The 144,179-nt window shown below is 41.2% G+C and overlaps 3 protein-coding genes and 1 non-coding gene across 6 annotated transcripts; 3 read left to right on the top strand and 1 right to left on the bottom strand.

The window, feature by feature from the left end:
* Positions 1-39,151: 39,151 nt before the first annotated feature.
* On the top strand, positions 39,152-97,418 carry EGLN1 (egl-9 family hypoxia inducible factor 1). Its single transcript, XM_055308919.1, has 5 exons — positions 39,152-40,277; positions 88,116-88,235; positions 90,923-91,059; positions 93,653-93,720; positions 94,887-97,418. Exons 1-5 carry the CDS (start codon positions 39,282-39,284, stop codon positions 94,949-94,951), a joined length of 1,386 nt encoding a protein of 461 aa, XP_055164894.1. The 5' UTR covers positions 39,152-39,281; the 3' UTR covers positions 94,952-97,418.
* Positions 75,188-75,273, top strand: LOC129499285 (small nucleolar RNA SNORD35). The gene has a single exon (XR_008662334.1). It is a non-coding gene; the product is annotated as a small nucleolar RNA SNORD35 (small nucleolar RNA).
* An 8,759-nt stretch (positions 97,419-106,177) lies between the features above and the next one.
* Positions 106,178-120,184, bottom strand: SPRTN (SprT-like N-terminal domain). Of its 3 annotated transcripts, none has more exons than XM_055308981.1 (5): positions 119,594-120,183; positions 118,529-118,628; positions 113,401-113,529; positions 109,485-109,749; positions 106,178-108,560 (listed from the first exon to the last, which is right to left on the bottom strand). In XM_055308981.1, the coding sequence occupies exons 1-5, from the start codon at positions 119,812-119,814 to the stop codon at positions 107,812-107,814; spliced, it is 1,464 nt and encodes a 487-aa protein (XP_055164956.1). In that variant the 5' UTR covers positions 119,815-120,183; the 3' UTR covers positions 106,178-107,811. The 3 variants fall into 3 exon arrangements, with proteins under 3 accessions (XP_055164956.1, XP_055164958.1, XP_055164957.1); XM_055308983.1 differs by lacking the exon at positions 119,594-120,183 and adding an exon at positions 118,729-119,579; XM_055308982.1 differs by lacking the exon at positions 113,401-113,529 and having other exon boundaries at positions 119,594-120,184.
* Positions 120,185-120,399: 215 nt separating this feature from the next.
* EXOC8 (exocyst complex component 8) lies at positions 120,400-124,969 on the top strand. Its single transcript, XM_055308989.1, has one exon. The coding sequence runs from the start codon at positions 120,482-120,484 to the stop codon at positions 122,663-122,665; it is 2,184 nt and encodes a 727-aa protein (XP_055164964.1). The 5' UTR covers positions 120,400-120,481; the 3' UTR covers positions 122,666-124,969.
* The last annotated feature ends 19,210 nt before the right edge of the window (positions 124,970-144,179 follow it).

Here is a 144,179-nt window from a genome sequence, read left to right as displayed (position 1 = left end):
TATTATTTCTTTAAATAAATTTTCTGCCGCCTTTTCTCTCCCTTCTTCTAGGATCCCTATAATGCGAATGTTGTTATGCTTGATGGTGTCACTGAGTTCCCTTAATGTTCCTATTCTCATTCTTTATTAATCTTTTCTCTTTTCCCTATTCTGCTTGATTGTTTTTTCTTCTTCTGCTTCTTTTTTTCCACTTGACTGCTTTCTATTATTCTGTTTTCCAGGCTGCTGATCCATTCTTCTGCTTCATTTACTCTACTATTTATTCTCTGTAGTATATTTTTAGTTTTAGGTATTGAATTCTTCATCTCTGATTGGTTCTTTTTTAGGCTTTCTGTCTCTTTTTGGGGGGTCTTACTGAGACCTCCACTCTTTCTCAAGTTCAGTAAGTAAATTTATGATGATTACTTTAAATTCGCTATCAGACATATTACTCAGTTCCGTTTCATTTAGCTCTCTTGCAGTGATTTTGTCTTGTTTTTTTCATTTGTGACATATTCCTCTGTGTCTTCATTTTGTCTAACTCTCTGTGTCTGTTTCTATGTGTCAGGAAAATCAGCGACATCTCCTGATCTTGAAAGTAGTGGCCAAGAAAAAAGAGAGAGTGTGAAAGAGAAATAAAGAAAGAGAGGAAGGAAGAAAGAAGGGGCCTTATGAATAGAGGTCCTGTGGTGCCCTGTAATTCAGTGTTGTCTGTTCAAGAGAACCTGGTACTTCATGGGTATCTCTTATATGTGTTGCATGCACCCTACTGTTGTGGCTGAGCCTCATTTGCCTTCAGTCCAGTTATCTGCAGTGGCTCTCTTTCCCTGTTGTGGGCAGGATTTGGTCCATGTGTTGCTAGTAGGCCAGTCTGGGTTTGCCTTGGGCTTGAGTTGAATCAGACTAGGCATTTGCCAGAGCTGGGGTAGCACCAGAATGCAGGGTACTTTCCCTGTGTCATCCCCTGAGAAGCTTTGTTGGTGGGCAAGGCCTGTAATCAGACCAGATGTCTGCCCCCAGCTCACGGCTTGGTCACAGTGGAAATGGTGTATATGGTTACCTTCCCTTCTTTACAGGGCAAGAGTCACTTTAAGATGGTGCTGGCCCCAATCAGGGATGCTTGCACGATTCCAGTCTTAGGTGAATTCCTGCTAAGGACACATTAGAAAGGGTGGGGTGCATGGTGTTAGCAAGCCAGGTGGAGAATGTTGGTGCTGGTCTGCATCTATCCTGGAAGGTGGAAGAAGGAAATGGTGCTTCCCAGCTCTTTTGTTCTTGACGAAATCTCCTAAAGATCTCTAACCCTACAGCACATGTTCTGAGATTAGTAGATAAATCTTACTGTATACACCAGGCAATTTACCACTGCTTCTATGTGGTATCTCAGCAGGACTATTTGTTGTGCTATCTCTTTAAGGGCCGGGATTCAGTTTCCTATTAACCTCCTATCCTAGTGCCAAGCCACTGATTTTTTAAATTCCAGATATTAAGTCCCACTGATTGTAAAAACTCATAACAATAAGCCCCTCTGGTTTTGAAAGCCAATGTTATGGGGATTTATCTTCCCAGTGCAGATCTCTTGTGCCTAGGATGCCCAGCGTGGGGTCCACTCCTCTTTCTTCTCCCTGTTTGCAGTGTTCCTCCCTCCCACAGACATTCCTGTAGGTCAGCTTTGTTCCCATCCGTGTTTCCACCCTTCCTTCTGTTTTTGATGTGGCTTCTTCTCTATGTTTAGCTATGGAGAGTCTGTTTCTGGCTTACTCACACTTATATGGGTGTTATCTAGGTGTCTCTATGGGAAAAGTGAGTTTATAATACCCCTACTCTGCCATCTTCCCCAGAAGTCCTGTGTAGGACTACTTTTAATAGAAAACTCAACATTGGTAGCCATCAGCAAGCCACTAAGTTTTGATGGGGGTTGTGGGTAGATGTGGTTAATAGCTTTCTTTATCAAAGCAATGTAGACAATACTGTTTTTTAGAATCTGAGACACCAAAGTGAATCCATCTTAATATATGATAACTAGGGGCAGCCTGGGTGGCTCAGTGGTTTAGTGCCGCCTGCAGCCCAGGGCCTGATCCTGGAGACCTGGGATCGAGTCCCACATCTGTCTCCCTGCATGGAGCCTGCTTCTCCCTCTGCCTGTGTCTCTGCCTCTCTCTCTCTGTCTCTCATTAATAAATAAATAAATCTTAAAAAAAAAAAATCTACCTTAAAAAAAAAAAGAATCAGAGGTGATCAATAAGCTATTGTGTTCAGAGCTATCATCAAATTCATTCTGAGTAAAATGTGAAAAAGAACCCAATATTCTTTTTTTTTGGTTGTTTGATTCATAATCCATTCATAATCCAATCTCACTGAACTGAGATGGGATTAATCAATTTTAAGAATATATGACTCTTCTATATCAAAATTTAAAAACTGCTAATTTATTTATCAATACATCTGGTCAGGGGGAATGGAGAGTTCCATGTGGTACATGGTAAAAAAAACAAAAAACCTCTGTGTATCACAGGACATAAGTAACAGAGTGGAAAGACAACAACCTATGGCATAGGAGAAAATATTCATAAATCTACATCTAATAAGGGGTTAATATCCAGGATATATAAAATCTTCTATAATTCACCAATAAAAGACCCAAACAACCAATTAAAAAGTAGGCAATAGACTTGAAGAGACATTTCTTCAGGGAAGATATAAAAATGGCTGTAAACACATGAAAAGATGCAAATCAAAACCACAATGAGATACTACTTCATGCCCATTAGGATGGCTACTATAAAAAAATGGAAAGCAAGTATTGGCAAAGATGTGGGGAAATTCAAGTCTTTGTGTATTGTTGGTAGAAATGTAAAATTGTGCAACCACTGTAGAAAACAGTTGCTCAAAAAATAAAAAAAGTAGAATATATGATCCAGCAATCCACTCCTGGGTATATGCCCAAAAGAATGAAAAGCAAAGTCTCGGGACACCTGGGTGGCTCAGTGGTTAAGTATCTACCTTCAGCCCAGGGCGTGATCCTGGAGACCAGGGATCAAGTCCTGCATCGGGCTTCCTGCATGGAGCCTGCTTCTCCCTCTGCCTCTGCCTATGTCTCTGCCTCTCTCTCTCTGTGTCTATCATGAATAAATAAATTTTTTTTTAAAAAGAAAAGAAAAGTCTCAAAGAAATATTTGTACACCCATGTCCATGACAGCATTATTCAGAAAAAGTGGAAGCAATCCAAATGTCTGTTGACTGATATAGGGATAAAGAAAATATGTTTTGTACACAAAATAGATAATTATTCAGACTTAAAAATGAAGGAAATTCAGACATATGCTGCAACACGGATAAACCTTGAGGGCATCATGCTAAGTGAAATAGGCCAGTCACAGAAGGACAAATATTGTATGGCTCCATTTATAAAAAGATACATAGAGTGGGGCTGGAAGTAGGGGAGAGGGAATGAGAGAGTCATTGGTTAATGGGTACAGAGTTCCAGTTTTGCAAAATAAAGAGTTCTGGAAGTGGATGGTGGTAATGGTTGCACAATGATGGGAATTACTTAATACAAGGGAATTGTACACTTAAAAATGGTGAAGAAGGTGAATTTTATGTTCTTAGTGTATTTTACCAGAATTTTTAAAATAAAGGAACATATAACTCTTATTATAGCAGCTTATTAATGTTCATTGCAATGGTCTCCATATCTCATTAATCTAAACTCTTTTTTTTTAAATTTTTATTTATTTATGATAGTCACACACAGAGAGAGAAAGAGAGGCAGAGACACAGGCAGAGGGAGAAGCAGGCTCCATGCACCGCGAGCCCGACGTGGGATTCGATCCCGGGTCTCCAGGATCACTCCCTGAGCCAAAGGCAGGCACCAAACCGCTGCGCCACCCAGGGATCCCAATCTAAACCCTTTTGAATAAACCTATTTATTCCTTTTCTGTATTGTGGCCTTGGGTTGAAACTTGATTCTACTTCATACACTGCACAAGAGAACTAATTAAGTCCCATACAACAACTTTAGGTACAGCTGATCACTCCCTTCTGGAAAGACTCTCCACTCTCAACTTTCAAGGTACGACAGTATTTTGGTTTTCCTTCTACTTATTGACAATTATTTTTTTACCCTTGCTAGTCTTCCGCCTCTACTTGTTCTCTAACATTTCTAGTAAATTTAGACTCTACCATGGGCCTTTCTGTATGTACTCCCTCCTTAGGTGATTGCATCTATTCCACGGCTTTCAATTCCACCGAGAAATTCTGAGACGGAAATGGTATGGATGTGATGTACAAATGGAAGGATACTTATGGACATTACTGGGACAGCAAGTCAGCTCTGCTCCAGAGCTAGGCTCTCAGGGAGTACTAGAGAATCTCTGGTACCTGTAGGATGCTCTATAACAAAATACTCAGACCAAGTCTTTTCTAGCTGCCACATAATCATTTTACAAAAAAACCAAACAAACAAAAAAGGAAAACAAAATTCACTGTACTCAGACTGTCGATATTTTTTTCATCATTTTCCCTTCCTCTCCTCTCTCTTATCAATACTGTTTTTGTCTTTATTCCTTAATACCAACAGTCTAAAGATTGTGTACCTTACTTGTCATGGGATGCTTGAAATACCTCTAATGAATCTGAATTCGCAAGTGCCCTCCAGCTTCACCCTCTCTTAGTCATCCCCTCTCACTAAATGGTACAAATATTCATCCAGTTGGTCAACAGAAGCAAAGGAAATAAAAAATAATAATAAAAAAAAAGAAGCAAAGGAAATACCTTCAGGTTTTCTCTTCATCCCCTTATTCAATCTCGCACAACAGCAAACATTTGGCTGATGAATGAATGAAATGAACTAACGAATGATTTGTTGGAAAGGAACACATTTCATAGTGGGTTTATTGGTGACATTTTTTGATAATTTACTCATGTAAAAAAATTATTTTAACCATCTACTGTGCATAGAACTGTTAGCGGGAGCTAACAGAAGAAATAAGCATGGTTCACACCCTTAAAAAACATTTTAGCTAAGTAAAATAAGACAATGCACAAGGCATTCTTCAAAAATGAATTAGCTTAAACTTCACTTAAGACTGTGGAATGCAGGGCAGCCCGGGTTTAGCGCCGCCTTCAGCCCAGGGCCTGATCCTGGAGACCCTGAATCGAATCCCAAGTCAGGCTCCTTGCGTGGAGCCTGCTTCTCCCTCTGCCTGTGTCTCTGTCTCTGTCTCTGTCTCTCTCTCTCTCTTTCTCATGAATAAATAAAATTAAAAAAAAAAAAAAGACTGTGGAATGTAGGGGCACCTGGGTGGTTCGGTGACGTAGTATCAGCCTTTGGCTCAGGTCGGGATCAAGTCCTGAATCAGGATCCCCACAGGGAGCCTGCTTTTCCCTCTGCCTATGTCTCTGCCTCTCTCTGTGTGTCTCTCATGAATAAATTAAAAATCTAAAAAAAAAAAAAAAGACTGTGGAATGCAGAAGAAACACTTGAAATATGAGCAAAGGAAGAGAAAATGGAAGAAGGAGATAGTGGTAAGTACAGACATCCATAAAGGGAACTACTTGATGGATGGCTTTACTGATTAGCTGAGGATTTTACATCTGTCCTAGAAATAGCAGGGAGGCATTGCATTATTGTGCATGGAAGTGACTTGATATTTTACAGTAAGTTCATTGACAATCTGTGACAGCTTTATTAAAAGCATTCACAATGTTTTCATTTATTTTTAGATGGTCTTTAGGTACTTTTCCAGCTCTAAGTTCAATAATTCTGTGGCTCTCTTATACTGAAATAATTTGTGAATATTCATGGAATATTCATCCACACTCCTCAGCCTCCGTGCCTGATATATTTTTGAAAGGTGCTCCGCAGATGGACTTTTCCTTTTGGACTGATGGGCATAGGAAGCATTTTTTGTGCTTAGGTAACTAGGGTGGAAACTCAAAGCCAAGATAAGGTTTGGAAAAGGGTGGCTTGGGTATCTTGAGAGCAGAGAGCTAGCTGGTCAGCAGGGTTGACCAATATTCTCAAGCGCATTGCTGAAATTAACCTCCAAGAGGCAGCTGGAGTGGAAAGAAAAACAACTAGGCTTGCCTCTGAACACACTCAGAAATACCTGGGGCTCAGCCTTTAGAGGTAGGGAGCTAATGAATCAGCAAATGTGGGTATTAATATCATTATCATCTCAATTAAATCCACAGGCTGGTGAGAGGGTGATATTTGAGCAAAGACCTAAAGGAGATAAAGAAGGAAGCCATATGGATATCTATGGAAGACCATTCTAGGCAGATCCTAAAGTGAAAAGGTCCTGTGGTGGGGTGCCTGGGTGGCTTAGTCAGTTAAGAGTCTGCTTTCAGCTCAGGTCTTGATCCCAAAGTCCTAGGATTGAGCCCCAAGGCAGGCTCCCTGCTCAGTGGGGAATCTGCTTCTCCCTCCCGCTCTATTCCTTCCCTCAGCTCATGCTCTCACTCCCTCCCTCAAATAAATAAATAAATAAAATCTTTAAAAAGGGGGTAGGGAGGCTGAGACAGAGGGTTGGAGTTGGGAGAGCATGCTTAAGCATTCAAGGACCAGCAAGGAGTCTGTGTGGCCCAGTGATACCAGAGAGGATAAAAGCATTAGGAATGTGATCCAGAGGAGGGGGTTGGGAGGTAAATCACAGTGAGCCGCAGAGATCACGATTAGTTACTTAGATTTTTTTTTTTTTAATGACAAGGAAGTTCATGGAAGGGTTTCAAGCAAAAGAGTAACAAGATCTAACAACATTTTAGAATGGATCTTTTTGTCTACTCTAGAGAGCATAATAGGGGGTGAGGGTAGAAGCAGGAAGACCAATGAGGACGCTATTGTAATGGTCTCAACAAGAGGTAAAATGCACTTTGCACTATTCTCTCAGGAGTCGAGAGAAGTGTTAGGTTTGAGATATAATTCCAAAGTAAAGTTGACAGAATATACTTGCAGGTTGAGTGTGCTGTGTGACAGCCAGGTTATTAGCCTAAGCAACTAGAAGAATGGAGTAGCATTTTATAAGATGGGAAAGAAGGGAGAGGGGCACAGAATGAAGAGTTTAACTTTGAACACGTTCAATTTGAAGTGCCTACTAAATGGGTATCTAGGAAACGTAGAATAGGGCACTGGATATAGGAGACTGAAGTTCAAGGGAGATATACAGGCTAAAAATAGATTTCTGGAAGGTATCAGTGTATAAATGGCATTTAAAGCCGTGGGACAAAAAAAAATAAAAAATAAATAAAAATTTAAAAAATAATAATAATAAATAAATAAAGCCATGGGACAATTACAGATCATCAGGGCCATGAGTACAGGTATGAAAGAGAAGAGACAGGCAGGCTGGCTGCTCGCTGCTGGGCTAATAGGCAACTTTCTGTTATAGCCACAGACAGAATATTGTGGATTTTGTAAATATTGTGAATATTGAATTCTTGTAAATATTGTGAATTTTGTAAATCATTCAGCTGAATTTGTTCCCAAACCTATTATGTCAGTTGATCTGTTTCCATAATTACACCATACAAGTGAACATTAGAAAAAGTAATTAATACTCATCCAAAGTAAGACATTTCTTTACTATAGGAAACTCTTGACTACAGAGAACAAAGGGAGGGTTGATTGATGCAGGGTGATGGATGGGGGGTGGGCTAGATGGGGGATGGGCATTAAGGAGGGCACTTGTTATGATGAGCCCTCGGTATTGCATATACGTGATGAATCACTGAACTCTACTCCTGAAATCAATATTGCACTGTATGTTAACTCACTAGAATTTAAATAAAAATTTGAAGAAAGAAAAGGGAAAAAAAAAAGATCTGTTTCTTTGAAAGTTTCAGATATATTCAACAATGGCAAATGGCTAAAAAAAAATTATTAATAAAAAAATGCTGTAGACTTAAGTGTGAGTAGGACAACTGTAAGAGATTAAGAAAAGATGAAAATCTGGATGAATCCTGTGTTCAAAAATGCTTCTCTTCACAGTGTTGTTGCTTTTTTTTTTTTCTCTGCCTTTAGCTGTAGTTTCAAGAACTAAAACTGGAAATAAAAACTATGTACCTTGTGCACAAAAGATACCATGAAACTCCAGTCAGTGGGGTTTAATTCAAAGGAAGGGTCTTGACCTTGCATCACCATAAACGGTAGTGTATCCTTGCCTTTCTGGATGGCAAAGGAGGCTAATAGCAAACTACTGGGAATTGTCACCCACATTCCCCCCTTACCTGCATGCTTCAGTTTGCAAGATAGTGAAGAGCAAAATGCAGGACAATGTCATGCTACTTAAAAATCCAGCATTTTCTTACAGCAGAGGTGACCGAGGAATGCAGCATGGGAGGGACAAAGCCAGATGTTCAGTACTTCCTCTCCCAGCACCTCTCCTTTCTGACCCCAGGCTGCCTGGCATAGGGAATTTGTGAGCAGTAGGGAGGCTTAAATACCTACACTTGAGCATTTGGCAAAAGACAGATTATAGGACATGGAGGGAGCCACTGGCTCCACCAATTACAGCTGGATTTCTGTCTTTTACTTTAGCTTGTCTCTGAGTCATTCTTCAGTATAGTCTAATCAAAGAAAATTAATGTTTAAAATTTTAGTTGATCCTCACCTCAGCATGTCTATAGTGCTTAAAATTCAGAATATTATGTTTAGTCATCACATATAAATAGAGTCTCCTAACAACTTCACTGGAAATCCCCAGGAAGTTAATTTATCCTCATGACTTTGTTATGAAGCCCTACCATCACCTACCAAGAGCTATTTCTGGAACCAGATTTGGCAACGCCCCAGGATCACTGCCAAACTTTTGCAAACTTTCCTCATGATATTTCTGTTACTTCTATGTTTAAATTGTGGCAAAGTGTACATAACAAAATTTACCAATTATCCATCTTTAAGTATACAGTTCATTGTTATGCAACCTATCTCCAGAATTTTTTCAGGCCCATTATACCACAACTCCCCATTTTTCCCTCCTCCAGCCCCTGACAGCCAGTGTCTTCTACTTTCTATGAATTTGACTACTCTAGGTGCATTAGATCATAGTACTGTAAGTAGGATCATACAGTATTTGTCCTTTTGTGACTGGTTTACTGCATTTAACATGATGTCCTTAAGATACATCTGTGTGTAGCATATATCAGAATTTCCTTCTTAAATCTGAATAATATTATTTGTATGTATAGACCACATTTTGTTTATCCATTCATCTGTCTGTGGACACTTGGCTTGCCTCTACCTTTTGGCTATTATGAATAATGCTTCTACGAACATGGGTGTGCAAATAGCTCTTTGTGCTCCTGTTATCAATCATTTTGGATATATACCTTAATTACAATTTTGATATAATTTTTATGGTTCTAAATTTTAACCTCATCTCATTATTATTTTATTTTTATTTTTTTTTTTTATTTATTCATGAGAGACACAGAGAAAGGCAGAGACATAGGCAGAGGGAAAAGCAGGCTCCATGCAAGGAGCCTGATGTGGAACTCGATCCCAGGATCACACCCTGAGCCGAAGGCAGACGCTCAACCGCTGAGCCACCCAGGCATCCCTCATCATTATTTTCTATGTTATTTTGTATAATTTGAATTATAGAGTTGTAAGGGACTTTACACATCTGGCCCAACTGTCTCATCTTTCAGATGAAGACACTAACACTCAGCAGACTTTAGCATATAAAGTCTCACAGATAGTTGACAGCAGAACTGAGACTAGAACCCAAGCCTCTGAACTCCTAATCCAGAGAGTGAGCTATCATATAGGCCAGGCCTGTGGCCACCTGATAGTAATATCTATCCCCTCTCCTGCTTGAATCTAAACGTTGTCAAAGGCAGTCATATTCTTCCACCTATTGTCTTATTAGATATTTGAAAAACTGGGCAAAGTTTTACTTCCTGTACCTAAATTAATAATTTTTGTCTCTGGGAGATAATTAACCCAAAACTAGCAATGTACATGCCTCCCCAACATAGGCTTTTAGCGTCAAAAGCAAGACTCTCAAAAGCAGATACACTAACAAGAAACAGCTTTGTAACTGGTTATTTCTCATGACAATGCTCAGGAGCTAATCGTACCCATCTATCTCCGGTTCCTAGCTTAGTGACAGCTCTTTGGTAGCTTGAAATCAGCCATGTTGGAAGTATTTCCACCACAAAAACTGCGAAATGCTACAAATCACACCCATATTCTCACCAAGAACTGGTTGTTTAGCATTTATTAGCACACTACAGTGCAAGAGATTATGCTCAGAGTTATGGAGTGGGGGTGGGGAGAGACAGTGTTATATAGCCAAGCTTATAATTGATAAACCTTAGTCATTTGGTTACATAAAGCAAATCATTTATTCTTTTTTTTAAAAGATTTTGTTTTTTTTTTTTAATTATTTGAGAGAGAGCACGAGCAGGGGGAGAGAGGGAGAAGCAGACTCCTCATGGAGGAGGAAGCCCAATGCAGGGCTCTATCCCAGGACCCCAGGATCATGACCTGAGCCAAAGGCAGACATTTAACCAACTAAGCCACCCAGGCACCCCTAAAGCAAATCATTTATTCTTATTATACTTGTTATATTTGTTTTCTCAGATGTAAAACAACAACAAAATACCCTTATCTCCAGGAATATTGTATTAAAGTAACTTGTTACTTTAAGCCAGGGTCCAAAGGAGCCTAATCTATATACTTGCCTGGCACATCAGGTCCAATTTGCATAAAGTGTAAGACTCATCAAAAACTAAAAAGCCAACAAATGTAACATATGGAAAGTAGGAAATTTATTCTGAGAAGAATGGAATTTACATACTTAGGGCACAAATTGATTACTGAAGCAAGAGGTGTTTTGGGTATGACTTTACCATGCCACTCAAACACCTTCCGAAAAAAAACCCAGAGAAATTACAAGGGAATTTAAGAATGTGGTAATGCTTTCTCAGAGGCTGATAAAGTCATAATCCAGGTGCAGAGAGAGCTTGATGGAAGTTGTGGAAGGAGTCACACACAGATCACTGGACTGGGCAGACTTAGGTAAGTCTAAGATGGAACACAGAGCAACAAATCTAGCATTTCTAGTAGTAAAACACCAAGAAAACTCAAATGAAGCCAATCAGAACTTATAGGTTACTTGGCCAAAATACAGTATCTAGACCGGTCACTAGGTCCCCATGACTCTGATGACTATGGAGTCTGAACCAAGCATTGCTTTTGTTATCTACTCTCTTATTTGTTCTCCCAGGGTGGGTGGTTTAGGAAACCAAAGGTCATAACAATTCAAGGAGGGATAAATGACAATTTTTCCCCCAGATATACCACATTTGATGTCCACATGTGCAAAGAACATGAGTGTCCTTTCTCCTCACCTTCAATATTTTTGTCTTGTTGGTCATCTTTTATAATATCTCTTAAATATAGTGCCAAGAATATAGTTGGCCCCTAATATTGCTTGTTTAATTAAAAAAATTAATGGATCTCTTTCTTTCCATTCCCACCAACACTAACCAAGATCAGGCATAAATGAACATATCTTTAGTAACTATGGTGTTCAGGCATGTATTGAGTTAAAAAGACAAAATGGAAGTTCCTTTCCTCAAAGAGTTTAGGGTCCATAAAAATATATGAATCTACTATGGCAATAGCCTCATAATTGGTCTTCATTTCTCTGGTCTCTTCCTACTGCAACCCATTCTGAATGTTCTAGTTTCATCATCCTGAAATACCCCTTTGATCACATTCCCCACCCATTTATCTCAGTGCTACTTCTGTATTGATAACATATAGTCCAAGCTCCTCAGACCAACAACAGAAGTCAGATTACTCCAGGCCAATTCGTCTTTGAAGCTCCTTGGTGTTGCATATAACTCTACTGTATAAAATGCCTATTCCATCCATTCTAACGTTATCACTGTTTATTAAATATGTCTCATGCTACTTTTCTACCCCTTTGAAATACATTTCTTTCCCTACAAATGCCCTCCCCATTCATTTTTCACATCCAGATCCTTTCTACATTTCAAAATCCTGTTCAAATTAAACCTTACCGATAGAGTCTTGTTTTTACCTCATAGGTGACGCTCATTAATTCATTCAACAACACATATTGAGTCTTCACTGGGTACAAAGAATATACTCAATGCTAGAGAGCCATTCCTCTCTCTGAACTTTCATTAATTTTTTTTTAGCCATCACATTCTTATTTATTTATTGGTTTGTTTATTTATTGGGACACATGGGTGGCTCAGTCGGTTAAGCATCTACCTTCTGCTCAGGTCGTGATCTCTGAGTCCTGTGATCAAACCCTGTGTTGGGCTCCTTGCTCAGTGGAGTCTATTTCTCCCACTGTCTCTGCCCCTCACCCCCTACTTGTGCTCTCTCATGTGTTTTCTCTCTCTCATATATTTATTTCAGAGCATGGGGAGGGGCCAAGGGAGAGGGAGTGAAATCACTAAGCAGACTTTCTGCTGAGTATAAACCTGAAGTAGAGCTCTATCTCACAACCCTGAGATCACAACCTGAGCTAAAACCAAGAGTCAGACACAGCTGACTGTGCCACCCCAGTGTCCCTCCATCACATTCTTTTAACAATAATTATCTGCTGGCTTATGGCATCTATTTTATTGTTTTATTTTAAAATAGAAATTGAGTTCTTATTATTGGATCCCCTACAGCACCTGGAAAGATGGCTCCTGTGTAATAAATTCTTAAATAATTATTGACTTGATGTGAAATAGAAATTCTGATCCTATTTAATCTTGTCCTTACCCAGTGAATGTCTATGAACTCATTAAAAATTTAATGAAAGTATTTAAACTTCCCAAATTAAAGAATATTATGATATATCTCTGTCTTGTTTTGACATTTCATGGGAGATTATTTGTACTGTCTATGGAAATAACGTATCTGTTCTTTTCTCAAAGTGAACAATGCTTTCTGCAGGGTGAAAAGTCTTATCTTTTTTCTTACAGTGGCCAGTCTGAAGTCCTTTAAGCTTAGGATTTTAGTGCCTACCATACATTGTTCCAGTATTACATATTGCCTCATGTTTTGTGAGCCCTGTACTGTATAAGTCATGCTAAAAATGAGTTTGGTTTATTTATTTTCAGAATATACTTTGTTGCTTAGAAGACAAATATGTTGTAAAACTTTGAAAATATTTCTATATATATATTTAACAGGGGGTCTGTAAATTTCATTCATATTGCAGCTTGCATGAACAGAAAAAAAAAGTATATTTTCCTTTATAACTGATTTGGACTTCCTCACAAGTCCCTATTGTTTGAGTAGTATGAAATGGCATTTAATTTTTATTATAATATGATAATCTTTGCCTGGTGCAGTACCTTAAAGAGGCCTTTTTCATAAGGCCTTTTTCTTTATCTGTGTAAGATAAAAATCATCAGTCTCAGATTTCCTTTCTACCTTTCCCTTGCTTCTCTACAAAGGAAAAGATGTGGCTTGCTGTGGCCTTGTGGCCACAAGGGATAAGCTTCCTTGGAAATGTGCTCTTTTCTCTGGCCTCTGCAGTGATGACAGCAGCCTCCTGGTCGTATTTTGTCTTCCCAGTACCCTGGGGTGAGGTCTGCAGTCAGTGTAATTTATAGTTGGGGCTCTTAGCCTTGTAATGCTAGTGGAACTCCCTGTATAATTGGGCCTCACTGATAATGAAGACCCTTCTGCATTTTACTTTGTCTTCCTTTATGTTTTGACCCAGGGAACCACCACTCAGCTATGACTGTTTTCCATATATTAGACCCCGATTGCCCCCAGTGCAACTACCTGCCATATGCTTTATTAGGGGCTTCTAGGAATCCCTAAATCCTTCTCAGATTATCCAGACTCTGAGGCTAGCTAAGGAAAGTTAAGGAGCTGCCCTTCATCCACCTTACCAAACTCCTCCACCAGGGTTAATGTGATATGGTCTTGACCCGTTTTGGTTGGCAAAAATGGACACCAATCAGGACCCATCAGCCTCTCCTTCCAGGTCTCTCCTTTTCCCCACAACACTCCAAGACCTACAGCAAGCTTTCCCTCACTTCCATTTTCTCCTTCCCAAAACTCTGTGGTGTCTTTCCCACTAGCCTGGACCTAGAAATGCTGGGGTAGAGGGTTGAAGGGGAAACAAGACACCAGGTTCGATAGTTGGTAGAGATGCGACACTCTTGGTCTTGGGGCTGTGGGCTTAAACCCCACGTTGAGTGTAGTGTTTACATTAAAAAAAAAATAGATGTGCTAAGGGGGAAATGAAGGAATTTGAAAAATCCTCTATCTTAACAAAGCCTCTCTTGCAACATTATTGTCTTTGTATCAAATTTCATCTTAAATATCACAAGCTGAATATGAACTCTACTTTCTTTTTACATGCTTCTGACACTGTCCTAACTGGCATTCCCTGATTTCCTGCAGATTACTATTTTCAGCTAAGGAGAGGGACATGAATGCAGGAATATAAAAAAGAAAAATATATTACATGCTATTATCCCTGTTAATGATTATATTAACTTTGAGGTTAAGATAGTATAAATACTAGAAACCATATTGTAAAATATAAATATTTTATTGTAAAGTAGACTAGAGTTCTAAGTCAGGTGTGGGAGACACAGACCTCAGAAAACATTCTACCTGCTAATCAATGCTTACTATGGAGTTCCACATGAAGGGATCCAACCTAGGATAAACACCACTCTGGAGAGTTAAGAGATAAAACTATGAATCCTGACAGTCCCAATGGTGTTATCATAGATCAGTTGTTTTGTTTAATTAATCTCTACACCCAACATAAGGCTCAAACTTATGACTCTGAGATCAAGAGCGGCTTGCTCTTCCAACTGAGCCAATCAGGCACGCCTAGATCAGTTCTTTTAAATAGTCCATAGTATGGGTTATCAGTTATAAAAACACACACACACATACACACACAACAACAACAAAACACTAAGGCCAAAAAATGCAAAATAAGAAACTACAGAGTTCAGGAAAAAATACAAACAATATGCAATTAATTCTCAATTTCTTGCAAGCAGATTTTCACGTGGTGGGTGGTCTGAGTAAATCCAGGGGCATTTTCCCTTATTTTGACTTTCTCCCCATCCAGGCTGTTAGCAGGCCATTATGAGATTATAGTCTCCAACTCTGGACTACTGAGAGTTAGACAAAGCCAAGACTATGGTTTTAATCCTACACAAAGAAAATTCAGTTTGCATAGTAGAGGAAGGGGGTTGGGCAGATGTCTGCCAACATTTCAAAATTAAATACCAACTATTTAATATTGGTTCATTTATTTGTCCATTCTTCATTCAAACCAATACCAATTCAATGTGAAAAATAGATATTTTCAAATAGACCACAATGGAGAGAATTTATCTCCAGCAAACCTGTATTATGAGTTTTTCAGGATGAAGGAAAATGATGCCAGATGAAACTCAATATATGCAGGAGAGAATAGTGAGCAGAAAAGGTAAACATGTGGTTTTAAAAATTGTTTCAGTCTTCATCCCTTAAATATATTTTAGTTTTCCTTTTAAAAATTATTGATGTTTGGGGCACCTGGGTGGCTCAGTCAGTTAAGCATCCAATTCTTGGTTTCAGCTCAGGTCATGATCTTGAGGTTGTGGGATCAAGCCCCAAGTCAGGCTTCACAGTCAGTGAGGAGTCTGCTTCAGATTCTCTCTCTCCTCTCCCTTTGCCCCTCCTTGCTCATGCTCTCTCTCTCTCTCTCTCAAATATATAAATAAAATCTTTAAAAAAATTATTGATGTTTTAGGGGGACCTGGATGGCTCAGTCAGTTAAGCATCTGCTTTTGGTTCAGGTCAGGATCCTGGGGTCCTGGGATCAAGGCCCACATCAGTTCTTTAGGATATATACCCAGAAGTGGAATTTCTGGGTCATATGGTAGTTTTTTTTTTAATTTTGCTTGATCCTTACTATTTAACAATTCTTTCTCTTGTTTATCTCTATCCATACCTTATGACAAACAGCTTAAAGAAACTAGATTAACACTTTTGACATCTGACCACAAATCTCCTTAGTTGGATCCATGACTTCACTAGCTACTCCATCTATTATCCATGTTACTACAGGTAGCAACACTGCTAACCCTTCCACCACTACATAGCAAATGTCTTCTTTCATCTAGCTTCCAATAACATTTTCTTCACTGCCTTGAAGACTTCTCCAGCAGCTTCCTCGAGGTGCCATCAGGATTCAGCTAACCGTATCTTTAAGACCCTACCTTCATCCCACTGCCACTACATATTTTATTATAGCAGCACCCTACTTTCAGTTAGCAAAATCTGTCCCAGATATATATCCTGTATAATGATCATCCTATTCTTAATGTCTTAAAGCAATAATTATTATATTATTATTTCTCATAATTGGGGGGCATGTTGATGAGCATAGGGGTTCTTGCTTAAGATCTCTCATATAGTCAGACAGGGACTAGCATAACCTCAAAGCCTTCCTCCTTCACATTTCCGGTAGTTGATGTTGGCTGTCATCTGGACCACTCTTGGACTATTAGCTGAAACACTTACATGTGGCCTCTTTGTGTGGCTTGGGGTTCCTTCCTCTTGGCACTGAAATTTAAAGGTATACTTCCTAAATAGAAAGAGCTGGATGGGAGCTGTATTGCCTTTTATGACTTAACTTTAAGGTCTTTCTGAGGTCATCACAAAGAATCACCACACTCAAGGGTAAAAGACTTTCCACCAATTAATTGGATGAGAGGCAAGTATCTGGAAGAGCATGTAAGACTGGATATATTTTTGCAGTTTTGTTGTTGTTGTTGTTTTCAGAAAACAACAGAGATCTGCCTCGGATCTCATTTGATGAGGTGGTGACTTGGTCAGTTTTCAAGTTCTAAGCCATTACTAGCCACCTCTCTTCAATTATAAGCAGACAACATGGTCACAGTTATCTTCACAATCAGAAGAGGATAGGATTCTCTAACGTTCATAGAGGGTGGGCTAAAGGGGATATTGTGATAACTCTTTCTAAATGAAGTAATACAAAGGCCTGGATATGAAGCCAAGTTTTTGTCAGAAAGATCAGTGCTTGGCAAACTATTACTTAGGGCCAAAATAAGCCCACCACACATTTTCATAAATACAGTTTTATTGGAGCACAGCCATACCCATTCACATTGTTGCCTACAATGGTAGAGTTGAGTGTTTGCATTAAAGATCACAGGGCCCTCAGAGCCTACAGTATTTTCTATATGGCCTTTTACAGAAAAAGTCTGCTGACATCTGAGACAGATTACTCATATCTCATCATAGGAGCAGATGGTGGATGTACTTTCCCAGTCTCAGGATCTCAGGATTGGAAAGATTTGCCCAGTCTCTTTTGGTCTCATCATTTTGATTAAGGTGCATGAGGGGAGGGACTGTTGGGATACTTTATCACTAAGAGGTGGGAGGATGGTGGATATCTTGGCCACCAACTCCATTGATGAAGCTAAACAGACCATGAAACAGAGGTAGATGTTTATATAGACCTTTCTTAAGAAGACGTCAGAGTAGGTAGAGTCCTATTCACAGTCTCCAAATCACTTCTTGTCACATCTATTTAACTATGAGTCGGTGATGACAGGGATGCCTGGGTGGCTCAGTGGGTTAAGCACCCAAATCTTGGTCTTCATCTCAGGGTCATGATATCAAGCCCTCCACGGGTGTGGAGTCTATTTAAAAAAAGAGAGAGAGAGAGAGGGCAGAGTCCATGAAACAGTTTTTAATGAGGGTTTTTAATGACTCACAAGAATGAGTCAAAAGAATCGACTCAGAAGACTTCTCTGTGGAGGGACTGGAGGATCAGGTCTTCCTGACCATTGCTTTTAGAAGCTTAGTGATTGGGGGTATTGGGGGTGGGTGTGGCAGGGTTCTTTCTATTTTATGCTGATTACTTTTTTCTTCTCTTCAGAGAAGACTCTTTCCATAGCATAAACAGGGAGTCAGTTGTCCGCGCTCTCTTAATAAGAGCAAATTGCTATTCATGGAAACTCTTTGTTATCTGAAATCATCATGTCTTGAATTCTTCTGCCTGTAAATTTTTGTTTCTTCTATATTGACCATTTCTGTTCATTCTTCATATGCTTCATAAATTAGTTTTTTCTTTTTAAAGAATGTCTATCTGCTCAAGGAGTTCTTTAAGAGCTTCTATTTTCAGCTAGAGGGCTTTGTATTTCTTTTCCAGTTGTGCTTTAATTAATTGTCAACTCAAAAAAAATTAATGTCAACTCCTTGTTCTTGTTCTGCCCATTCATGTGTTTAACTCATACCTTATCACTCATTTTGGACTGTGATTTGAATTGTTATTTTAATCTATTATTTTCAACTATAATATCTATAATATTCATATAGTTTCTGCACATAGGATGTAAATCATCTCTTTTTTCTGGTTGTTTAGTACCTCATTCCCATGATCTTCCAGTTGTCAATTTCCACCTTTCATTATATATTTGCCACCTGATTCAGAATGAAGATCTAGCTATTTTATTGCACAATGCAATGATTAAAATGTTCAGCTTCATTTTCATTGTAAACAAGGGTTCTTTTATGTCTTTCTGAGACTTCTGAATTAATTGCATGTCTTCTCAGTAAGTTCTGAATTACAGGCTGCTACTTCCTTCCACATGCTCTTCAGTCTTGCACTTTTCTTCCTCAGTAGGAAGTCCTTTCACATTGCCTTCATTGCCCCTACCTCATGAGGGATATTTTTAGATTTTTGAAAATGTTGTGGAATTCTTGTAACATGTGTATGGATTTCTGTCTTTTCAATATTTTATCCCAATTCTTTACAAAGTATTCTTTCTTGGTTCCAAGATGACAAGCATATATTTCAACATGTTTTGGCCATCTTCATCAAGCCCAAGGATTGTATCTTTTTAAAAAAGATTTATTTGTTTCAGAGACAGCTGGAGAGAGTATGTGGTGGGGGAGGGGCACAGGACAAGGGAGAAAGCATTTCAAGCAGACTCTGCTGGGAGTTCAGAGCCTGACATGGGACTTGATCTTAGGACCCTGAAATCATGACCTGAGCTGAAACCAAGAGTCAGAAGGTTAACTGACTATGCCATCCAGGCACCACATATCTTTTTTTGTTTTGTTTTTTAAAGATTTTACTTATTTATTTTATTTTATTTTAGAGAGATAGGGAGAGCAGAAGTCAGGGGAGCGGAAGGGGAGGAAGGAAGGGGGGTAAAAAATCTCAAGCAGACTCTGCTGAGCACAGAGCCTGACACCCAGCTTAATCTTATAACCAGGAGATCATGACCTGAGCCAAAATCAATAGTCAGATGCTTGACTGATTGAGCCATTCAGGTGTCCACCCAAGGATTTTATCTTTAACCCCAGTCCCTCCATCAGAGATACCTGTGTCTTTCTTTATTGGTTTCTTCAAATATTTACTCTTAATATTACATCTTTTTATTTTTTTATTTTTTTAAGCCTTTTTTATATTTATGCATGAGAGACATAGCGAGAGAGACAGGCAGAGACACAGGCAGAGGGAGAAGCAGGCTCCATGCAGGGAGCCCGACGTGGGACTCGATCCTGGGTCTCCAGGATCAGGCCCTGGGCTGAAGGCGGCGCTAAACCGCTGAGCCACCGGGGCTGCCCAATATTACATCTTTTTAAAAAAATGTGTTTGCCCTCCAGAATTTTAATCAAACCCCCAGATCTTGATTTTCAAATATTTGGAAGTTTCAAATTTTCTCACTACATCAGAATGTATTTCTTTAAAGAACTGAAGTTTTTGTCCAGATTATTTCCCACATTATTGGCTAGACATTCTTCCTGGACCAATTTTAACTTTGGCTTAATTAGGACTTTAATTAGGAGGAATGTAGCAGGACTTTAATTAGGAGGAATGTTGAGAACCAATGCACTTCTAAACTATCATATAGTCCACTTGTCAAGATGAGGTGTCTTTATTATAGGCAATGGTTTCATGGAATTACTTCTTCTTTACCCTATAGAGGCAGATAATCAAGTTATATCTAAGTTCCTTTAAATTGGTTGATTTTCTCTATGAATTTCTTCAAGTTCTTATGACGTACTTAACAGAATTCTATGTTAGGCTTCTTAGTAAGGCTGAAGATTTTTATTTCCATGGAGTTATTTTTTACTCTAGCAAAATTCCTATTTAGTTAACAAACCAACCTCTCTCTCCCTCTCCCTCTCCCTCTCCTTCTCCTTCTCTTTCTTCCAGACAGGAAAAAAAAATGAAGGGAGTCTCAGGCAGAATAAAGAGCATAACCAGACATAGAAATGAGGAAACTGCACTTATTTGTGGAAGAATCCACATGAGCATAATGGGAGATGTGGCAGGAGCTGACATTGGAAAATCAGAGTGGAGCCAGTGTGGGGAGGGTCCAATATGGTCCAACCTTATGGAGTCTAACTTGTCTTGCTGAATGGACAACCATCTAAGTCTGTTTTTTCACAGGAGCAGTATGTAATTTCTGTGTTGAGAAAACTAATTCTGAACTAGTAGTTTTGGGATGTGGGTAGATAGTGGAAGATAGGTATTGGAAGGATGGATACCAGTCAGGAGATAGCTACAATAATTTAGGGATTGTTGAGTAAGGCCAGTTGTGTTCCAGCTCAAGCAGCATCTTTGAAATACTGAAGGGTATAAAGCTCCAGTGATTCCCATATGAGAGGCCCGACCTACAATGCCAGAGAGGAGGAGGGAGAGGGAGTCATTGGAAAGAATTGGATGTAGACTGAATTCTTGGTAGCCTGACTAGTGCCTGACTGCTCTTCAAGACACTGTCCCAACTGGGGACACCTGGCCGCCTCAGTCAGTAGAGCATATGACTCTTGATCTCAGTGTTGTAAGTTCAAGTCCCACACTGGGTATAGAGATTACTTTAAAAAATAAAATCTTAAGAAAAAAAAAAGACACAATCCTTACTGAATTAGATCTTTCTGACTTTCCTAACTCTTGTTACCAACCATTGCTGCTCTCGTGCACTATTTAGTAAGTCGTGCTTACATTCATGTACCCCTTGTGGATTAACTGGATCTGACTACAAATGCCTTCCCAATATCTGTCAGTGCAGCCCATACACTGCACCAGGTAAAAAAAAGTGGTAATGAAACCACTGGAAGACTGACTGCAGAGCCCTTTCATCACTATGACTGGTAGAGCTTACCCACCTAAACAGATGTGAGAGATAAACATCAAGAAGCCAAAGTTATTCTAACATGTCCATTTCAGGAGCGCCTGGGTGGCTCATATCTAACTCTTGATTTTGGCTCAGGTTCATGACCTCAGAGTCGTGGGATCGAGCCCCACATCAGGCTCTGCACTCAGCTGGGAGTCCGCTGGAAATTCTCTCCCTCCCCATCTGCCCCTCCCCCTGTGTATGTGCATTCTCTCTCTCTCTCTCTCTCTCTCTCTCTCTCTCTCTCTCTCTCTCAATCAATCTTTAACATTTCCATCTCAGACAATGGCATGATTAGCAAAGACTTGAAATGAAAGAGGAGCCTGTGGGGAAAATGAGCCTTTTTTAAAAAATAAGATTTTATTTATTTATTTGCCAGAGAGAGAACATAAGCGGGGGGAGCAGCAGAGAGAGGGGGGAAACAGATTCCCCATTGAACAGGGAGCCCAATGTGGAGCTGGATTCCAGGACCCTGAGGTCATAACCTGAGCTGAAGGCAGATGCTTAACCAAGTGAGCCACCCTGGTGCCCAAATGAGCCTTTTTTAAAAAAAGATTTTATTTTATCTTCAGTAATCTCTACACACAATGCAAGGCTTGAACTTACAACCCCAAGATCAAGAGTTGCACACTCCAGCAACTGAGCCAGCCAGGTGCCCTGAAAATGAGCCTTTTCAAACTTTCAGAGTTTAATGTGCTTGTAGCCTATCAAGGTACAGATCCCTAGTAGATAGCTGGAAGTACTGATATTGTCTTCTCCACTTGGAACACTTAATCTGGAACCAAATACACATATGTCATGTCAGACAGTATGTAAAGGCCTAGCCAGAGGGCTCCTGTCTAAAATACTGACTGAATGTGTCACATCTTCTGTTTTCTGTTAGGGGCTTTCCAGCATTTCAACCTATTAGCTTCCCACTCCACCTCTTGGTATCCCCTTTGGGCACTTGTTTGACCAACCAGTTTGTACTGCCTTCCCTAATTTACAGACTACCCTGTTTAGTTGCCAAATTTATGATCTGTCTCTAAAAATGGTGGTGATTAAATAATGCCTGTCTTATTTGCCTCAAAGGAATTATTGTGAGAAGTAGACCTAAGTAGTTGAAAATTGCTTTAACTGTATGCTTCACATCATAAATAACTGCATGAATTTTTAATACAAGTTAATGATGATCTTTTAGAAGTTTGTCTTTTTTTATTTTTATTTATCTATTCATAAGAGACAGAAAGAGAGAGAGAGAGAGAGAATGAGGCAGAGACACAGGCAGAGGGAGAAGCAGGCTCCACACAGGAAGCCCGATGTGGGACTGGGTCCCAGGACTCCAGGATCATGCCCTGGGCCAAAGGCAGCGCTAAACCACTGAGCTACCCGGGCTGCCCTAGAAGTTTGTCTTAAATCATAATGCCTTCAGCATAATGTTGAATTACTGTGTTTCTGTGCAATGCTATATAAATGAAGTGATGTGACTATATATTTTATTTGCATTTATTTACACTCTGCCTCAATAATTCAAATATGGCTCCATGAACCCATGAATTCATGGTGCCAGGACCAACATGCTGAAAGTCAATAAAGAACATGAGTAGAGGAGAGATAATTATCAGCCCTGATGGGAAAGACAGAATTGAAACTCACTGAGGAGAGGTCATTCCCAGAGGACAGAGAGTACCATACTATGCTTCTGTTTTCACCGATTCCAGGAAACTTTCCCTGGCCATTGCAAAGTAGATTGGATGTGCCTCATCTGCAAACTCCTGGCACTGTACGCACCGTTTTATTTTAACATTCCTAATCTATACTGTGACCATTTGTTGGCCACATGTGCACTTGCCCTTGCCTACATCTCTGATCCATTTTCTATTCCTTTCCCACATTTGTATATTTTCTATTTGTCACTTTAAATGAAACCTATGTGTTTTATGTGTGATAAGCTCAAAGACTATTAGAACTGGAAAGGAAAAAAAAGAACTGGAAAGGAATTTTGGGTTTTTAACTATTTGTATCAGACATATAGCAATGTACAATATTTAGCACCCACCACAGCAATACATAGCACCCATATGTCTGTGTGTGAGTATGTGTGTATGGCTATGGCAATCCTATTTTTATATATTTGATATATATATATAGAGAGAGAGAGAGAAATAGTATGTACAGATAGCTATATAATATTGCACACTGCTACATTTACTATATATATGCCCAGACACACAGCATATGTGTGTATCATGCACTACAGCAATGTATAATGACCTCCAATGCAAGCATCTCCACTTTGTCATAGATGCAACTATAGAGGTAATAACCAAAGGTTAAGTGTTACATAGTGTATGAGGTTCTTTAACAAATGCACCATGATTAATTGTGAGGGAAATCTTAATCACCAGCCACAACCACAACCACAGCTTCTTTGCAATACACATTGTGGCTACCCTCAGGAGATGACTTGCACTTTAACTCCCTCCCCTGCCTCTACTGTCATCCTAACATTTCAAGGAAATTCACAGGTCACTCTGAGACATTCTTTTTATAAGGATTCCTTACACCATTCCTATCAGAAAATACTTTTTTTCTCTCATCTTTCAAAAAAAAAATCCGTTGCTCCATTCCACTACTCCTTTCTTTTTTTAATTTTTTATAGATTTTATTTATTTATTTGACACAGAGAGAGAGAGAACATGCAGCAGAGGGAGAGAGGAAGAGGAACAAGCAGACTCCCCACTGAGTAGGAGCCTAACATGGGACCAGGACTTTGAGATCATGCCCTAAGCCAAAGGCAGATACTTAACCAACTGAGCCACCCAAGCACCTCTCTACTACCCCTTTCAATTACTGCCCCATTTCTGCCCTTTCTAGAATAAAGGTCCTATATTCATAATCAGCAGTTCCATTCTCTCCTGAACTGACTATAATCAGGTGTGGACCCACTCCACTCCTAAACTGCTCACCTGGAGTCATCCATCATCTCCACTTTTTAAGAGCCACTGGCCACTTCCGAAGGCTCATCTTACTCATCATATTAGCAGCATTTGTCATAGTTGGTTACTTTCTCCTCCTTGAATCACTTGCATTTCTTAGCCTGCAGGGCACTGTCTCTCCTGGTCCCTTTCCCATGTTTCTGCCTGCCCTTCTTTAGTCTTCTTTTTTTTCCATATTCCTCCTTATCTCTAACTTGTAAATGTTTGTTCCCCTACCACAGTCCTTGGTCTTCTTCTCTTTCCTATCTATACCCATTCACTTGGTGACCCTTGTTGAATGTCATGGCTTTATATATCATCTATGTGCAAGTGACTCCCAAGTATGTGTCTCCAGCCTGGACCTCTCCCCCAAATTCCAAACCTGTGTTTCCAACTGACTGCTTGAATCACCATCCAGAGCAGTAACACACATTTCAAATTTTGTAGATCTAAAACTGATTTTTCTTTTTCTTTGTTTCTTTTTTTAATGTAATCTCTACTCCCAATGAGGGGCTCAAACTCATGAGTCACATGTTCTACTGAGTCAGGCAGGTGCCCTTAAAACTGATTTTTTGGGACACATGGGTGGCTCAGCGGTTGAGCATCTGCCTTCGGCTCAGGGCATGATCCTGGAATTCTGGGATCAAGTCCTGCATTGGGCTTCCTACCTGGAGCCTGCTTCTCCCTCTGCCTGTGTCTCTCAGAATAAATAAATAAAATCTTTTTTTAAAAAAACTGATTTTTTTATAGCGGCCTTTCTCAAGGGCATCCCCATCAGTTCCTTCTATTTCAGTGAATGGCAACTCCATTCTACCATTGCTCAGTAAAAAAATAGAAACATTGGTGTCATTTGACTTGGATTCATTTCCCTCTCTCCCTCTCATCCTACAGCTGATCTATTAGTAAAGGCTGTCACTTCCACCTTCAAAATAATAAGACCACTTCTCACCAACCCTATTATTACCACCATGGTCCAGGTCTCTACCACCTCTTGTCCAGATGAATACAAAAGCCTTTTCACCATAGTGAAAGGAAAGGAGAAAGTTAAATTAAGGGTCTAAAAAACAGGTTACACCAACACTTTCACCCTCCAACACTACGACAAAATCATTTTTTTTAAAAAACTATACTTCTGGGGGAGCCTACGTGGTGGCTCAGTCTTCCAACTCTTCCTTTGGTTCAGGTCATGAGATTGAGCCCTGTGTGGGGCTCTGCCCTCAGCAGAGACAATCTGTCTATAATTCTCTCCCTCCCACTGCTTGCACTCTCTCTCTCTGAAATAAATAGAAATCTTTATAAAAAATAAAAAATAGAAAAATTTTAAAAAATAGAAAAAATGTACTTCCGTATCTTGGCTGAACTCCATCTCCCAGGAATAGTGAAATATTAAATCAACTCTATACAAAGCAAGTTTAAAAACATGAATACAAAAAAAAAAACCTTTTAGCTGATGAAAATTCTCCTCCCAAACCAACCACAAAGTAGTATACTGTAACAAAAAACTCTATATTGAATTATATATTCTCAAGCATTAAAGACAATTTTTTAAAAAACTACTTTGAATGATAAAGTTCAACACTAAGGATATAAACAAACAAACAAATCCAGGATGAAATGCAATAAGAATTGATCAAACTCAGGAAAGTATTGGATGATAAAGGCATAAGTGTCTAAAAAATAAAACATAAACTATAATGTGCCCAAAGAAGAAGAAATTCAAACAAAAAAATAAAAGAAACATTGAATTCATTGATGGATGAATAGAATATTATTCAGCAATAAAAAATCGAGAAAATTCTACCATTTGCAATACCATGGATGGTCCTTGAAGGCATTATGCTAAATAAAATTAGTCAGACAGAGAAAGACAAATACTTAATAATCTTACTTACATGTGCAATCTAAAACACATATGCACACACGGAACAACCAAACTCATACAAAAGAGATCAGATGTATGGTTACCAGAAGTGGAGGGTAAAGGAAGAGGAATTGCAGGAAGGTGGTCAGAAGGTACAAACTTCGAGTTATAAAATAAATCAGTACTAGGGCTGTAATGTACAACATGATGAGGATAGCTAACTGCTGTATGATATAAAGGACATTTGTTAAAAGTAAATTCTAAGAGCTCTCATCACAAAGAAAAGCGAAGAAACTTTAAAGAAAATGAGTAAAACAACAAGAAAATGAAATGGAGGTAAAGATATTTCAAAAGAAATCAAGAGAATGTGAGGGAATGGAAAACAGACAAACACAAAAAATCAAGGTACACATAGTTGGAATTTCTGAAGAAGAGAAATGAAACAATGGAATAAAACTAGTGTTTAAAAAATTTTTTAGACCTTCCAGAAGTGAATTTAAATATATTTCAATATAAATATTAAAAGGACCCACCACATACATGGGAAAAATGACCTGTTATAATGAACCCTGAGACATGTCTTAGAAAAATCAACAACCTTAAAGACAAAGGAAAAAGCCTCAGAGCCTTCAGGCATAAAAATATATTTACTTTAAAGGTAAGGAAATTAGGCTGGCATTAGACTTCTCAAGAGCAACATACAGAATTTTAAAACTTCAGGGCACCTGGGTGGCTCAGTGGTTGAGTATCTGCCTTCCGCTCAGGTCATGATCCAAGGGTCTGGGATGGAGTCCCACATCAGGCTCCCTGCAGGGAGCCTGCTTCTCCCTCTGCCTGTGTCTCTGCCTCTCTCTGTGTGTCTCTCCCGAATAAATGAATCTTTTAAAAAAATTTTTTTAAGTAACATAAAAACTTTCCAGACAAACACTGAGAAAATTTCTCTCTCCCCCACCCCCCCGCACATTTTTTTTTGTCCCAGACTTACACAGAGGAAATATTTATGGAAGCTTATTGTGCTTAAGAAAAATTATACCACAAAACATCACTCTATCAAAAGAAGAAAAACAAAAAGACAGAGGAAGTAAAGGGGCAGAGGAAAGGAGAGGAATAGTAGAAAAGAGGAGGTAGAGGAGAAAGAAAGGAAGGCGGGAGAAGCAGAACCAAGAGCAGAATAAGCAAGTAGAGAAGCAAAACAAGCAAAAGCAGAGAGAGCCTCTCTTTTTTGTAAATAAATGGGCCATGTGCATATTTTTATGTATTTCCTACAGATAGTTTGACTCCACAATAGCAGAGCTGAGTAGTTGTGACAGAGACCAGTTTACTAACTGGCTCTACAGAAAATGTTTGCTAAACTCTTGTTTATATGTCTCAAATAGAGATTATCAGACTGGATATAAAAGCAAGATTCAACTATATACTATCCCCAGGAAATATGCTTAAAACACAGAGACATAAGTAAAAGGATGAAAATGATATATCATGCAAACATTAATTGTAAGATAGTTAAAGTGACTATATTAATAGCGAAGTAAACATTGGAATAAGTAAAATTAACATGAATAAAGAGGGGTATTTCCTAAAGATAAAGGGATCAACTCACTAAGAAATAACCATTTCAATTGTGTATTTAATCACAGAACATCAAAATATAAAAGCAAAATGTCTTAGACCAGAGAGGAGAAAAAAAAAAACATGTAACTATAGCTGGCGATTTCAACACTCCTTTCTCAACAACTGATAATACACAGAAAATAAGTAAGAATATAGAAAAATTGAACCCTGTCAACCAACTTGACCTAACTAGCTTGTATAGAACACACCACTCAGCACAGTGGAAGATAGTTTCTTTTCAAGCACCATCGACCATTTACCAGAACAAACCATTTGCTGGGTCATAAAATAAATCTCGATAAATTGAAAAACAATTGAAATAATAAAGAATATGTTTCCATCCAAAACAGGATTAAATTAGAAATCAATGGCAGAAAGATACCTGGAAATGCCAAACATTTAAAAATTCATACACACACACACACACACACACACACACACAGAAAACTTTAAAAAATAACCCATTTCTAAGTAGCCATGAGTCAAAAAAGAAATCACAAGGGATATTATCTCAAAATACATCTTATTGAATGAAAATGAAAATACAATGTATCAATGTATATGGATTGCAACAAATATAATATTTATAGGGGAATTTATACCTTTAGAGTGTTCATATTACAAAAGAAGTAAGTCTAAACATGTTCCCAAGTTTCCACCTTAACAGACCAGAAAAAGACAGTTAAATCCAGAATGAATTGAAAAAGTAAATTATTCAGATAATAGCAGAATCAGGAATAGAAAATAAACAATAAAGAAAAATCAATGAAACCAAAATTGTTTTCTTAAGATCAACAAATTTGACAAAACATTAATTAGCTAAATGAGTCAGGAGAAAAAGAAAATAAAATTATCAATGTAAAGAAACTACCTAAATATTCAAACACAGAAGACTGGTTGAATACACGATAGTATATTCACATGATGAGTATCTGTGCAGTTGAAAGCAAAAAAATGAGAATGGTCTCTGGGGAAGAAATGTGCAGTGGTTTCCAGAATATATTAAGTAAAATAAATGAAATGCAAATCAGCACATGTAATATGCTACCTTTTATATAAGAGAAGAGGAAGTTTAAAAATATACATAAATCTGCTTATAAAGAAACTTATAAATTTGTAAATTTATTATATTTATAATTGCTTTTTTCTTTAAATATTTTATTTATTTTTTTATGAGAAACACAGAGAGAGAAGCAGAAACATAGGCAGAGGGAGAAGTAGGCTTCCTGCAGGGAGCCCAATTTGGAACTTGATCCCAGGATCCTGGGATCACACAGACTACCACTGAGCTACCCAGGTATCCCTATAGATTTCTTTAGAGAAAGAAATACAAGAGAAATTACAACTGATACCACAAAAATACAAAGGATTATGATACACTACAATAAATAAATATATGCCAACAAACTGGATAAACTAGAAGAAATGCATAAATTCCTAGAAACATAGAGTCTAACAACAATGGATCACGATGAAATAGAAAATCTAAACTGACCAATGTTTCACTCACATGTGGAATATAAGAAACAGTGCAAAGGATCATAGGGGAAGGGAGGGAAAACTGAATGGGAAGTAACCAGAGAGGGAGACAAACTATGAAAGACTCTTAACTCTAGGAAACAAACTGATGGTTACTGGAGGGGAGAGGAGTGGGGGGATGGGGTAACTGGATGATGGGCATTAAGGAGGGCATATGATGTGATGAGCACTGGGTATTATATGCATCTGATGAATTACTGAACTCTACATCTGAAACTAATGATGTACTATACATTGGCTAGTTGAATTTAAATTTTAAAAATAAATTAAAAATAAATAAATCGACCAAGAGGTGTAAGAGGGTTGAATCTGCAATCAAAAAACTTCTCAACACAGAAGCCTAGGACCAGGCTAATTCTACCAAGAAGAATTAATGTCATTGCTTCTCAAACTCTTCCAAAAAATTGAAGAAGAAGAACACTCCCAAACTCATTTTATGAGGATACCATTACCCTGATACCAAATTCAAGACACTGCAAGAAAAAAAATTAGAGGCCTGATGAATGTAGACGTAAAAATTCTCAACAAAATTTCAGCAAACTGAATTCAACAGCACATTAAAAGGGTCATTTCACCATGAGCATGTGGGATTTATTCCTGAGATGCAGGCTATTTCAATACCTGCAAATCAATGTGATATGCCATTAACAAAATGAATGATAAAAATCATATGATCATCTCAATAAATGCAGAAAAAGCATTTGGCAAAATACATTCTTTCATGATAAAAACACTGAACAAATTGGATTTAGAAGAAATAAATGTTCCTCAGCATAATAAAGACCCATATATAACAGGCCCACGGTGAAACTCAATAGTGAAAGTTAAAATCTTTTCCTCTAAAATGAAGAACAAGACAAGGGTGCCCACTTTTACCACTTATCCAAAACAGTATTAGATGTCCTAGCCCGAGCAAGTAGGCAAGGAAAAGAAAAGTCATCCATATCAGAAAGAAACAATTAGTTATCTCTGTTCACAGATGGTGTGGTCTTATATATAGAAACCTTAATGCCCCCACTAAAAACTGTCAGAACTAAGAAATGAATTCAAGTGAAGTTGTACAATAAGAATAAAAAATCAACATACAGAAATCGGCTGCATTTCTTTAAATTAACAATGAACTATATGAAAGAAATTAAGAAAACAATTCCATTTAAAATTGCATGAAAAATAATACTTTGGAATAAATTTAACCACAGAAATGAAAGGCCTGTACACTGAAAACTATAAGACATAAGACATTGATGAAAGAGATCAAAGACGACACAAATAAATGGACAGATATCCCACATTCTTGGATTGGAAGAATTCATATGGTGAAACTGTCCATACTACCCAAAGCAATCCTCAGATTCAAGAAATCTCAATCAAAATTCCAGTAGCATTTATTTTCACGAAATAAAACAAACAACTCTAAAATGTATATGTAATCACAAAAGACCCCAAATAGCCAAAGCAATCCAGAGAAAGAACAAAGTTGGAGGCATTACAATACCTGATTTCATGCTATATTATCAAGCTTTAGCAATCAAAACAGTATGGTACTGGCATAAAAACAGGCACATTTATCAGTGAAATGAAATAGAGAGTCCAGAAATAAACCCCTACACATATGGTCAATTGATTTTTGATAAGGGAGCCAAAAATACACAATGGGGAAAGGACAGCCTCTTGAATAAATGATGTTGGGAAAACCGACAGCCAAAAACAAAATAATGAAATCAGACCGCTGTCTTACAACACTCACAAAAATTAACTCAAATGGATCAAAGATGTCAATGTAAGACCTGAAATCACAAAGCTCCTAGAAAAAAACATAGGAAAAAAGCAATTTCCTGGATATCACATGTAAAGCACGAGCATCAAATGCAAAAATAGACAGCACCTAAAAAGCTTCTGCGCGGCAAAAGAAACAACAGAGTGAAAAGGCAGGATGCCTGGGTGGCTCAGTGGTTGAGCATCTGCCTTCAGCTCAGGTTTTGATCCTGGGGTCCTGGGATTGAGTCCTGCAGGAAGCCTGCTTCTACCTCTGCCTATGTCTCTGCCTCTCATGAATAAATAAATAAAATCTTAAAAAAAAAAAACAGTGAAAAGGCAACCTATGGAATGGAAGAAAATATGTGCAAACTATATCTCTGATAAGTTAATATCAGAGATAATATCCACAATATAAAAGGAACTCCTACAACTTAAGAGCAAAAAACCCCAAATAATCCAATTTAAAAATGGACAAAGGACTTGAAACATTTCTCCAAAGAAGATATATAAATGGCCAACAGGTACATGAAAAGAGTACGACATCCCGAATCATCAGGGAAATGAAAAAGCAAAGCCACAATGAGTTATCACTTCATACCTGTTAGGATAGCTGTCATTTAAAAAATGCAATTTTCCCTTCTTTGACTCCCCCATATTAATTTGCATTTATCTCCCTTACGGAACTTATACTTTGCCAGGGGATTATAAATCAGATCCTCTACTTTAAGTCCATATCCTGTCCCTGGTGATCTTGGAAACTATATAAATGTAAAGCAGAGGTGGTAATACCTACCACAGAGGTTTACTGTAAAGGGTAAATTAGATGAGGCATGAAAAGAATCTAGAACAATGTCTGGCTATATGCTATATACTACATAATTAAAGGCAATTATTCCAAACAGAAAAAAATCAATCCCCTGAAAATTGAAAACAGAATTGAAACTAAACTAACTACATCTCAAGTTGATAGCACAGTCATATAGAGAAAATAATTAGACCAGGTGACTTTAAATCACGCTGTTTTGACTATCTGCCCCTATTGGGATATATTACTAGACAAAGAGAATATAGAATAAACTCTTAAGTAGGATAAAGCAGATAAGTCATTTGTAAATGTCATCGGGAAAAAAAAACCTTTCATGTGAGAAAATAAAACACAAATACAAAATCAAATTAAGAGAAAACCCTATAATGTTAGATTTGAACTGGAATATAGCATGAATTCAAGAATTTTTTTCTCTTGGAATAAAAAGCAGGATGAGTCTGGTACATCTTATACCAGAAGGCAAGAAAATTGTCAAGGATTAATGTGAACATATCTAAAGTACACAGGAACCAACCTGAATAATTTGTACTGGCCAAAATATTTAAGCATCAAAAATAATAACTAAGATGATTAAGATGATTCAAATATATGAAAATCCATACGTTCACAATTTTTTAGAAGGCCTTATAGTCACAACTAAAGTAGCAAGAGCACCAGTTCACTATTCTAAAAATTGTTTTAAACAAGTGCTATCTTTCATCTACAAATTGTGTTTCAAGGTAACAAAACGGTTGATGATAAGAAGTTCTCTATGGTAGCATTCCAGCTGGTAAATTAAAAAAAAATGATAAAACTCTTTATTGTGCAACTTCTAATAAAATATTGGATCACAATCATCAGTTGACGCTAAAACAATCAGGTGAAAGGTTGATGAAAAACGTTATAATACAGGAATCAAGCTGATACCACTTGACCCCATGAGCAATATTTCATCATGAAATATGAAACTATAACATTATGTGCCTCAAGATGTGATGCATTAAGAAGTATACTGTAAGTACTATGAAATTCTCTTATCCAAAACATAGAACTGAATTTAAAAATTTTAGATCTAATTACCTATCTACAGAAATAAGAGGAATATCTTCAGAAAGGAATCGGCTAAATACAGAAAATGTAATATATCATTTTTCCAGTAAATCAGTGCTATAAAAACAAGAGTGGGGTACTAGTAAAATTGAGTAACCAAGTGCTAGGTATGAACCTTGTTTAGATTTTTTTTAAAGATTTATTTATTTATTTATGATAGAGAGAGAGAGAGAGAGAGAGGCAGAGACACAGGCAGAGGGAGAAGCAGGCTCCATGCCCATGCCGGGAGCCCAATGCAGAACTCAATCCCAGGTCTCCAGGATTGCACCCTGGGCCAAAGGCAGGCGCCAAACTGCTGAGCCACCCAGGGATCCCTGATCTTGAGTAGAATAAAGTAACTGTAAAGAGAATCTCTAAGACAATCAGAAAAGTTTTAGCACTTGATGGATGATGGACAGTGTTGAAATTTTCTTAATTTTGTATATGTGATAATGGCATTGTGGATATGGTTTTATTTTAAGTCCTTATAAGACATGCATATTGAAGTTGGGATATGCTTTATGGTATTTCAGCCAAAAAAAAGGGGGACAAATTTGGAGACTACTATGAATTATACGCCAACAAGTTGGACAACCTAGAAGAAATGAATAAATTCCTAGTAACAGACCACTTACTAAGACTGAATCATGAAAAATAGATATTGTGACTATATATAGCAGAATATTATTCATCCATACAAAAGAAGGAAATTGTGCCATGTGTGACAATAATGGTTGGATCTTCAGTGCATTATTCTAAGTGAAATAAGTCAGACAGAAAGACAAATAGTGTATGTTATCACTTATATGTGGAATTTAAGTTTTAAAAAACCCGCTAAGCTCATAGATGCAGAGAATAGATTGGTTATTCCTAGAGGTGGGGGTTGGTGGGGTGCGCAAAATGGGTGAAGGTGGTCAAAAGGTACAAGCTTCCAGTTGAAAGATAAATAAATCTTGGGGTGTAATGCACTGTGTGGTGACTGTAGTTAATACTCTGTTATATATCGGAAAGTTGCTAAAAGAGTAGATCTTAAAAGCTTTTATCACAAGAAAAAAATTTAACTATATGAGGTGATAGATGTTTTAAACTTATTGTAGTGATCATTTCACGATATATATACATGTGTTAAATCATTATGTTGTTCACAAGGTTCTATGTCAATTATATCTCAATAAAAATAAATTTTAAATAAGGCAAAATGGGGGCAGGACTAGGCTACGAAAATGTTGATAATTATTGAACTAATCGAGGTTGAGGTTGATTATACGATTATTTTTATGTATGTTTACATTTTTTTTCACACAAAACAATATTACAGAAGAAGTTATTTAGCTGTCTCCGGTCTGTGTTGGTATAAGTTACTTACTGGGAATACACTAAATGTCAGTTCAATGTTAAGTAATGTTTGTTGGGAGGGAAAAATGCCCTCATTGTGTAATTACATTAACACATAAGATATAGTATTCCATTTCTGTGAGTAATAAAAAAATTCACGGTAGTGAGGGTGTGCCTGGGTGGCTTAGTCGGTTAAGCATCTGTCTTTGGCTCAGCTCATGATCCCAGGATCCTGGGATTGAGCCTCACATGGGGCTGTCTGCTCAGCAGGGAGCCTGCTTCTCCCTCTCCCTCCACCTCCACCCCCAGCTTGTGCTCCCTCTCTCTCTCACTCTATCTCAAATAAATAAATAATTTTAAAAACTCACGAGAGTGAGAAATGGTTTAAAGTTTTATGTTATAATTCTTGAGATGAGGTGATCAACTTTTAACTGGATTGCTGAATAAAAGCTGATAGGGACGCCTGGGTGGCTCAGCATTTGAGTGTCTGCCTTTGGTTCAGGGCGTGATCCTGGAGACCTGAGATCGAGTCCCATGTCGGGCTCCCTGCATGGAGCCTACTTCTCCCTCTGCCTGTGTCCCTGCCTCTCTCTCTCTCTCTTCTCTCTCTCTGTGTGTGTGTGTGTGTGTGTCCCATGAATAAATAAATAAAATCCTTCAAGAAAATAATAAGCTGATAAAGTTGGGTAATAGATAAATTTTCCTGAATATATATAAAAAGTCTTTGAAATACGTCACTTTCTAAAGAATCCTTAGCAGACAGCAGAGCTGGCTCTGCGCACGTGGGGAAGCACACAGCTTATGTGTGCATCTGGCAGAAACCCCAGTACAGAGAAGAGCAGGTGCTATTTCCCAACGACACCTATTTGTGCGCGTCCCAAAACTATAGTTAGAAAATGGCTCAGATTTTCAGTCGCTTTCCCAGAACTCAAAGATCGTCTTCCTGTTTATCTTGGTGGGATGCCTATGTTATACTTGTGATTTTTCTGTTCTCTGTGACATATTAAAACAAGATCGTCACAGATGGGGAAACAAGAGGTCATTAGTTAACAATCAGATGTTTGATTTTTATTTCCTGAACAGCAAAGATACTCTCTTGTGAATTTTTAACAGATTTTTAGAGGAGAAATGGGTCTAGTCCCCAGAAGGAAAGTTGTTCCTTGGGCTTTCCTCAAGAGTCAACACAGCCATTTTTAAATCATTTCCTCACTTAACTCTGTCCTGGGCGTTCACTCTCAGGTTCGTCTCAGTCTTAGTAAGTCTCTTGTCAGTTTGTGGTGGTTGCTGCTTTATAGTCTACGTAATAAACATTGCCAGAAGATTGAAGGGAAGCCAGATTGGTTAGCTTTGGCTCAAGCCAGTGTAGTATGGAGATGGCAGCACTTTTATTTCAATTCATCCTTGGGTTTCTAGAACAGTTGATCTGGATTAGGTTGGGTGCAGGAAAAAACTTGTTATAATTCCCAGCTTTGGGAGACACAAGCCTTTGTTCTCCCCAGAGTATTAGGTAACACTCCTAATGCTACTAATCATATAATCCTGAGAATTGGGAGGGACATTCATTCATTGCCTTACTTTTGTTTCATCCTCTGTAAATGAGCATACTAAGAGTACCCACCTCCTAGTGTTTTTATGAGGATTAAAGGAATATTTGTAAGATGCTTAGAACAGAGACTGATGTAATAGTAAGCACTATATAAATATTTATAAGATGAACTCCTACATGACAATGTAAATCTTCTTTGTAATATCTGAATAACTAGTAACTGCTACAATGCTGGTAGAGTTCCAGAATCTTGTTGGTGAACTTTATCAGTGACTTCTGCATTGCCAGCAGATGGTTAGTGAAACCTCACGGACTTGTAATTAGTACACAGATTGCTGAGCCTGAATAAATGAAAATCCAAAAACTGAATCTTTTGAAATAGTTGAAATAATATTTGATATTTGCTCTGTTCATGACAATTTTGGAAGTGTTGTATTTGACTGATTAAGTATTTTCAAGGCATACGTGTTCAGTTTGTGATTTTGTATACTTAATTGGAAAAGAAAGCTAATGAAGATTGTCATATGGACATCTGTTCTTTTAACTAGGTATCAATGAGGGACGCCTGGGTGGCTCAGGGGTTGAGGGGCTCTCTTCAGCTCAGGTGGTGATCCTGGAATCCTGGGAGGAGTCTTGAGTGAGGCTCCCTGCAGAGAACCCTCTTCTCTGCCTCTCTGTGTCTCTCGAGAATGAATAAATCAAAAAGAAAAAAAAAACTAGGTATCAATGAAAATACAATGAAAAGAGCATACAGAGATGTAAACACACTTGTTTGCACACCCATAGACCTTAATAGCAATTTTTTTAAAGATTTATTTATTTATTTATTTATTTATTTATTTATTTATGATAGACACAGAGAGAGAGAGACAGAGAGAGAGAGAGAGGGAGAGAGGGAGAGAGAGAGAGAGAGGCAGAGACACAGGCAGAGGGAGAAGCAGGCTCCATGCCCGGAGCCCGATGCAGGATTGTGCCCTGGGCCAAAGGCAGGCGCCAAACCGCTGAGCCACCCGGGGATCCCCTAAATAGCAATTTTTAACAAAATTGTTGGACTACTTTTAGTACCCACAAATAACTATGAAAAATCAAGTGTTTGTGGAATGAGTATTCCCCAGTAATGTTCCTGCCACTGAGAATAGTTAAGAATCGTTTATAATTACTAGAGCAAAAGGAGGCTAAGAAATATTCGATTTTGCTTGTATTGGAATTATACTTATGTAATTTACGTATATCAAAAATGTTTTAAAGTTTGCCTTTTTAAGCCATTGAATAGCTTCTTTACAGTTTTTAAGAATTTAACTAATTTGCTTGGAATCTTGCTTGGCGCAAAAGGCAGACCTGGCCACTCCATTTTCTTTGTTCCCATCCAATCCTATCCATCACTCTCTTAGGAAACTCTGTCCAAATTCTAGGTTGTCATTATTTGTTTATAGGTCTACCTGCCCCCCCCCACCACACACACACACTGGACTATATATACACCTGCCAAATGTACATAGTATAACTCGTTCATTTGTGTGCCAAGGGCAGTGTGGCATGCAGCATGTTTCTAACACCTTTGTTGAAGAGCCTAATTAGCAGTATCTGAAACAATATTTTACCGTATTTAATAAGGCTCTGGGAAAGTTGGATACACAACTGAGATTGATCCAGATCTTGATTCTTTCCAGAAAGTTGGACTTTAAGTTTGGTTTGGAATTTGAAGCTGTCAGTATAACGTTTACCTCAGTCTCCCAAAGTCCAAGCTAATTGGAATTACTGTCCTGTTTCACCAGACTGGATCCCCGGGATACTGTTTATTCATATACAAGAATTCTGTGACACTTTCCTGCATGGTCGATGAAAAGCTGTGATGTTTTTGATTCAGGCCAGTTTTGTTTTTTTGTTTTTTTTTTTTTTAAAAAAACCTATAAAGTCGTTTATAATTATTCCTTATATTCTTCTGCCTTGGACCCACACCTTTCAACTCTTATGTGTCAGGCTTAGAGGCTGTATCATCTCAAGGGCCAATGAAGTCACTTTCCACCTATTCAGATGCGCAAGCCTAGCACAGCGTTTTCCACATTAGCAGGTGTTCAATGAAAATCGTGAAAACCTAAATGGCAGCTCTTTTTATTCTCGGAATCAAATCTTTGGCTTATTTCTGACAAGGTTTTTATGTCTTACAAAACAATGAATCGTATTCATCCGCGTAGAAGGTTCTACCGAGATTTCTTTTTAATCTAAAAAGTCGTGAATGTGGTGGTTCTCATGGACTACCAGAATCCAGTTCTCAGAAGTGAAACCCATCTGTTGGGGTTTAAGTGCTTGAGTGCGGGTATCGGAGCCAGCGTTGATGAACTTGAACTTGGTAGCCAAAAATTTCTTCGGAGGGTTCGACACTCACTCAGCAAGACTTCATGGGGCCTAGAAAATGTTTCGTTGTTGTTCTTGTTGTTGTTGTTGTTCTGAATAAAATTCCAGCGCCCGTAAATGTGGCTCGAACGGGGCACAGGGGCTTCGACGAACACCGCGGCAGCTGACTTTTGTTCTTAACCACCGCAGGCCTCGACACAGGGGCTGCGTTGGTGGAGTCCGACGGAGCCTAGTCCCTGGCTTCAGTCCCAGTCCTGCGCGACCCTGGGCAAGTGACTCGACTTCTCTGGATTTCCGTTTCCTCCAGCGCGAAGAAAGCCAGGGCTGCGGGAGCCACCTCGCAGCGCAGGCGGGGGCGCGCCCGGGCACGGCGGCGGCGGGTCCGCCACCAGCAGCAGCAGCAGCAGCAGCAGCGGCGGCGGCAGCCATCTTCCGGGCCCGCTGGCGCTGGCGCTGGCGCCGCCGCTGCCGCTGCCGCGCGGCCGCTCTCCCCCAGCAGGTGTAGGCGCCGGCCGCCCCGCCCCGCCCCGCCCCGCCCTTCCGTCCTCGCGGGCCTGCCCCTCGGCGTCCCCGCGCGGGCCGCGGCAGGCGGCGGCAGGCGGCGGCAGGCGGCGGCAGGCGGCGGCGCGCGGCCTCCGGGTCCCGGGCCCGCCCCGGGCGGAGCCCGCGGAGGGGCGGGGGCGGGGGCGGGGGCAGGGCGCCGCCGCCCCCGGCTCCCAGGCCCAGCCCCGCCGAGTGCGGGCGAGCGGAGGCGGCCCCGGCGCCGCCCGCGCCGGAGCGTGTGCGCGCGGCCACCGCCCCCTCGGCCCTCCCCCGGCCCTCCCCCCGGCCCCTCCGCCCTCGCGCGCCGCCCGCCCGCCCGGGTCGCAGCGGGGCCGTGGTGTACGTGCAGAGCGCGCAGAGCGAGTGGCGCCCGCACGCCCCGCGCTCCTGCACAGGCCCCGCGCGGCAGCCGCGGGCGTTGAGGCGGCGGCGGCCGAGGCGGCGGCGGCCGAGGCGGCGGGGCCCGCGCGCCGGGGCCCGCGTGCCCGAGCGGAGGTCGCCGTGCGCGGCGCGGGCCGCGGTCCCTCGGCTCGCGGCAGCGATGAGGCGCTGAGGCGGCCGCCGGCGCCGCGCGGCCGGCCCCGAGGACGAGGAAGCGGCCGGGCCGAGGGCGCGGGGCGCCGGCCTCGGTCGGGCGGGGAGCGGCGGGCGCATGACGCAGTGACGGCCTCTGCCGCGGCGCCCGCTCCCCGGCCCCGGGCGAGGCCCTCCGGCCGCCCCCCGTCCCGCTCGGCCTCCGCCGCCATGGCGAATGACAGCGGCGGGCCCGGCGGGCCGGGGCCGAGCGAGCGAGACCGGCAGTACTGCGAGCTGTGCGGGAAGATGGAGAACCTGCTGCGCTGCAGCCGCTGCCGCAGCTCCTTCTACTGCAGCAAGGAGCACCAGCGCCAGGACTGGAAGAAGCACAAGCTCGTGTGCCAGGGCGGCGAAGGCGCCCCGGGCCCCGGAGCGGGCCAGCAGCGGCCGCCCGGCCCCCCGCCCGCCGCCGCCGCCGCCGCCGCCGCCGCCCCCGCGCCGCCGCCCAGGGCCGGCGGGGCCCGGGAGGCCAGGGAGGCCAGGGAGGCCCGGGAGGCCCGGGAGGCCAGGAAGGCAGCGCCGCGCCGGGACAGCGCCGCCGCCGCCGCCGCCGCCGCCGCCGCCGCCGCCGCCGAGAGTGCGGGCCCGCGGGCCGCCGGGGACGCGGCCAAGGCAAAGGCCAAGCCCGCGGCCGACCCCGCGGCGGCCGCGTCCCCGCCTCGCGCGGCTGCGGGCGGCCCCGGCCCGGCGGCGGCGGCGGCGGCGGCGGCGGCCGAGGCGGAGCCCGCGAAGGAGGAGGACCCCGAGAAGACGAACCTGTGCCCGCCGAGCGGCGCGCCGGGCGAGGGGCTGAGCCCCGGCGGCGGCCTGCGGCCCAACGGGCAGACGAAGCCGCTGCCGGCGCTGAAGCTGGCGCTGGAGTACATCGTGCCGTGCATGAACAAGCACGGCATCTGCGTGGTGGACGACTTCCTGGGCAAGGAGACCGGCCAGCAGATCGGCGACGAGGTGCGCGCCCTGCACGACACCGGCAAGTTCACGGACGGCCAGCTGGTCAGCCAGAAGAGCGACTCGTCCAAGGACATCCGGGGCGACAAGATCACCTGGATCGAGGGCAAGGAGCCCGGCTGCGAGACCATCGGGCTGCTCATGAGCAGCATGGACGACCTGATCCGCCACTGTAACGGGAAGCTGGGCAACTACAAAATCAATGGCCGGACGAAAGTGAGTGAGTGGGTGCTAGGGGGCTGCGCCGGGCACCGCTCGCCGGGAGGCCCTCCCCGCCTGGGGCCGCCTGGGGCCGCCTGGGGCCGCCTGGGGCCGCCTGGGGCCGGGAGCGGGGTTGCTCTTTGTAAAAGCGGGTTTCCTCTGGTGTGGCACCCCTTCGGGAGGACGGATGGAATCCGCAGATAAGTGTTCCTCTAGGCAGCCCCTTTATCCGCGCCCGCTGTTTTTCACTTACTGCCCGTCTACAAGCGTCTCGGATTGCATGGTTTTGTAGCTAAGCCTAGGACCCTTCCTTGCACTTCGCTCCCCCCCACCCCCACCCCCACCCCCTTCTCCCATTTTGCCTTTTCCAGTGCACTGTTCGTCAATTCAGACATTACTGGAGCGTTAGCCTCCCGGTTGGGGCTATTAGACCAGTAGAACCCAAAGCAAGTGCAGGTTCTGCATCTGCCTCGTGTTTGCATGTACCCCTAAATTCTCTGTATGGTGTCGGAGGTGCTCATCAGATCTGGTTTACAGAGTGGAATGCTGTTTGGTTTAAGACTCTGCCAGCCTGACCGCGAAAAGGTGAATTTGAAGCAAGTATGTACATAGTCAGAAAGACTCCTCGCATTCTGGAAGAGCTTGGCTGCTCCCCTCCCTCGCATTGCTCTTCTCCCCCTCCCTGTCTCTACTGTTCTGAAACCCACCACAAAACGGGGAAAGAAGTATTTCCGTTTTTAGACCTTGCAGTGTAGGTAGGTTACATTTTTAGCATAGGTTTCCTTTATTTGCTTTGTTAATATAATTCTTCTGTTGAAACAGAACTGTGTGGTAGCTTCCTGGAAAAACAACAACAACAACAACAACAACAACAACAACAAAAAAAAAACACAAAAAACTAAACCCATGGAATTGGAGCAGGAGGGAGGGCTCATTCTAAAGTCTCAATTTGGTAGAATCTCTTTGTTTTCTCTTTACTGTTGTAAGTTTTTCCCCCCAACAGATTCTTCTGCTGGTACCTAGTCTGATCCCCCCTTTCCTTCTCTCTGTGGTAAGCAGGAGACTCTTCTCTCCTTAATACTCTCCCAGTTCTTTTTCATTTTGCTTGCCTGGTCTTAATCTTTTCTTTGTATCCAGCTCCTCCCCAGGCCGCCCCGCTCCACCCTCCTCCACCATCAATCTCTGTCTGATATTTTGAGTTTTAAGAGCTTGTCTTAGGAGATCATCACGTGTGTGTGTTTGTGCACACACACTGACTCTTCCCACTAGTTCTTTTGTGTGTTGTCAGGGCATCTCTTTTGGCAGTCCTTATGGGTGACTCTCAGGCTGCCTGAAAGGCTGAGCATAAGGCAATGAGGAAAGTTCTAAACATGAACGTTTTGTGGGGGGGGAAGAAAAAGCCTAATTAATATATTGCCATTCATTACTGGATGAAGGCACATGTCTTAATATGTAGTTTAAAAAAAAATCAATACGTGTTTAATATTAAGCCGAAAGAAAAAAAGAGGAGCTTGTTTAGATCTCATTCTCGGTCTTCAGTGAGAGTTTCATTTATGTTTTAAAGAAAAAGAAAAACAACTTTGTCATGGATCAAATCTGAATATAGTCATGAACTCTAGAGCAGTTCATGGGAATATCAATATAGCTCTCTGCACACTCACCAGAGTCATTAGTTGAGGTATGAACTTAAGGCGAAGTCCTGTAGAAGTTAATGTCCTAAATCTTCTTTGATCTGCTTTCCTTGGTTAATTTAGCTTTCCAAGTTAAGTCCTCTCCTGTCCCCACTGTTTTCATCTGTCCTCAGGGAGGGGACAGTAGTCAGCCTAGCCTCTTAGAGGAGTTGCTTCTCATGGGGAGGTTGTTGGAAAATACCACCTTATTCGTCAGGCAACCCAGTGGCTGAAGGGAACAGTATTCGGGGTGGTAAGCCACTTGAGTGCATGTATTTTATTTAGTATTTTGAAAGGGATTTATTTAGTTGAGAGCGTGTGTGCATGCAGAGGGGAGGAGGGAGAGTGGAGGAAGAATCTTAGGCGGACTCTCTGGCTAAGTGTGGAGCCTGATGCAGGGCTGGATCCCATGACCCTGAGCTTGTGACCTGAGCCCAAACCAAGAGTCATCGCTTAACTGAGCCACACGGGTGCCCCACAAGGGCAGGTTTTAAACTCTTTAGATTGATCTTATGCTTACATTAATTTTTGGCACACAATTTGAGAATCTATGAATGATTTTAGGGAATCCCTTTCATTGTATTTGATGGAGAAGAGGGTTTTTGTTAATCGTGTTTAATCGTGTGATTTTAGTATTCCTGAGAAACCCAAAGTTCTTGCTTTCGGGGAATGGGAAGGCAATAGGATTATTAGCCACCATGTATTGAGCCACCATAATGTGCTGGACACCAGAGTAGGCCCAATACAGACATGATCACAATAATCTTACTCCTATGCAGTAGGTAGTTAATATTCCTAATTCACGTTTGAGGATATTTCAGGTCAGACTTGGCTCAGGCCTACCGCTTATGCCGACTTCATTGGGATTCAAATTTAGGTCATTTATCAAGCCTCGGGCATTTTCTACTACACTCCACATAGGTAGGATATTAGATGAGCTGAAGATTACTTAGTATACTACTGGGACTAAAATTTGATATATTTTATTGATGGCGATAGCATTAGCCTTGTATAGGAATAACTGTACTTTATGGTTGGCTTCTATAAACTTTTTAATAGATGACTACACAGTGTTTCCTTCAGTATCTGAAAAGCCACTTAATTGTTAACCCATTTGAATCATGCTCATTTCAGTGTAACTTTTAAGAGAGGCAGAATATGGGTATTATATATGGGATTGAAGAGAGGGTCTTCCGTTAAGAATTTTGTTATTCTTTACAACGCTGTAGTAATTTAAAAAGTCACTTGCCTCAAATATGTAGTTTTTCTCACTTAGATTTTCATAGCAACACTGTAAAATAGGTAAGAACTGTTGATATACTATTCCTGTGTGTGATTTAGAAAGATGAGCCTCAGGAAATCATGCAGCGTACCAGGACTTGCGTTGAAGTTTTCTGACCAAAATTCGGTTGTCCTTTTTTATTTATATTATCTACTCTGAGTGGTCTTTGTGTGTATGAGGGCCTGATAATCAGATGATGTATAATTTGGCTGTGGCTTGCTCAGTGTTCGGCTTTGATTTCCCCCAGGCTTCTACTTTAGAATGCTTATCTGGCCCTTTGTTTGTCCAGCTCCTTGAAAAGAGGAACCACAGGCGAAGGATGAAGTAATGCACGAGAACACTGATGTAACTGAGCTTCAGTTTCCACTTTCTCTGGCCCCTTTCTCGGGATTTTCCCTATTTTGACCTTAAACTGACCTTTGATCCTTTTTCCTTTCTCACACCCTTTAGCTGGCGGTGGTGTTCAGTAGGAAGAGATCATGGTCTGATGATTGGTGAAGAGTAGTGTCGTGTGGGCTCAAAGAAATCCTAGGTGGCTTTACTTGGGTAGAGGAAGAAAAGGAATGCAGACGACCAGGGATCATGGGAAAATGCAGAACTATTCAGTTGGAGCTTCTCAGCTACTCCAAAGGAAAAGATTGGCCTGTTAGAAAATAGATACCAGAATCATATATGTATTTTTGGAATTCATCCAAAACTTACTCTGTTCAGTTAAAATGTACAAAAAGAAAAGGAGTGATAAAATGGGTTGAGTCTAATAAGCAGATTATAATCCTATGATTTTTCATTAGTGTGGCAGTTGGTCAGCTCTGGCTGATGATGGCTTTCAGAGCAAAGAGTAGGATGAGGAAAATCCTGTTGCTTTTATATCACTACTGGAGAGATGTGGTGACAGTCCTTTCAGATGTTACAAACAAAACTTCCTTCTCACTCTAGTTCTGCCACTTTCTCTATACTCTTGGCATCCACAGTGTACTAAAAGGAGTGGCTTGTTTAATGTTTTAATAGCTCTATCAGTCTTAAGGATCAAAGTCTGTTATTCCATATGTGAAAAGGTAGAAAACATTGCAAGTGCAGTAATAACGGTTTCTCACAGTGCTTTACCATTTTTAAAAGAGCTATGTGTGTACTGCAACAGCAGTCTTCATAGGTTGTGACTGAACCAAGATCAACTTTGTAGGAAAACATTTGGTATAGTGAATTCATTTGTAGTTCACAATATAAGGTAACTCCTTTAGCTGTAAAGGAATTTTATTTTAAATGGAAAGGGTTTCTGTTTTTTTGCATGTTTACAACTCTTCGCTCATCTGTTGCTTAGTAAGCTGCAAAAATACCCTGCAAGGACTTAGTCACATGGGAGGATGACATCTGAACATGGAAGGATGGTGGACTTTGTGCTGCTATTCCATCTGGCTGGGATCCTGGATCTACCCCTACTCCTGTGTCCTTGAGCCAATTGCCTAATAATTCTGAGCTTCAGTGACTCCATTTGTACAGTGGTGTTAAATCATACTTGCCTTTTCTGCCTTGCAGACTTGCTATGAGGAGTACATGTAATTATGCATGTAAAAGCACTTTAAATTGTAAAGCCCATTGTGAAACTGTCGTTAACTATTTATTTATCTTGGGTAGCCCTGGTGGCGCAGCGGTTTAGCGCCGCCTGCAGCCCGGGGTGTGATCCTGGAGACCCGGGGTCGAGTCCCACATCCGGCTTCCTGCATGGAGCCTGCTTCTCCCTCTGCCTGTGTCTCTGCCTCTCTCTCGTTCTCTCTGAATGAATAAATAAATAAATCTTTAAAAAAAAATATTTACTTATCTTAAAATTTTCCTATTTTTCTGATTCTTTCTCTAAGAGTTCTGTGCTATTCCTGTCTTTCCCCCTTATAAGCTAGAGGGGAAAAAAGACAGAGCATAATCACCCACCCATTTTTGATCTGACCACTCCCTCCTCAAACACATACATTTATTTTTATTTTTTTGTTAATTTTAGATTTTATTTATTTATTCTTGAGAGATGCACACACAGAGAAAGTCACAGGCAGAGGGAGAAGCAGGCTCCCCACAGGGAGTCCAATGCAGGACTCGATCCCAGATCCCAGGATCACCCCCTGAGCCAAAGGCAGATGCCCAACTGCTGAGCCACCCAGGCATCCACACAGAGAAAATAAGTCCCAGAGAGGTTAAGTGACTTGTTCAACAACATAGAGCTACTTACTAACAAAACTGACTGGCATTTGATGCAATAGATTCTTATATCTGCAACTTTATGCTGCACTGCATGTAAAAATGACATATTCCTACTTAACTAATTGTGGTATTATGCCATTTTTGAGAATTGCTTGAACATTTATAACTTCCTTTTTCTTCTCCCTCTTACTCCTCTCATTATATACTTTGGCTTATCTGACATTCTAGTTTAAATTTTCCTCCTTTAATTAATTCCTCCCTAATTTCCCTAGAGTTCTTTATTCACCTTCTCTTTCCTCCAACATTAAAGCTATTTTCCTAAAGCTGGCCTTCCCTCTCTTTTTGCTTAGTAGGAACTGTCTTTCCACTCTGCATTTCTGATTTACACATTCATTCTCTCTTTCCCTTTCCTTTTTTTTTTTTTCTTCCTATCAGGCTGCAAATCTACCTTTGTTTATCTACCTTTGTTTATCTTCTCCGATATTTTCTGAAGCCTGTGCCTTTCTGGCATGCCATTGGATTGATGTTATCAGCTTAGTTTTTATTCAATTTTTTGCTTTAGGCCTTTAAAGTGACACTAAATGTTTCAGTCTCCCTTTCACTTGAACAGATGCTTAGATGGTTTTCATAGATGCAGTTTACTACTATGCCTGCCTTTTTTCTGCTGTGCTTGTATTCTACCTCCTTTCCCACTGTGCCCTTGTTCTGCACCTGAAATGCTGTTTATAATTACAGGATGGCATTCATATCATTTATGAACCATATTCATAGCTTGTCTTTGACGGTTATTGCAGCTAGAACCTTTCTGTTCTAAAAGACTAAACAAAACAACAAACAGAAAACTGACAGATGGTTAACCGAAGTCCTTCCTTAAAATACTTTTTTTTTTTCACACTTGTATTTCCTAGTCCAAATGCTGAACTGTTCTGCCACCTTTATTGGAATGTTTTATACTTCATTATCACATTTTCCCAGAACCGATCCATAGTTCTGTTTCCAAAGATCTCGGATAGTATCTGTAGCCTCTGTTTGCTCATTGAGACTGCTATAAAATTTTCATGAGTCTGGAATCCTCATTTTCCTCATTCAATGTCCCAAGCCCCATTTCATTGCCAAGGCAAAATGTACATACTCTTAGTTCACCTTGTTGTGTTCTCTGAGTCCTCTTTGATAGTCTTTTCATTCATTTGTTCATTCACCAAATATGAAGTGAGTACTTGCCTTTTCTAGGAGCTAGGAATCTGAACAATGACACCACGAAAAAACCCTCATTCTCATTGGGCTTAAATTCTGCTTGAGGTAGGCAAGAAGTGGGAAAGATAGTCACTAAATAAGTGTATAAGTAAATATGTCACATGTTAGGTGGCAAATATTAAGGCAAAAAATAAACAAGGACAGGGTGACAAGGGGGTACTCTTCTCTTAGGACCAATAAAGTTATAAGATGATATTTAAGTAGGCACTTGAATGAAGTGAGGACCTGGGTTATGTGGATACCTGCAAGAAGAACATTCCTAGTGAAGTCATTACATAACAAATACAGTGGCCCTGACATGGAATATGCCAGATATGTCAGAAAACAAGAAGGAGGCCGCTGTGGTTACAAGAGTAAGGGAGGATCATGGTAATAGCTTCGATCCATGAAGTGGTGGGTTAGGAAGTAAGATCACATCATGTAGGATTTTGCCTTGTAAGGCATGGCAAGAACTGTGGGTTTTACCCTAGGTGATGGGGAGTAACTGCAGACATGGGTTCTGGGTATATATAGAGTCAGTGAGATTTGCTGATGGATTTAATGTGAGGTCTGAAAGACAGGAAGGAGTCAAGAATAGGTTTTTGGCTTGGACAATTGGAAGGAAATAATGATTATTTTGTCTTGCCCTAACTCTTCTGCCTTTCTTCTCTTGCCCCACTTTTTCAGTTTCCATTTATAGCAGGTGGTTGACACTTATTTTGCAGCCAGAGCTACATAAAAAAGTTCTCTGCTCTTCCTTTGCACATTCCTTTAACTTGGCTGTGCTTGCTGCTACTGTTGTTGACCTTACAGCCCATCCTTTGTCCAGAGGCTTCATGGCTTCTTTGCACACTGTGCTCTCAGCCCTGCCTTGCGGGCTGCCTGGCTGCCTGCAGGAATTGCTGCAGGAAATCTTGCAGCATTTTGGGTGCTGTCAGCCAGTGTGGCCGTTCTGTCTTACATGAATTGCTCACTTAAGATGGCTTATAGAGACCTATAGTAGTAAGTAAAGAGGGGATAAATTTAGGATAGCTTAGGCTCCATATTCAATGATCTGAAAAAGTGCCAGAGGTATAGGAGTTCTCATCCCCTTGCTTTGGAGTCTGACACTGGAATTAGAAATAAAAGTACCAACTATCAAACGGGAACTTGATTGTGTAAAAATTAGAATATTGTATCGAGGACTCTGAGGAGATAGGAAGCCTCACTTTTGACACCAGAGTAAAGGAGCAGCATGGACATATGGATAGACATTAGGTTATCATGTATGAAATGGTTCTTAAAATTTTAAACCTGAAAAGTCAACATGAGCTATAGAATCCAGGAATCAATACTTTCAATTCAAAATAACTTCAATTTAAGACTGAATTTTGCAGACCTCTGTTTCAGTTTTCCTTCTTTTCGCAACTTCTAATTGGTAGTTTTCTAACTTTTTTTTAAGATTTTATTTATTTATTCATGAAAGACACAGAGAGAGACAGGCAGAGGAAGAAGCAGGCTCCATGCAGGGAGCCCCACTCAATCCGGGGATCACGGGATCACGACCCCAGCCAAAATCAGATGCTCAACCGCTGAGCCACCCAGGTGTCCCTGTAGTTTTCTTCCTGAAGCTCATTTCTTAACTTTCTCCTCGTCATTGTCAGAAGCCACAGGCAGGAACAACTTGAAACATCCACTTGTATTAGTTACCTATTGCTACATAACAAACTACCCCAAATCCTGGTGACTTTAAACAAAATCTGGGCACAGCCAAGCTTCATACTCTCTTTCACTCTCCCTTACCCTGCTGGCCAGGGTTTGTGGTTTCCTCCCAAGGCTTGAATGGGGTGTGTCTGCTTCCAGGCTCACTCTGTGGCCGTTGGCAACATTCATTTTCTCATGGGTTGTTGGACTGAGGACCTCAGTTCCTTGCCATGTGGGCCTCCCAACACAGGAGCTCACTCCATCAAAGTATGCAAGCCAGAAACACCCTAGCAAGACTGAAGTCCCAGGCTTTTGTACCCTAACCACAGAAGAGACACCCATCACCTATACTGTATTCTTTTGTTAGCAGCAAGTCACTAGATTGATTCCACACTCCAGGGGAAGGAATTACACAAGGATCTGAAGGCCATTTCTTAAGTTGTTTGCTCCTCTGCAGTGTCTGCCCCTTAAATGTTATTGTTTCTAATGGTCTGTGCTTTGTCTTCTCTCTTTGCTCTAGTCATCACTTTTTCTTCCTGGCTGATGTCAGTGACGTGCTTGGGAAGCACAGGTTCTTAAGTTAGTTTGCCTGTGTTCAGACCCTTGTTTAGCTACTGAATTGCATTCTGATTTTAGGCACATTTTCTAACAATTAAAGCATCAGCTTCCTCATTGGTATAATAGGAGTTAATAGCACCTAATTCAATAAGGTTTGAAGAGAGACGGATAATGCATGAGAAGTGCTCAGCAGATGATCAGGCAGGGTTTGTCGGAGCTCCTTGATCTGATGGACTGATGGATGTCTCCACCTGCATGTTCTGGAAGTACTGCAAACTCAACATGATCAAGACTCTAAGTTTCCTGCTGGAGGGGATAGGGCTTTCTGATGGGGAGAGGAGGGAACAGGTTTAAAATTGATCCTGTCTGTGGACTGCATTTATTTTTTTCAACAACTGTTTACAGAGTGCCCAGTATATGCCAGGACCAGTGCTGGGCACTGGGAGTTCTACAGCAGTTGAGCCAAGGTAATTCTGTCTGCCTTTCTGGAGGGGAAGATAGCCTTGAGCCTGCAGTCCTCTGCGTGGTAGATGTTGCTGAGATGTACAGGATCCCATGGGAACAGGTCAGAGGGGCCCTGAATTGGTCTGCAGGCCAGGAAAGGTCTCCTGGAAGCAGTTCAGTCCGGAGGAAGTAGAGGAAATCCACTGAAAGTCTCTAAGTCTGAAAAGAGAACCATGTTTTAGAAGAGCATACCTTCTTTATCAACATGGAAATTGTGCTCATTTAAAAATTATTTCCTATCTGTGTCTGGTTTCTGTTCCCATTTATGATTTGCTGGTGAGATCCATCTTCTCTGTCTCAATTATTACAAAAGCCAGTTTCCTTTTTGTATCTTTCTTTTCCAATCCCTTCTATCCTGGTGATACGTTTCCAAAATACAGATCATATCATTATCTTGCTTGAAAATATTTGTTTCCTCCAAAGTCTTCATATGCTATACAAACTTTAAAAAAAATGTTTTTCATTTCTCATCATATACGTTCTCCTCTAGGCACTGGAGCCTTCTTGCAGGTTCTTTGAACCTGCATTTGCTTTCTGTGTGAAAAGGTGATAGGGAAGTTTTTCTAAGTTGATTGATTCTTGACTCAGTGCCTCTAAGCAAAATTACAGTGCTATTCTATCTGTTGCTGTGACACTTCATAGCATTGATAGAACATTGTCCATGCTGGTGGGTTTCCTCTACTAATTGTGAACTTCTTGAGGATAGGACCCATCTTATGTGCAATGCTCCTTGCATCGGGCATCCAGTAAATATTATATCTGAATTTCTACTGCGCTATTCCAATTGAGGTTTTTGATCACTTTATACCTGGATTGTTTCACAGTGTTATTTTTTTTCTTAATTCACTCTTTTCTGTGTACCACTTATATCCACCTCACATAAATTTATTAATATTTATAAAAATCTTACTCAAAAATATTTCTGAGTTTTATTTGTAAGGGTCCAGTTGATTCTCATGCATCTAATGCTCAGCAACTGCTTAGGCCCACACCACCTGCCCATTCTGATTTGCTACTCCTCTTTGAAGAAAACCACTATTTCTGCCAGATTCCCCATTGCTGCCCTTCTCCCAGTGTATCTATGAATTCTTTGACTGGTTTATGACTCCAACATCCCTGCTCCAGCAATTTAAGTCTTTTACTTTCTCTAAGACCTAGCTTAAATCTCATTCCCAAATATAGCCTTGAACTCTGTACCTCCACCAATCTCTTTTTTTCTCGAAAACTTTGTATACCTTTATTCCTGAGGAATCTTCTCCAGAAAGATGTAAGGACACAGGACTGTTCTTTAGTGTTCTGTCTTAAGGCATAGCACCTTTAGTTGTCGTTCATATTTTTTATTGTTTGTATATTAACACTTGGTGAATTGTACTCACCTGCCCCGCCCAGTACCTTACCCTGCTTCCCCTTATTTCCATCTAATTTCTAGAACTACACTTTTTGAAAGTCTTTGAGGATTTTTGTCCTGTTGTGATCATCTCCTTTCTGTGTTTACTGTGCTGTTTCTAGTCTCTATTTTCTAGATAAAAATAACCGAGGCCAATATGGCCTAAACTATTTTTAACTGCAAGTTTGGGAAGAAAGGTCTACTGTGAAGGTGGAATGAAGTTTCATGCCCTGCCTAGCTTAGAGTCAGTCGATCAGGTTACAGATTGTGGTAGAACCCTGCACATCCATGAATCTCAAGGGGGAAGGGCCTGCATATCTTCCCTCCCTCCCCCCCCACCAGGGGCATGAGACTCCCCAGGGAACACATGTCACTTCAAAACAAAGCAACATAATAGACATGTTGACAGTGACCTCTTGTATCCTCTTTTGCATGACCTCAAGAAAGAAGAGAAGCTTGCGGCTAACAAGCTGACACAAAGTTCAACATGGATATTGCATGATTCATGTACAGAGTAAAAATTTTCAAGAACAGATTTTTAAACTTCTAAAATGATCATAGTTCCGATTTGGTTTTAGGACTGTAATTTATTCAGAATTTCAAATAACATGAAAGGAAGTTTAAGAGTAATATTTAACAAAAGAAGGCATGGGTTAAGCAAGGTGAGAAATATTTCTTCATGATCAGAAAACCTTCAGCTGTATTCAGGCATTTAATCAGCTTGGGGGGGGGGAAACAGTTGATTTAACTGTTCAAAGAGGGTAGTGCAGATGACAGTAACTGGACAGTGTAATGATCATTTGGATTTGATCTTGAAATGCACTCAGACATTTGCATGCTTAAAAAGAGTTGCACTTCCTAATTATGCTGAAGTTTGGAACTTAAAATGTATTTTCATTCTCTGAATACGGTTTTTGGGTTGGTAAGGAGAGTAGCCAGAGATTTTATATTTACTGCAGATAATTTATGTGCAAAAGAATGGTGGTAGTTTGGGGTGCATGCAACCCAGAGTATTTTATATAAGAAAATTTTCGCTAAAAATCATATATGATAATAGCATTCTTCACCAAGAGCTTAGAAGTTTTTTCCAAGGTAGTTATGTAAGTGGCTCATGATTTTGTTTTGCTTCTGGACCCCTTTAGCCCTTTAGGAATCTTTTTTTTTTTTAAAAGATTTTATTGATTTATTCATGAGAGACACAGAGGCAGAGATATAGGCAGAGGGAGAAGCAGGCTCTCCATAGGGAGCCTGATGAGGGACTCAATCCCAGGACCCTGGGATCACGACTTGAGCCAAAGGCAGATGCTCAACCACTGAGCCACCCAGGCATTCCCTCCCTTTAGGAATCTAATGGAAGCTGTGTACCTTCCCATCCTAATAAAGAACATGCACATAATGTTTTGCTTATAATAAGGCCCATCCATAGACCCTACATTAAGAACACGTTATAAGAAGAGTTCTAAAGAATAAAACAAAAAAAAACATTTTTAAGCGTTTAATATCTGGTTATGGTAGAGTAAGATTTCGTTATTCAGTTGCTCTTCTTCACCTGTGTCTATAAAACTATGCTTTGGATTTTTATCCCTATGGTACTAGTCAATTTAACTTATCAAGACCCAGATACAGGGGTATATTATAACTTATTATATGTACAGACTTCTGAAAGATGTTTGCCTCATACAGTCTGGATATAAAACAAAACAAAAAGTTAACTGGTATGTATCAAGGTAGAAACCTTAGTAGATGACCTTAGTACCTCTTCAAGCACATCTTGCTAGGTTAAACCTTGCTTTAGAATTCTAGGTGTGCATTCTACCACGAAAGACTGAGAACCTTTATCACTAATGATTAACACTGGATTGTGATTCTTTCTCTTTTTTCTCTTCCCATTATACGGTCTTATTCCCTATTCCCATTGTATATGTTCATATGTGTTTTGCTTCTGCTTTGGTTTTTTACTTGTAGTTGGCATTTCTGTAAGATTAATTTGAATTTTTAAAAAATAAAATTCTTGGGGCACTTTGGTGGCTCAGTTGGTTAAGCGTCCCAACTGTTGATTTCGGTTCAGGTTATGATCTCAGGGTTGTGACATCAAGCCCCAGGTCCAGCTCCTTGCTCAGCAAGGAGTCTCCTTGTGATTCTCTCCCTCCCTCTTCCTTTGCTCCTCCCCCTGCATGTGTATGCACACCTGTGCGCTCCCTCTCAAACAAAACAAAACAAAACCCTTAGTAACAGTGCACCCAGTGCCCGGGATTAAGGGTACTCTTACAAAAATGAAACTAGAATTCATATTGGTCGATTCTATTTATATTAAAAATAGTTCCTATAGTTGTTAGATCTGAAGCATCTCTTGATAGTTTTGTAGAAAGAATCTTTAAATATGTAAGAATAATCTGTTCATACTGCTAGTTTTCAAGAACTGTGTTTTGATGTGGCAAATAACGGTAAAGTATTTCTCTAATATATATATATATTTACCCTAAAGATTCTTGGAGTTATTTCTTTCTCTTAGAGTTGTCCAGGGAAAGGGAGGACAGTAGGGAAAAGAGATGATTATTGACAAAAGCCAGAAATGGAAATAGTTCTGCCAGCCCTGATCTGCTCTGGATTCTTGTTCTCTGGCTCGCTTTGAACACTGATCAGAACCTCTCCCACTCTCCTCTTCTTTTTTAAAAAAAATTTTATTTATTTATTCTTGAGAGACACAGAGAGAGAGAGAGAGGCAGAGACATAGGAAGAAGGAGGAGCAGCAGGCTCCATGTAGGGAGCCCGATGTGGGACTCAATCCCGGGACCCCAGATCATGCCCTAAGAGAAAGGCAGATGCTCAATCACTGAGCCACCCAGGCGTCCTGCTCTCCCAGTCTCTTCATCTATGAAATGGGAATCATGTTGACCTAATTAAGAGGATAAATACTGAATAATTGATTGTGGTAAGAAAGAACCTTTTCATTTATTTTTTTAATACATTTTTTTAAGATTTTATTTTTAAGTAATCTCCATACCTAACATGGTGCTCGAACCCACAACCCTGAGATCAAGAATTGCATGCTCCACTGACTAAGCCAGCCAGGCATCCCTGTGAGAAGCTTTTTTTAAAAAGCGATTATACTTTTAGCTTTCGGCAGCACCGTATCAAATTGTTGAGCCTTGGCTTAACTGCTCTTAACTCTAGACCTTTGTTCCTGTGCATCGTATTGGTTAACATTAGCATCACAAGTTAAAGTTCAGTTTTAGATTCAGAATTCTTGACTTGTTTTTAATGGCATATCAGAACTTTATTTTGTTTTTTGTTTTGTTTTAATTTTAATTTCAATTCCAGTATAGTTAACATAACAGTGTTATATTAGCTTTGGGTATATAATATAGTAATTCAATAATTCTTTTTTTTTTAAGATTTTATTTATTTATTTATGAGAGACAGAGAGAAGCAGAGACATAGGCAGAGGGAGGAGCAGGCTCCCTGTGGTGAGCCTGATGCTGGACTCTTCTCAGGACCCTGGGATCACAAACAGAGCCAAAGGTGTCTCTCAACCAATGAGCCACCCAGGCGTCCCTGATTCAACAATTCTATGCATTACTCAGTGTTCATCATGATAAATGTACTCTTAAATTCTTTTCACCTATTTCACGCAGCCCCCCCACTCACCTCCCCTTTAGTGACTACCAGTTCCCTATAGTTACAGTTTTTTGGTTTGTCTCATTTTTTATTCATTTGTTTTGTTTGTTCAATTCTGCATATGAGTGAAATTATATGGTATTTGTCTTTTCTCTGAGTGATTTACATCACTTAGCATTATACTCTAGCTCCATCCATGTCCTTGCAAATGATAAGGTTTCATTTTTTTATGGCTGAGTAATATTCCAGTGCGTGTGTGTGTGTGTGTCTGTCTGTCTGAATATATATATATATATATATATATATATATAATGTCTTTTTTTCCCATAATCTACTCATGGGCACTTGGGCTGCTTTCATAATTTGGCTAATGTAAATAATGCTACAGTAACATAGGGGTGCATATATCTTTTTGAGTTAATTTTTTTGTGTTTTTTGGATAAATATCCAGTGGTGGAATTAATAGATGGTATGGTAACACTATTTTTAATTTTTGAGGAACCTCCATACTGTTATCCATAGTGACTGCACCAGTTTGCATATTTATCCAGCAGTGTAAGAGGATTCCTGTTTCTGCACCTCATCACCAACACTTGATGTTTCTTGTGTTTTTGATTTTAGCCATTCTGACAGGTGTGAGATGATATCTCAGTTTTGATTTGCATTTCCCTGATGATGGGCATCTTTTCATGTGTCAGTCATTTGTACATCTTCTTTGGAGAAATGTCTGGTCACATCATCTGTCAATTTTTTAATTGGATTATTTGGGGGGTTTGGTGTTGAGTCATATGAGTTCTTTATATATTTTAGGCACTAACACTTTATCAGATGCATCATTTGCAAATATCTTCTCCCTTTCAGTAGGTTGTCTTTTAGTTTTGTTGCTTGTTTCCTTTGCTATGCAGAAGCTTTTTATTTTGATATAGTCCAGTAGTTTATTTTTGCTTTATTTCTCTTGCCTCAGCAGACATCTGTAGAAAAATGTTGATATGGCCAATGTCAGAGAAGTTACTGCCTGTGCTCTCTTCTAGGATTTTTATGGTTTTAGGGCTCACATTTAGATCCTTAATCCATTTTGAATTTATTTTTATGAATGGTATAAGAAAGTGGTCCAGTTTTACTCTTTTGCATCTGTCCAGTTTTCCCAACATTTGCAGAACCTTATTTTTAATTAAAATGAATCAGTTGTTAATTAGGTAGTTGGCACAGTGCCTTGGCTCTGTGGAAAAACAAATAGTCAGTTATAAGGGCATCTTGTGCTAAATTTCAGATTGTTGTGTTACACCATGGGTCATGAAATAACAGACGGGGGACACCTTGATCAAAGGATTTCTCTCTTGCCCCTTCTTCCCCATATCAACACTCCCTTCACCCTCCTTCAGCACCCCTATATCTTCTTAGCAAAGTGAAGTCAGATGGCAGTGAATATTTTATTTATTATTAATTTAATTATTTAAGGTACTTTTTAAAAATTGAAACTCTTAGGTGTTAATTTTAAAAGCTAGTCATGCATATAAATAAGCTAGTGCCTAAAAATGATTGGATTAGATCTCACAAATGAGTTTATACTTATTTTTAGCTTTTATTGATACATACATAGTTTCATGATTTATTGGTATTACTATTTCTTTTATTTACCATATAGTCTATAACTTAATAGAAAGCTTTTAGAGCAAAATCCTAAAAGTTAATTCTTGTTTCCCTAAAATAATGAGTATTTGGGGTTAGGTATGTTTCAGCCATGTGTCGTAGCTGAAATTTTACCTTTATCTTTAATATATTATCATCTTGTAGTTATCTCCAATTAGAATTAGTTTGGTGTCTGTGCTATTGAATTTGGCTTGTGATAATTGGGTTCATAGTGAAAAATGCATTTTAAGAAGCTTATGTTGCCCTTGTTTTAAGAAATTGCTTGTAGGTTCCACACTTTTTTTTTCTAAAATTGATTGTTCTTAACATTGTTAACAGTGGAAACAAGAAACCATTGAGATACAAACTCTATATATTGTAGTATGTAGGTTTTATTTATTTATTTATTTGAGAGATCAAGCATGAGGAGGGGGGAAGGGGCAGAGGCAGAGGGAGAAGCAGGCTTCCTGCTAAGCCAAGAGCCCCATGCTGGGCTCCATTCAAGGACCTGAGGTCATGACCTGAACTGAGGGCAGATACTTACTTACCCAACTGAGCCACCAAGGCACCCCAGTAGGTAGCTTTTTAATATCGACGCTGGATAAGATCATTTTAGTCATTTACAAAGAAAATAAAGCTTATTTGAAAATAAGGAATGGAAGGGCATCTGGGTGGCTCAGTCAGTTAAGCATCAATCTCTTGATCTCAGGTCAGGTCTTGATCTCAGGGTTGAGTTCAAGCCCAACATTGAGCTTCACATTGGACATAAGCCTACTTGAAAAATAAAAAAAGAAAAGGAATGGAAAGGCAAGTGAAGTTAAACTTCTTGTGTTCATAACCAAATTTTTCTTATAGAAATGTATCCATCAGTGGACTGGGACATGGGCTTGGCACTGGCTGCCAGCCCTGGGCTCTGGCCCACTGACTGACTAAAATACATACATACATACATACTACTGTATCTATCTAGGTATTATATAGAAGAGTGATTCCTTTGAATTATACAATACTTTGAATAGTTTGATAATATAGCTTAAATTCTTGGTAATTTTTGTGATTGCTATCTTTTTTTTTTTTTTTTAACTTGGGAGGGACAGAGAGAGTATGCTGGCACGTACAAGAGTGTATGGCAGCGGGGGAGAGGGAGAGAAAATCTTAAGCAGAGTCCCTGTTGAGCGTGGAGCCCAATGCAGGGCTTGATGTCAAAACCCTGAGATCCTGACCTGAGCTGAAATCAGGAGTCTATTAACTGACTGAGCCATCCATCCGCCCCAGTTGCTGCTATCTTTTCCAATTTGGGAATTGTGTATATATCTGAACTGTAAAAATCTTACATATAGAAAAGCATTTGCTCCTTTGTATAAAATCAGAAACTTTATATGTTTCTGATTATAAAAATAATACAGTGCTTCAAAATACATGAAGCACATAAATAAAAATAAAAAAAAATTAAAAAAAAAAGGGGATCCCTGGGTGGTGCAGCGGTTTGGCGCTTGCCTTTGGCCCAGGGCGCGATCCTGGAGACCCGGGATCGAATCCCACGTCGGGCTCCCGGTGCATGGAGCCTGCTTCTCCCTCTGCCTGTGTCTCTGCCTCTCTCTCTCTCACTGTGTGACTATCATAAAAAAAAAAAAAAAAATTTTAACAAAATACATGAAGCAAAAACTGACAATAGAAAAGCAGTAGACAAATTAAAAATTACAGGTGAAGATTTCAATATTGTTATAACCAAGTAGAAGAAAATAAGTGAGGGTGTAGAAGACTTGAACACTGTCACCCAACTTACCTAATTGACATCTGTTGAACACTCCTCAGAATGACCGAATAAAATAAGCATACCTGGGACATCACTGGAATCGACCATATGCATAGCCATAAAACAAGTCTCAATAAACTTGAAAGGATTGAAATAATTCACAGTATATTTTTGGACCACAGTGGCATTAAATTGTAAATATAATAGAAATCTTGCAAATCCCACATCTGTGGCAATTTAACAACACATTCCTAAATCACCTCTGAGTCAAATAAGAAATAGATGTAGACATCTAGGTCAATGGACAGGATTAAGAGTCCAGAAATAGACCCACATTCAAAATATCAGATTTTTTGTTGCCTTTTTTTTTTTTTTACAAAGATACTAATTCAATGCAGGATAGTTTTCGTTTTGTTTGTTTTAATAGTGTCAGAATATGTGGATATGTATCTGGAAAAATGAACATGACCCTTATCTCACTCCATACACAAAACTAAGCTCAGAATGTATTATTGACCTAAATATAAGACCTAAAGCCATAAAAATTTTTAAAGAAAACTTGGGAGAATCTTTGTGACCTTTAGATGGGCAGAGATTTTTCAGGACAAAACAAAAAGATGAATCATAAAAGAAAAAAACTGAAAAATTGGACTTTAATATTAAAGCTTTTTGCTTAAAAGAAAAACACCACTTAAAATATTTTATTACCTTTGGGGACAAAATGTTTACAAAACCTGTATCTGACAAAAAACTTGTATCTGGAATATATAAATTCTTCCAGATATAAACCTATGTTATAATCTACGTATACAGAGATAAAAGAGGAAAGAAGTAACAGTGGAAAATAACACTGTTCTCTCTGCGTTGTGCTATTCTAATTTTTTATTCTTTATAATTTACTCTTAAGTGTTTATCACTTAGCTTCTGTTTTCTTTTATTAGAAAATATTTTTAAAGGCAAAGTTCAGTGGTCAGGGTGATTCACTGGATGTTGGAATCATGGAAATAGGTCAGTGATGGCTCACTTGTGTAACAACCAAGAACTGGTGGAGAAAATCCCACTGTGTTTTCCATTCTCCTGTAAATGTGGCCCTCTCTCCTTTTTCCTCCTTGGTGGTAGGTCGGATCTAGTTCCTTGCAGACTGTTGGACTGAAAGCTATAGTTCCTCACTGGCTCTTGGCTGGAGGACTTTCTCCTTTCCTTGACCTTTTATAGGGTAGGAAACATGACAAAATTTCACAATATGGCAGCTGGCTTCCTTCAGAGTGGGTGAGGGAGAGAGGTATAAATATTTCTTATAACACAATAATAAGCAAAACAACCTAAAAGAGACAAAAAATTTGAACAGATACTTCACAGCAGAAGATATATAAATGATCAAGTATGTGAAACGATTCTCCGTGTCATTGGTTGTTAGGGATATGAAAATTAAAAGCAATGAGATAGCACTGTACATACACTAACATGGCTAAAATTTAAAATATTGGTAATACCAGATTTTGGTAAGGATGTAGTACAACTAGAATCCTCATATATTGATACATTCATTACTTGAATGTATGTAGAATATAAAATGACATGGTCTCTTTGGAAAATAGGTCAGCCATTTCTCAGAAAGTTAAATATAGACTCATCATATGGCCCTAAGTATCCAAGTATTCACTCCTCTATATCTGTAAAGAGAAGTAAAAACCTATCCACAAAAGACTTGAGTATTATTATTCATTGTAGTTAAAAATAGGAAATAACCAAGGTTCCATTATCTAGTGACTAGATAAATAAGATGTGGGACATGATGCAGTGGGATCCTGTTCAGCCATTGAATGAAATGAACTGTACTGTCTGGGGCAACAACATGGATGAATCTCAGAAACATTGTACTGAGGAAAAGATTGTACCATAAATTATTTAACTAGCTCCTTGTGGTGGAAGTTTGTGTTCTTTCTAGGTTTTTGCTGTGACTTCAGCAGTAGTTCTTCAGTAGATATTTGAAGATATCTATAGGTGTCTTTTTTTTGAGTAATCTTAAAAAAATTATTTAAATTCAATTAATTAACATAAAATGTATTATTGGTTTCAGAGGTAGAGGTCGGTAATTCATCAGTCTTCTATAACACTCAGTGCTCATTACATCACATGCCCTCCTTAATGTTCATCAGTTACCATGTCCCCCCACCAGCGCCCCTCAGTTTGTTTCCTATAATTAAGAGTCTCTTATGGTTTAGTTCCCTCTCTGATTTTGTCTTGTTTTATTTTTTTCCTTTATTACCCTATGATCCTCTGTTTTGTTTCTTAAATTCCACATATGAGTGAAATCATATAATAATGTCCTTATCTGATTGACTTATTTTGCTTAGTATAATATTCTGTAGTTCAATGTCATTGCAAATGGCAAGATTCTTTTTTGATGGCTGAGTAGTATTCCATTGTGTGGAGTGGAATGGAACCACATCTTTATCCATTCGTATGTTGATGGACATCTAGGGTGCAGGTCCCCTTTCACATCACTACATTTGTATCTTTGGGGTAAATACCCTGTAGTGCAATTCCTGGGTCACAGGCTAGCTCTCTTTTCAACTTTTTGAGGAACCTCCATACTGCTTTCCAGAGTGGCTGCACTAGCTTGCATTCTCACCAACAATGCAAGAGGGTTCTTCTATCTCCATACCTCACCAACATCTGTCATTCTAGCCATTCTGACTATGAGAGGTGGTATCTTACTATGGTTTTGATTTGTATTGCCGTGATGCCAAGTGATGTTGAGTATTTTTTCATGTGTCTGTTGACACATTTTTTCATGTGTCTGTTTCATGTATGTCTGCTTTGGAAGAATGTCTGTTCATGTCTTCTGCCCATTTCTTGATTGGATTATTTGTTCTTTGGGTGTTGTTTGATAAGTTCTTTTTAGATTTTGGATACTAGCCCAGTTTTTTGTTTTGTTTTGTTTTTTAAAAGATTTTATTTATTTATTCATAGAGACACAGCTAGAGAGAGAGAGGCAGAGACACAGGCAGAGGGAGAAGCAGGCTCCATGCAGGGAGCCCGATGTGGGACTTGATCCCAGGTCTCCAGGATCACGCCCGGCTGCAGGCGGTGCTAAACCGCTGCGCCACTGGGGCTGCCCCTAGCCCAGTTTTTATAAGAAAAATTTCCAAGAATAAAATTGCTGAGTTAGAGAAGATTTTTATATTCTTATATGGCCAACATTACTGAATGCTTATATACCACCCACAATTATAAGTACTCTTTCTGCCCAGATTATCTTGCTTAATTCTCCCAACAACCATATTAGTGTGTAGGTACTTATTTTCCTCATTTTTTAGTTAAGGAAACTGAGACACAGAAAGTTTTTGTTTTTGTTTTAAACTTGTTTCAAATCGACTATCATAAAATAAATAAAAATTAAAAAAAAATTAGAGTTATCTTAGGGATCCCTGGGTGGCGCAGCGGTTTGGCGCCTGCCTTTGGCCCGGGGCGTGATCCTGGAGGCCCGGGATCGAATCCCACATCGGGCTCCCGGTGCATGGAGCCTGCTTCTCCCTCTGCCTGTGTTGTGTCTCTGCCTCTCTCTCTCTCTGTGTGTGTGTGTAACTATTATAAATAACAAAAAAAAATTTTTTTTTAATTTGTTTCAAATCACAGAACTAGGAAGTTACAGAGCCAGAGCCCAAATCAGGATAGTGTGATTGGAGAGCTTTATCTGGTAAGACATGTGAAGAAGGGCTTTATTTATGCATGTTTTGAGGGTGCTGTATTTATTTTCAGGTCTCCTACTTGATCTTGCTCCATGCATGACAGAAATTTTTTAATTTTAAAAAATTGAGGAGAAGCCAAGTATTTATCCAATGAGTTTTTCTCCTTCCTAACTGAAATAATTTCAGAAATGCACCATTGGAATGTTGTTTAATTTCAACATAGACAAACTCATATTCAAGAAAAATACCAACCACTCAGTTAAAGGAACATTCTTTTGATAGTATACAAGTACAGCGTACACTACGTGGAGCTGTTTTTTTCACATAAATACTAAAGAGTATCAATCAAATAGTAAGTTCACATTAACCTCAGACACTTACCAATGTCCTGTCTTCACATAGGCAGTGTGTGCAGAGGGTCCTCCAGGTGTGTAAGCTTAGCATGAGAATCACACTAGTGTCAGGGGCCCTCTGTAGAGCTTCTGAATCAGAGATTTTGACCCAGGGTGAAAGCCAGACAAGTTCTTAGAACTTCATGGAGCTTCTAATTCCCATTTGGATCTGAGAAAACTGGTTTAGGGCATACTCTTAATCAGTAAGGGATCTTAAAAATGTGATGTCTGATGTATCAGATACCCAAAGGGCATTTGTTGAATAATTATTCTAAATACCTCTTAACAATTGGCAAAGAAAAAAGATCTGTTATTAATGAAAACAACTGGTTTACATTTTCTTGATTGTATTAATCCCATAAATTGATATTCTCTCTGCCTGTCTCCCCATGACTTCTACAAGTAGGTGATACCATCTGCCTTTACTCATTTATCACATATTTCTTCCTTAAATTCCCTGATAATATGATGTGTGCCTTCAAGTGCTGTTCTGAAACTAATCTTTTGAAAGCTGTTCAATTAATTAACATAAAATGTTAATTTTGTCAGAGGACCTGTCCTTTTCTCTCTCGCACCTTTTCTCTCCTTAGCTGCTCTGTAGCACTTGAACCCAGAGGTAGTGTGGTGTATTGGTTAGTGTAGCATTCAGAATCAGAATGCCTGGATTCACAGCCTTGCTCTGCCATTGGCTAGTTGTGTGATGCCAGCGGGTTATCTGCTTTGTTTTCACATTTGTTTTGTGGGAAACAATAGCACTTCTGTCACAGTGGTGGAGAGAACTAAATGAGCCGATGTGTGTAGTGGGTTGTACCTGGCACATAGTGAGCTGTCAGAGTTCCCACAACTGCTATGCAGTTTCCTTTTCTCCTACCTTGGGTGACCTGCTGTTGCACTGCCCTGGCTTTCTGTCATCTCTGGAACCCTGTCTGCTGGCTTCCTTTCTTCTCACTAAATGTAGGTGTTTCCCTCCGATCTGGCATCAGCGCTTTCTCTTCACGTGTAATATGGAGATTGGCCACTGGCTTTGGTATCAAGTAGACCCCGGTTTCAGTTACATCCCTGCCACATTCCTGTGTGAGCTTGGAACTTAACCTGAATCCTTTCCAAGCTCATGTTTCTGATCTGTCAAACTGGGGTGATTCCTGTATCACAGGATTGTTGGGAGGATGCGAGTGAACCCAGGGCCCAGGACAGGGTCTACCCGTGTGGTCGCAGAGTAAATGGGCTCTGCTGCTCCCACTTCCATCTCCAGCATGGCTCATCCCCTCGCTTTCACCCAGTTTTGTATCTTCGAGTAACATTACTGTGATGATGGCCCCTTACTGCTGTTTTTCTGTTGGATTTTCTTCTTGCACCATGAAGGTGTGCTTTCTGTAGGTCTTATTCATATTTTAGAGTGTTCATATCTGATCACAACTAATCCTCAATCATCTTCCCTCTGAAACCTTATCTTGTGTTCCATTTTAAAGTTCACGTTCTTGACATCCTCCCAGCCTTGGTACTACTAAACCTTGAGTTGATTCGTACTCCTGTTCAGTGTGTCTCAGGTTCCTCTCAGTGTAGTTTCCGTTCTCACTGACATGGAGGCTCAACCGGGGTTTGGCCTGCAATTCACACTACTGTATTTAGATCTTCATTACCTTGTTTGTGTTTTTTCCTGGTAGCCACAAATGTCATCTCCCTACTTCCATTATCCCTTGTCCTTCTAATCTATTTTTTACATTCATTTTCCCTTACCAGAGTCATATTCCCAAAGTGAGAGATCAGCAGATTTTCCCCAAAAGGCTAAATAAATAGTTATTTTAGGCTTTGTGTTCCATACAGTCTTTGTTGCGCCTACTCAGCTCTGCTATTGTAATGAGAAAGCAGCCTTAGATAATATGTAAATGAATGAATGTGGCTTTATTTCAGTAATACTTTATTTTAGAAATCAGGTGATGGGTTAGATTTGGCCCACAGGCCAGAGTTTGCTGACTCCTGTCCTAAATGACAGCTCAGATTGTTATCTGTGCTTGCTTACAAGACTTGGGGCATTCAGTAGCTTGAAAAATGGAGCCCAAATTCCTTAGCAGAGAATGTAAGACCTGCTATTATGTGGCCTCAGTTTCACTTCATTTCTCTCTCTCTCTTAACTTACTTATTCATGGGAGATAGAGAGAGGCAGAGACCTAGAGGGAGAAGCAGGCTTCCCATGGGGAGCCTGATGTGGGACTCAATCCCAGGACCCTGGGATCACAACCTGAGCTGAAGGCAGTGCTCAACCACTGACCCACCCAGGTGCCCTTCACTTTATTTTTCTCTTAATAAAATTCTTTATTTGGGATCCCTGGGTGGCGCAGCAGTTTGGCGCCTGCCTTTGGCCCAGGGCGCGATCCTGGAGACCCGGGATCGAATCCCACATCGGGCTCCCGGTGCATGGAGCCTGCTTCTTCCTCTGCCTGTGTCTCTGCCTCTCTCTCTCTCTGTGTGTGTGTGTGACTATCATAAATCAATAAAAAAAAATTCTTTATTTTAGCAAGTGGAACTATCTCCTGTCCCTAGGATATGCCATGCTTTAATTAGGGCATCTCATGGTTCTTTTGCTGGTTAAGATTCTAGAGTAATAAGCACTCTGTATCTTCCTGAATGGTCTTCTCTTCCCTCCCTCTCTTGCTCCCTTCCTCCCTCCTGACACTCTGAACGTATTTCTTCAAATGATTCTCTTTTTTAATATTGATTGCAAAGTAGGGCAATCTTCTTAGTGGCCTGCTTTCTTACCCTTCAATAAAATATTTTGGTTTTAAGTGTTTTGTTTCCCACTATTTGGAGAAGAAAAATGTGATGCAGTTGCACAGACTCCAGAAAGACTAGTTTTTATAGCAGCTACTCTGAATGATAGAGCTCCTAACTCTTAGATGCCACCAGACACATGTGTGAGTGATACGGTGCTATACAGAAGTTCTTTGGGGAGGCGGCTTTAGGTCTGATGGGCCTGTCAGTTACTTCAGAATGTGTTTTGACCTCTGTAGAGTAGGATACTATTTTCCCTACTTCATCTCAGCCTTTCAGAGTTCATTGGGTGCTGAAGGACCATCTCTGGCCCTATATGTCTTCCTTAGGGCTTGGAGGCATTCTGCTGCAACTTTATGAGCACATCCCTTATGGAGCCTTGGAAGTCTTCCTGGCAGTATCCTAATTCCTTAAGTTAAATATTTTTTAGTACTTTCTCTAGACCTGTGCTTTGATATAAAGATAAGTAAAGCACAGTTCCAGCCTTAACAGTCCTCAAGGTCAAATGCAGGGGTCTGTAGACTTTCCCAAAGGGCCAGATAGTATTTTTGGCTTTGTGGGCTACTTGGTCTTTGTTGCACCTCGCAGTTCTGTTGTCATACTTGTTGCACCTCTCAGCTCTGCTGTCATAATTGAAAAGAGCTATAGATGATACATAAATGACTGAACTTTGGCTATACCAAGTGAATTTTATTTATTAAAATAGGTGAGGGATCCCTGGGTGGCGCAGCGGTTTGGCACCTGCCTTTGGCCCAGGGCGCGATCCTGGAGATCCGGGATCAAATCCCACGTTGGGCTCCCGGTGCATGGAGCCTGCTTCTCCCTCTGCCTGTGTCTCTGCCTCTCTCTCTCTCACTGTGTGCCTATCATAAATAAATAAAAATTAAACAAAAATAGGTGAGGGGCCAGATTTGACTTGAGACTGTAGTTTGCCAACCCCTGGCCTAGTGGCATTGTGCCAAAGGATATTTGAAACCACAGATAACAGGTGTATCTTCCTTGAGTGTCAGTTTTACTCAGTTATCATTTGGAAAAAGTTAAGTAGTTTTAACTGATAAGTAATTTAAAAGATTATTTTAATAACATAGATAGCTACTTACAGACTAGAAGTAAAGTTGAAATGACTATTTAAGATGAAACTGAGCCTTGCAAGAAGTTTCTTGTTTGTGGTGAGCTTCTTAGATCTGTATTTACAAACTTTTCTAAAGCAGTTTGTTGGAAAAGTTTGAAAAGCGTTGCTAGGCATTGGAGCCATTGAAGGATTTAGAGGAAGGCAGTGACACCAGATTTTAATTTTAGAAAACTTGGGTGGGGCGCAGAGAAGGGTTTGGAGCAGGACGTGGCCATCCTGGAGGCAGGGAGGTGAGTTAGGAGGCTGTTACAGGACTCCAAGCAAAAGATAAGGACCTCTTTTAAGAGAGGGGTAATGAGGATGGAGAGATTCAGACAGATTTGAGACCAAGCAAGGATGTTTGGTTTAATTGATTGTGGAGGGGAAAGTACATGGAGAAGTGGTTGAACAAGGATACCATTTGGTAAAGGAAAGGGTATATGAAGCCAAGCTACCTGAAGGCCAGAGAAGACCAGCAAGTAAGGGGTTTTGGCATAGCTGAGCTTACTATGCCTGTGTTTTGTATAGAAGTAGAAATTGGTTTAGATGTCTAAGACTCCAGACAGCCCTCTGGACTGTGGTGGTTGGTCTATAGATAGTGGCTAAAACCACAGACAGGATTGAATGCAGTCCCCTGAGGGAAGAGGTTTACAGAGCAAGGAGTAATGCTAATTACAGAAGCCTTAGGGGGAACAAACTTCATTGGTGGAGAAAGGGGTGGAAGGGAATTAGGCAGTATTAGAAGAAAAAGAAGAAAACTAGAAAACTGTTTTAGAAATCAAGGAAGAATAGAGGTACAAGAAGAAGATCAGTAGTATCAAACACAGCAGAGAGGTTTCATTAGGATTGGAACTGAAAGATATGTTTTGCTTTCATTGAAAAGAGGGAGGGGAGGACTTTGCCCATGGCAGTTTCATTGGAGTCCTGAGGCACGTCCTTGGAAAGCAGTGAGTTGAGTCAGAATGGTAAAAGTAAGATGGCAGGCAGGGACTCTAAACCAGCCTTCTCAAACTTTAGTGCTGTCTTAGTCACTTGGAGATCTTGTGAAAGTAGTCTGAGTCATTGAGTCTGGGGTAAGTCTCCAGGTTCTGCATTTCCAGCCACCTCTTAAGCAGTGGGAATGCTGCGATTCTGTGGACTGCCTACACCCACAGTTCCCTAATTGTGCATTGAAGCTCCGCGGGGCACTGCAGCAGACTCACAGGGATGCTGTGGAATGTTTTTAAATTTCAAAGGAAATACGGCAACATCTCTCAGATGGTACAGTTATTAAATCACTGTATTCCTTTCCTTGATGTCATACCTTTGGAAGCTAGGTTTTCAGTGCTAATTCTGATTAAAAAAAAAAAAAGTAAGTACTTCCTAAAAATAACAGTGAAACAGGAAATGAGGCTGTTGTGTCCAACTTGATTCCAAGGTTGGAAAAGTTACACAGGGCCCCCAAGGTGCAAAATTGTTAGGACTTTTATACCAGCCAAGTGGTTTGGCCCATTCTGCTTAAGAGAACTAATAGGTATTTCTTTTAGCTTAGAAGTTCCATGAAAAAATTGCTGAGATATTAATTACTCTGTGAACAAAGACAGTTTGAGAACCACTGACATAAAGTGTTCTTCATAGAAACTGTGGAGCCAAGCAGTTAAAAACATTGGATGGTGGCTAATAGAGGAGCAAAGGAGGGATTATTTTAAAGTAGAAGTGACAGGTTTGTTCAATGCTGGGGGAAGGAGCAGCTGATAGAGAAGTGTATGTGAAGACATAGGGAGAAAATTGTTGACTTGGAGTAAAAGGTCACTGAGGAGATGAAACAAGATAGAGTCTAGATCCTATTTTTCTAAATGTTGCTTCAAATAAGCAGTATTGTTTTGTGAGAAATGCAGAATTTTCAGGCCCCAGCTTCAGACCTTCTGAATCAGAATATGGATTTTTAATATGGTCCCTGGGTGATGTGTATGCATGTTAACATTGCAGAAGCACTGTAGGAGGCAGGATTAGCCCTGTGTAGGAGAAAGAACACCTCTTGTTTCTGCCTTCACCACATGGTGTATCTTGTACACATCAGCCTTCTGATTAAGGGAAATGAGGTGGTGGGGCTTTTACATCAGGATGCATTGAGAAACATGGGAGTAAGAAGCTGAGAAGTTTCTACCTCATTGCCTTAATTACCTCAGATAAATGGGAAACCTCTCCACCTAGTGAATTAAAAAGTCGGGGCTGAGACAGCCTACAGTAGTGCTTGGTAGGTAGCTTGGGTGTAAAAGTTACAAAGATTGGATTCATTTACATTTGCTAGTTTGCAGGGTGAGGTTAGGGAAAAAATAAAGAGAGCTGGCAAGAAATCCATCCTGGATTTGGAAAGAGATGAAGCCACAAGGAAAAAGATGAGAAGGAGGGATAAGAGGATTGAAGGTCTCCTTGAAAAGCCAGTGAGAAGGTCGCACATCCTGGAGTTGGAGGGGTCCTGCCCTTGTTCTTATCCACCAGGAAGAGGAACATTCTTTGCTGTCAGGCTACAAAGATTTAGTGGGACTCAGTGATGGATTGGCTAACAGGCAAGAAGGGTCAGTCTAGAATGATTCCTAGGATCCTAGAATTAGAAATTAGAGACCACTTGGAACACATCTTATTAATTGGTGAAGAATTGATCCTTAATGAGGGTTTTTTTTTTTTTTTGGAGGGGCAGAGGGAGTGATGGGGGTGTGTGTGAAGAAGATAGGTTAATATGAGATTTGGCAATGTTAAATTTAAGGATGAAGACTATGTATGTAGGTGGAGATGGCTAAACCTCTGGAAATACAGACGTTGGATTTACGTCAGATATGAAGATCAATTTGAGATCAATAATATAGTAATAGCTTCTACTAATTGAGTGTTACTCCTTTTTAGGTGGAGGCCAAGCAGTTTATAGGCATTGTCACATTTATCCTCTCATCAACCCAGGGTTTTTTTTTAATTTATTTTTTTATTTATTTTTAAAGATTTATTCATTTATTTCAGAGAGAGAGCAGGGAGAGGGACAGAGGAAGAGGGAGAGAATTTTCAAGTATAGTCCTCACTGAGCGTAGAGCCCCACACCAGACTTGATCCTAGGATCCTGAGGTCATGACCTGAGCTGAAACCAAGAGCCAGACACTCAACCACCTGAGCCACTTTAGGCATCCCTATTTATTTATTTTTAAGTAATCTCTACATCCAACACGGGGCTTGGACCCACAACTTAGAAATCAAAGTCGTATGTTCGGGCAGCCCAGGTGGCTCAGGGGTTTAGCCCTGTCTTCAGCCCAGGGCGTGATTCTGGAGTCCCGGGATCAAGTCCCATGTCAGGCTCCCTGCATGGAGCCTACTTCTCCCTCTGCCTGTGTCTCTGCCTCTCTCTCTCTCTCTCCTCTCTGTGTTTCTCATGAATAAAGAAATAAAATATTAAAAAAAAAAAAAGTCGTATTCTCTTTTTACTGAGCCAGCCAGGTGCCTCTCTTACGAACTCTTTGAGGCAGGTATCAAACCACTTCACAGATGAGGAGGTAGGCTTAAACAGATTGCCCATGGTTCAAGTGTTTAATGAGTGGTAGAATCAGGATTAGAAACCAGATGTTGCTGATTTCAAATCCATGCCCTTCATGTCAGCTTTACTTCATCCTTGGCCACCAGCTTCTGGGAGGTGACTGATACCAGATGTGTTAGATCTCAGATGCAAATGTCAAAAACAAAATGAAAAATCCCTTAAAGGGACTTGAGCAGACCAAAAAAGATATTTATTGGTCCCCATAACTATAAATCCTAGTGATCAACCTTCTGTCACAGTTGAAACCAAGGGCACAAATAATACCATCAAAACTTGCTTTCTCAGCTCTTCTTTCCTGTTCATTATTCTCTTGCAAGCTTTCTTCATGTGATAGCAAGTTGGCCTCAGTAGTTTTAGCTTTATATCCTAGGATGTACATAAGAAGAAAGCTACAAATAAAATCCTGGAGTTGAGTCCCATTGGTTCCAATTGGTTTGGGTCATGTGCCCATTTCTGAACTGGTTTCTGATCAGGCTTGACATGCACACACCAGAGGGTAGAGAGTGAAGTTCACCCAGATAGGATTGAAGACCACAAGTCCATTTTGCCCAAGGATGAGGGGGAATGGGTACTGGGAAGACAAAAGTAGATGTTAGCACATGGGCAGGGATAACATCCTCCTGTGTCAGCGTTTGAGAAGCATAACTGGCAGTGATGCTAATAGCTCACATTTATTGGGTGTTTACTGGATACCAGGTGCAATAAGCATTCTTTTTTTTTATTTTTTTAATTTTTTATTTTTTTTATTTATGATAGTCACAGAGAGAGATAGAGAGAGAGAGGCAGAGACATAGGCAGAGGAAGAAGCAGGCTCCATGCACCGGGAGCCCGATGTGGGATTCGATCCCAGGTCTCCAGGATCATGCCCTGGGCCAAAGGCAGGCGCCAAACCGCTGTGCCACCCAGGGATCCCTCTTTTTTTTTTTTTTAAAGATTTTATTTATTTATTCGAGAGAGAGAGAGAGAGGCAGAGACCCAGGCAGAGGGAGAAGCAGGCTCCATGCAGGGAACCTGATGCAGAACTCGATCCTGGGTCTCCAGGATAACATCCTGGGCTGAAGGCAGGCGCTAAACCACTGAGCCACCCAGGGATCCCCTGCATTCTATTTTTAATCCTTATAATGTCCCTTTGGGGGTGTACATTGTTGTTATGCCCACATAGAGATAGTAAGTAGTAGAGCTGAGATTTGAATCCAGACTTGCCAACTCTAGACCTTACTATACTTGACCATTATACTATATGTTGGTTACCCTCTCCGTACCACTGTAACATTTTCTTTGTAGTTTTCTCACTGTATTTTCACATTTTGTACATTAAAATTAATGGATTTATGGTGAGTGAGAGCATAGTGAATCAGACAGATCTAGGCCATTTGTTCTATATAATATGCTTAATAAATAATTTATAATATGTCTTAAATAACATTTACCTTAAGTGTTATAGTGGAGATTGCTTTTTTAAAATTAAACTCTTATTTTTTCCTCTTAAAATGTTTTGTGTTTTATAGTTTCATGTCATAGTGTTTTTTTATATTTAGCTCCAGTACTCGTTTTTTTAAGACTTTATATATCCTCGAAAATATAAAATTGTAGTTGAATTTTTGTAGTTTAGTGTGTCTCGAGATTATGAAAATTTTTCTGTTATTTGTTTAGCCTTCGTAACAATAGTTTCAAAATCTTACCCAGTACTTCTATAAATGCTTTTAAAAATAAAGAAGCTGGGCAGCCCGGGTGGCCCAGCGGTTTAGCGCTGCCTTCAGCCCAGGGCCTGATCCTGGAGACCCGGGATCAAGTCCCACGTTGGGCTCCCTGCATGTAGCCTGCTTCTCCCTCTGCCTGTGTCTGTGCCTCTCTCTGTGTGTGTGTGTGACTATCATAAAAAAAATAAAAAAAATAAATCTTAAGAAAAAAAGTAAAGAAGCTAGGATGCCTAGATGGCTCAGTCATTTAAGCATCCAACTCTTGATTTAGGCTCAGTTCATCATCTCAAGGGTGTGGGATTGATCCCTGCCTCGAGCTCCATGCTCAGCAGAAAGTTGGCTTGAGATTCTCTTCCTTTCCCCGTGCCCCTCCTGGCCACCCTACCCCCAACTCTTGCACTCTTTCTCAAAATAAATAAATAAATAAATAAATTTTTTAAGTTAATTTGTGCTACTGCAAGTCTTTTATTATCAAAATAATTTATTCTGAGGCTACCCTTGTTATTTATTAGAATTGGGTATTCACAAAATTAAAAGATAATATCTTAGTGTTTTAATATCTTAATCTTTAATGCTATTTTAAGCAATAAACATTGATATTTTATAATGACCAATAAAGAGATTTTAGAATATAAAAGTTACTAAATACCGTTTGACTTTGGTACCCATTATTTTTGGACTTTGTGATACCATTTATATATTTCTTTTAATATAGTTTAAAATGTCTACTCTGTGTCATTACAGAAGAAGCAATGTAGATTTGGAAATTGATTCGGAAACCCAGATTTTTGTCTTTTGGGATTCCCCTGTCTAAAGGGTTTGGGCCAGACCTTTGTGGTCTCTTCCAGTTTTGAAATTCTAGAATTTTTATTTTAAATCTTTGCTATATCAGAAGTCTTGCCAGATGGAACCATGTAGTCTTTGAACCAGATTGGAAGATTGTATAGTCAAGGTTCCTTATCTTAGAAGTAAAGAAACCTGGGCTCAGGTGATGTGATCCAAGATCACCCCCCCTCCCCACGTACTGGCACATGGAGCAGGAATGGAGGCTTTTCTACATATCCTGTTTCCTTACAACAGTTGCACCAAGTTGAAGACCGCTAACATTCATTAATTTAATTAAGGAAACATTTATCAAACATCTTATTCATATGAGGCATTTTACTAGTAGGCATGTTGTTAGCTGCTGAGATGTGTAAGTGAAAAGCCTATATACGTATGAAGGCTCTAAGCTGGGCTACAGAGTCTAGCACACCTGAGTTCTTAATCTCGCTGACAGCTTAGCTCTGCGGCCTCATATAAATTAAGAGGTCCATTCTAGACCTGTTTCCTTGTCTGAAAAGTGAAGATCATAGAAGTAGGCATTTTATATAGTTATGGTGAGGATTAAATGAGATAATTATACTTAGCATAGTGCCTGGAGCATAATAGGCTCTCTTAGAGATTATGATGAATGTGTGTGTGTGTGTTTGTTTGTTTGTTTATTTATTTATTTATGAGAGAGAGAGAGAGAGAGAGAGAGAGGGAGAAGCAGGCTCCTCGCTGGGAGCCTGATGTGGGACTCGATCCCCAGACCCAGGATCATGCCCAGAGCCAAAGGCAGACACTCAACCACTGAGCCACCCAGGCATTCTGATGAAGGTGTTTATGAAACAAAAAAGGAATTAATATTTACAGAACACTTTCCTTTGTTGTCTTGTTTAACTCCTAGTCTTGTGAGTAGATAGTGATAATCCTAATTTTTAGAATGAGGACACAGCTCTGGAGGCTTGGACTTATCCAGCACCCCATAGCTGTCCAACATTAACCCTGCCTTTGCACCAGGCAGTGTTGTTAAACACTTTTTTATGTACTAGTTCATTAACCATGCAGGTATACAGTTGTTATTTTCACTTTACAGACAAAGTCAGGCACAGAAAAGTTAAATAATTTGTCCAGAGTGACCCAGGCAGGAAGGGGCAAAATTGGAGTTTGAGTACAGGCACTCTGGCTTCAGATCCCAGTCTTCTTAATCTCAGTGTGCTTCCTTTATTTTGTGTGTAAGGTAAAAGCCATTTTGCAAACTGGAAAGCACTACGTAAAATGTGGTGCTATTTTTATCTGACTCAGTCCCTGTATTCCGGAGATTACAGTCCACCGGGAATGTGTCTTCTCCAGGCTAAACCTATTCACATCCTGCCACTGTTCCTTACTGGACACTGCCCTCACGATTTTAGCCATTAAAAAAAAAAAAAAACTCTAATGTATCCCCAGAAATGAATAGGGCCTAAGTAGTATAGAATCTAGTAGAACTATTTAAGGCAGCCGTAGCTTTTTAGCAACATAGTGGCTAGTTTAAATTTATGGTCAACCAGAACTCCTGGGTTTTTTGTTTTGTTTTTAGGATATCTGTTCTGCAAATCGTCTTATCCCTTTGTATAGTTTACTCCACATGATGAGCATAATACTTATCTCACAGGGATTCTGAGAATTAAATGAAAGAACTAATATAAAGTTCCTCATGCAGTGACTGACACATAGTAATACCTCAGCCATTGGTGGTGGTTTTCCTGTAAAGTGCACTTATCTAAACTTTCCCTATTCAGAAAAGTTATACTGAGAAATCCCTTCTCTTTTTTTTTTTCATTCAAAATCATTGATAAAAATGTAGATTAATTGGTTAGAGACTAAAGACAATAGACTCTCCTCCCAGGTTGACACAGGCCTAGATGCAGATTCAAAGAGAAGCAAACTATTAGTTTACTCAACTCACATCTCACCATTTTATCAACCAAGTATGGGAGGATTTTTCTTCAAGACTCTTAAATGTATCTAGTTGGTTCTTCATAATTAATATATTAAAAATTCTCTCAAATTTTATGCAAAAGTGGAGCCTCACTTTTTTTTTAAGATTTTATTTATTTATTCATGAGAGACACAGGGGTGGGGGGCGGGGAGAGAGAGAAAGGCAGAGGCACAGGCAGAGGGAGAAGCAGGCTCCATGCAGGGAGCCCTACATGGGACTCAGTCCCGGATCTCCAAGATCAGGCCCTGGGCCGAAGGCGGCTCTAAACCGCTGAGCCACCCGGGCTGCCTCGGAGCCTCACGTTTAATACTTCACCTTAAGACTTCTCGCAACATTCTCTTCAAATTCCTATCCTTAGAGCATGGGTCCTCAGTTTTTATCTTATGGTCCCTTTGGTTAGAGTCACTGGGCCCCACCCAGAACCAAAACAAAACTTCCTCTTGTATCAACAGCACATTTGGACATAATATTGGATCGTAGTCTATAGAACTTCAGGTACAGTAGACTGACATATAATGTTGATCAGAGGAGCAGGGTAGAAATCAGTCATCAGTAGGATTCAGTAAACATTGTGACATAAAGACTAAGCCTGGGCCAGCAGAAAACTATGGATCAAAGAAGCAGGTGGCTCTAAAAAGCAGGGTAGCATAGATGATTGTTCTGGTAGCATCAGAACAAGGCTGGGAACAAGGGTTTGAGAGAAATACTGGAGGTTGCTAGTTACTGTCAATATGCCTGAAAATTACTAGATATAAAGGCTTAGAGAACTTAACTTCTTAATGGTTGTTATGGAAATCTCATATTCTATTTGAATTCTTTTCTTAAACCACTCACTAGGTACATTTGAATATTCTTTTTTTCAAGTAGCCACTACACACAACATGGGGCTTGAACTCACAATCCTGAGATTAAGAGTAGAATGCTCTATGGACTAAGCCAGCCAGCCAGGCCACCCCTACTTGAACATTCTTTTTTTTTTTTTTTTTTTTTAAGATTTTTTTTTTTTAATTAATTTGAGTAATCTCTATACCCCACATGCGGCTCGAACTTATGACCCCAAGATCAAGAGTCCTGTGTTTCTCTCACTGAGCCAGCCAAGCATTCTCCTACTTGAACATTCTTAAAAATAAGCTGTGCCTACACCCAGAATAAAGCTATATGGTACTGAATGAAAATCGGTCTTTTGGCATAATTTAATAACTATCCTTCTTTATGTACACATGCATGCACACACACACATATACATAGTGTATATAATATATGTGTGTCTTCCTGTGCAAACGGATGGTTGTTTCCTGTGCAAATGGATGGTTGTTGAACTTCTGATTTATTACTCATAACCTGGTAAATACCTCTGTCAACTTTTAGCATAAGATGATAAAACTCAAATTGTATTCTGTTTTAAAGTATAGATGATGTCTTCTCACAGTGGTCTTCAGGTGCTCACCCTGGGCACTGCTGAGAAAGCCACTTGGCACAGCTGATGCCAGAAGAAAAAATAATAAATCGTATTAAAGTTGTTGAAGTTATTCTCCCCTTTCTCTCTACCCTTCATCATTAATTGATTTACTCAACAGAGATTTGAGCACTTGTGTTTAGCACAGATTAATAAGATCTGCCTCATAGGAGTCCAAAATTGATGGAAGAAACCCAGAAGAGAAATATTACAAGGGTGTCTGGGTATGGTTATTTGTAAGTAATCCAGCAACTTTTCTAAGAATGATGCAGAAAGCAAAGAACATTAAACTCCTTCAAAGTGATAAAAGCAGAGTAGAGTTAGTGTTAATTTGAAACGGGGCCATCATTATTTTCTGGGACCAGATCTGGTCCTTGCAGTGATTACACTCCTGTGCAAAAATACGGCTGGCAGAAGAAGCGCTTCAGCACTGCCAACAAGGCCTACATAGATTTATTAGTAAAATGGAGACCTTGACTTTCCCGCAGAACTCATGGAGTCGTTGCAGGAATGAGATGAATATGAGATGCATCATATGGAAGCTCTGTAAAATAAATTTGCAAAGGCTGCATGTGACTTGAATCTCCGTCATTCACACCACAAATGTTTTCTAGAAGAGTTTGCTTTTCTACCTACAAAGGGGGTTGTGCTATTACTATTATTATTGAAAAACTCGGCTCATTATTGGAGTTACTGATTTCTTAAGAGTCAGATGTTTTTGTATGTTTTTATGACCAGTCTTTTCAGCTAAGGAGTCCTTAGCTGTATGTTTTTATGACCAGTCTTTTCAGCTAAGGAGTCCTGAGTCTATGCGCATTTAAGTCTTAAACCAAAAAGAGCATTTTAGCAATTATTGAATATCTCTCCAAGCAGTAAGCCTGGGGCTATGTTGATGCTTTTAAGTACTTCATATGAGTTGCATTCATTTGGGGAAATTTTTTAAAAAACAGCTTTTTGTTATTGCATTAATTCTGCATCAGGAATATCAAATTAAGAACAAAACACAAGCATTCCTGTAGAGAATAACCCGCAAAAGGAAATAGCTGTGGTTTACCAGCTCCAGTAAGAAAAGCAGACTCATTACTTCATAGCTGTGCTTCAGAAATGTGCCTCACAAGTCACCTGCTCAAGTAAATGAAAGCCTAGAGTTGATAATATCACTTCCCTGCTGAGAACTCTTCAGTGGCTCCCTGTTAACCTGTAAGATGATGTGCAAGTTAACTATCAAGGAGCACACTAACCTTCCAGGGAGTGGCCTTGGATACATCCTGCCTCATCTGTCACACCACTGGCTTGGTGCTTTGGGCTCCCCCTTGCTTGCAATTTACACGCAGGACGTGCACATGCACACACACCGTGCTGTCTGTTGTCTTTGTGACTTTTTTCTTTTCCTGGAACATTCTCCTTTCTCTCTCTTTTGCCTGGCTAATTCACAGTCTTCTTTCAAGACCCATTTTTCAAGAAGCTTTCTCTGACCCCAACTGCCCCTGCAGTGGAATAATATTCAGTGCCTGGCCTGGTCATTTATTTTTTTAAGATTTATTTGTTTGAGAGAGAGCAGAGAACACAAGCTGGATAGGGAAGGAGAGGGAGAAGCAGACTCCCTGCTGAGCAGGGACCCTGACACAGGGCTTGATCCCAGGACTCTGAGATCATGACCTGAGCCAAAGATTAGAAACTTAATCAACTGAGCCACACAGGTGCCCCTTTGACAGGCGTCATTTTAGTTGTTGGTTGTGTTAAAATGATTAGTTTTCCTTTCTGTTCCACTGGAATATAAGTTCTTTTAGAGCAGGGATTGTCTTCCTGTAACTGTACCTTACGCATACCCTAACTAAACATGTTTAGAACTGAACCCCTGATCTCCCACATCCCCCCGTACTCTGAAATTGGATTATTTTGCTATCATTATTTGAAGTTTGGCCCTTTGGAGTGCTTGTTTAAAATTCCAAGATCCCAGGTCTCATTCTATACCTACTAAATCATTATTTTAAGTGGAGGCATTGGGCATCATACTTTCAGAAGTCCACCAAGTGATTCTTCCTGAACACACATGGCTACACTGGCTTGTAAGACAAAGCTCCTTTGAAAGTCAGTAGGAGCCTTCCTGCCACATCTCCTGATGCTCTTCATTGTGCACTTCATCCTTCAACACTTCTCACATTTGCTTTCCTCTTAGGGTGTTCCCTCTACTTGGACTCTCTCCCTGCTCTGGACACCTGGTATTTTTATCCTTCAAAATTGTGCTCATATGTCACTTTGTCTGCAGAATCTTCTACACCCCATTCCATGAGAGCATTAATCATCTTTGCTATCTAGGTACCTTGTGTTGTGTTTATTACACTGTCCTGGTTGTTTTCGCATGACTTTTCCCTGTTGTGACGCAACTTGAGCCAGGTCAGTTGTGTGGGTATTAAGTTCTTTTTGAGAGATACTGCTCATGTTTGCAAGCTACAGATAAGTGAACAACATAGATCTACTCCCCTAAAACATAACTTCCAAAAGGTACATTACTATGAAAGCAAAATTCAGACTGAACTCTGCCACAAATACAAAAATTTATTAGCCAGCAAGTGCAAAAAATAGTCTTACAAACTGTTTTCTAAACTAAATAAAGTCCCTCCTCTCCATTCTTCTAGGAACTCTGACCGATACCTTTTATGAAAGTTTTATTCTAGGTAGAAGTGCTAATCTGGGTGTGGGATTCAGTTTAACCTACTTGGGATCAGACAACAAAATTCCCTTATATGGAACTAATCACAGAACCAGCAGGAACCCTGAGCCCTGGGTACAATTCCAAAGAATATACACCACAGAGTTCATTAGATTCATATGTATGTGCTCATGTAAGAGCAGTGGTCCCCTTTATGGTACTATAGCCAAACCGTGTATCCTGAACTCCACTCTTTTCTCCTGCTGTAGTCATTTCTGATATCTATTATCCTAATTACCATATCCTCTGGATTTGAGGAGAGATGAGAATTTGACTTATCCTACTGAAGTGAGGTGGGTTTTTAAAAAAGATTTTTAAAATTCATTTGAGAGAGAGCATGAGCAGGGGAAGGGTCAGAGGGAGAAGGAGAAGCAGGCTCCCTGAGCAGGGAGCCCAACGTGGGGCTTAATCCCAGGACCCCGGGATCATGATCTGAGCAAATGCTTTATCATCTGAGCCACCCAGATGCCCCTGGAGTGAGATTTTTTTGTTAGCAACTTCAACATGAACCAGTGATTGTGTATATCCAGTAGTGGTTCTGCAAATGTTAACTCCCTGCTCCAGGAGGAATATCAGGAACTTCTAATCCATGCCCTCCAGTCCATTAAATAAATATGCATTACACTCTATGCTGAAATGATGTAAATAACATTTTAAAATCACACCTCTCCTCTAGAGTCTGGTGTTGAAACAGGTGTTGAACTTTTCATCCCTGTAGTCCCATGCAGAATGCAGTACCTGCTCAGTAGGTCTAGGGAAATGCTGAAGCAGATGTTTGTAATGTTAAACAGCTGAGTATTTTGTTCTGTTTTTATTTTTTTCTTTTAATACTAAGTTGTGTACTCCGCCAGGGAGTTAAATTAATAACATAACAGCTTTACCATAGCTGTCTGAGTATGTGTCTTACCAGTGACATCTTGCATGGGCTCAAATAAAATCATGCCACTCCCTGGGTGGGGATCAAGCCGAGTTTTGCCTGGGATCCAACCTCCTCACGGGAAAGAGGTTGCTCTGTCCTCCTCAATTTTGTGGTTGGTGGGGGTGAGAGGGGCGGTTGTGGGTGAGTGGCATAAATACAGAGCCCTGCTTAGGAGCCCGGGGAAGAGTTGTGCATAGTTTGTGAGATTGGAGCCGAGGTTAGCAAATTATAGGTCTCTTTTCTGACAGCAGGGCTAGACAGCTCAAATAGAAACTGCTTCATCGGATGGCTTCCTAATTTATAAAGTATAACTTTACAATTCCTAAAAGGGAAACAGAGAGTTCATAAGGCATCATTATATGAATCTAGATCACACTGCCTATTGGGAGCACTGCCTTTAAAAGCAAGTTGATTTTTAAATGTATATGGAAGTTCTTTTTCTTGGACTAGAATGAGGGCCGAGTAAGGAAAGTAGTGTGTGTGTGTGTGGTGTTAAGCAGTCCATCATTCCTGAGCCACTTGGGGAGTAATTTAGAACAATGCTATTTATTATCTTTGCTTTTTTTTCTCTGCATTTTTCACATTCCTATGAATATAGTCAGAAAGTCTCTTGGACTTTTAAAAACTTCAGTTTATATTAATAATTAATATGGTTATACTCTGCCTTCCTGCACAAATAATAACTACTTTGTATTAAAATATTCTGTAGGAGCATAGTAAAAGTGTTGAAATTGTTGTCATGTCACATGACAGAAAGCTAGTAGCTAAAAAGCTCTTAAAAAATCGATAAAGGATGAAGTGAATAAAGGATATGAGTAAGCAGTTAACAGGAATTAAATGGCCAGTAAAAATATGAAAAATGTTTGCTTTCACAAATTGAGATAAAATTAAAATATTAATACAAGTTTTTACCTATCAAATTGAGCAGTTTTTAAAAGAATAAAATTCAGTAGCCAGAATTGGCAAATGAGTGGGAGGATATGTGTACTCCTACAGACTGGTGGGAGTTTAAACTAGTAGAACCATTCAGGAGAACATTGTGGCAATAAAAGAATTTTAAAGCCTTATAATTCACTTCTAGGAATTTAATTTTTAGAAAGGTATCAAGGACATTTATAGTAACAGGGCTCCAAAACTGTTTCGGGTTTTTCTTTTTCTTTAAAGATTTTATTTATTTATTTATGAGAAACACAAAGAGAGAAGCAGAGACACCGGCAGAGGCAGAAGCAGGCTCCAAGCAAGGAGCCCAATGCGGTGTGCCTGGGATCACACCCCGAGCCGAAGGCAGATGCCCAACCACTGAGCAACCCAGGCGTCCCTCCAGAACTGTTTTCAATCACAGTTTTGTTTATAATGGCAAGAAGCTTCTTAAAACATTTTATGGAAACAACCTAGATGCCCTTATTATAAGTCCTGTTTTGTAGTATGTATTTATCATTTACAATTCATCCACAAATAATTAGTAAAAAATGAGTCCTAAATCATTTACAGTTAGTCAGTTTTTGCCTGGTTATTCAGTGGTTTTTGCTATGACCAGGAAAGCAAAGTTAAATGAATTTTTTATTCTGAATGAGTTTATTACATGAGGCTCTGTCCCCTGTTCTCTCCTTGACAATCTCTGGCAGCCATATGGCTTCAGCTTTCCCCTATGAGGGTGGCTCATAAGTCTGCATCTCCAGCCATGACCTCTTTTTAGAGTTCCAGACTTATTTCCAATTGCCTTTTGAACATCTCCACCGGGAGGGCCCACCAGTGTGGCACACTCAGTGTTCCAAAAAACGCACTGACCTCTCCCAAGCCCATGCTCCCCACTTCCGTTAATGGCCTGGCCTTGGCTGGACACAAACTCCTGTGAACCATCTTTGGTTCAGCCTCATCCTCCGTTCTGTCTGTGAAGCACTTACCGAGTCCTCTCCTTTTCCTCATGGTCATGACCTCTCCCTGTTCTCCTCAGCCCCTGCTCCCTGTTCCCCACCCTTCCCAAAGCACCTCCGCTACATCAGACTGCTTCCTTTCTTTGTCTACAGTGGTTGCCTTCTGACTGGTCTTTTTCTGTCCCCGTTCCCAGATCATCTTACATTCTACTTGTCGTGTGTCTGATGCACAGTGCTGATCGTGTTGCTCCCTCACCCCAAAATGCTGGCTTTTGTCTAATGGTAGAGTAAGAAGGCACTCGGGTTTGTCCACAGTCTGACCCCTCTCACCTTTGCAGTTTTCTTCCTCCTTGTCAACTCTGTGCTTTAGCAAATTTGAATATTCCTCGTCACCAAATGTGTTCTGTATTTTCTTGCGTTTAAAAATTCCCTTACATGGGCAGCCCCCGTGGCACAGCGGTTTAGCGCCGCCTGCAGCCCGGGGTGTGATCCTGGAGACCCGGGATCAAGTTCCACGTCGGGCTCCCTGCATGGAGCCTCCTTCTCCCTCTGCCTGTGTCTCTGCCTCTCTGTCTCTCTCTCCGTCTCTCATGAATAAATAAATAAAATCTTAAAAAATAATAATAATAAAACTTCCCTTACGTGATTTGTTCTGTTTGAAATACTCTCTCTCCAACTTATATTTCTTTTTAGCTTAGTTCAGATATAGCTGCTTCCATAAACTCTGCCATGATCTATCATGATACTTTCTCAGGACCTTCTTTTCTTCTCTTTCTACTTGGAATTAATGTATCTCACTCAGTGCTGACCTTCCGGAGGGTCTTTATCGCCCTGTGTGGACTAGAGGCTTGAACCGAGAGGAGCTGTCCTCGTTCCTATTGCTGAAGCCTGGTTTTCAGTGAGAGTTTAATTTTTTGCCATAATGTGGATTAGAAAAAAAGTACCTCCCAAAACATACAGTCTGAGTGTATTTACATTAAAGATTAGCAAATAAGTCAAGAGATTTAAATTTTTTAATGCATGTAGATTGCCCTCCTCCATTACCCACCCCATGCTAATTAATGCAATGAACAAAACTCATGACTTTTTATAAAGTTTTTAATTATATATTTTTTTGAAATGAGATTTACCTAAACAGGGATAATTGAATACTACAGTTTAAAATTAGGTTATTCTTACAGTAAATACTAACATGTTCTTAGTTCAGCTCTTTTGATGACCTATTTTTCCCCATATTTGAGTCAGATACATGGTGGTTGGTGGGTGTGCTTTTAGGATGGTCGAAGGTGTACCATAGAGTTGGAAAACACCATATGTACTACATCTGTATGTTCAAGAATTGGGCATTATGTATGAGTCCATGGCATTAGAGCAGCTGGGAGAGTCCTATAGGAGCCTGTGTTCCCAATTTCATCTGAACTCCGTCATCTGAATACAAGCCTTGCTGGAACCAGACATTGAAGAAGAGTCCAGACAGAGTGCTTTTTCTCTTCAGACTACTTCAGTTTGTATCCAACCTCTGCCACTTAGAGTCTCCGTGACCTTTGCAAGATTTTTATGCTCGTCGTAGTTCAGTTTTCTAAACTCTAAAATGGAGAGATTAATTGTATCTACCTGCTGAATTTGTTGTGAAGTCTAAATGAAATAATCTGTGCATGGCTTGCAGTAAATTCTTACTAAATGTTCACAGTCACCATCAAAAAGGGCCAATGCTATGTATTCTTAGGTTGTACTTTTTTTTTTTTTTGGAGTAGGCTCCATGCCCAGCGTGGAGTACAATGTGAGAGCTCAAACTCAGGACTGTGAGATCAAGACCTGAGCCTGAGATTAAGAGTCTGACCCTTGACTGAGCCACCCAGGCGCCCCTAGGCAGTACATTTTAATAGGATAAATTTTCAGATAGTAAACCATTTCCCCTCATTCAAGGAAAATAGTACTTTGATAGCCCATAAAATTTTAGTTCTCTTAGCTTTGAATCAATGTTTTAAAATAATTCTGTTCAAAAGGAAAATTTTTTTTTTAAAGTTTCCTGGTTCAACTTCATACTGAATACATGTCTTCCAATGCCAGAAATGTCTTCAGATTCCAAAGAGGTATCACAAACCTCTTCCTTCCTTTTATTCTCAGAGTGAAAAACAAATTTATGGTGTTTCTTATCTTAAGAACATCCTCAATCATGTATATTTTCATATCAAAAAGGAAAAAATACTATTTTATTGTTTTGCTTATGTTTAAATATGCTTTTCCCAGTGGGAAATTGAAATATTTAAAGCTGGCATCTCAAAGAGATGGCAGATTAGGAACATACCTCAGAATTATGAAGGGGCAATTGCATTGTTTCTTTTCCAGGCAAATGCCTAGATTCTGGGCTGTCCTCTACCCCAGACCTTATAGGAATACAGAATCATGTCTGGGCCTGCTTCTCTTGGGAAAGGACAGGACAGCCAGGGAGTATCACTTCAATCTCTAATATATCTCATTTTAATTTTGCTTGATAGACTTTTTCATGCATTTCCTTATCCTTAGAATTGGTACATCTAACATAAATCTGTTGCAACAGTTTTGTCTTTTATAGATGTAATTTAGTCCATTTGGGCTTCTATTAAAACACACAAAAAAACAGATTGGGTAGTTTATAAACCACAGAAATTTATTTGTTCACAGTCCTGGAGGCTGAAAAGTCCCAAGATTAAGGGGACCATGCCAGTCCCCTTCTAGTGAGGGCCTTCTTTCTGATTCAAGGCTAATGACTTCCCACTGTGTCTTCACATGGTTAGAAGAGACAGGGATCCCTCCAGACCTCTCTTCTAAGACACTAATCCTATTCCTGAAGGCTTCACCCTCATTACCTAAGCACCTCCCAAAGGCCCTTCCTGTTGCCATCATCTTTATGGATTAGAATCTCAACATATGAATCTGGGGGGCACCCACATTCAGACCAAAGCAGTGTATTTTATAATATCTTCCATGTAAATCCTAGAATAAAGAAATGGACTTCTAAATTTTTTTTAATTTTTATTTATTTATGATAGTCACACAGAGAGAGAGAGAGAGGCAGAGACACAGGCAGAGGGAGAAGCAGGCTCCATGCACCGGGAGCCCGACGTGGGATTTGATCCCGGGCCTCCAGGATCACGCCCCGGGCCAAAGGCAGGCGCTAAACCGCTGCGCCACCCAGGGATCCCAAGAAATGGACTTCTTAAAAGCTACTGTACTGTCACTTAAATGTTCGCTGTATTTGTAAACTTCAGACACTTGGTTTTTCTTAACTTCACTTTTTCAAATCGCATCTGCCCTTCCAAGATAAGCTTAGGTCTTATATGTAGCTCAAAGCCTCATCCCCTTATTTTATTTTATCCTACATGAATACTTCCTTTTCTCAGAATCCTTTTTATCATTTATGCTACTCAGTTCATTATTTGTTTTGTATGTGCTTGCTTTTTTCTTTTCTTTCCACTTAAGTCCTTTCAGATAGCTACTATAGCAGCCTTTGTTGTACTGTGATATGGTAGGAATGCCATGAATACTTTTTTCCATTTTTTTTAAGTTTTTATTTAAATTCCTGTTAATGCGTAAATAATTTTTAAAGCTGCCAGAGACATCTAGACTAATAAGGTGCTCAAGCAGCACTTCATGAGTAAAGCATAAGTGGTTAGTAGTTGCTTTACCAAGAAATTATTAGAAGATAAAGTGAATTTACTAAACGTATGAATAATAGTATGCTAGTTGCATACTAAAAGCAAAACAGGAACAGCAACATCAGAGTCTTCTTTACACAAATGTATATAAAATGCATCAGGAAAACATAATTACCAATTAAGAAATAGAGCAAGAATATTATTTCAAAACTGGAAAAGCTGTGTTACATTTAAGGAACTCTAAATTTTGATGATGCAGATCATAGCTAAATATGAATACTGGTTGTAAACTTAGTAGCTGCCAGATTTCATGAGACTACACCTTTCTTTAAAGTTTTTATTTTAATTTATTAGTTAACATACAGGGTTACCTTAGTTTCAGATGCACGATATAGTGATATTCAGCACTTCCATACGTCACCCTGTGCTCCTCATAACAAGTGCCTTCCTTAAAGCCCATACCCAGAGAAATCCCTTTTTATGTTTTCTATAGTTCAAATGGAGAGGACCCACAGTACATGCATCAGTTCCTGAATGCAGTGTCACTGTGTCATTAGGCCATTTAGTTATTTGAATAAACTCGTGACCCTTCCAAGCCTTTGCAGGTTTCCTACAGGGTTTTTCTTTCCTCAGAACCTCTAGGATGTGGCCCCTGGGTCTCAGATTTTCTGATACAGCCTGCTTTTTTCTGGGTGTGCTTAGGCTCTGTCCTTCTCCTATAGCCTCTAATTGTTCGGGTGGAGGGGCTTATCTGCCTGTGTTCTGGGACTCTTACTCTGCCTTGCTTTCTTCTCAGTTATGTACCAGCCTGCAGAGAAGTGCTGCCACTAGTTGACGGTTGGGGCAGAATCTACTTGTTTTGTTTGGTCTCTTCTCATTTCACCGCAGCCCTCCACCAGTCACCAACTCCGAGTACCTCCCCATAACCCAGGGCGCCAAGGAAGGTGGCTCAGAAGAGACTGGCACAGATCCCATATTGAGACATAATCTTCATGTCTGTGACTCTGTTCTGCGGTGTCTGCTCATCACGAGAACTCTTTGCTGAGAAACTCTTTTTCTTCCACAATGCATGTTATTAAAACTATTCCTTCACCTTGTATTCCCACCTTTGGAAAATGTTAACCCCATTTACTCCATTACATAGGGAGAAAAAGCCATCCTTTACTATTCTTATTCTTACTCTCCACTTCCAGTCCATTAGCAAATCACATTGGTTTTCAGAATTACCTTCAGAATTACCCTACTTTGCCACCCCGGGCGGCCTCCTTTTGTTTCTCTCCTAGAAACTGCAGTAGCCAGTTAGCCACCTTCTTTCTGTTCAGTCTCACATAGCAGCTAATTGCGTAGATTCTGAAACCACATTGCCTGCATTTATACCTGGCCCTACTGTCACAGACATTGAGAACATTAATTAGCCTTTCTGAGCCTCAGTTTCCCTTTTTTTTAAAGATTTAATTTAGTCATTTGAGAGAGAACATGAGCAGTAGGGGCGGGGCAGAGGGAGAAGCAGAGTCCCCACTGAACAGGAAGCCCAATACGGGGCTTGATCTCAGGACCCTGAGATCATGACCTGAACTAAAGGCAGATGCTTAACCCACTGAGCCACCCACACGCCCCCGGGGCCTTGTTTCCTTAATAGTTAAATGAAGATGAGAATGATGATACTATTTTCCTCATACAGTTGTGTCAGATGAGTTAGTATACATAAATTACTTAGAATAGTATGTGGCAAATATACAACATCCAATAAATCCTAGGTAGTGGGTGGTACTGAGGTTACATACTTGTTAGTTTTTATTCATACAGAATTGAAACTGACCTTAAAGCATCGATCAGGTATATCTCCATTGGCTTCCTGTCACTTTTAGAATAGTATCCATAGCCTTCACCATGGCTTGCTGAACCCCCATGGTTTGCCCTGGCACATTCCAGTCCAGCTGGCCTGCGATGGTTTTCCACTGGGTGCAGCCACTTCTGCCTTTGTTCTTACTTTTCCCTCAGCCAGGAATGCTGACCCCACAGATATTTGCACAACTTGCCACTCCCTTCATTGAAGTCTCTACTCACATCTTGATCACTATTCTAGAAATCATCTTCTTGGCATCCTCTTCAATTTTATGAGAAAATAACCACCTAACTGTATATTATACATGTTTCTTTATTGGTTATTTATTTCACCACATTAGGCTCCATAACAAATGAAAGCAAGGGACTCTGTTTTATTCGTCATTGTAGTTACTGCCCCCTTTTCCCCCCACCAAGGCCTTTCAGACACATAGTTGGTGCTCAGGAGGTGTTTGCTATAGGATGGATGGGGTGGGGTGGTGGAGTGGGGTGGGGTCGATGAACAAAGAAAAGTTTTCCCCTTTGTTCTTTGCATAAGAGATGTTCAAGTCACCAGACAGCTGGAGAGGCCTGAGTGAACTTTTTTGAGCTGAGACTACTTTAGGGAAGAGTTCAGGTTGGGTTTTTGGTTTTGTTTGGTTTTGTTTTCATTCTTTTCCATGGGTAAGAATGTGTCATGTAATTTGCCATAATTGTCTTTATTAACAGATGGGCTTATTACACTGTTAAATTGGTACTTTCTTATACTTCCTATTCCAGATCTGTTATATGTGCCTTTCCTTAGCAGCTAGTGACAGGGAAGTTGTTTGGGTTTATCTTTTGTCGAGCATTATTAAATCCACTAAACCTATGCTGTTCTGCCTGTTATTACAACCTCAAGTCCCAAGAGAAAGCATTTAATTCTATCTGGAATCAGGAAAAATAGAGACATATAAATACTCACCAAAAATTCTGCTTCTGAAAGAGCAGTAGGTCCAGGGTGCTCTGTGAAAATGTCTTTTTTTTACTGAGCATTAAAGTTTAAAGTGCTTGCTAGACATTAATACTGATCGGCTGACTACAATACATGAAAAAATTGGAGAAATTAAAGATTTCAGGAATAAGTGGTAACCTTGACCATCTTTTTTGTTTTCTTCGTAATTCTGAGGTTTTTTGCCTTTTAAATCACTCTTTCTAATTTCAGTTGATTATTATGTACTACAGTCCTAGAGCATGTGAGTTCTTTTGGTGCTTTTTATTTTGGATGTCTTTTCCACCTTCATGCTTAATACCCAGCAATCTTCTGAACTATATCTTGTTATAATCTGAGCAAAAAATGACTTTCTTTCGGGTTTGAAGAATTAGTCACATGCTAATTTGTCACTTAGCCTTCTTTTCTTTTTCTTTTTTTCTCTTTTCTTTTCTTTTTTTTTTTTTTTTAAATCATGGACATTAAATGTAATGTTTGGAGTTGGCCTTCTAAATTCAGAGACAGTGCCAGATCAGGTATTTGATTGACAATACTGTAGGTGTTCCGCAGTAAGCTCAGGGAGGATAGAAGTCTCCTTCTATCCTCAGAACAAAATTCGCTTGATCTTGATGATCAGTATGAATAAAGATCCTGAAAGTGGGTCCTACAATCCTTCTGACCTCCAAATCTTCCATGTGGGTTCTTCCCTTCTCTGTGAAGCAGATATCACCAGGCCTTGGATTATTTACCAACCTGCCCTCGTATTCTTTATAAGTGCCAACATAGAATATATTTGCCTCTTCTTATCTACAAAATATGATTCTTATTTAGAAGAATTTAAGTGTGAGAGTAACCAAAAATCAGATTTCTTTTATAAGTTGTCTTGCCTTTTTATTCATAATGTGTATAGACTTTTACAATTATCATCATTATTATTACAGGCCATGGTTGCTTGTTATCCAGGCAATGGAACGGGTTATGTACGTCATGTTGATAATCCAAACGGAGATGGAAGATGTGTGACATGTATATATTATCTTAATAAAGACTGGGATGCCAAGGTATGCAACTTAATTGACCGTTTATTTATTTTCCCACAGCTACTAAGACTCATACTCCTCTTAGGGAGACTGTCTTTAACACATGGAATGGTTAAAACTTATATTTGTTTCAGTTTTGAGTATTAGAAGTGGATCTTTGTAAAGTAGAACATAATGTGTTTTAAAAAGTGGATTCCCTTATTTTCAGATTCTGAGGCATGCTTCCAAAATTTAACTTTTTTTTTGTTTGTTGTTGTTGTTTTGTTTTGTTTTTTAAGTAAACTCTGCACTCAACGTGGGGCTCGAACTCACGACTCCGAGATCAAAAATCACATGCTCCACCAACTGAGCCAGCCAGGTGCCCCCCAGAATTTAACTATTAACAAAATGTATTTTGTTGAAATATATGACTTTTAGTAGCTTTTATAAAAAACGCTTTGAGAATAATTGTTTCATAATGGCTTTTGAGAGAGATTATATGTAAATAATTGTGGATTATTTTCTACTTATTTCTGTTGGTAGAGATCTTCTCTGGCATTGGGTTATTGAATTGAATATTGGAGGCAGGATTCCTTCTTTTCCTGATTATGGAAAAAACTAGAAGTTTATCAATACTGACAAATCCTTTAAAGCCAATTACGGTGTACAGTACGTTTAATTTTCTCTTGTTTTAAATGTTTATTTCCTTAATATTAGCCTGAGTTTCACTTGATTTTAAGTGATCGTAACCTCAAAAGTATGTCATACTTTCTTATTGCTTTGGAGGTTGTCTATACTAATTTTTGGTTGATTTTTAGAAACCTTTATTTTTATTGAAGTCTTCAAATAGAAAAGTGAACGCAATAAATAGCCCACTGGATTTTCACAGTGTGAACATACCTGTGTAGCCAGGGCAATTCTTAAAAATCAAATAATCTTTAAAACACTTCCCCCAGCACAAACATTTATACAGAAATGAAAACCCAAAGTCTTAAATATGTAAAAACCTAGTCCTAAATCATACTTAGAACTTAGAATATGCTCCCAGTGCTCCAGTAGTCTTTCTGTGTCATATTGATTTAAAGTTTCTCTTCTATCAGAGTTCAAAAGAGAGGTAAGTTTTACCGCTAAGTAGGTTAAATAAATTTCAAAGCATTCTGTCAACAAGCATGGTTTTTCTGTTACAGCTTTCAAAGTTTAAAATAGACACATAAATTTGGTCATTCACCTTGAGGCCAGTGCACAAAACAAATTGGTGTAACTTGAATTAAAACTTAGAAATTTATTTTTTCCCAATTTTGTAAATATCTTGAAAACTAGAAATATATTTGAGTAATTCCTAACTTCTTTATATTATTATTAGTTTCTTTCTAGGCTGATCTTTTAATTTTGTTAGGACCTAACCAAGATTATTAATATATAGTTTTTGAATTAGTGCATAAGCAGAAAAAAGTCCTTAGTATTTTTGTATGTAGCCCTGAAAACTTCTTTGCAAGATTATACTGAACATGTACAGTGTGCCAGACATCGTCTTGGGTGCTAGAAATAGAGCAGAAATAGAAGTAGCCTTCATAGAGCCTGGGATCTAATGGAGAGTACAGATCAGTACTGAGATCATGTCAATCATAACAATGACAATTGCTTATGGCCAGTGTAGGACAGGTTGCTATGGGACCACATGGAAGACTACCTAATTCAGGGGTCATGGAAGGTTTCCCAGAGGAAGATTGGAAGCTTCAATTATCTCTGTTAAATATTTTCAGCAGATCACTTGTGATATTCCCAGTGACTCCAGTCAGAGGTCAGGGGGAAGAAAAGAATGCGTTCTTGGTCACAGTCTAGAGATTCTTTAGATGTTTGCATGATTGCCGTGGGAATCAATCTGAACAGACCTGAGGAAGGTGGGCAAGGGTACAAGTAGCTTGAATTTAACTTAAGGATGAGCCTGATAAACAGCTTATCTAACTACAAATTCTAGGTTCAACCTCCATGATGTCTTGATTAAATATTGAAGTTCCTTCAATTTAAGCATCTACCTGCTTAGGAGTTTAGTTCTTCAAGGGTAAAGAGTCCATATAATCCTGAATAGAGATGGATGTGTATTTGGGTAAATATAAGTATCCTTTCTGAACGGAATCTAGTTGTATAAACAGGTAGCCATTAATGTCTGGAAAGGGAGAGGTACGATCTCTAATAATAATGACCACAGTGATGATGGTGGTGATGATAGGTGATGACACTTTCTACTGATAGAGTTGAATTCTTTAAATAAGAGGCATTAAACTTGTGATTGTCCTATTACTATTGAAGCTTAAAATACAATAAACCGTTTGACATACCTCACCATTTATAGTAATTTAGTCAAGGTGATTTGAAATGGACACATTTTTAAAGAGTAGGCTAATTAAGCACATCATAAGTATACCTAGATAAGAAATGTGTACTAGTTTTTTAAAACTTCCAGGTGTTATTTGGAGCCTTTTGAATTCAGATAATACTCATCTGTTTCATCAGTATTTATAGAAATCCCCAAAAGAAGAAATGAATTTTTTCTCCTATCAGTGCATATACTTCGAATCTCAACTCCTCTTCATATCTTGTTAATTGAGGTATATCTATGAATACTCCCAACTACGAATTTTGACTTTGACATGGTCTTTTTTTTCTCCGTAAATTTCATTGTGTATTGTTTTTGCTCTCATACTTACATATTTGGCTCTTTTCTGTAGGTAAGTGGAGGTATACTTCGAATTTTTCCAGAAGGCAAAGCCCAGTTTGCTGACATTGAACCCAAATTTGATAGACTGCTGTTTTTCTGGTCTGACCGTCGCAACCCTCATGAAGTACAACCAGCATATTCTACAAGGTAGTATTCCTTTTAAGAAAAAATTGGTAAAGAGTATAGTAGGAGAGGAGGGGATAGATAGGATATACTTGAGCATTTCTAGCGAGTATCTTACTGTTTTTTAGTTACCTTTATTGTAACACTTCAATCATAACTGTTTTAAGTTGAATAGTTGTATTTATTTATGATTTGTTCCCAGTTGGTGCTAAATGTTTGTGACTTTGTGTAACCACTTCCATTTGGGGTAAGAAATGGAAGGATAGGCCTTCTCCTTTCTCCAGCCCTATCTCATTATTCTGTGCATCTCCATGTATAATCCATTCTGTGATTCTGTGAGAGGACTCAAATGGGGGACAGATAGATTTGATAGAGAAAGAAAAGGAAGGAAAAAGAGGGAGAGGGATAATGTAGAAAAATTATACAAAACAAAAAAATAAGAGGCACCCGGAAAGTAGAAATGAAGAGGAAAAAGAGAGGTTGCCATGTGTGGGAGTTAATGTTCGAAAACTAATCCATTAGCTTTAATAATATATGAGCCTTATTATTACTCTTTTGGACACTTTCTACATAGAAATATTAAGACTCTTAAAATAGAAGATGTTGCAGACATTGTTATAAATGTTTGTAGAAAAATAGCACTATTTTGCAAATACCCTTTTTCATTATAGAAAGGACTTTGAATATTATGATAGTGAGTTACTGGCCTACAGTAGTTAGGTCTGGTTGAGAAGAGGCCTACCCATAGATACACCAGGAGAAGAGCTCGCTTTTCCTGGTGGTGATAGGCACAGGCCAGCCCCCAGATGAGGTTCAAATTCCAAAGACTTCATAGTCACTTCTCCTTTTGCTTGCTTGCTTGCTTTCTTTCCTTTTTTTTAAATACGCAAGATGGGGTTCAAACTCAGGACCCCCAAGGTTAAGAGTCGCATGCTCTACTGACTGAGCCAGCCAGGTGCCCCTTCTTACTTGCTTCTTTCTGAACTGTGTTGTCTTTAACCCTAATTCACATAGTGAGTAGCAAGCAGAGTTCCTTGTGGCTAGAGATCCTAAGAAGCCATAATTGGAAACCAGGGAGGGAATCCTGTCCCGTCACATGATGTGCTATCCCCAAACCCCAATCTCCCCTCCTGGCATCCCAGTACCCCAGAAATCTGCCACTACTGCTTCTTTAAAACCCTTTCTGACCTAGAAACTGCTTCATAAACCTTCCCTTTAATGAAACCTTGAGTATGGCATGCTTGTATCATTTCTAAATAAATGACAAACATTTTTAGGTAGTAAATGCCAAATAGTGGTGGAGGATAGATGCTAACAGGACTTGGAGGAGGGAGAAAGTGGTCTGAATTGAAATAGATGGAATAGATGAGCCAGGTGTCACAGTGAAGAGAGGGCTCAGAATGACCAGAAGCAAGGAGTGGTAGGACAGTGGTGGGGAAGCCATGAGTGAAAGGTCAAGATTGTTCAAGACTAATTATTAAGTAACTGAAAGTTTAGGGAATGGCCAAGGAGAGAAAATTATATATCTGTGCACTTTTCCCATTCCCAAGACCACCTGGGAAAATAGAAGAGGCTCTACGGTAAGCAGGGTGTGCTGGAGCTCTGGAAGGAGCAGAGTCTGGAAGTGAGGAGGCTAGACTCTGACCTCAGCATTGTCACTTGGCAGCTAAGTGATCTGAGGGCCTCTCTTTCCTATTTGTCCAGAGTCCCAGACTCTGACTCTACTCTGCCTCTGACTCCTTCCTTCAGGTACATTACATGATTCAGTTCTGTCACATTGACAGTGTGGCTTTTTCCCCCAAACCACCTCCCACCCTGGCCCCAGGGAACAGTGGCCAGAATCTGCAAGAGACTTTAACTAATTGTCATATTCTGCTAAGGAATTACCATTTATAGTGTGTTTTTATTTACTGTGGTATGTGTACACTTTCCCCATTATTGGTACCAGGAGGTATAACTGTGGGCTTCACAGTATTTAATAAACTAGAGATTCTTCTCTTATTTGTGGAACAAGCTGTACCAAATAAGTGAAATTTTCAGAGAAATGAAGTTTAGCTAAATAAACTTTAAATGTCAAAACCAGTGTAACTGTTTTGTTAAAAGCCCTAAGAACTCTTAGCATCACTTAACTTTCTTGATGACTTCAGGTTATAAAATCATAAATATCCACCATTAGTCTTTGCTGTAAAACAGTGATGTCTTCAGAAGCTGCTGAAACTGTGAGCCCTCCCTTTCAAGCCCTTTTCCTTCTCATTTCTTCTCAAGAACTTGCATTATGGATAGTGTACTTTTTCTGTAAGGGCCATTCTTTTACCCTCTTATCATCTGTGTCTGACCTGCTGTGGGCTCACAAAACAGATAATCAAGTAGGTTCGGTAGGTATTAAGAAACTTTGCAACAACTATTTTAGCTATTCCTGGTTCTCCGTCGTACTCTTGAGCATCGAGGCTACTGGAGAGGTGGGTTGTTTCTGAGCTCGTTTATCCTCGAGCTCGTTTATCCATTCAGTCAAAGCTTTATTTTGGCATTACACATTTTAATAGACCATTGCAAGAGCATACCACTTTTTTTTTTCTCCAGTGTGATCATTCTTACCCTATTCTGAATTTTCTTTTAGGTACGCAATAACTGTTTGGTATTTTGATGCAGATGAGAGAGCACGAGCTAAAGTAAAATATCTAACAGGTAAACATTATTTGGGGCCAGGGTACACCGCAAGGAGAGTGCCCACAGTCACGCGGTGCTGTCTGTAAGCACAGACACAGTCTTGAGTACCTCCACAAAGACTCGCTCCTTGTTTTTGTCAGATTCCTCAGTTCCCTTATGTAAAAGAGGACTTCTCTCAAGCCATCTTCATTTTATCTTTAACCAACAGAATGGTCCAAAGATGAGGAAAGTTTGAGGCAAGAAACCTGAGAAAATTATTCAAATAGGAGCCAACTTTTTCTGTGATTACCCTTTGCAGTCACTAGCTGCCCCACTCTTGGTAACCCCCGTCTGGCTTCCTGTCATTCTCCCATTAGAAGGAAGTCAATAAATACCCTTTCCTTTTTAAACGTACACGAGCTAAAGAATATCCAGGTCTTCCACGTTGAATGTGGACGTGAAGAAAATGAATACAAAGAAGATGAATCAAAAAAAAAAAAACAAAGAAGATGAATCGAAATGCGGAAATTAATAAGACAGGCGTGTAGAGTCCGTCCCTGCCAGCTAGTGGTGTCCGTAGATCAACACATTTGTACCAAATCTGAAGACCCTTCAGTATGCCAGTGCCCCCACCCCCCACCCCACTAAACCCCACCACACACTGTCTCCTGAGAGCAGGGGGTCTGAGTTTTCCACTGGATGGACCACTTTCCTCTTTTCTTTAACCCTACCTTCGGTCTCCAAAAGTCTGCTCAGGGCTCACATTACTGATTTGCTATATTTTCATGAGCCGTTGATAATCCCACAGCAACCTTTTGTAAAATCATAAAATTGGACGTTCATTGCTTTTTTAATGTATTTTTAAAGTTCTTATTTGTGGCAGAACCCTAGCGGTGCACTTTCAGTGATGCTGAACACTGCTATTTTATAGCAATTCAAATCGTTTTTAAAGTAAAAAGGAGATAAAATCATTATCTCTGTAGAGAATGGCTTTTCCCTTTGAGGGTTTACTAGTTCAGAGTAGTGCTTTCTTTATAACAATGCTGCAGGGTAACAAGTGGGATCGTTTTCAGATGATGTATGTTTTGCAAAGCTGAGGCATTGTGCACACTGTTAGGAGCTCAGTGGGAAGGAGTAACAGAATAACAGAAGCTCTCTGGTGCTTAATGAATGAGTAATATATATATATTATTTTTACCTTGCAGGTGAAAAAGGTGTGAGGGTTGAACTCAATAAGCCTTCTGATTCAATCAGTAAAGACGTCTTATAGAGCCTTTGATCCAGCAATACCCTCCTTCACCTACAATAATTGTTGACGCTATTTGTTAATTTGTGAATATGGATAAATGAGATAAAGAAAAATAGACAACCAGTTGGCATTTCAATAAGGAAATAGAAACAACTTTGTCGTGTTACATCAGAAAGAAGACTCTGACTATGTGACTTTGTACTGCATGACTGACTCCAAACCTGTGATTGCTTATGGGAAGAGTACAAGCTGCGCCACCAACTGAGAATGGTGTTGACATCTGGACATAAAATAAGTGCCCTAGGTAGAATTTTTTCATTCTTATATTTTGCCAGATCTGTCATCTAGATGAGTTCATTTCATCTCTCCCTTTTTTATAGAGTCAAGTTTGAATTTGAAGTAATTTTTGTATGACCAGGTACAGTACATCAAACTGAATCGAGAAAAAATTCCAGTATTACTCCCCCAAATAGCATCGATCTATTTTTGTAAACTTCTTCGTACTATTAAATTTTGCCCTAAAAGGCCTCTTATCATGTTTGTTGCCAGTGACTGATGATGACTTTCATTTCCTTTTTACTTACCATGAGAAAAGGAGCACTTTAATCACCAACTGAAAACTCAGATTGTTTTGTCGTCCTGTCTTTTACACTAATTTGAGCTCTTAAAGATTGCTGCTGTCGTGTTTCTGACATTGTTAATGACTAAATGTTAACAGTAAAACTACATCACCGTTTACTACCAATAACTTTCAGTTCATGTTTTATAAGAAAAAATGCCCAGGCTTTATTCTTTTAAGTTAGAATTTTTAAAAGACTAAAATGACTGGCACTAAATGAACTTGAGTTTGTCCTCAGCATCAAGTTCCCAAGACAAAGGGCTCTCTCATGCTTTCAGGTATATCCTGTAGATGTAGAAGGTGATGTCCCCTTCCTGCGACTTTTCCTTTTGCTTCCCGGCAAGTTGACTATACTTCCAGTTTTGCTGTTATATTTTCTTCCTACTCCTGTGAAGCACATGATCTGCAGTTGAGAATCTGGCTCCTGTGGGCTAGCATCAGGGGAGACTGAGCGCCAGGGCTGAGTCCTAGTAGTACAGACCCAGTGTTCGAAGCCTCAGAGCCAAGCCAAGCAAGTGTTCCCCAGGTGTAATGCTCACCTCTTGGTCAGTACTGAAAGCTCTACGCTTGGCTTAAAAATACAAAACAAGTGGCAAACCAGGTAATTCTGTTATTCTGTTTTATGATTTTTCATTTACTTTTCAGAAAAAAAGAGGGACTATTACAATATCACAGGCCTCCCAGACTTCTGTTGTTTGATGTAGGAACTGGGATGGATGTCTAAGACTTCATTTTCCTGGGCTAATCTTTAGCAGAGCCCAAAGGGTGGCATCCATATTTAGCATGAATCATGGGTCTAGACGTTGCCCACTTTGGTTTTCTATCTCTGTCCTTGATCTTTGCCAAAATGTGTGTACAGAAATACTTCTGTATATTTCAACTCATGACAGTTTTAGCATCTGTATAGTTTGTATTCAATTCGAGACCTTTTCTATGGAAAGCTCAGTAATTTTTATTAAAAGATTGCTATTGTTCATGTAAAACATGAAAAAAAAACTGGTTTAGTGAAACTGACAGTGTGGATAGGGTGGGATGAAAGATTCAGTATTGTGGTCTCACTTAGTAGGAGAACTTGCAGGAGAAAATTAGAGTTCGTTGATTTTTCTTGCCCCTGTTCGTTCTGTCCCACTTCCTCTCCGTGTCCAGATAACGCAGTGTAACATCTCTATCATAAGTGCCTCTGCCAGCCGGACCTGGGAGTGCAAGTTGTCTTTGCCATCTGGTCTGCAGTGCAGCGTGCTGAGCTAGGCCACAGCTCAAAAGTGCTATCATTTTTAGGTCTAGTAGAAATTGTGTTCTGTTGGGGGGGGGGCGGGGTTCGTGTGATTGTCAAGGTGGTACTGCAACAGCCTTTTAACCTGGGGGCCCCTGTGTCATTCACATGTGTATCTCTGCAGTTGTGCAAAGTGTCAGATTCTACTCTCTGTGGGTTGTGCTTTCCAGGCAGGTCTTAAAATTTGTATTTTTCAGAAAACTGTATCTAACTTCTTGGAGATCGTTGTGGAAGGATCAAGAAATCCAGGATAGCCATTTCTTTAATATCCATTTAAAATCTGTTCATTTTCATGTCAGTGGGACCGTTAACTTGTCACCAAGCAGGACTCTATTTAAAACAAAATTTAAAACTATTTGTGGCCTATATGTGTTTAATCCTGGTTAAAGATAAAGCTTCTAATGCTATTTTTCATTCAACACATTAACCAGCTGTAAAACACAGACCTTTATCAACAGTAGGCAGAGAATTTCAGGATTCATACACAGACGGTAAAGTCATGTACTTTGAAAAGCAGTGTTTCATTACGAAAGAGCTCTCAAGTTGCTTGTAAAGCTAATCTAATTAAAAAGATGTATAAATGATCTTGAAAAACTTATGGTTGTTATTTCCAGCTGTCTTTTTTTTAATCCTTTATCATACACTGACTTTCTTAATGGGTCCTTACATCAGATAATGTGTTTTCTATCACACATCTCTGGTTTAGTCCAGAACATTTGGTATTACTTTTTGTAAATGATCACAAGGGAAAGAGAACAGTAAACATAGGAGTCTAACAATTTTAGAAACATCCTGGGAGTAATTGGCTTGTCCATGGGATCCATGAGCTCTTTGTTTGGATTGGCGACATTTGGACTCTTGCCCTTTCAATAGAATTTTTAAAAATTACTCTCTAGCACTAGTGCTAGTGCTGTTGAGTATATCTCTGTCACTCGTCCGCAGCAAACAGGAAGGAGCCTTATAGGCATAGTTCTGTAACTGACACAGCTACCCTGTGTGCGTATGCACAGTTTAATTTGTGTGGTCCTGATCAGAGACTAAAACAGAAGAGCTCTTGTTTTGTTTTTTCTTATTTTTATTATTTTTATTTTTTATTTTTAATTTATTTTTTATTGGTGTCCAATTTGCCAACATATAGAATAACACCCAGTGCTCATCCCATCAAGTGCCCCCCTCAGTGCCCGTCAACCAGTCACCTGCACCCCCCGCCCACCTCCCCTTCCACCACCCCTAGTTCGTTTCCCAGATAGGAGTCTCTCATGTTCTGTCTCCCTCCCTGATATTAATGTAAGGTCAATATACGTGCTCATATCTCTCTAATCTAAAAAACTTCCAGTGTGGTGGTTTTGTTATATTCTGGCCTGTCACGGGAGCATTTGGGAAAATGCATTGAAATATAGCTGGGTGGATTAAGGGAGAGGGCAGGTGAGTCAGAGATGAAGACTAAATTAGGTAGTGTTGTAGGAAGAGCGCAGGACTGAGAAATCTCTGCTTAGTTCTGGCCCAGCCACTTAATTATGTGACCGTTGGAGCCTTTTTCATCTGAAAACAAATACCTGCTGAACTGTGTGAGACCTCAGTGAAGTACAACATGTGCACGGCCCAAGCATGAGGGCTCTGTGGTGGCTGTAGACCTCAGTGGAAAATATTCATACTGTAGGTTTAATAATGTACATGTGTACTGGAGGTTTTCGGTTCATTTAGAAACACTCAGGAATAAATGCCCAGCCTCCAATGCTTCAAGATCATTCACTGGACTTCCAAAGTCAGGAATACATTCCCCTGATTCTGCTCTTGGTTTTAAATGCAGATTCTTTTCCTGATCACTAGCAAGTAAATTTCACCTGAAATATTGCAAGTGCCCAAGGATAAACCATTGCACAAATGACACGTATAAAGGGCCTGGCCTCATGAGCTGGGAAAGAGTTTTGTAAGGAGAAAACACTTAAAGAGAAACCACTTCACGAGACAGGTACAGCCTTAACAGCTGCCCGCAGCCAAAGCGCCTTTATTAAACGGATGAGTTTTGAACTCCAAATAAGGGGCCAGGGGTCATAAAGATTATCAGGGCATTTTTGGATCGGGTCTTTTCATTGAGATTAAGACCTTTCCTGCCAAAATTAATGACTGCTTTTACCGAGTTCTATAAAACCCCTTTGTCTTTTTACCTGGGAACACACAGAGTATGCAGAACAAACTTCACCTCCATTTATAACTCAAACAGGGTGAGAGCAGTGACTCGTTCACAGCCACACAGCCAGTAAGTGGAGAGCAGGGCTTGACCAGAGGAGGTCCTTTTCTTCTTTAACTTTTTTTAAGGTCAGAGTTATACATGTATATGTAGCTAAGTCAGCTTGTTCTAGAAGGGGGTTTTTAAGGAAATGAGCCTTCTCCTGAGCACAAACTTACAGGGACTCTTTGGGTTTAGTGGCCTGATTAGTTCTAAGTAACATAATCATATTGTTATGTGTTGGACTTTCAGAGTGAGACCTTATTTGCTAACCAGTTCCCCATGTGAAAGACAAGCATGTAGGGCCCTGTCCAGCCCCCAGCACCATCCGACCACACGTGGGCAGCACACCTCTGTATCCCCTTTCTTCCTCACATTGTAACTTCGATCAAGTTGATAGTTAAGACTATTGATGATCTTTAGAGCTTGGACGCAGAGTAAATCATGATGACTTTTCGTCCGTGATTTGTTTGTATCCTAATGTCCTGATTTTTCATACTTTTCCTGTGGCTTCTAGCCTCAGCAGTCTGGAGTCGTTGTCCTGCCTGGTACACAGCCGTCTTCCTGAGGTCTCCTTTCCCCATTGTTCTGGAGACCCCTCCACCACTCCCTGCTGGCTCTCCTGTTTCCTGGATCCCTTATCTTCCCCTTTCTCGCTTGACTTCCTCAATCTGGGGGAGCATGTTCTTCATAGGTCTTCCTGCGAACGAGTACGTGGGTGGTGAATTTTTCAAGACCAGCGTCTTTGTTGTACCCTCACACTTCATTGATAACTTGCCTGGGTTTACCACTCTCCTTTGGGAATCATTTTCTTTCAGTCCTTTGAAGGCATTGCCTCACTGGTTATAGCTTCCAGTGTGGATGCGGAGAAATCTGAAGCCATTCCTAGGCCTGACTCTTTAAACATAACCTGCTTTTTCTCTGTGGAAGCTTGTGGAATTATTTTTTATCCCTAGAGCTCTGTCGTTTTATAGCGTGCTTTGGTGTGATGCTCTTGTCAGCCACCATGATAGCCATGCAGACTGTAAATTCATGCCCTACATTTGGGGACACTTCCTTAAACTATTACAGTACTTTTTTGCCCCCTCCGTTCTTGCTCTTTCTGGAACGACTGTGCATTGACTGGTTTGTGCCTCTTGCTCTTAGTTACTATGTGTCTTTCTGCTTTACTCTTTTAAGTCTCTTAGTCTCTTTTCCAGTTATGCCAGGGAGGGTTTCATTTCTGTTACCAGGTTTTAATATTCAAGAGCTCTCTCTCTCCCTCTCTCTCTCTCTCTCTCTCTTTAGTATAGAACAACCAGTTCTGCTCAGTAGATAAAGTATTTAACCTTCCTTTGTGTTCATTTTAATTTTTCTCTTTCAAGTTGCAGGTTTTGCTCACACATATGGTAATTCTTGCTGGGTGTTCGTATCTAAGGGGAGGTACTCAGGCTTCTGGTTTTCCAAGAAATATTGCCAGCTGCCTAAATCTGAATCTCTCTCATGATCTTCCCAATACATAGAGACAAGGAGAACCGAGTAAGTCACCTAGAACGCATACCTGCAGTATAACTGGGAGACAGAAGTTCAACTTGTGGGAAAGCAGAGCAAGAAGCATCTGAGGCCAGCATCAGGGCTCCCGGGAAGTCAGAGTCAGGTGGAAACTGTATGATAAAGGGACACGGGTAATGGGGGCCTGATCGTGGCAGTATACAGCAGCAGTGGGCAGGGGGCAGGAAGGGACTCCACCACGAGGGATGGAAATACCGACAGCCCCCAACTGGCAGTGGTTCAACTCATGATTTTTTCAACTATGATGGTGCAAAAACAATACACATTCAGTAGAAACTATACTTGGAATTTTGAATTTGGATCTTTTCCCCGGTCAGCGATATGTGGTACATACTCCCCCTGATGCTGGGTGACAGTGGTGGCTTCAGCTCCAAGGCAGCGTTGCAATCATGATAGTCAAAAACTGATGTACTTCCCACTATTCTGTTTTTCACTTATGGTACAGTGTTCAGTCGATGACATGAAATATTCAGCACTCTGTTATCAAATAGACTATGTGTTGGATGACTTTGCCCACCTGTAGACTAATCCAAGTGTTGTGAACACGTTCACAGTCAGCTGAGCTGAGCTCTGATATTTGGTAGGTTAGTGTATTAAGTGCATCTTCGGCTTATGATGGGATCATTCTGTTGAGGAAGATCTGGAGTGATAAGTCTGACACCAGTTCACCAGAGCACTGGCCAACTGGGTCATCAGAGAAAGAAGTTCATGAGAATTGAAGGTGGCTGCTGGAAGGTACCATTTCTGGGAGGAGGGGTAGATGTCTCCCAGAGACTTAATGGTTAAGTACAAGAAGGAAGCCAGGGTCTCATGGGGGAAAAGAATCATAGAAGAGAAAAACCCTTCTCAGCTCAAAAATAAAACTTTTCTCTGAGGAATACTGCATTTCATTGTACCAACAGAACACTCACAGATGAAACCCAGTAAGCCACACAAACCCCTCATCTCCACCTGGATAGAACCAATCATTTCTGCAAGTCAGGAAAAGAATGCCTTTCAAAATGAACAGAAAAAGGAAGACAGCATCTATAAACACTGCCATAAGAAGAAAACAAAATGAGAATCATTTACAGCTTGATGAAAAGTCTCTCCTCAACCATAAGGCAGAAGAAAAGTGCAACAATAGCTAGTCTGAATCAAATATCCTTAAACAAGACTTTGCCGAAATTAAACAACCCTGGAACTTAAAAATGTTGGGCACCTGGCAGGGCTCAGTTGGTGAAGCATCTGCCTTTGGCTCAGGTCATGATCCCAGGGTCCTGGGATGGAGTCCCGAATGTGTCATGTGTTGGGCTCCCTGCTCAGCAGGGAGTCTGTGTCTCCCTCTCCCTCTGCCTCCCCCTGTTGCTTGTGCACATGCTTACACTCTCTCTCAAATAAATCTTTTTAAAAATTTCAAAAGGTCAACAAAAACAAAAACCTTCAGCAAGCTGTAAAAAATCAAAAAAGACTTATCTCAAGATTAAATTATAGCTGGCCAAGGAAGAATAGATTCAACAGAGTATACAGTGGAGGGCACTGAAAAAGTAAAAAGCAGCCAAGAGTACATACAAAGGTTACAAAGATAAAGTAGAATGGGTACACACAAGTGTGTGCTCATACAGTGGAATGCTATAGAGCAGCGAGAACAGGCAATCTGCCAATACACAACATGGAGGACTCCAATGTGCTAAGGAGCTGGACTCCGGCCTCCTCTTGTGGATCCTATGGAGGTGGCTATTTGAGTATCAGGTTTTAAGAACAGAATTGAACAAATATGGGTGGGTCTATCTTAATTCATACATGTGTTACTGGGGCACCTGGGTGGCTCAGTTGGTTAAGTGTCTGACTTTGGCCCATGTTGTGATCCCAGAGTCCTGGGGTGGAGGCTCATGTTGGACTCCCTGCTCAGCAGAGAGTCTGCTTCTCCCTCTAGCCCTCCTCCCACTCATGTGCTCTCTATCTCAAAATCTTTAAGAAATATGTGTTACTAGAAACCATTTATACCTGTGTCTATGTATGTGTAGGTATACACATTTATCTACTGAATTATTTAAGATTTTATTAAATAATGTCTCCATCTAACATGAGGCTCAAACTCACAACCCTGAAATCAAGAGTCACACGTCCTACTGACTCAGCCAGGCACCATTCTGTTGATTTATTTTAAAAGTATACAAACAGGTAAAAAGAATCCTGTGAGGAATCTTCTGTAAAAACAAAAACAATACCCTCCCCATTTCTTTCATGTAGATGCAGATTTTCATACATTAGTTTGCAAGGAATGCTTATGACCTGGAATGACTTGGGTCTTTAAGAGTATTCTAGCTTGAAAATACGCAACCTTGGGTTCTTCAGAGAGGTATGGAGAAGAGTCCATGTTCGTGGAGGTATTACTGAGAAAGCATAGAAATGGAACTTGAGAATGCCTAGCCACTTCAGCCACTTAACACGAAGAATCTAAGAGGCTCCTCGTTCAGTTAGACCAACTCTGACATAGGGGTGAAGGACAGTGTCTTGGGAAGCTTTCAGACTAATCTAGGCGATGCAGAGCAGAATGCTCTGTCTCAGACATACTCAAAGGAAGAGCACTGTAATTTCAGAAATAGTGGGAAAGTATAGGTCTTGACTTGTCTGGAAGGCTTCCTGTTATGAACTCTCCTGCTTTGCCCCATGTGTGGGTTCCTGCTTGCTTTCTTGCAGACGTGTTATGTCAGCGTGTTCAGAGTGAGGTGAAAGGAAAACAAGGCTAGGGAGGCCCGAGTGCCCTGTACAGCAGCCCTGGTTTGAGCAAGCACACATTTTTGGCCCTCTGCACCCTCTCTCACGGGACTGGAGACCATAGCCTATCCTTTCCTTCCTACGAATCAGAACTGGCAATATTGTTCCAGTTGGTGGTTTCTCTCATCTGTTTGGTTTGGCTTCCATGCCTTCGGTTTTTCTGAGAAATTTAACTTCCCAGGAGCGCCCCCTGGTGTTCAGTAACCAAGAGGGCACATCTTTTGGCAAGTGTGGCTCAAGTACAGAAGGAAGCAAACAGCGGCTTGTTTCCGTATTATGATACACGACATTGTAAACTTTATTAATGATATGGTTCCAGAGGCACCTAAGAGCAATCTTTTACTTTTCTAGCTTCCAAAGAGATGTGATGGAGTACATATCATATAACATTCTGGTGGAATGTTAGAAAAAAACAAAGCCAGTGCTCATCTCCACGTGGCGTCCTTTTTGTTAACTCCCTAGGCACTTGGTGATAATAATTGCCATATTAGATTTCACCTCAGTGGTGGATGTGCTGCTGGTCAACAACTACAACCAGTTGCTAAAAAAGCAAGACAAAAGATAACAGGAAACCAGCACCCCTCAATAAGAATGAACAAACTACAAAGAGAGCTTCTTCTGAGCAGCCCGATGAAGAGGTTGTGCATGTGCCCAGATGCAGGATCCCAGGCAGGCACTAAGTTTGTAGGAAAACACAGCAGCTGTTTCACTTTGACACTGAAATTTACTTGGAAGTCCTATAAGCTTTGAGGGGCCCCTGGGTGGCACAGTTTGTGGAACATCCAACTCTTGGTTGGTTTTGGCTCAGATCATAACCTCAGGGTCATGCTCCACATCAGGCTTGGTGCTCAGCATGGAGTCAGCTTGTAATTCTCTCCCTCTGCCCTTCCCCCTTGTGTGCTCTCACTTTCTCAGTTTTTTTTTTAAAGATTTTATTTATTTATTCATAGAGACACACAGAGAGAGAGAGGCAGAGACACAGGCAGAGGGAGAAGCAGGCTCCATGCAGAGAGCCCGACGTGGGACTCGATCCCGGGTCTCCAGGATCACGCCCTGGGCTGCAGGCGGCGCCAAACCGCTGCACCACCGGGGCTGCCCAGTTGTTTTTTTTTTTTTTTTTTTTTTTTTTTAAACCTGTTAAGTTTTGAAAAAACAAGCTCAATCCTTTAGGACAATGGAACAGTAGTTTTTGTTTATCATTTTAGATACACATTTATAGTCTAAAAAGCAACAAAACAGAGCTTTCCAAATTTAAAATTCGGTAGATAATGGATAGCCTTGAGATTTTATAAAGTTAACTACCTTTCACCCCCAACCCATCTTCCCAGAATGAAGTGATAGCATTTAAAGGCTGACCCAGAATACCAGCTGTTATTAGGGTAGGGTGTTTGCTTTAAAGGGTAAAAAACTGGGATCCCTGGGTGGCGCAGCGGTTTGGCGCCTGCCTTTGGCCCAGGGCGCGATTCTGGAGACCCGGGATCGAATCCCACGTCAGGCTCCCGGTGCATGGAGCCTGCTTCTCCCTCTGCCTATGTCTCTGCCTCTCTCTCTCACTCTCTCTCTCTATCATAAGTAAAAAAAAAAAAAAAAAAAGGGTAAAAAACTAAACCAGCAGAACAGAAAATGGTTTCTCTCATATAAATGACACAGAATGGGGTAATAATTCTTTTGGTGCAGGTTTTCTCAAAAGCTTTAACACGAATTGAAAGCTATTTAATTCCAAATTTAACTTTCCCTTTCTTGCCACCTGTTTTCATCATCCCTTAAAACTGGCCAGCTGATGGGGAGCCTGGGTGGCTCAGTTAAGTGACCAACTTTTGATTTCCAGCTCAGGCCATGATCTGAGTTGTGAGATCAAGCCCCCTTATCAGGCTCCACGCTGTGCGTGAAACCTGCTTAAGGTTCTCTCTCTCTCCCTCCCTCTACTAAAAAAAAAGAAAACAAAACAGCAGCATCTGGTTGGTTCAGTAGGTTAAGCATCTGCCTTCAGCTCAGGTCGTGATCTTAGGATCCTAGGATCGAGTCCTGCATGGGGCTCCCTGTTCAGCAGGGAGTTTACTTCTCCCTCTGTTCCTCCCCCTGCTCACTGTCACTCTCCCAAATGAGTAAATAAAAAATCTAAAAAAAAAAAAAAATTTTTTTTCTAAACACCTGATCAACTCTTTCTCAACCCACCCTCTCCAGCCCTGACACAGCCCTTCTGCCCATTTATGGTACCCTCCAGAGAATCCATCAAAACACTTCTCAAATGTTCTCCACTGGCTTAGTCAACTTTCCAAGCCCTCCTCCTGCCCCCAGTGCACCACCCCGACCTGAATCAACACATGGGTGTTCTCCAGGACCACACAAACCAAAGTGTGCAATATGACACCACCTTCAAACTTCCACCTCCTTCTGCCATTTTACTCCTCACATCTTACTTTGTAAGATGTTCAGATGTAAGATGTTTTGTTCATTTGGAGCAGCTTAGTTCCCCCTGTAGACTGTGCTGGTCTAGCTCCAACCAACACCTTTCTTGGACTCCTTCGCTCTGCAAGCCCCTTTCCATCCTTCCTTACCAGGCTACCCTGACTCACTCTGGAAGACCCACTCGGACAGTGTCTCCTCCAGGGAACCTCCCCTCAAGTTCCCACAGCCCCCAGCAGAAACTAGTCAGGAGCCCTTTCTGTGTTCACTCCCCATCGAGGCTGTTTATAAAGCCTAAGGACAGGGATTGTCTTGTTTACCTCTTTGCCCCAAACCTTGTAAAGTTTGGGCTCAAAAGCTGCTCACTTGCACGTAATTTGCTAAATTAAGAGACAGTGATCCTCTATGAAAGATGTAATCGCATATATTTTAGGTCATTTATCTATAAATACTAAATACTGTTTTTCAACTTCATATTTAAGAAGTTATCAAAACTTGTAAACACTCAACCAGATGAGCTAAATTTGAAGAGGACTGATAATACTGTGAAGACAGCTGAACAGCTGAAACTCTCCTACATTGCTGGCAGGAGGGCAAGCTGGCAGTATTTACTAAAGCTACACATGCACGTACCCTGGGGAGCCAGCACTCCAATCCTGGGTGGACGCCCAACAGCAACGAGGAAGCATGTTTTCAGCAGCAGTCTCCGTCACAGCCAGCCCCCGGTTGGAAATAATTCAGATGCCCGTTAATATTAGAATGGCTGAATAAACCCTGGCGTATTTGTACACTCAGAGCAACGACCTAGAATGAACTTCTACAGTGTGGCAACAGGGTAGTACTTCATGAAGTTAAAACCACACTCAAGCACCCCAGGGTGGCAGAGACATAACAGAAAGTGATTACCCTCAGGGGTTGTGGCTGCAGACTAGGAAGCGTGCGGACCACGAATGCAGGAGGTGCACTGTTCCCTCCCTGACCCGAGGCAGCCGTCGCCCAGGAGCACCAAGGCCAAGTTCACACAGAGGAGCTGGCACCTCGGGTAGGTGGAGGTCATGTCGCAACATAGCTCAGGAGAAAGAAAACCTGTGAATTCAACTCTTGGGACCAGGCCAACATGCTAGTGGTACAGCCATGAGAAAGTGAACTGATGAAAGGATCTTGGTCCCTGCCACAACACAGTAAGAAGGTTTTTAAAAAGAAATCTACTTTTTAAAATGCACAAATGGTATTCCTTTTTATTGTAACGGTTACAACTTTGGCTTAAGGTTCATAATACTGTTTCCAGACAGTGTTCCACTGTTAACATAAAAGAGGCTGTTGTGATGTGACTTACGCCAGCTCCTTGGCAGGTGAACCACTCATCTGGCTACATCTTGAGAAAACCACTCAACTCTGGCCTACAGGATGGCAGGAGTAGTCGTCTAAAACGTTTATTTGACTATGTTCCTTCTATGCTTTAACCTAAAACCAGCTGCCACCTTTTAGTGATGACAGAAATAAAATTCTTGGAGATGTATAAAAAATATTTCCTGCTGAGATTAAAAAAAAGAAACCAAAAAACAAAAAACTTTGAGTACCCTACAACAACTGATATACTTTGTCCTCGGAATTGTAATTTTGGCCAATGTCTGACATGTTTAGCTTCAGTTCTAGGACTGAGTTTTAATACTAACAAAGAAATACTCAGTTTAACCAAATACCTGTCAGGATTCCGGTGTATTTTGAGGAAAGGTATATAAATAAAAAGATTAACAGATTTAAATGCAATTTAAGAGCAAGGAAGAACATAAGTATCTAAAAACTATACATGTACACATGCAGAACAAACTCTGAGCTACAGGATACACAAGGCAAAAGTGAATATAGCACCTTTCGACATAGAATATTTTCCATTGCAACCTCATGTATATATCTATAAATTAGAACTACATTAAAACCTACAAATCTTCATGTTCACCAGAACTTCCTGAGTGGCTGACACTAGGTTAGCAGGGTAATATAGGCGGCATGTGACACCCATTTGTCTTTCAAAGACTTCTTCAACTTTTGACTTTGATGCTACCACCTTCAAGGCACCAGTCCAAGTGCTCATTAATCTGAGACTCCAACACTTCATTCTGACAAACAGGACAATCAACCATCCTGTTCTGGCTGGATGCACTGCTGGAATTCTGAGTTGCAGCTGTAGGATGTGAACTCCACTTTGGATCATTTCCACCACTTTGTACTTGCTCTTTCTTGATAAAAAAATTGTCAGAAACAGTCTTGTCTTCTAGCCTGGGTCGTTTACTTGGGAGTTTCTCCTCAGGCCCACTCACATCCTGGGGTGCAGTCACAGATGTTGATTCCGGTGCTTTTAAAGAATTTCTCAGGGATATCTTAGAAGAGGTGACCCTTTTGTGAGATCCAGAAGAGATGGAGTTTTTAGTGATGTCACCGGTTGTTAGGCTTTTTGTTGGAGATCCATTCACATTTCGGAAGGTCTTTTGGTTGGCAACTGAGACCCTAGGAAAGTAGTTGCTTAAAACATTTTGGTGACTGGCAGTAAGAATAGGGGACACTAGAGGAGTTTTTTTACTTGAACCATTCTGTTCAAATTTCACCTCAATTTTAGAACTAGGTCTGAGAGCTTTTGCCGAATGGTCTTGACTTAAAAGATCTTGGGTTTTATTAATAGCATACGAAGTGACAAACTTTCCCGATGAAGGCGAGTTGCTCGTTTCTCCTAGAACATATCCTTTCCCACTGAAAGGGATCAACAGCTGGGTCTCACCTCTGTTAGATTTATCTACAAAAGAAGCAAAGGTTCTCTTGATTCGAAATTAATACAGTAACAAGTGTTAAGCTAATGAGCTATTATTGGGAGAAGGACGTATCTACAGTGGTCAGGGGGCTCAGGGAGGGAGAGAACACAAAAAATAAAAATCTAGCATCCCAAGCCCACTAGCAAAGGAACTTGTACCTTGAAAATCACTTAGCATTCTTCAAGTTTAGTTCCAGAGGGAAAAGTCTCCTCCCACATTCTTTTCTTTCCCCCTACTCACACAGAATGGGGATATATAACCTCTCCACATAAATTCTTCTCTAGCTCCTCCACTCACTCACCACTTTTGAATTTGGGAAAAGTAGCTTATTATTAATGTTTCTGGATCCAACCAACAATTTCCCAAGCGAAGAAGCCTTAACTTTAGTGACCTGGTTCCCTCTTCAAAAGGCAGAGACTCTGAACTTCATAGGAAAGGAATAAATCTCAAAGATGAACTACCAGCACATACATGTCATATCCTTTTCCCATTCTTCTCCCAATGAAAATACATACATCAACAGCAGAAGTCACTCGGCTAGAAGCCAAGTGATAGGAAGGGGTGGGTTAGGAGTAATTCCGGGCATTGTTATTTGAATTACTGTTTTTATTTTGACAATCATTTTGCCTTCTGTTTCCCAATGACTCAGTGAGTCAAGATAGGGAAAGGGCCTTTACCTAACTCCAATATTATCCGTGAACACAATTTCTACTTTAACTCACACTACACAGAGCAAAGTACATTTTTCTACCATCACTTCACAAACAATGGGATTTGTTTAAATCCACACTTACAAATGTATACTTGAAATAATCCTTAAGCTCATCTTAACACCAGTTCTCCAGAGGACAGCCCTGGCTTTTATACTGTTAGCTGTGGTCCCAGCAAACATGGAAGAGCAAAGTTACCTTTATTTTCAGCTGCTGTTGGCTGCTTTCCTACTTTTGTCTTTCCTTTGCCCTTTTTTGAGTAATTCTCTGGTTCCTTGATTTTGATGTAGGTGCCGCCACAGGTCTTCTGGTGCTCGGCCCACCAGTAGTCATGCACAGAGGGTGCCCTGTTGGTGGCGCGTTTGACATAACCGTAGTAGGGTTTCTTGTACTGACAAGGCCCATTGCAGCGCCACCAGTGTCGCCGGTACTCATCCACCTCGTCGTGGAAAGTATGGTACACCTGGGTTGAGAGAAAGTGCTCAGTGTTAAAGAGGCAAAGTTAACAATTTAAAAAAAAATACAGAAGCAGCCTTCCTGTGTTTAAACTTCCAGTTTCTGAGAGCTCTCTGCAATGACACTTTGGAGAAGGCAGCAAATAGATTTAGCTTCTGTTCCCAAAGTTCATTTTAATGGGACAGCAGCAGTTAATACTTCAAAAACTGTGTAAAGATAGAAAGATATGGGATCCCTGGGTGGCGCAGCGGTTTGGCGCCTGCCTTTGGCCCAGGGCGCGATCCTGGAGACCCGGGATCGAATCCCACGTCGGGCTCCCGGTGCATGGAGCCTGCTTCTCCCTCTGCCTGTGTCTTTGCCTCTCTCTCTCTCTCTCTCTCTCTCTCTCTCTCTCTGTGACTATCATAAATAAATAATAAAAAAAAAGATAGAATGATGTGAGATTAGAAAACAAACAAAATTTTTAGCCCACAAAAGCCTGTCAATGCTAAAAGTTTTAGAAACCAAATTTTAAAATGATCAAAAATCAGGATAAAGACAAAATTTTATATAATGCCATAATAAATAACAATTATTCCTTCCTACTGTTCAACTGAAATTTTCCCCTGTAAGTAACAATACCAAAGGGTTCTGGACTATTTCCTAGAAATGCTCAACCCCACCTACACAAGCATTTTGCCTGATGCAGTCTCTGCTACACCCACTCCACATTCTCAAAGGTCTTTCTTTGCCCCCTTGTCTTTGTAATGAGCCTCATGGGGGCATCATTCTACCTGCTTATGGCAAAAAGCTCCCCAGGATTCAAAGGATCTTTTTTTTTTTTTTTTTTAAGCTTTGAGAGAGAGAGCAGAGACAGAAAGCATGTGTGGGGGTGAGGGGCAGAAGGAGAGGGAGAAGCAGACTCTCCGCTGAGCAGAAAGCTCAAAATGGAACTGAATCCCAGGACCCTGGGATCACAACCTGAGCTGAAGGCAAATGCTTAATCGACTGAGCCACCTAGGTGCCCCAGGATTCAAATATTTTCATCTCTGTGTCCCTAAGTGGCTAATATAGGCTCTGGCACAGTGAAGGTGCTCAGTCAGTATTTGCTGCCTGAATGAATGAAAAGCTTCATTCATTGATTCAAACAAAATTCTCTGCAAATGAGCTTTTCAATACTTATACAGGATCATTTAGTTTCACCCTCTAGATAGAATCTTATTTACAGATGAAAGAGGTTTGACTGAACAGAAAGTTAGCCCTCCCACCTTGGGGGCCTTGTGGAAAGCAAGACACCAATGAAGACCTGATAATCCTCAATAACCCATGTACCTTTCTCTTCTGTCCTCCCAGTGGAACATTACTACTGTATAAGATAAGGAGCCTCCACAGATGAGATTTTAACATTTAGACATTTAACTAGACATTTAACTTTCTAATAAATTCCACAGAGGAAAAGAACATGAAACTTTCTATAACTCTACAGGTAAGTTTTATACTGTGTCTCCCTCCTAAGCAACAAATGTGTATGACTTGGCAAGCATGCCAACAATACATTATGTGAGGCGCAGAAGGCACTGGAGGGCAGAGGTTTGGGGGTAAAGAGGTATGGAATACTCTGCCTTCTCCCTTATGTTAAGAATTCTTCACTGAATTCACTGGTTAAAAAGCCAGGACATTGGATCTATTTTGCTTCCAAGTCCTGTAACTTGTAACTTGTAACAGCCTAGGGATGTGACTTCTTTAACAATGTAGTCACCAAAATAAAATTGTGGAACTAGATGCCCTGTGGAGTTTGTTATAACAGGATGTAACCTGTAAAAGCAAGGGGTGTCCATGCGATAAAACCTCTCCTAAATGAAAACACACAGACGTGCAAGATAAAAGAATATATCCTCTTCCAACTGAACAATAGGAAGTATACCAGGACTTTGCTTAAAGTGAAAACGCCAATGAGGAAACTAAAAGCCTTTTGTACCTGCAACTCCACAATGCTTTTGCTAGTCAGGACTTTATGTGACTGTTTTTTACTTTGTTAAAAAAAAAATAAAATTTAGGGCAGCCCTGGTGGCCCAGCAGTTTAGTGCCACCTTCAGCCCAGGGTGTGATCCTGGAGACCCGGGATCTAGTCCCACGTCAGGCTTCCTGCACGGAGCCTGCTTCTCCCTCTGCCTCTGTGTGTGTGTGTGTCTGTCATGAATAAATAAAATTTTAAAAAATTCTTTTTCTTAAGATTTTAAAAAACAGGATCATGACCTGAGCTGAAGGCAGCCACTTAACTGACTGAGCCACCCAGGCACCCCATGTAACTGGTTTTTAATGCAAGCCACTTTCTTGATGAAGTAACTCTGATAATTAAATGAGCTCTCTAGAAAATTAAAGCCAACAGCTAGAAGAAAAAAAGAATCTACATAAAGTGAGCACTTTTCATTTTCCACAAGGCTGGCTTTTACTGCCTTTCAAAGACAGGAAATAATCTGCAGGAATTTGGTTCAATCCAATGCAATACTTATTAGCCCTCATAGGGGCGCTGTATCACACATCTTATACAGAGGTGTACAAAGATAAGGAAGAGCCACCCTGTGTTCAGAGGTCTGAAATAGAATAAAATATTGTCAATGGTCAAAGAGCTGCTAGGGACACTAAAAGGAAGAAGTCCTGGACCACTGCGAAGATGAAGGACATGTGACAGCACAGAGGAAGTGGGACCCATGAGGGAGAGGATGTGCGAGGAGCCGCACGGGGGCTGAAACGTTCACTGAGCCAAGACAAGCAGGGGACTGTGTGGGGCAGAGAAAAGGAACAGCAAGGTCACCTGATAAAATGAATCAGTAATAATAAACATCTCGTATTTAACTTTGTGCTCAGGGATCCGTGGGTGGCGCAGCGGTTTGGTGCCTGCCTTTGGCCCAGGGCGCGATCCTGGAGACCCGGGATCGAGTCCCACATCGGGCTCCCGGTGCATGGAGCCTGCTTCTCCCTCTGCCTATGTCTCTGCGTCTCTCTCTCTGTGTGTGTGACTATCATAAATAAATAAAAATTTAAAAAATAATAGTAATAACTTTGTGCTCAGACGGGGCTACAATGTTTGGCACATATTTTCTCATCTCAAGGACCCAGCAGGTAAGTATCCTTGCTGCCCCCCTTTCCTGCTCCCACACGGAGGCCCCATAGTCTGCTGTCCATGGAGTGAGCACCAGAACGCCAGCAGTTGGAGGACTCCTGCTTTTCTGCCCCCAGACTCTGCTTCCTACAATATTATGCAAAAATATAAATCAAGGAAAGCTTGTGATGATGGGCATGACACATGAAATGGCAGCAGATACAGGAACCATCGAAGGAGGAGATGATCACAAGGAAACGAAGCTAAGGGATAGCTGTAGCAATCCAGAGGTAGCGCCGGACTGTAGCCACTATGCACACAGCATTGCCCTAGCTGCGCTCAGAGGCCTGGGGGGGCACCTGAGCGGCCCCAGCCCCAGACCAGCGGGTTAGCTTCTCTTTGCTTGTCTGTCTTGCTGTGGGAAATCCTCAAAGACAGTGTTTGTTTCTATCCAGTTGCCTATTTTTTAGTTAAATCCCAGGAATTACTGAGTAAATACTAAAAATCATAAATGTTCTACCTATTTATTAATAAGTTAAATTAATGAATGTTATATTTATTATTTAAATCATATACCGTTATATTAGCTCCAGTCAGGCGATTGATGCGATGCATATGTTTACAAAACTCTGGGCCGTGGCCCTCCCGGTCTTTATCATTATTAGTGACAAATAAATAGGCATGTATCATTTCATGCAAGAGGGTCTGAAACAGAAAAGAATCAAATTGTTAGGGTGCTTTTGAAAATAAAAAGGCATTTTCTTACCCTGCCTGGGGTCTTAACTTTGTTTGGATCACAGGCTCCTTTCAGAAACTGTTAAAAGTCATGAACCGTCTTTCTAGAAAAATTACGTATGCATCCATTCACAAAACTTTGCATATACTCTCTGAAACTCTGCAGATCCCAGGTTAAGAACTCCATGCTCCAAGAAAGCCTTTTTAACTCTTAATCAAAAACTCAAAGGAAAGATCAATGAACTCAACTACATAAAAACTTTAAAATTCTGTGTGGGGGGAGAAAAGAGGGTGGCTGAAAAAAATTCAAAATGATGTATGAGCAATGCACCTCTCAGGCTACTAATTCTTAAAATATAAAGAGCTACTAAAGTCAATAATAGGAAATGACCAATAACTCAATTTTTAAGGGGGCAAAAGTCATAGATGGGTTCACAGAAAAAGAAATAAAAGGCTCTGACAATGTTAAAAGTTTTAGAAACCAAATTTTGAAATGATCAAAAATCAAGATAAACCATAAGCATGAAAAAAAATGTGCAACTCCACTTATAAAAACAAATACAAATTAATGTTACACCAATATGCTACTTCTGCTTATCTAGATTAGTAAAACTCCCAGTTTGACATTAGTAAAGCTAAGGTGAAAAAAACATTCCCATATATCTCTGGTGGGACTGCAAAATGGTACAAATCCCCTCCGAGGAGAATTTGGTAACATCTCACAAAGTATTTTCAAAACCAGTGCCTGGGTGGGTGGCGTAGTCAGGGAACCATCTGATTCTTGGTTTCAGCTCAGGCTGTGATCTAGGGTTGTGAGATTGAGCTCCACACTCACAGCAGAGTTTGCTTGAGAGTCTCTCTCCCTCTCTGTCTCCCCCTCCCAGAGGCTCATGCTCTAATAAATAAATCTTTTAAAAAATTTGCAAAACAGAACAATGAAACAAAAAAGAAACTAGTAACAATATCCTATAGAAGTTGGGGAGTTCAGCATAGAGAAGGATGGGATAGGACAACCTTTCTATGTGTATTGTTTTACATAGTCTTGGGATTTTTGAATCATGTGCAATTTTAAAACAATAAAACCAGGATACCTGGTGGCTCAGCGGTTGAGCATCTACGTTTGGCTCAGGACGTGATCCTGGAGTTCCAGGATCGGGCTCCTGTATGGAGCCTGCTTCTCCTCCCTCTGCCTGTGTCTCTGCCTCTTTCTCTGTCTCTCATGAATAAATAAATGAAATCTTAAAAAAAAAAAAAACAATAAAACCTACTACTCTAGTGAATAAAATCTGATGATAAATCCCATGATTGGCCGAAATTTAATCTGAATTTACATAAATCTTCTTTGAATTAAAACAATAGCGGGATCCCTGGGTGGCGCAGCATTTTGGCGCCTGCCTTTGGCCCAGGGCGCGATCCTGGAGACCCAGGATGGAATCCCACGTCGGGCTCCCTACAGGGAGCCTGCTTCTCCCTCTGCCTGTGTCTCTGCCTCTCTCTCTCTCTCTGTGTGACTATCATAAATAAATAAATAAATAAATAAATAAATAAATAAATAAATAAATAAATAAATAAATAAATAAATAAATAAATAAAAAGCCTAGTGTTCATTTCCACATCAAAGATGTAGATGTGTAGGTGTAAAATTCACAAAAGTATTTAAGGCTGCCGTTTCATAATTTATCTTAAATATTTTTTATTTTTTATTTATTTTTTTTTAAGATTTTTTTTTCATTTATTCATGAAAGACACAGAGAGAGGCAGAGACCTAGGCAGAGGGAGAAGCAGACTCCATGCAGGGAGCCCAATGTGGGACTCAATCCCAGGACTCCAGGATCATGCCCTGAGCCGTCCCAGAAATATCTTTTTAAAGAGTGAAAGTCGGGCAGCCCGGGTGGCTCAGCGGTTTAGAGCCGCCTTCAGCCCTGGGCGTGATTCTGGAGACCCACAGTCCCACGTGGGGCTCCCTGCATGGAGCCTGCTTCACCCTCTGCCTTGGGTCTCTGCCCCCCTCTCTCTCTCTCTCTCTCTCTCTCTCACCCTCTGCCTTGGGTCTCTGCCTCTCTCTCTCTCTCTCTCTCTCTCTCTCTCTGTGTCTCTCATGAATAAATAAATAAAATCTTTTTAAAAAATAGTGAAAGTCATAAAGGTCTTCTAAAAGCAAACCTTGTTCATAATGTTTTTACAAAGAATTTCCATCAGAACTAGATTGCCATTAATGAACTGTAGTAATTATGCTGAACAGAAAAATGGGTGAATCAAACATTTTAACTTGGTCATTACAAAAACATCTCTTTTAAAATTATCAACTCCATCTCTAAAAGTGAATTTAATCTTTTCAAGTAAATACCACTCTTTGGGACTCTAACTCAAAGGGCCTCTACATTTCAAATGTTTTCTAACACAGTAATGATCAATAACTAGTCTCATAAAGAATAAATAAATTAAGGCTCCTAATTTTGGGTTCAATTTAAACACCCTGAAAATGGCACATGGCACCATACTGAACAATTTCTATTTTTATAGATGTACCATTTTCCACTCCACATTTAGGACAGATTCGATTCTACTCAACATGGTCCCCAAACACCTCTACTTCCCACCACTGTACTGTCTGGCCAAAAGCAGCTACTTCTGGTCCTCAGTATGCCCTAAATTTCATGCCTCTCTTCTGTTCACAGCATGCCCATTTCTTCTGCCAAGAGTGGTTTTCCTCTACTATTCCTACTTCTCAGAATGCAATCTGTCCTATAAGGCTCACCTCCGTGTTTTCATTAGCAGGAGTAACAATTATAAAGTAATTATAATTATAAATTATAAAGTAATGAGGCCATGTGGTATAGGGAATAGGACAAGAGCTTTAGAGCCAGGCAAACAGCCTACACCAAGGATTTATTATTTATTATGCACAAGGCTTTGGACAAGTTACAACTTGCTCCTTATTCCTAATATGGGGATATTCTGATCTTGCAGGGCTATACACACTAGATTAACTACTCACTAGATTAACACTAGTGTTAATCATAATTACTACTACTACTGGCACACAATACATACTCAATAAATCAATAAAGAGTAGTAGAAGTGGTGATGTCAGTAGTCATAAAATACACGTGCATGAAGCTTTTCTTTGTCCTCAACCAGACAAAGTCTTTTCCTTTTCTGAATCCTACTCATTACAATTTAGGTCATACTTTATGTACAGACCAGAGTCACACTGTTCCTCTTTGGTCCTTCTTTAACCCGATCTGATATTGTAACTTTCTGCCAACAGCAAATGCTCACTTGATAGCATTACCACACATTTCCCATTCTCTTCTCGCCCATTACCTTAAAAAAAAATTGTTCGTGCGTTTAACCATTTACACAATAAATATTCATTAAGCAACTACTGTTATTAGAGCTCTTCATAAGGTTGATTTGGTTAATCATGTTCGAATGTTTTTTTATGCCTACTTTCTTTCCCCTGCTTATTCACTGAGTTACCAACAAAGTTGTGTTAACACCTGCAGCTATGATTGTGGATTATTTCCCTTTTTGCTTTTACTAATCTATGCTTTATGTAATTTAAAGCTATATTACTACTTTTAGGATCATTATGTGTTTTTATTTAATAGATCATTTTATCATTATAAAATGTTAACCTTTTTTCCAGTAAAACTTCTTCCCTTAAAATCTTTAGTCTGATACAACAGCTTTCTGTTTTTGTTTGGATGATATACATCTTTTTCCACCCTTTTGCGTTTAACATATGTGTGTCTTTATCTTTTTTTTTTTCTAAAGCAATTTTATTTTATTTTTTTATTCATGAGAGACACAAAGAGAGAGAGAGAGAGGGAAAGAGAGAGGCAGAGACATAGGCAGAGGGAGAAGCAGGCTCCATGCAAGGAGCCCGACGCGGGACTCGATCCTGGGTCTCCAGGATCACACCCCGGGCTGAAGGCAGCGCCAAACCACTGGGCCACGAGGGCTGCCCTGTGTGTCTTTATCTTAAGCACATCTCTTTCCATCTAGTATGTCAGTTCATGTTTAATTAATGCTTAATCCATTTACATTTAATATAATTACTGATAACCGTCTTTATGCCTAACTTTTTTTGCGGGGCTTTGTTCCTTTATTCCTCCATTCTCTTTTAATAGTTAATTATTCCTGCTGTACCATTTTATATTTAGTAGCCACTGTCTTCTATCCTAACTGTGGTGAAAAACACACTACATAAAATTTACCATCTTAACTATTTCTAGTGTACAGTTCTGGAGTGTTTAGTATATTCACATGGTTCTGAAAACCATCACCTTATATTATCCTTAAAAACACCATCTTTCATATTTCCAAGCATGTCTTAACATATTCCCCATCCAACCTCTACCACCTTATCCTCTTTTGTGCACACATTTCAAGAGCTGTAACTGGGGCAAGACCAGTCACACTGGGTGTGTCTTAGGGAATTTCAGGCATCTTCTAGATTCAACTAGCCATAATCTGGGGGCTCCTACTGCTCCATTTTGCTAGTGAAGCATGCCCTCACTCATGCTGGCTGGTTATACCAGCTCAGCTAGATATTCTGGGAGGGCAGCACCACAGCACCTGAACAGAGAACCAAATCTGAAGTCTCAAAAGGAAGATATGGGTCCTAGTTTTTTCTAAATTTTTGCTTCTAAATATGTAACTTAAACCAGTTACTTAGCCTCTCTGAACCTTTATGTCCATATTTATAAAAATGAAGACAACACACATTGTACATAAACAGGGCTGTTGTGAAGATCAAATTAAATAATAAACCCAAAAGCCTTTAGCTGTGAAGAACTATAAAAATATACGGTAATCATTATTATCTGCCTTGCAGTAAAAGTTTGCAATAAGGAAAAACAGGTGTTTGGTTTTTATATTACAGGTTAATTCACAGCAGTGTAAATCAGTAAAAAGCATTTTTAAATTACTCAGCTAAGAATCAAGTTTATGCAAAGAATACCTCTACGAGATCCTTCCTTGGTCTCAACTTTAACAGAGGTTCACTGAGACGGATGGAACACATTCCACCCCTCCCTTCATAGCTGCATAGCCCAGCACACCTGGAAAACAACCACCACAAAAGCATTATTTACCTAAAACACACAAAAGGGAAACAAGAATAAATCCTTATACATTCTTGGGCAGTCCACACTAGTATACCTTTTTTGTTAGGAGGTATCTTCAGATCACCCCAGTGAGAGAGATGTGTGAACAGAACTGCATCCCTTGCCCTAGCCAGGTTACAAGAGGCCAAAGACAATCCTGTTCTGCGGCTCCCAGTCTCCTCCCTTCAAACTATAATCAGTTTGTGGTAGTAACAGCCAGATCTCCATCGGCACATCTCCGAAAGCGTAAGAGAAGCCTTTACGAAGGAGATTTGTCCTTTTAAACAGTTTTATGCCATATCTTAATCTGTCTTAGTTTAGGCTGTTTTGTATTACTTCAAAGACAAGCACCGTGGTGTACAACCATATTGAAGTTGTTAACTCCGTTCATGTGCCGGAACAGATTATTTCAAATCAGGAGTTCTCTACTTTAGTGAACATCCTTTTAGAGGCATCCCCGAAGATCCTTTCGGTCCAGAAATATGGAAACGTCAGCCCCGTCCCCCTCCTAACACCTGAGCTCACTACCAAGTGGTGACATCTCAAAAGGGCACAGAAGAGGACAACACACATCTTTGGGAGGCTTCGCTGCCTCCTCGCCATTCTTTCTTAGGGGCTGACTCTGGGCGCTTCTCCCTCCTGGGTCAGAAACGTGTTAATTTATTTTCAGGTGAGGGGAGATCCAAAGACATCCTTTTCTCTGCCGGTGTCCTTTACAAATCAATCGGCTACCGGAACGGGCCACACAGCTAGCTTTCTTAAAGTCGTTGGAGAGGGAGAGAGAGTAGGGGAGGGAGAGAGACAGCGAGAGGAGCTGCTGGTGTCCACCACGAGACCCCCAGGTTTCACGCCCCCCGGGACCGGGGGCTGCAGAGGAGCTGCCAGCCGCTCCCGTTTCCCCAGCGGGGCTCGGGACTCACAGGGTCATTCGCACGCTCCACTTCACCTCGACGGCCTCCAGCTGGCCCCAGAAGAACCGATCGTTGAACTGCACAAACAGGGCCTGCAAATCCGGGGTTGGGTCCACCAGCTCCCAGGACGCGTCCACCAGCGACAGGGGCGCCTGGGCCCGGTCGCGCTCCGACCCCTGCAAGTTCCACTCCTCCTGAAGCCGCAGCGCCAGCACCAGATCCTCGTCCATCTCTGCCGGGATCCCAGGCGGCGTCCGAAGGCGTTAAGCAGGCTCCACGGATCCGACGCTCCGAGAGCCTGGTCGAGCTCCTAAGAAATACCGGCTCTGGGGCGGCTCTCGGGCGGCTCTCGGGCGGCTCTCGGGTCGGCCCGCCGATCTCGCGAGAACTCAGGAATAACTGGCTCCAGAACGAGAACTGAGTTTGCCCCAAACGCCGAGGCCAAGATTCTGGGGCTTAAAAAAGAGAACTCTGCATGGTACCTCCTAGTGGGCTCAAAACGTGGGCTCAAAACGTGGGCTCCCAGGGCCTGGACTCTAGGAAGGTGTCGGGAGACCGGTGACCGCCTTTACGCTTCGCCGCTCACTTCAAACACAAACGTCACGCCCGGCCCATGCGCAGTACCCACGTCTCGCCGCCTCGCCCTCCACTCTCTTCCGCAATAGCGCCTCCGGCGCATGGGCTCTAGGCCGCGGGCGCTCCTGCGCATGCGCGCTGCCTGCGCCCGGCCCCCTGCGCAGGCGCGGTGCCTGAAGCTCAGACTCGGGCGCAGGCGTACTCGTCTCTTTTCCATCCTGCTTCCGCAGCCCCGGAGCTCGGCGGGGCTTGGGTGGGTCTCGACAGCGGCGGCACGGGCGGCGGCGGTAGTGACAGTGGCTTCGTGAGCCTCGGACGGAAATGGCGATGGCGATGTCGGACAGCGGGGCGAGCCGCCTGCGGCGGCAGCTGGAGTCGGGGGGCTTCGAGGCGCGGCTGTACGTGAAGCAGCTCTCGCAGCAGTCGGACGGGGACCGGGACTTGCAGGAGCACCGGCAGCGCATCCAGGCGCTGGCGGAGGAGACGGCGCAGAACCTGAAGCGCAACGTCTACCAGAACTACCGGCAGTTCATAGAGACGGCCCGCGAGATCTCCTACCTGGAGAGCGAGATGTATCAGCTCAGCCATCTGCTGACCGAGCAGAAGAGCAGCCTGGAGAGCATCCCGCTCACCCTGCTGCCGGCCGCCGCCGCCGCCGCCGCTGGGGCTGCCGCGGCCTCGGGCGGGGAGGAGGGAGGCGGCGGCGCGGGGGGCCGAGACCACCTGCGGGGCCAGGCTGGCTTTTTTCCCGCTCCCGGGGCCGCCTCCCGCGACAGCTCGGGTCCGGGCGAGGAAGGGAAGCAGCGCACCCTTACCACCTTGCTTGAGAAGGTGGAAGGCTGCAGGCACCTGCTGGAGACGCCGGGGCAGTACCTGGTGTACAACGGGGACCTGGTGGAGTACGAGGCTGACCACATGGCGCAGCTGCAGCGGGTGCACGGCTTTCTCATGAACGACTGCTTGCTGGTGGCCACCTGGCTGCCACAGCGGCGGGGGATGTATCGCTACAACGCCCTCTATCCCCTGGACGGTTTGGCCGTGGTCAATGTCAAGGACAACCCGCCCATGAAGGACATGTTCAAGCTGTTGATGTTTCCCGAGAGCCGTATTTTCCAGGCGGAGAATGCTAAAATCAAACGAGAGTGGCTGGAAGTGCTGGAGGAAACCAAGAGGGCCCTCAGTGAAAAACGGCGAAGGGAGCAGGAAGAGGCAGCGGCCCCGCGCGGACCACCGCAGGTGACTTCCAAAGCCGGTAACCCATTTGAGGATGAGGAAGAGGACGAACCAGCTACTCCTGAGGTAGAAGAGGAGAAGGTGGATCTCTCAATGGAGTGGATCCAGGAGTTGCCTGAAGACCTGGATGTCTGTATTGCGCAGAGGGACTTTGAAGGAGCCGTTGACCTGCTGGATAAGTTGAACCATTACCTAGAAGATAAGCCCAGTCCACCTCCTGTAAAAGAACTAAGGGCCAAAGTGGATGAGCGGGTCCGACAGCTCACTGAGGTGCTAGTTTTCGAACTGTCCCCGGATCGTTCCCTGAGAGGCGGTCCCAAGGCGACTCGAAGGGCAGTTTCTCAACTCATCCGCCTTGGCCAGTGCACAAAGGCTTGTGAGCTGTTTTTGAGAAACAGGGCAGCAGCTGTGCATACTGCAATACGTCAGCTTCGTATCGAAGGCGCCACTTTACTCTACATTCATAAGCTCTGCCACGTGTTCTTTACCAGCCTTCTTGAGACTGCGAGGGAATTTGAGACGGATTTTGCAGGCACTGACAGCGGCTGCTACTCTGCCTTTGTGGTCTGGGCGAGATCAGCCATGGGCATGTTTGTGGATGCTTTTAGCAAGCAGGTGTTCGATAGTAAGGAGAGCCTCTCCACGGCGGCTGAGTGTGTGAAAGTGGCAAAGGAGCATTGTCAGCAACTGGGTGACATCGGACTGGACCTCACCTTCATCATCCATGCCCTTCTGGTGAAGGACATCCAAGGGGCCTTGCACAGTTACAAAGAAATCATAATCGAAGCCACTAAGCATCGCAACTCTGAGGAGATGTGGAGGAGGATGAACCTGATGACCCCAGAAGCCCTGGGCAAACTCAAAGAGGAGATGAAGAGTTGTGGGGTAAGAAACTTTGAGCAGTACACAGGAGATGACTGCTGGGTGAACCTGAGTTACACTGTGGTTGCCTTTACCAAACAGACCATGGGCTTCTTGGAAGAAGCGCTGAAGCTGTATTTCCCAGAGCTGCACATGGTGCTTTTGGAGAGCCTGGTGGAAATCATCCTGGTTGCTGTGCAGCATGTGGATTACAGCCTTCGGTGTGAGCAGGATCCGGAGAAAAAGGCTTTTATCAGACAGAATGCGTCCTTTCTGTATGAGACCGTCCTCCCTGTGGTGGAGAAAAGGTTTGAAGAAGGTGTGGGGAAACCCGCCAAGCAACTCCAGGACCTGAGAAATGCATCTAGACTTATTCGCGTGAACCCCGAAAGTACAACATCAGTGGTCTGATGCTTGGCTCTGTGTATATGTATACGTATATATTGCTTATATATTATTTATATTTATATTAAGTTGCATTAGGATACTCTTTATAGTCTTGAACACAGCTTAAAAATAAAAGACACCCTCTCAAATAAAAATGCAGAATCAAAAGAAAAAAAGTTCAAATTAAGCCCAAATAACAAAACATTGGAATTATTAAAATATATGCTTCCTTTTTAAATTATGCTAACTCTCTAATGAATATATTGTCACACTATAGCATTTCAGTGTATACTTTTGAGTCAAAACACACTTTCTTACAGTATATATTATGCAGCACAGAAAAATAATGTAAGTATGTGGTGTTTAAGTATGTTGTGAAGTTTCCCCGTTCACTAAAATGTTAGGTCTCTTCAAAGAGTACAAGTGCCGTGCAAAACGACCTGCTTCATACACTCCCCCGCCTTAAAATGTGATCAAACAATGTTGGGAAAAGAAAGGAATTGAGAAAATTGATTTTAGGGTAGATTTTGGTCAAAAGAATACCTTCTTGAAAGTGGCTAGTTTGTGGACTCAAATACATGGATCCTTATAGAATACAAGGGGAAGCTTTCAAAAAAAACAGCTCAGCAAACATTGCCAGTGTAATTTGAGTGGCTCATTATTTTCACCTAATTAGCAGCTTTCTAATACTTGATTTGGGATCACTTACTTGAATCTTAAGGAATATAGTAAATTTTTTTTCAACATATTCCTGAACCATGTGAATTTTCAGCTGCAGCTTTGGTCTTTATCATACTAAAAAATTAAAATGATTTTAAAAAGAGAGAGAGAGACTGAGGAAACTGGCAGCCTCCCGTGATTTTTAGCTGCTTTCCCCCACTTTCCATTGCAAATTATATAGTGGCTCAGACTTCATGCAAATGGGAGAAAAGTTTTCACTGAAATATTTGTTTAGATGTCAGCATCTGGGTGCATGGGAAATTAGGAAAAATATGCAAACCGCTAGTGTTCTCGGTACGACTGCTTTGAGCAGAGATTTTTGTTTTTTTAAGCAAAGTGAAGATAAAGGTGAGATAATGTACCCAAAGCCAAGGGAGAAAAAAGAACTTTTGGTGACTCCCACTAAAATGCTACGTGCTGCCTTTTTCTCGTTTTATTTTGTATTTTCCTTTGTTCTTAAAAGTAAATATAATGCTTACTTTGGATTGTTTAGTAAAACGAAAAGAGCTAAAGAAATTTGAGCTTCCCAAGATTTCTGAACGACTGCTTCTATTGTGCATTGATTATATTAAGATTCCTCATACTTTGAGAGAAATTGTGCTAAGATCCATTTTTTCCTCTAGCTTCCATTTGTGATTCTTGTCCAAACGTGCCATTTGATGTCAAGGACTTCCAAAGGTCATGTCTTTTATCTGAATTAAAATAGTGGTATTAAGACTGGAAATTATGTAAAACTGAAAATACCTTCCAAGAGTGGCTTAGGGTTTCTGAAGCTCCCTGACTCAGTTACTTACTGCCTGAGGAGCCCTTTTATTTATTTTTAGCTATGCATTTTCAAGGTTGAAAATTATCAAAGTTACAGATTTTCTTTAATTTTTCGCATAAATTTAGGATTTTCTAGATGATAACCATAACTGGATATCTCAGCTGAGCAAAAACAGTTATAATTTGTGTTGTTTTTTTTAAGATCACTGGAAACTTGAATTTGATAAAAAAATTTATTTTGTGCAACTTACAGTTTCTAAAATTATATTGTATAAAACACATGTTGTGTAAATATCTGATGCTAGGTCCATGAAATACTTCTGAAATCAAAACTTAAGGCATGAAGTTGTAAAAACTTAAATGTGTATACTCAGATATTTAAATGGTTGCTTCTTCATAGAACTGTCTGCTTTTTAAAACTGGAAGTACAGAATTTTCTTTGGGTAAAATTTGTGTATTTCTCAATCAAAGATGTAGCTGAAGGTAGTCTGCTGGTGGTGATTGAATTAGTGTGGGAAGTTAATCAAAGAGCACCAGTGTTATAATGTATCTTTGTGCCAACACAGAGCCATTGAGTAACATCCTCAAAGTGGAGTCAGAGGTCTTTTCTCTAATTCTTGTTTCTTCAGACTCCAAAACAAGTCCTAAAAATCAAATGCAGTTAGAGATTGTCCAAAAATATAGTACATTCTGTAATATACCACTTAAGAGTTGATTGCCTTTTCTTGTTTGCTTCAAACATATACTGTCTGTCACTCGAGCTTGGAATCACAGACTTGATTGAATTAATTATTGTTGAAAAAAAAAAACACCCTGTGGAATTAAGTCTCTTATTTGATTAAAGCCTCATTTCACTTAAAGTGCTGAACACTCACTTCTTATTTTGTTTATAATACTACCGATAGTTATTGGCACTAGTATTTTGCAACTTGCTTACCTAGGATTGGGAAATTGGAACTTGACATGTATAAAATCAGTATATGTACATTTTGCTTATTGATATGCTGTGATATGAGGGAATCTGAAATGTTTATCAAAATAAAGCTTAAAATTTTTCTTACACTGGATAAAATTGGTGTTACAATGTGTTTTTTTTTAATTTTTATTTATTTATGATAGTCACACAGAGAGAGAGAGGGGCAGAGACACAGGCAGAGGGAGAAGCAGGCTCCATGCACCGGGAGCCCGACGTGGGATTCGATCCCGGGTCTCCAGGATCGCGCCCTGGGCTAAAGGCAGCACCAAACCGCTGCACCACCCAGGGATCCCTGGTGTTAACACTGTTAAATCTCTCTTTAGTTAGGATTCAATATTCTTATGTTTTCATTACTGAAATACTATCTTACGAGTCTAAATGGGTTTTTTTTGTTTGTTTTTGTCTTTATGGGGATGACAGGTAGGAAACTTAGCTAATTTATATATGTGTTCTGCTTACTACCAGAATTGTGATTAAATCAGATTTCAGTTCTTTTAGGACTCCCTTGATTGGGAAATTTCAGATATACAAAATGTGAATTTGCTCTAAAAAGTGGATTTTATATCATCTGCCCATCCACAAATTAAGAAAATAAATGTAGGCCATATGGCCTAAGAACTAGGAGCATAAATGACAAGGGAATGTTTTTCTTTTTTTTTTTAATTTTTTTTTATTTTATTTTATTTATTTATTTATTTATGATAGTCAGAGAGAGAGAGAGGCAGAGACACAGGCAGAGGGAGAAGCAGGCTCCATGCACCGAGAGCCTGACGTGGGATTCGATCCCGGGTCTCCAGGATCGCGCCCTGGGCCAAAGGCAGGGGCTAAACCGCTGCGCCACCCAGGGATCCCCGGGAATGTTTTTCAATACAGATAGATATGAGGGAACTTTCACATATAATTGATTTAAGAGTATTTGTTGAAAAATAAAAGTATTAAATGCTATGCCTCACACTGACTATAATGTGGGGTGGGGAGGACAAACTAAATTTGAGTGTGCTTTCTCTGAAATGCTTGAGAATTGGAAAAAAATAGAGGAAAAAATTGGGAAAACTAGAGAGTAAATTAAAAACTAGAGAGTGTGTTGCAAATTACAATTAACGTAATGTTAATTAAATAATTGGATGCAGACTATGTTGCAAAAAAGACCACAACCCTGTGTGTTGTCATTTTCATAGTATTCCGTGGGAATACTGACAAGGAAGAGGGCAACATGTTTTTGAGGAGTTTGGAGAGTCCTCATGGAATTATTGGTGTCTGAGCCCAAAAAAATAATCAGAATATGATATGATATGATATGATATGATATGAAAAAAATTCAAGTATGATAAGCAATGTGGGAGTCTTCCTTTAAGGCGTCATTTACCACTGATTACTGTGTTTCAAACTGTGTGATGAGCACCTTTATCAGGTTATTTTATCTAATCTTCGCATCAGTTGACAAAAGAGTTGTTTTGTGAAGTAATTTGCAAATAATTCAACCTACAAAGAATTACCTAAATGGCCCAGATGGGATTTGAACTCAGGCTTTCTCTAGGGCTGGCTTCTGAGCCACTGAGCTGTATCATTGGATTATGGCTGATGGTCCACATCTCACTAGTACAGATTGCTCTTTATTTCAAAGACTTACCCATTCATAAGTGTAAGTATTCTGTTAAAGGTGTTATGTCACAGGATTTTTTTTTTCTTTTTTAAGATTTGAGAGACAGCACGAGCAGGGGCGGTAATGAAGAATAGAGGGAGAGACAACCAGATGCCCCGCTGAGAGGGAGCCCAAGGCTGGGATCAATCCCAGAACCCTGAGATCATGACCTGAAACAAAGGCAGCCACTTAACCAACTAAGCCACCCAGGCGCCCCTGTCACAGGACATTATAATTTATAATTTTCTTTAAAAAATAAAGGGGCAAGTTTGAGTTAATGGGATAGTTAAAACCAGATTATTTCCATTGACACCAATTTGGTTTTGTTTAAAACATTTCATTTAGAGGTGTCTGGCTGCCTCAGTCAGTGGAGCATGCGACATTTGGTCTCAGGGTTGTGCTACATTGGGTGTAGAGGTTGCTTAAAAATAAAATCTTGAAAAGATTTTTTTAAAGTTTAAATAAAACATTATATTTCTTTAATCTCTATGCCCAATGTGGGTGAACTCATGATCTTGAGATTAAGAGTCACATGCTCTGTGGACTGAGCCAGGCAGGTGCCCCATTAACATCAATTTGTACATTATTGAAATCTTTGTAATTGGTAAAATTAAACAGTCTCAAAGAAATTTCATGGGGCATTAAGCTACATGAAACTTGGCTTCTATAATAAGTGCTCAAACTCCTGAACAGCTGACTGGGTGTCATTTAAATAGGAAAGTTGCCGGACAAGAGCTTGTATTTTTTAATTTATTTTTATTTTTTAAGAGCTTGTTTTTTAAGTGTCATGATTGATTCACCTAATATATTGACATACTCTCAGATTTATTATCTACCTAGCCAAACACACTAGACAAAGAGCCAAGCCAGTGTTGAAAAGTCTCTAAAATATTTGTCTGTGTCATCTCAGATAGTGCTGGTGGGAATAAAGTGGGTCACTGGCAATTTGGCAATATCTAAAACTACAGAGGTGGGCGCCTGGGTGGCTCAGCAGTTGAGCGTCTGCCTTTCGGCTCAGGTAGTGATCCCAGGGTCCTGAGATCAAGTGTCACATAGGGTTCCCCGCAGGGGGGCTGCTTATCCCTCTGCCTGTGTCTCTGCCTCTCTCTCTGTGTCTCTCGTGAATAAATAAATAAAATATTTTAAAAATAAAAAAATAATAAAATAAAACCACAGATGTATACAAACCCCTTGGCCCTACAAACCACTTTTGGAGATTTATCCTACAAAAAATATTTGCATACTTCCTAAATTAAACTTACCCATTAAGTTTACGTAATTTATGAATACATTTTTAAGAACACTTCTAGTTTCCAGTTTTGTACATAAGCTCAGAAGTCGCACTCTGTCCTGACAAAAAGCTGAGCAGACCAAAAAAAAAAAAAAATAATCAACAAGTCTCCTTGGATCCCCAAGAGTGGGGTGGGACACAAGGCAAACCAGCAGGCAGATGTGGGAAGTCCTGCCTGAGGGGAGCAGAGGCTCGGGGTGGAAACCACTGCGGAGACCAGTGCCGCGGAGAGAGAAACCTTAGTCATAATGACAAAAACTGGGGACTCTGTGCACAACTCTGATAGTTAAAAAACCCAAGGGAACCCAGTCCTAAAGGGAACCCCCACAATACTGTGAACACTACCTCCTTCCAGGTTCTCACAGTTAAGCATCAGAGGGAAACCCCTCAGATGTTCAGCTGCGAGTGGTGCAAAGAACATTCAGAAATGAGACAGAGCACTCTGTTCCTCTGTTTTCTTTAAAAAAAAAAATTTATTCATTCATGAGAGACAGAGACACAGGCAGAGGGAGAAGCAGGTCCCATGCAGGGAGCCCAGTGTGGGACTCGATCCCAGGTCTCCAGGACCAGGCCCTGGGCCGAAGGCAGGTGCCAAACCGCTGAGCCACCCAGGCTTCCCCTGTTCCTCTGTTTTCTTAACCAAGTCTGCTCTCAGGGGAAACTAGTTAACCTGAGCCTAACCTGCTGGAGTGTTATCAGAGCTTGGCTGACCAGGGGAAGGGAACCACCCAACCCCAGCCCATTCTAGCCATCCTGTCCCCCACCAAGGCGGAGAAAACAGCTGAGAAACACTTCTGAAATTCGCTAAAAAACCCACCTAATCACTGGATGATGGAATTCTGCACCCCACCCCCTCCCCCAGCCACCATCATCTCCCTCAAGGCCTATTTATAGCAGTTCCTTTTTCCTGGTGACCTCAGGTCCAGCTACCAAGAAAAAATTGCAAGGCATATACCAAAAGGCAAAAACACAATTCAAAGAGACAGAGCACCCCAAAAAACAAAACAAAACAAAACAAAACAAAAAAAAAAACAAAGAGAGCAAGTGTCAGAATTAGACATGACAGGGATGTTGGAATTAGTAGACTGGGAATTGAAAACAGCCATGACTAATAAGCAGAGAGCTCTAATGGATGAAGTAGACAGCCTGCAAGGACAGACGGCAATATTAGCCGAGAGATGGAAATCTTTTTTTTTTTTTAAGATTTTATTTACTCATGAGAGACACAGAGAGAGAGAGAGAGGCAGAGACACAGGCAGAGGGAGAAGCAGGCTCCCTGCAAGGAGCCAGATGTGGGACTCGATCCTGGATCCCAGAATCATGCCCTGGGCCAAAGGCAGATGCTCAACCGCTGAGCCACCCAGGCATCCCGAGAGATGGAAATCTTAAGAACTAAAGGAAAAAAACACTAGAGGGGCACCCCTGGGTGGCTCAGCCGGTTAAGTGTCTGCCTTTGGCTCAGGTCATGATCCTGTGTCCTGAGATCCAGCCCCAGGTTGGGCTCCCTGCTCAGCAGGGAGTCTGCTTGCTTCTTTCTCCCTCTGGCCCTCCCCCCCACTCATGTGTGCACACTCTCAAACAAGATCTTATTTATTCATGAGAGACACACACACAGAGAGGCAGAGACACAGGCAGAGGGAGAAGCAGGCTCCCTGCAGGGAGCCCCATGCAGGACTCCATCCCAGGACCCCGGGATCAGGCCCTGGGCCGAAGGCAGGTGCTCAACCGCTGAGCCACCCGGGCGTCCCCAAATAAAATTTTAAAGGAAAAAAAAAAAAAAAGAAATGCTAGAGATAAAACAACAGAACAACAACAAAACGCCACATCACACCGTAATAGAAATGAAGACTGCCTTTGATGGGCCTCTTAGTAGTAGGCAGGCCCGGCCAGGAAAGAATCTCTGAGCTGGGGGAGGTACCGATAGAGTATTGAAAAATGCAAAGCAGAGAGAACACAGATGAAACAAAACAACAAAACCAAACAAAACCCCAGAATATCCAAAGACTGAGGAACGAGTATAAAAAGCATAAGATATTGTAGGGTTCCCCGGGTGGCTCGGTCAGTTGAGCGCCTGACTCCTGACTTGGGCTCAGGGCCCATCTCAGGGGTGTGGGGTCAGCCCCGCGCGGGCCTCTCCTCCGCCCTGGCCCTCCGTCCCTCCCTCTCCACGCCCCCAGGCTCGCTCTCTCTTAAAAAGGGGGGGGGGTCATATACTGTAATGAGAAACCAGAAGGAGAAGAAGGAGATTGAACAGGTTTCAGTTTTTGCAACAGCAAGAGGGGCGTAGCAGGGAGCACCCGCCTAGCTGCTGAGGCGAGAGACACCCAGGCAAGCTGTGGGCAGAGCATGGCTCTTGATCTTGGGGTTTTGAGTTTAAGCCCCACGTCCGGCATAGAGATTACTTAAAAAAATAAAATGTGTTAAGTATAAGGCAAAGTGCACAATGATCATCTGCTGTGCTACCTCAGGAGTGAAAAAGGAGAAAATACCGTCGCATATTTGCGTAGAAATTCTGCACGGGTCCGACCAGCTAGAACTGATTAGGTGGAGACAGGGGTAGAGACACACCTATAGATTTTTTTTTTTTCATATTTGAACACATCACCTTTCCAAAACATTTTTAAGTGTGATCTTAAAAATAAGATCCACTCTTTCCATTCTGTGGGTGTGTCTTTCCAGCACGTTTTTTATACAAATGTATGAGGTCTAAGGATACTTTTTTTGGGGTAGGGGGAGACGGAGCAGGAGGAGAGGCAGAAGGAGAGAAAGAGAATCTCAAGCATACTTCGCACTGAGCATGGAGCCCAACCTGGGGCTTGATTCCATGACCCTGAAATCACGACCTTAGCCAAAATCAAGAGTCAGAAGCTTAACCAACTGAGCCACTCAGGTGCCCCTGGATACTCATTTTTAAAGACTTTCATTTTGAATGTTTTCAATGTGTAGAGAGTGACAGAGTAATATTAACAATCCCATGTCCTCATGACCGAGCCTCAACAATTGTCAACATTCTGTCATTGTTTCAACTACACCCAACTCCCCACCCTGCCCCATCACCACTGGCTTGTTATTACTTATTATTATCGCTAACAGCTGGTTGGAGATAAACTTTACACATCTTGGAATGCATAATTCTTAGCTCTACAATTTTGGAAAATTGACCTACTTCTGTAACAGCTCACCAATAAAGATGTCAAACATTTTCATTTTTCCATGTGGTCATGGTATCATCTCTCTTCTGTTCTTGTTCTTTCCCTTACCTCAGGTTTTTCCTGGGGGAAAAAATCACGTTTTCCTACATAATTGGGAATTGTAACACTTAGACCCGGTCGCCTGGAGCTTGAAGGTCTCCGTTATTTTGAGCCAGCCTCATCAACGGAGATACCAGGCACCTTCCTGCAGACTTGTAGCCATTGAGATGCTGGGAAGCTGGGAAGGATGCAAGGGGACTTGGAGGTGAGTGGTTCTAGTCTCTCTTTTAGAGAAGAAACATCCAAGGTCCGATATGTACTCTCTTCACCACATGTGGCTGTTTAAATATAAATTATCAAATAATGATAATAATAGAACTCAGTTTCTCAGCTTTCTCTTTTCTCTTGTTCTTTTTTTCATTAAATAGTATCTATTGACAAGAAATTTTGCTTCCAGTTATAGTGGACTATGTATTTCTGACCAGTCCTTCCCTGAGAACAATTAGAACTATACAAAACATATATGCAAAGAATGTATTTGAAGGCGTAGCTTAATAAAAATACTTATCTGGTGTTTCTCCTTGGTCCTGGCACAAGGCTTCTCAACCTTTGGACCCAAGTACGGTAAGAGTGTCTTTGTTATGCTAATGAGGTGACTCCTGGTGGGACCCTAATAAGCTCCAGAATGGGGACTGATCACCAGAAAACTAACCATGTAATCAGAAGACCAGAACTCTCAGCCCTCCCACCCCAAACCCCAGGAGGCAGGGGAAACTGGAGATTGAGTTCAATCATATGACAGGGAGTTAATCAAGCTTTATATGTCAGGAAACCTCAATAAAACTGAACAAGGCTCCTGGAGCATCCTGGTTGGTGGCATATCGGGTACTGGGATTCAGACCTCACAGGGACAGAGACTTCTCTGGCCCTCCGTCCCCTCCAGACCTTGCCATGTGTCTCTTTCATTTGGCTATCTCTGTATTGTATTTTTTACAATAAAACTATAATTGTAAATATAGCACTTTCCAAGTTCTGTGAGTTGTTCTAGCTGGATATCAAACCTTGGAGATGGGGCGGGGGGTGGTGGTGGTCATGGGAGACCCCAAATTTATAGTTAGATGGGTAGAAGTGATGGTAGATTGAGGACACCGAGGACTTGCAGCTGGCACCTGAAGCGCAGGCAGTCCTGTGGGTCTGAGGGATCTACATTAACTCCAGGTAGTTAATATCAGAATTAGGTTGAATTGCAGGATGCTCAAAGTGGCAGAATGAGAAACAGGCTGTCAACAGACTATGCATAGACACACAGAGCTACGGAGACAAAAACTGGACTTTGAGGCAACCCTGGTAAAGTCCCATCTAAATTTTGGAATGGAACCCTAAAAGTCTATACACTATGAATAAGGATGAAATAAAGAGGCCATCAAGAGGATTGAAGCCATCAGTCCTGATGGGTGGCCCCACCTTAAACCCAAACTGGATTAAGGGGATCTTAGGTGGCTACTGCCTCTGGCAGCCTGCCAGAAGCAAATACAACATCTCTCACCAGGATGATAAAATTCTCCAGGCCTCAAACATTCACTCATGTACAACATCTAGCACTCAAAAATAACAATGAGAAAAAGAGACCATTTGATTAGAATCCAAGAGAAACAATACATAACAGAAACAGACCAACAGAAGATCCAAACAGAAGAGCACAGATACATTCACAGGAATAAATGCAACACTGAGAGTTTCTCAGAGAATTGGATGCTAAAACAACAACAACAACAACAACCCAACAACAAAATAATGAAATAGAATGTCCAGAGGTGTTAAATTCAAAAATTGAGATTGAAAATTCAGTAGATGGTATTTAAGAGTAAATCAGACCCAGCGTGAATGACCTGGAAGATAAGTTGGAAGTATCCAGACCAAAACAGAGAAATGGAATCTGCAATTAGAACCTCAGAAGGAAAGAGCATTATTTTCCTATCTTCATCTTTATTTTTACCCTAATTTGTGAGAAACTTCATCTTCCAAACTCCTATTGAATTTTTCATTCCATATCTGCTTCCATACTTTTAATTTCCAGGAGTTCTCTTTGAGTGTGACTATCCTTTTCTGAGAGAGCACCTTTTATCTCAAATCTTTTTTTAATTTTTTATTTATGATAGTCACACAGAGAGAAGAGAGAGAGGCAGAGACACAGGCAGAGGGAGAGGGAGAAGCAGGCTCCATGCACCGGGATCCTGACGTGGGATTCGATCCCGGGTCTCCAGGATCGCACCCTGGGCCAAAGGCAGGCACCAAACCGCTGCGCCACCCAGGGATCCGAGCACCTTTTATCTCACTGAGGATATTCAGAATATCTGGTTTTGTTGTGGTGGTTGTGTTGAAGCTTTGTTCCACCTCATGCATCTTCTGCTTTTCTTCATCTCTTTCATGAAAGAGGTAATATTTACTTGCTACTCATGTTTACAATTTGGGGACCAAAAACCTGACAAGAAGCTCTGAGCACACGGGTGGGGTCTTGCCAACTCTGGGCATCCAGTGTGAGGTAATCTGGGGACCAGGATGTCAGAGCTTCCACTGGCACCCCTTTGTCAGATTGCCCATAGACTTTGCCAGCCTCTTAGCTTGAGGTGTGACTGACAGAGCTCGGGGAGCTGAGGAGATATCTCGTCTTGTTCTTGGGCACTACTTCATCAGAGGAAAAAAATCTCCAGTTGTCATGGACGTGGGCACAGGGAGTCCTGGCTTTAAGGAGTAGGAAACAAGACAGGGTCTGATGGCTTTCTAAATAACTTTCATTCAAATCTCCTGAAAGACTCACAGTTAAATGAGAAGAGGGGACATAAATAAATTATTGTAATAAATAAATATAAAATTATTATTGTATAAATAAATAGATTATTGTAATCACTGCCATAAGCACTTAAAACAATACAGAAGCCCCGAAGAAGTTCATTGATGGCTAAAAAGCAGCAGGACGTTTCCAGAGGAAAAGAAAACAGATTTTGGAAGGGTGACAAGAGAGTTTGTTTGGACAGAGAGGTAGAGGCCTGGACTTGCCAGTCGCACTCAGAGCTGGGCAGGGAAGACCACGCTGGGAACGTGGCGGGAGAGGACCCGGGAGCCACGTCCGGCCAGGATCCATCTGGTCTGTGACTGTGCCCTCGCCTTCCGTCGCTCTGGCTCCCACCGGGACCTCTGATCCGGTCCTGCATTCTGGCTGGCTCAATCCAGTCTGACTAGTTCCTGTGAAAGGGGCCCTGGCAGGAGCCGGCTTAGTGTTCTCTGTGCCAGCTCCCTCCCCTGCTCTGCTCGCCACCTTCACCCTACCCGGCACCTCCCAGTTTATTCTGGATTCCTGCTTGTCCCTCGGGGCCTGTCCTGAGTGCTCTACCACTTGTGGCTTCCTCGGCTGCCAGAGCCATTCCCGCATCTGGCTGGGCCAGATGAGCTTCCAGATAAGACACCAGGTGCAGTTTAACTTGAATTTAGATGAACAATTTTCAGTATGTCTCAACTACTGCAATCCTTGGGACAAATAAAAGCGTCCCAAATACTTATGTTAAAACTACTACTAATAATCCCATTGCAGCCTAGCTGCCTGTAGTTCCCTAAGGGCTTTGCTCTGCTTCTGCTGAAGGTCTAGGATTGACACAGGGGCAGAGGACCAGACCTGCCTGTGCCTTGGCACAGCCTGGAGTCCAGTGTTATCAGGAATAAAACTGGATCTCCATCTGTCTGACACTTGTGTCTCTTTCTCAATAGCTCCAAACCTAAAGAAGGAGTAGAGCCTGGTTCGTTATCCTCATTAGCTCTAACCTTAACCCCTGGCGTTGATGGGGCTGCTGCCCCCCAGACATGGAGCAGGCTACATTGGAGCACAGCGCTTTGTGTGGTGTGGTCCCCCAATCATAGGTCCATGGGGTTACTGCAGGGTGGTCCCTCTTTTGCGCTCCCAGTGGCTCCTCCAGAGCCCTGCGGGTCACCTCTGGGACCCTTTCCTAGGAGACTGCTTCTCTCCAATCTCCTCTGCTCTGATATGGCCTGGGAGACAGTTTGCAAGGCAAAAGCCACCCCAACTTCTTTCTTTGGGGGAGGGGCTGGGGGGGGTCAGCGGGGGAGGCATCTCCCCCTCCCTCCTTCTCACTCCTGTCTAGGCCCTCTGCTTTTTCCTGCAAATCCTATTTCCTGCCTTGGGTTTAAATGACCGAAAACAAAAGCCTCCGAGGGAAATATTTTGCTGCCAACTTGCTGCTTTCCACTCAGCTGCTAGACGTGGAGAATGAAGTCTAGTTATGTGCTTGAACTGCAAAAAAGGAAAAGGAAAAATATAAGGAGAAAAACACCAAAAACATCAAGAAATGGTATTCATCCACCTATGTAATAGGTATATATACGGGCCCTCACCTGGAGGAGGAGGATCTTAAGAGGGAGGGAGAGGGAGGGCGATCTCAGGGCTGACAGTAGAGTTGTGGGCGCAGCTGGGAGCCCTAGCAGCCTCATCGGAACCGGGGAACCAGGGAACCGAGGCTGCGGGAAGGGCCCTTCCATCCCTAGCAGGGGCCCAGGGCAGCTGAAGTGACCAGGAGCTCTTGCTTCCTGGGGCTCCTGCCCTGAGCATCTCTGGGCCTTTGCCTGGGCTCCTGTGGCTTCAGCCATTAGCTCTCTGGCCTGAGATTTTTGTTTTGTTTTTAAAAGAAACAAAAATTGGATTCTGTAGTCTTGTTCATGTGTGATTCTTTCACGCAAGGCATTCGTGGAATGGAAACGGGAAATAGAAGACGATTTACTTCATCCTGTCGCTGACCTTTCAGGCAGCTCACTTCTCTCCTTGATGGCAAGAGGGTCCTCCTTCTGCGACCCCCGCCTGCGTGTCCTGAGGACTCAGTGAGCTGCGGGGCCGAGCAGCAAGTGGCCCTAAGGGTCAGTGAAATAGAGCAAGTCCCAGGGTTTCCCTCTGCAGGGGACACCACAGGGCCATCGAGGCCTCACACGGACCCCCACCTACTGCCCCCAAACGAAGCGCTTCGGTTCAGAGGCTGTTGCCCACAACAAGCGGTGTGCTAGGTTAAGCTGCAGGTTTTTGAGCATAATGTCACCTTCTATTTCAATTTAATTAAGTGTAGGGTGGGTGCTTAATAGGCCTTAACTGCTTAGGATTGCTGTTTGTCTCCAGCTGCCAGGGCGCCCAGAACACCCACCTACCCGGGGCTCAGAGGAGCCCAGGCAGCGCTGGGCCCTTGTAAAGCGGTCCTATCCCCACCGAGCAGGCAGAGAGAACAAACAAGCTGCGTGGGAACTCGCAGCCCTGTTCTTTCCGTCGTCACACTGGTGCGGTCTGCAGAAAATCTGCAGCTGGGAAATACAGGGTATGGGCAATACAGTGATGGCGCTTCCAACCTGAAGGGGGATGGAGGTTTTCTAATTTAAAAAAATTGTTTTAAAGATTTTTCTTACTTATTTTAGGTAGAGAGAAAGGTGGGGGGGAAGAGAGAGAGAGAGAGAGAGAACACGAGTGGGGGCAGAGGGAGAGGGACAAGCACACTCCCCATGGAGCAGGGAGCCCAGTGTAGCAAGACAAATCCCAGGACCCTGAGATCATGACCTGAGCAGAAGACAGACACTTCAGCGACAGAGCCACCCAGGTGCCCTAATTTTAGACTTTTTAATTCACTTCTGAAGGAGTCTAGTACCAATCGTCAAAAGAAAGATCACGAGGGAAAATCAGATAAGAAAAAAAACAAAACAGAACAAAAACATGTCATTGAAAAAATGGGAGATATTGATTCTGCTTTGGCCAAGTGCTCTGCTACCATTCCACAATATCGTTTTTATTAGCAGCATATGCATGTGTGGTGCTGCCCCTGAGCACATGCTGGCTGGGGCGCTAACCTTTGGCTGAGGCCTCCATGAGTCTGCTCCTGTCAGTTCTCAGATTTCACCCCTCCTTGCACAGAGATGCTCAGCGCAAGACGAGTACTGGTTGTCTGGCCCATCTCCACTTGTTCCCATCAGTGTCGCTGAGATGGATGTCTCCTAGGAGCCATCAGATTTGGATGCCATGCCTAGACCTCAAAGACCCAGCCTGGTGGGACAAGCTGCCAGTCTGCACGCTCGATCAGATAGACCAGCTCTCCAGGTGAGTCACCTGGGCACTACAAGCATTTTTTAAAAAGCAAAAAACACAGTGACTTACAATTCACTACACAGATGTGGTCTGGTGTGTTCTCCAAGCCTGCCTTAAGAAACTGAGAGGTCATTCTACCTCTGAGAGTTTCTCAGGGGGCCAGAAAGTTGGACAAATCACTTTGCCTCTTTGTCAAAATGAAGCAGTCAGAAAATACATATTTCTTTCCCAGCTAACAGAGCTGAGGCAGACTCACTTTCTAAAACAAGTTCATTTTCATGTATTAGCTATTTGTGGGATTGTTGCCTTTTTGTTCTCAGTATTTAATGGCCTAGTTTCCAAAGAGTGTTTCAAACCCTAAGAGCCTACATAGAAGCAGCAATTTAGGGACCCCAAAACCATTTTTCCCCCTGAGATAATTGTGATCTTTCCTCTTATCTTCCTCTTATTTCATGGTCAATAACTTTAATAGGTTTCTCATTTCCTGACTCCTGGGAGCTGTTCTCCATTTTTTTTTCTTAAATATATAAGTTATTCATTCATGAGAGACAGAGAACAGCAGAGGGAGAAGCAGGCTCCCTGCAGGGAGCCCAATACAGAACTCGATCCCAGGACCCTGAGATCATGACCTGAGCCAAAGGCAGATGCTCAACCACTGAGCCACCCAGGCATCCCTCCATCCAGTTTTGTTCCAGAAGATGCTAATACCTCCTGAGCCAACCTCCCATGTAAACATAGTTTGGTCTCAGGGATGTGCCTATTCAATAGCTCTTTGTAGATAAATATTAGCCAGTTCTTGGGGGCCCTCAAGGGCCTCTAGACTGTTCCAACCATGCTGATACAATCTTGATCGTACATTCAGGCAAAACCTTTCCCCCGCCACCACAGGCAAACTGGTTTTACAGAAGGTTATCTGTTAAAGGTCACAATAAAAGTGAAAAAAATTTTCAGAAGGGCCTTTCTCTTACAGAGAGGTAACATGTATGCTTTAAATTACCAAACATTTTTTCTTCAACATAGACAATTGAGAGAAATCTGGCAAAAGCCTTACAGGCTGAATACTTGTGAGCTGAAAGGCAACAAATGAGTGGTTAACTTCACTGATTTAGATTTAGGAGATACAAACCTGAACCTGGAGACAAGGCCAGTCAATGAGTGCCAGAGAACCCCAGCAAGGCCCAGGAATCAGAGGTTCGAGAGAGGCAGGAGCATGAGGAGGAGCTCTGCTCTTGGAAGCCTGTGACAGAAGCAGTTAGAGGTCAAGAGAGCCCGCCCACCTTGCCCCTCCAGGCACTGTTCCTCAGCCTCCAGATTAGAGACATACTTTCTGAGGAAGCTAAACTCAAGTGACTCTAGTCTTAGATTCCTGAGTACAGTTGGGTCCGGGTGTTGTGAAAGCATATTCACTGGATGAGGCTCTCAGGCCTCCACATGCTGGCAGCGACTTACAGGAGATGGAATGATCCCTCTCTGGAGAAACTGGCCAAAGAGAAAAAGACCAAAATCTCTTGAAGTTTCGGATCCATCAACAAAACCTCCAGGCTTTTTTTTTTTTTTTTTTTTAAATTTATGATAGGCACACAGTGAGAGAGAGAGAGGCAGAGACACAGGCAGAGGGAGAAGCAGGCTCCATGCACCGGGAGCCCGATGTGGGATTCGATCCCGGGTCTCCAGGATCGCGCCCTGGGCCAAAGGCAGGCGCCAAACCGCTGCGCCACCCAGGGATCCCAAAACCTCCAGGCTTCTGTCCCAGGACCCACCTGGGCAGACCACTCTGGGAAGCCTGCGCCCACAGAGAGAGCTGCCAGCCAGCTCTGTGGTCTCTCATTGCTGAGTGTGAATGAGTAGGCAGAGGTCACTGGGTATCTGGGGGAAATCTCAAACATGAAAGGCAAAAAACAAAGCAGAAAACTGGCAGAGATAAAACTGCAAGAGACAGAACTTCCACAAAACCATAAATGTTCTCAGGGAGATTAAGACGATATTGCATCCATGAGAAAAAGACAGGGGTTTAGAAGACTAGAAGCTAGGAGGTCCTAAAATAAAATAATATGACTTAAGCAATAAAGAGAGGAGAAAACGGAGGAAGCCAATTATAAATGAAATAATACAAGAACATTCCTGTAGAACTGAAGAACACACATCTATTAAAAAGCCTCAGAATGAAGGATTTAAAGATTTTATTAATTTATTAGAAAGAGCACTCTCAGGTGTGGGGGAGGCAGAGGGAGAGGGAGAGAATCTCAAGCAGACTTCTCGTCAAACATGGAGCCCAATGTGGGGCTCAATCTCATAGCCCTAAGATCATGACTTGAGCCAAAATCAAGAGTCAGATGCTTAACCGACTTAGCCACCCAGGTGCCCCCAGAATAAAGGATTTAAAAAAATAGACAACAAACCAACAAAACGAAAATGCAACCTATTGAATAGGAGAAAATATTTGCAAATCATATGTCTGATAAGGGGTTATTCTCTAAAATATATGAAGAATGCACACAACTCAATAGCAAAAAAACCCAATCCAATTTAAAAATGAGCAGAGTATCTGAAGAGACATTTTTCCAAAGAGGACCTACAGATGGCCAACAAGTACATGAAAAGATGTTCAACGTCACTTATCATCAGGGAAATGCAAATTAAAACCACACTGAAAGATCACCTCACACATATTAAAATGGCTGCTCTCAAAAAGACAAGAAATAACAAGTGTTGGTGAGGATGTGGAGAAAAGGGATCCTTGTGTACTGTTGGTGGGAGTGTAATTGGTGCAGGTGCTATGGAAGACAGTATGCAGTTTCCTCAAAATATCAAAAATAGAACTATCCTGTAATTCCACTTAAGGGTATTTATCCAAAGAAATGAAAACATTAATTTTTAAAAAGATTTTATTTATCTATTTGAGAGAGAGAATGAGCTGGGGGCAGGAGCAGAGGGAGAAGCAGACTCCCCACTGAGCAGGGAGCCCAATGCAGGGCTCAATCCCAGGACCCCAAGATCATGGCCCAAGCCAAAGGCAGATGCTTAACTGACTGAGCCACCCAGGCACCCCTGAAAACACTAACCTGAAAAGACATCTGTACCCCCGTGTTCACTGCAACATAATTTGCAACAGCAGAGACATGGAAGCAACCAAGTGTCTATTCACGAATGGATAAAAAAGTTGTGGTACACACATTATTCAGCCATTAAAAAGAAGAAAACCTTGCCATTTGCAGCAACATGGGTAGAACTTGAGGGCAGTATGCTAAATGAAATAAGGCAGACAGAAAAAGATATATACTGTATGATCTCACTTATATGTAGAATCGAAGAAACCCCTTCCCACCAAAAAAACAAAAACAAAAACAAAACAAACAAACAAAAAAAACAACCCCAAAACTAAAAACAACAAAAACAAAAAGACAAGTGCATGGATATAGAGAAGACTTTGGTTTTTGCCTGAAGGGGGTTTAGCAATGGGCAAAATGGGTAAAAGCAGTCAAAAGGCATGAATTTTCGTTCAAAATGAGTAAGTCATAAAGATGTAATACACAGCATAACTATAGTTAATGCTGTATTGCATATTTGAAAGTAGATAGATCTTGAAAGTTCTCATCACAAGAAAAAAATTTTTGTAACTATATGGTGACAGATGTTAACTAGACTTGTCGTGGTGATCATTTTGCAATATGTACAGATATCAAATTATTATGTTTTATACCTGAAACTAATATAATGTTATGTCAGTTATCTCAATATGGAAAAAAAAAAGGAGGGGGATGGAAGATAAAACCAGAAAGATCCAGAATGAAGACTCCACCCAGCATTGCTGGATTGGAAGGAGCCCTAAGCCAAGGAATGATGGCAGGGTCTAGGAGCTGGGCAAGGAAACAGATTCTCCCACTTGAGCCTCCTGATCACGCTGACAACTTGATCTTAGCCCAGTGAGATTCCTTTCAGACTTCTGACCTCCTCAATTGTAAGATCATAAATTTAATCCACAGAAAACAAAACGTAAAACACTGACAGCAAACACACCACCCGAAATTTCAGAAAGTATAGAAAAGAGATCCTAAAGGCTTTCTGAAAAGGCAAATAGTTTGTGTTCAAGAATCAGAATGCTCTTTTGACTTCAGAAGAATAACTTTAGAAGACAATGGAGAACTGCTTTTCAAACTTCTCAGGGAAAATGATTTCTAACCAAGAATTCTAAACCCAGCTAAATTGTCAGACAACTATGAGAGCAGAAAAAAAAAGACATTTTTGAACATGTGAAGTCTAATACATTAATCCCACAAACAGCTAGAGACCGGATTCACTAGAACTGATAATCAAAAAGGAAGAAATGGGATCCAAAAGAGTGGAATCCAACACAGAAAAGTGAACGAAATTGCCAAGAGGACAGTGATGGGGAATCCCAGGTTGATAGTTATGCAGCAGGCCCAGAGTGGGCTCTAGGAAAAAAAAAAAGACATTTGAATCTATTGATGGGAGATAGTTATTTCTGTCAGAGTTGGTCATTTTAATTTAGAGAAAAAAGATATGAACAAAGTTACACAAGGCATCAAAATCTGTTTTCTAACCCAAATTGAATGTTCTCATTCTATTAGTGGAAGTGGTTTCTATTACAGCAGGTGTCTTGAGTGAGGTGCTGGAGCTCTGTACGACAGCATACTGCTGTTGGGTTGGGCAGCTGGGCTGAGGCAGGCTGCTAGGGTTGTAGGTCAGGGATGCGAGCATCCACGGCCATGGGAACCGCCTGAAAGCAGCCCATCTCATCTTCTCTGAGAAGCCAACTAGGGTGTGTCCCCATCAACAATAAGAGGTTACAGGATCCCTGAGTGGCGCAGACGTTTGGCGCCTGCCTTTGGCCCAGGGCGTGATCCTGGAGACCCGGGATCAAATCCCACGTCGGGCTCCCGGTGCGTGGAGTCTGCTTCTCCCTCTGCCTGTGTCTCTGCCTCTCTCTCTCTCTCTCTCTGTGTGACTATCATAAAAAAAAAAAAAAAAAAACAATAAGAGGTTACATCTATTAGCAAAGACAGTTTCAAATATTTTACTAACATTCCTATTTCTTTTTTGCTTTTCTAGGTAGGTTCTATGCCCAACATGGGGCTTGAACAGACAATCCCGATACCAAGAGTTGCATGCTCTACTGACTGAGCCAGCCACGTGCCCCTCGGCATTTCTATTTCTCACAGCCCAAGAGGGATTATCCATGACTCCTTATTTTATGGATAAGGAAGCTGAGGCTTTGAGTGTAAACAGATCACACAAGAACACAGGGCTAGCACATGGCAGAGTTGGATTTCACACCCAGTTGGGCTCTAGACCTTGCATCCTTAAGCTGCTACATTATATTGCATTTGGATAGGAGACTTCCTTGGAAAGCCACATGCTATGGGTCTTTTTCCTTACTTCAAATCAGTGGCAACTTTAGAATTTATAGAAAGGTGCGAGTGGAAGGGCTTAGGGACAGCAGTGTGGTTTAAAACTATGGGAGTGTACAGGAGCATTGTGAGGTAGAGTACAGGGTACATGCTTTAAAAGTACGTTAGCAGAGGAAGCATGCTATCCTCCAAGATGTTAGTGTACTTGGGTGAGTTGAGAGGGTTTGAAGAGACAGAGGTGATAAAGTCTCCCTCCCTCATCCCTCACAGCAGCCTCTGCTCCAAAGCCTCACTTGGTTTTGGCTGCACCCCATCTTCCTGCCCCCTACGATCTGCTTCTTCACTGGCTCCAATGTCAGAGCTGGCCAGGAGAGGAGCTGAAAGGCACGTACCCCAAGACCTGAAATGTCTGCAGTGTAAACGAGTCATCTTACTCATCTTCACCATTTATATGCATAGTATGAATGTCATAGAGAAACCCAAATAACCAAAATTGGGTGTGTATGTGGATTCTAAGGGAAATCTACTCAGCAAGCAATGGCCTGGGTCCCAGGCTCTCGGCTGCTTTGACTCCCTCTCCCTGGGTGGTGGCAGCCAAGTGCCCTTGCCTGTCTAGCTGGCATGCCATAAAATCCTTTGCCAGGGAACATTGCTTCATTGTCTCCTCTACTTAGTACCAGCACACATAAATATCCGGCTTCCCAAGCAAGCAGAGCCACACAGCCACACAGAAGACCCCTCTGCCACCAAGGCCTGGACTGGAGCAGTGGCTCTCCACAACTGCATGTGCATAACAGCCCGGCCTCTGCAGAACAAATGCACATTCCAGGAATTTGGATACAGCAAGTCCTGGCACCACATGCTGATGCTTCCCAACATCTTCCATGGCACTTGTATTTCAGCTCAAATGTTTTATAAGAGTCCCTAAGCCCTCATGTGTGTTGACCCTGCTGCTATGGTCTGAATTGTGACCTGCAAATTGTGATGTTGAGGCCCTGTCCACCGCAACACCACTGTGGAGATGGAGCCTTCAGGAAGCAACTGGGGCTACGTGGAGTGATGAGGGTGGGGCCTCCCACAAGCCCAGGGAGAAGCCGGAGGATGACCCCCGCCTTGTTGGCACCCTGACCTCTGAACTATGAGAAAAGAAACTTCTAAGCTGCCCAGCCTGGTATTTCGTTCTGGCGGCCCAAGCAGACTACTACACCAGCCTTTCTTAATTTCATTGCCCATGACTCTTATGTCGGCCGTGGTGGTCTTTCAGGTTCTCCGAACCAACCCCAGGACGTTCTGATCACTACTCTTTCTGCACACCCTGCCCCTCTGGCCCCTACTCTCACACTTTGACAGCTGACACCTGTGCATCTTAACTCTCAGCTTAAATGTCCTTTTCCAGAGGTGGCTCTCTGTCAGTTTTTGGGGTTCACCCATTTTAAACTTTTCTTCTTGTGAACTTTTTT

Source organism: Nyctereutes procyonoides, unplaced genomic scaffold (assembly GCF_905146905.1).
Source record: "Nyctereutes procyonoides isolate TBG_1078 unplaced genomic scaffold, NYPRO_anot_genome, whole genome shotgun sequence".
Lineage (NCBI taxonomy): Eukaryota > Metazoa > Chordata > Mammalia > Carnivora > Canidae > Nyctereutes > Nyctereutes procyonoides.
This window is presented reverse-complemented; position numbering and strand designations above follow the sequence as displayed.

Excerpts from the sequence above, each read along its gene's own strand:
- EGLN1 (XM_055308919.1), top strand. The coding sequence starts at position 39,282 with ATGGCGAATGACAGCGGCGGGCCCGGCGGGCCGGGGCCGAGCGAGCGA. Across the intron at positions 88,236-90,922 it reads ATAAAGACTGGGATGCCAAG|GTAAGTGGAGGTATACTTCG; the intron begins GTATGCAACTTA and ends TCTTTTCTGTAG. Across the intron at positions 93,721-94,886 it reads TAAAGTAAAATATCTAACAG|GTGAAAAAGGTGTGAGGGTT; the intron begins GTAAACATTATT and ends TTTACCTTGCAG.
- SPRTN (XM_055308981.1), bottom strand. The coding sequence starts at position 119,814 with ATGGACGAGGATCTGGTGCTGGCGCTGCGGCTTCAGGAGGAGTGGAAC. Across the intron at positions 113,530-118,528 it reads CAAGGAAGGATCTCGTAGAG|ACCCTCTTGCATGAAATGAT; the intron begins GTATTCTTTGCA and ends TTTCTGTTTCAG. Across the intron at positions 109,750-113,400 it reads TGACTGGAGCTAATATAACG|GTGTACCATACTTTCCACGA; the intron begins GTATATGATTTA and ends CTCTCAACCCAG.
- EXOC8 (XM_055308989.1), top strand. The coding sequence starts at position 120,482 with ATGGCGATGGCGATGTCGGACAGCGGGGCGAGCCGCCTGCGGCGGCAG.